This window comes from Glycine soja, chromosome 4 (genome assembly GCF_004193775.1).
Source record: "Glycine soja cultivar W05 chromosome 4, ASM419377v2, whole genome shotgun sequence".
Lineage (NCBI taxonomy): Eukaryota > Viridiplantae > Streptophyta > Magnoliopsida > Fabales > Fabaceae > Glycine > Glycine soja.
Window position 1 is genome coordinate 47424509 of NC_041005.1, and position 114630 is coordinate 47539138.

The window sequence follows — 114630 nt, forward strand, 5'->3', positions numbered from 1 at the left end:
TAGCTATGCTTGCTGTGCTTCTTCTTTTGTCTTTTGAATTCACTGCAGACAAGGGTTTGCTGCACCAGATGGGAATATGGCCCTTGCTTAGATGAATGAATCATCACCACATGCCCTCTAAGCCAGGAATTTAGTTGAGTTCAATTTTGATCATTTGTCAGAATATGGCTTTTTTATACTACAATTAAATCATGTTCTTAACACAGTTTTCAAGTAGTTGTTATCATAGTCAATCTCATTTTACAATATGTGTTAATGCATGATTAGATCAGTGTAAAAGACTTGACAGTGGTTCAATATAAAATCCATTCAGTTTTGCTTGTAAAATAATTTTAAGCATATTATGCTACTCAAATCCAAGGCATGCACTCAAGAGGAGTTCTCAAATGTAGTTTAGGCACAGTATTTATGGATGGAGAAGGGAGAGAAAATTTGTATACCACACACAATGTTTTTATATGTATCTAAACTTAAAGCTTTGTTGATTGGTTTACGTGAGTTGGAAAACTACTTGACTGTTCTAGCTGAAGAGCAGTTGAGGCAATAACAAGTTCTATGTGAAGTGTGCACTCATAGGAGAACACTGGCAACTTTACTATTTTGTTGGCCAAAATCTACTAAAGACATTTTGTAAAAGGTGCTGAAATTGTTGTTCCATTTGTTGCACATGTGCCTTTCATTCACAGAAGTACTGATTAGACATGTCTAGCAATATGCTTTTATTTGACAGTTTATCGCTGCTACTTTGTAATTTTGTTGACGAAGAAAGTTTAGGAATTCTAGGTGTGGACATCACAAACTTCAATAATGAATATTGCAATTTACAAATGAGTTCTACATTAAGAAAAAGTTGCAGTAGTTTCTGTATAGCTACTATTGTTTCAATTGTTTCAAGTCTTTGCATGAGTTCCAATTAAAAAAGATAGAGTTAAGAGAGATGCTAAAGTTGCTATTATTGGAATGAGTTTGGACTATAATGAAGGGAAACCAAGTAATACCGGAGAAATGAAAAATAAAATAATAATGCAGCATACATTTCCTCTCGTTATTCTTTTTTCGTTGCCATCAGATTAAGGGGTAGTTGGAAAAAATTATTTACTTCAAAATTGTTTATTATTTCATTGATACTATAAAAAATTACTATATTAAATTTTTTATTGTAATACTCAGTTTTTTACTATTATTTTAATCCTTAAAATTACATGACCGTTCTTCATTTTTATTAAATGTTTCACTTCAGTGTTACAATTTTCTCAGGGGTGTTGTTAGATGCACCCAACGTTATTGCTGGTGCACCCGACATCACTTAAAAATGTCAGAAATGCCCTTGCAATGTTTTGTTGTGCGGATCAACTTGATCCGCGAAAAACTCCTACGGATCAAGTTAATCCGTGTAACACGGGCGGACCAAAAGTGGATCAAGTTGATATGTGAGTTTTCCACGGATCAACTTGATCCGCAAACATTACACGGATCAACTTGATCCGCATGAGATTGAATTTTTTAAAAAAGTTTAACTTTATTGAAATGTAAAGCACCACCACCATGGATCAACTTGATCCGCAGCTTTAAAATCTACATGCGGATCAAGTTGATCCGTAAAGCACCACCACCACATTGCCAAACGCCAGTCAAGGAGAATGTGCGAGGAAGAAGCAGAGCAGCATAACAACACCACCACCAAGCATTTTAAAGAAGCTTGCGGATCAAGTTGACCAAATCCTATTTTTTAATCTTAAATCCTATTTTTGAGCCACTTAGAGGCATTTTTTGGAAAAATGAGTTGATCGGGGATTTGCCAGGGGATTCCTCATTCAATTTCGAGTGTTTTGACATATTATGGGCCTCAAACGGACATTTCTATCAAAAGTTACAACCGTCTGAAGCTTACAAATCAACTTGATCAGTGAAAGACTTCTTAAAAATCAACTGCGGATCAACTTGATCCGCGAGTGTCTTACGGATCAAGTTCATCCGTGTGTACCTTGCGGATCAACTTGATCCGCGAGCAACTTGCGGATCAAGTTGATTTGTGACATACTTGTGAATCAACTTCCTCCATAACAAACTTGCAGATCAACTGCGGATCAATTATAACATTTGCGGATCACATTACAACAAACGCAGATCAAACAACGTCAGTTGGGTGCACGGTAATCGTTTTAAATGCTCACGGGGTATTTTTGTCTTTTTGCTATGGTTGATGGGTGCATCTAGCAACACCCTTTCTGAGCTGCTCAATTATATGTGTGAATTTAAGGATATGATAACACTTTAAAGCAAAAGACAAATCTACAATGTAACCTAAAAAAAAAGACAAATCTACTATGTAAGAAATTGTAGCTAGTTCTGAATCTAGCATGATTTCGATTTATTGAATAAAAAGGCTTAATTTTAATCTTTCTTTAGTTTCTTGATCCACAATTTTGATTTATCTATTTTATTTTATTTTTTGCAATTTCGATTTTCCTATTTTAAAAATTTACAATTTTATACCAATATTCAGTTTTACATATGTTTTATTTTTTTATTTAATTAAACCTTAGACCTAAGGTAGTATAAAGAAATAATTTAATTAATTAAAACATATAAAGTAAAAGAAATAAGTGCATGTGAAATTAAAAGTTCAATCAAAACTACAAATTTTTTAAAATAAAATAACTAAAATCACAAGTCAAGAATTAAAAGAGAACCAAAATTGTAATTTAACCAAATAAGAAATAGCATGGACAAACAAGTAAAAGTGGTGTTGTTGAAGGTTTTAAAATGGTTTGCTAAGAAGAAAAACAGTAGTTTCAAGAAATTAGGGAAAGAAAGACCAATAACACTTACACATGAAACTTAGAAAACCTCGGGTCACATCCTCTGAGAGAGAGAGAGCATAATTACAAGTAATATATAAACTGAAGCTGATGCGGCTTCCCTTTCCTCCTCCCATCTCAATACTCACCAAGACTAAATGAGAAATCACCAATTCCTCATGCTTAAATAATACTAATAAATGCCTTTCCCTTCCGTAATCTGCAAGGCATTACAGGGAAGGCACCTTCGGACCAACTGTGCAGGCTCCTCTTCCTCCTCAGCTTCTTCATGGTCAAATCGAGTGGTGGTCATTGTAGCTCTGCCAGCAAGAAGGTCATCATGTCTTGCAAGAACTTTCTGAAGTTGCTCATTCAATTCAATTGCTGGAGAAATTATCCTTTCATCTCTACAGAAGACCAATGCATAACCAATTTAAGGAATAAATTAACCATATAATACTACTAATAAATGCCTGTGTTGTGCTCGAGACATTTTGATTTTAAATTGCTTAATTTTATAATGAAGAAACAATCTTTAAATTTAAAAGGAGGAAAAGTCAAAGTTATGATTGTCTGTCATGATTGCAGAGACCAAGAAAAAAACATTAATAACTTTATCATGTTATCATCGGCTCATCAAAAGACAATATGTGTCCTTCTGTAAACAAATTCAACTTTCCAGTAACGTTCTATATCAACTTCGTTTAACTTTTCTGTTCATGGTCTTATTGTTCAATATATAAATAATATTATTAGGTGAGAATTATATTAAAAATTATGATAAAATATATTAATGATATTTTTAATAAATAAAAAATCTTATCTTTCTGGCCTGTTTACTTTTGCTGCTTTCATATTATCTGTTCTTTGTTCAACAGTCTATTTTAATTTGCATAGAGAACAAAGTGTCGTGAGTACACCTTATAGCAATAAAATTGTCTCTTCGCAATTTCTTATTTCAAAAAACATAGAATTTATTGTTGTAGCAAAATGTTTAGATTTCTAACTAAATCAATTTTTTTAACGGGATTTAATTTAGTTGGTTGAACAAGTATATATAAATTGTTATAAATTTTTTGACTTTTTTATTCTCAGAATAGATTGGAATGGTTAATAAATTTTTGACATTATAAATTATAGTTTGTTATTACACAATTATTTTAGGAATAATTTGTTTACGGTCAATTAATTAAGAATAAATAAAATGATATACTACATTTGACTGAGGGTCCATCTTTAAATATTTTTCTTTAATTTAGTAGAAAATAAAATAGTAGGCTCAATATCTTTCATTTCAGGTCCAGCCAAGTGGTCTACCTGGCGCTTAGTTACAATGACAAACCCGCCGCATGATCCATTATTAAATATTTGAGGAGCAACATAAATATTCAGAGAGAGAGACTATTATTGTTTCCTGTTATTCCTCTTTGACAGCAATGTCTTGTTTCTAGGGTTGGTTAACTTGGTGATCTAAGACTTCTCCTGCGGAATCTTAAAACCTAGCCGCGATGTCGGCAGAAACACAGCCATAGAGTAACCGCAGCTTCAGCACTTTCATTTCTCATTCGATGAGGGCCCTTCTCAGGAATCACCTCTTGCGTTTGTCATGTTCTCCAGCTCGCACGCTTCTGGTTCGGCTTCAAGCGTGCGAGCTGTCATCGTCATCTTCTTCTCCTCCTCGTGACTCCCGATACGTTAGGGTTTCGGTGTGGTGGGATTTGAGGAGCTGCCCGGTGCCTGATGACGTGGACCCTTTGAAGGTTGCGCCGGCAATCAGGCAGGCCGTGAGGGCCAACGGGATCAAAGGTCCAATTGCCATCAACGCTTTCGGGAATCTTAGCTCCCTCCCCGAGCACCACCTGGACACACTGGCTTCAAGCGGCATTCAAATCACCCACTTTCCTCAAGGTTCTTTTCTTCCCTTTCTCCTTTTTTCACCATTGTAAAGCTTTTGACCGTTCCGTTATTCTAATTGCTAGCTTCTCACACTTTTTTTTTCTTCTGTTGGCTAACTAAGATTTGGTGGAGTCGAAGCTTACGGAGTAAAGTGTGATTTTTTTTATTTTTTTATGAATAACCACAGGAAGCATACCAGTGAGACACTTATGTGTGTTTGGTTTCTATTTTTAAAATCTGGTTTTAGTTTTTAAAATGTAACTACTCAATGTTGTTCAGTCAGCTGGTTGAGGACGTATAAGGCGCACACAATAGAGTGTGAAAAACATCTCCCGGTTATTTCTCTCTCTTTTTTTTATATAGTATTTGTTTTGGAAACAATTTTCAAAACCTGATAGATTTGAATTGATTGTTGAGTAAGGTGTAATTGTTTTAGAAAACAGTTTTTAATATGAAAAAAGGCAAGGGAATATTTTTTCGTTTTAGGGTTTAGTTCACATAAAAGATTAAGGATAAGTGTTGATTTAAAAGGTAATGAATAAAAGTAGTTTTGTAAATGTGTTTGGCTAGGAGTAAGACCAAATGTCTTCTACATAAGTTCTGCTGGTTGCAGTTTTAAGTGCAGTGTCTTTGTTTTTTGTTGCATGGCTTGATTCTAATTAGTCTAATAAAAAATCATTAATTCATAATCTTGAAATGGATGTGCAGCCGTAAATGTTTGACAGTTTCATGAACTAGTATTTATGCTCCATATAGCTTTATGGCTTTCTTATGGTTCATTCATCTACTTTTTAGCTTTTCGAATCATAATGTTTTAGGTAATTTGCTATAGGTTGAAAGAGTTCTGTCAACGTTGATATCATGTTTTGGGCATACAAAAATCCTCCACCTGCACACCTCTTCCTGATATTGAGTGATATAGGTTTTGCTGGCTTATTACACCGGATAAGCTTGAATAATTACAATATCTTGCTCGCTGTCTCAACGAATGCTCCTGTTCTCTCCACGGAAGCAACTATAACGTGGCAATGGTATAAATTGCTTAAGGGAGAAAATCTTATTGGAAAACATTTCAACCATCCTCCGGATGATCCATATGGTTCTTGGTATGGAAACTTTAGGGTGCCCCTTGAAAACCCATTCCCAGCCAAAACTAAACCAGATTCCTTAAAAATGAGTTCTAAAGGCTCATCTGATGATGACATTGTTGGGTCTGAGGATGCGAGTCGTAAAAGTCAGGAAAGATACACAACTTCAATGAATCGCTCTGCTGGAAATGATCAGACAACAGTGGATGACATTGGTACTGCAAACTATGAATCTGGAAATTTTAGAGCAAGGGACAAATGTGTGAATCCAACTAGAAAGGAGGTTGATGATGTTTGTCACAGCCCATATGCTTTTCAAGTTGATGACTGTCTGGTTGATAAAAAAACTGGTGGAAGTGATGAAACATATAGGAAAGGTCCAACATTCTTTGGCTGGATCAGAAGCCAGTGGCAATTTTGGAAAGGCAATGCAAAATCTGGTGATTCAACTGCTCATCAGAACAAGGTGGTTAATCATTTTGAGGATTCTAACTCATCTGAACTGGTAGACCAGACAGTCCAGACTGTTAGTGATTTTGAAGATAAGTCATCAGAACTGGACCAGAATGCTATTTGTTCTGGAAAGCCTGAGTTGTTTTCTAGCAGTTCCATTTGGGATGACATGGAATCTTTTATTTTCACCCGCAGAGGATCAGTTATTGTTTACGAGTCAAAAAACAGGTTAGTGTGCATCCTAGTTTCATTCTAATCTGAGCCTCAACTACAAAAGGAAAGAAAACAATGCAACAAATTAATAATATCACAAATTAATCTGACCATTTTGATATTTTTATTATGATCATTATGTAGCTACTTGTTTAAAGAGTTACTTAATAACATGCTACATTTTGTTGGTTTCAGGGAGGATATGGCACGTAAATTATGGAAGAATGGACCCCCAGTTTTTAGATCTCTGTCTAAAAAAGATATCCTTCAATTGTTGGAGTTATTAATATCAGAAAAAAAGTGGTTGGAGGAAACCCCCACCCAAACATTTCCTTTTCAGTTTGACTCAGTGAAATATATAGTGAGGTTATATGGGTCTAGATATGATATGTTAAAAGATTGTGAGAAACTTGTAAGGGAGATATTGAGGGAACACCCAGATGGTTTTAGAATCAGTTCTTTTCCAAGATTTTTTGTTGTTAGGTATGGCTATCATCTTGATTTAGAGGAGCTTGGTTACCGAAAGTTGACAACCTTACTACAGATGATGTCGGGAGTTAAAGTAGAGTCCAATTATATTTATGAGTTAAAGTAGAGTCCAATTATATTTATAGTTCCCACCAAAGATGGTAGCACGGAATCTCCATGGGAGGAATTCGGTCCCGTTTCTGTCCACAATTCCAACCAGAGTAATCTGGAGTCAGAATTAAGTCAGAAAGCCATGGAACTGCTTGCATCAAAGTGTCCTGATTATGATCCTATAGTCTCAGGCAATTCTCTGGTTGACAAGGAATTGCAGTTTTAACTGGCCATGGTTCTTTATATCAATTAGATGTTCAGAATTACTATTATATTTTGGTTTAGTTATTATTTGCAACTATTGTTAAGTCTTTTAGCTGTAGCCTGATATTTCTAGTTTCTCTTTTATATTTTAACATATTCTTTTTTTTTTCTTTCCAAAAGGGCACATTGACTGCATTATCTAAAACAATAAGTTGGTGTTTTGATTTTCTCACTGTGTTTCGGGCTTTTCTTGTTGTTAAAAGGAGAAATTGTTATTCATTATCCACCAAACAATATACAAAACAGAATTGTGTTATAATTTATGTTTGTCTTGTGTTTTTCTCCTTATGTGATATCTTAGCAAATATCACACACTCTAATAAATTGGTACTTCCAATGGATGAAAGTGAAATTTCTATAAATCTGTGTTTTGGAACCCCTTTAGGATAGGATGCTGTTGACGTGGATACATTGATCCTTCCTTAAGCTAGAGACCGAGCAAAAATGCTAAAAAAAGGTTAGTGATAACTTATGCTAAAAAAAGGTTAGTGATAACTTAATAGGTATGCATGCATGATTGGCAACTATTTCAAAAATAACAGGCGACAATTTCTTCATGATATCACACACAAAGATAGAGACACATATCCCTCTAATCTACTCCTATTCCACAATGCATGATAGGCTTCACCATCTGATGTAAAAAACCACAATCAATCAAGCTAGACTTGTAAAGTCCAGTCTACATTGTCATAGGATTTCCCCTTAAAAGCAACTCTTTAAGAACAATGGCATTGGCATTACTAGATGTTCCTCTTCCGTTGAAAAAGAACTACTTATGAGAAGTGTTAGGAACACATTTTCTCTAATTAGTTAAAATTTATTAAAATCTTTAAGAGAAAGAATCATTAAATATGATTCAGACTCAAAATTTTATCATTTTGAATTAATTTTAATCGGTAGAGAGTATATTTAAAAATATATGGTTTAAGATTTTGCTAAAAGAAGACTTTTTTCCTCTACCAACCACACTGGTTTCTAAAGTGCATCTGCCCAATTTTGAGAGAAATTTTCACCTTTTTTTATCACTTCGCCAAAGAATCTATTTAAAGTCACTAATAAGAGTCAAAGGGTGAACAATTGAGATCCAAGATCAATCAAGTAACTCTAGAATTGATCTCGTAAAGAATTAGTAGGACTAGCATTGAAGCAACTACAAGTGCACATCCTCCGCCCACCAAGAGGTTAAAAGTGATGGAAAGAAAACTCATAGCAACAACTGATATCCTTATATTCCTCCCCATTTTCATAAGAACCGAAAGACCACCACCATGTCCTTGTGTAATAGCAACATATCCATATTTTGTTTTTTGTGAAAAGATATCATCCTTCCAAAGGGAATATGGGTTTCCACAAGGATGAGGAAGGCCGACTAGTTTGAATTTCCTCACCAATTCCATCCGATGTCATTTAGCTAGAACATTATTTGATCCTCTAATATTCCAAGAGAGGAGAAAAACATCTTTAAAAACATTCATGGAAAACCATAACAAAAAAATGACTCATCACAATATTCTTTTACGAGATCCTTCCCTAATAACTTCAGTCACCATAAGTGTTTTTATCATCATCTATCATATTTAGGCTTAATTACACATTTTATCATCCAACTATCACTATTTCATAAATTTTAAAATCCAAGTCTTCAACATTTGCACACTTCATAAAAAACTTGAATCATAAAATTAGCAAAATGATAAAAGTTTAGTGGTAAAATGGACAATTAAACCTAATTAATATTTATTCCTTGAAATTCAATTCATAGTTATCCATTGAAAATGACTAAATGCAAATCCAGACACAAAACATTATCCTAAAATGAAACACTCAAATATGAAATGAATTGATCGATTTCAAAATAACTATATTCTCTAATTTTTAATTCCCCAAAGCCTACATGTTTGCTATAACTTAAATGTTCAGTTTTTAGCTATTTTTGTTAAAAGTTAGAAAAAGAATTTCAGCTTATTTGGATATTTGGACAATTGCATAGCTAAAAAAATTTCAGCTTGTTTGGATATTTTAGCTTAAATTTAGAAAAACAGTAGTTTCAAGAAATTAGGGAAAGAAAGACTATTATCAGTTATAACACTTTACGTGAAACTTACACACCTCAGGTCATGGCACATACTCTCAGAGAGCATAATTACAAGTAATATATAAACTGAAGCTGATGCGGCTTCCCTTTCCTCCTCCCATCTCCATACTCACCAAGACTAAATAAGAAATCACCACTTCCTCATGGCTTAAATAATACCAACTCCAAATTTAGACAAAAATAAAAAAGAAAAGCTAAAAGAGATCCTGTTGTCAAGAGATCAGTCACTAAAATCAAAGCTTCCACTCCGAGAGCTGCTGCCATTACGACTATGTAAGGTGATACCTCTCATGTGGCCAGACAAATTAGAACCATCCTTGTTTTCCTGAAAAAACCTCTCCCTCTCAATGTGCTTTGCAGGTGGGGGTGGAATTGCCACTGGATGAGGAACCTCCCCATTCTGTTTCGGCCGAGGAGGTGGAATCACAACAGGTGGAGATCGGGTATTAGCTTCTCGAGATGGCGGGATCACAACTGGTGGAGAACGAGTATCAACTTCTCGAGAAGGTGACTCTATTGAGAGTGGTCGTATTAGTGGACGGTTGAGTCTCTCTCCAAGCAAACCCAAGCGAGGGATGTTGGTTTCAGTCTCCTCATCTTCAGGCCTTGCACAAGCCTTTCCCTTCCGTAATCTGCAAGGAATTAGACATACAGAGATTAAAGAATTCTGAAAATTTAGTATTATCCTTTGTTACAAAAGGGTAATAAATTGAATTCCAAAAACAGGGAAGGCACCTTCGGACTAACTGTTCAGGCTCCTCTTCCTCCTCTGCTTCTTCATGGTCGAATCGAGTGGTGGTCATTGTAACTCTGCCAGCAAGAAGGTCATCATGTCTTGCAAGAACTTTCTGAAGTTGCTCATTCAATTCAATTGCTCGAGAAATTATCCTTTCATCTCTACAAAAGACCAATACATAACCAATTTAAGGAACAAATTAACCATATAATAGTAATAAATGCCTGTGTTGTGCTTGTGCATCTGCGAATACATAAATATTAGGGAAAATTGCAAGAAAAGAATTTTTGTTAAAAGTAATTCCAGTTTAGATATAATTAACTACTCAACCCGTCAAATATGTTCAAATTCTAATTACTGAGTAACCATTTGTTGACATATTTGTTAAAAAAAATTAAAAAGTTTTTATCATGACTACGTCTCTTGTGCTTGTCTCATAAAGTGTACATGCATGTGTACATCTAAGATTCTGCCTTGCCCTTCTCCTTAGAAAATAAGAAGAACATAAAAACCAAATTTATACTTTTCTAGAACCTGCAAGGATCTTACCATGCTACTGGTGCTTTGGGAGGTAGTGAATCTCCAAGTTTCACATACCCAAAATAGTTCTTGTTATTCAATACTAGAATTCATCCTCCTTTATAGAAGAGACAACCCTAAACAAGGAAGCTAAATCTTAACAGAAAAAATCCTGTCTAAAGCAAAGAAACTGGGTAATGGAATGAATGAGACTAAATAACAGAAATAAATTCTAACAGATCCTATCTAATTGTATCAGAATTGAATTCTATTAATTAGATTCTATCTAATTATCAGCTTTCTTGCCTTGACCTCAAGGGTCTAACAGATCAACACCTAAAATCTACCGAGTATATATTATTAAACAAAGCCTACATAGTTTTTTTTTCAGGGTTAGCCAATTTGAATAGAATGCGTATCAAAGCAAATTTCTTAGAGCTACCAACAGACTAGAAGAAAAGGAATTGGACATCCACCCTCTGATCTGAACCATCTCAAGTCTACAAAGGAGAAAAAAGGAAATTGTATAGACAAAAAATAAGAAAAGAAAATTTTCAAGTAGCCTTACCGAGAAGCCATTACAAGATGCATAACCCTTTGTTTTTGAAAAGAACATTGTTCTACAAGGTCAAGGGTGAATTCATCACTTGCTCCCTGAAAATAAACCATTTATAAAGCAAAAGTTAGAATGTAACTATTTACAGATTCTATAACTAACTCTCGGCACTCACCTGAGGATTTTGAGCATCAACAGCATCAAGGACCTCTTTTAGTACTTCTAATGCATTGCTAGCCTTTTGAATAATGCTGCAAGATACAATTAGATGAAAATGAAGATTTGAACAAATAATTTCAGAATGAACTTATAAAGGAAATTAAGAAAAAAAAAAAACCCTAAAATAGATTTTGAAACTGTCTCTCATCATTCATTTCATTTGATAAAAAACAAATTGTATTTGGCTAAATCTTATTATCCCAGTTGCCATCCTCTAACCAAAGCAAATAATTCTTCTTACCATAATAAAATCATTTAGATTAGAGTTGTCTAGCAAAGGGTTTCTAGAGATCCTGTCAATCACTATTAGAGTATCTTACTCTTCTCTTTGTATTTTGGTTTGCACAGCTGTGTTTGTACAGCTGTCACTTCTGTTTGGTTAGTTCACAGTTAACCATGATGGATTAACTGCTGTAGTTAGTTTTCTGTTGATCTCTATATATAGAGAGATCCAAACTGTTGTAACTAATTTTTCACATTCCAAATCAATAACAGAAACTCAACATGGTATCATAGAGCTTCAGGTTTCGATCTAGAAGAAGAGTCTCTGATATTTTCTCTTTTTCCGAGCTTTGCTCGATTCGCTTCTTTCCGAGCCTTTCACTCTACTGAGTTGATTTTTCTGGGCCTTTTGCTCGATTCAATCTGTTTTTCCCAATTTTTGTGGTGCGATTGAGTTTTTCCTTATAATCAGAGTTCATCACAAGATGTTTCTGCATTGAATCCGATTCTGTTTGGTTCGTTTTTCCTGCTTTGCGATTCTGTTCTTTGCTTGTGCGATTGTATTTTCTGTTTCCGCGTGTGGTGTTTGGCTGTTTTTATTCGTTCACTCATGGCTACACCTGCTACTGGTGGTGGTGGTGGTGACCCCAATCCACCACACAGCGGTGCTGCGCCACCTGTGCATCCTGCTCCAGTGAACACCAATCTAAATCACATCATTACTGAAAAGCTTGATTCGACAAATTATCTGTTTTGGAAGTCACAGGTGGAACCTATAATTCATGGTTATAATTTGCTTCATTTTATTCATGAGGTTCAGATTCCGCAAAGGTTTGACACCATTAAAGATGCAAATGCTGGCAGAGTCACTGAAGTGTTCAGACTTTGGGATCAACAGAATCAATTATTGCTTTCCTGGTTGCATTCCACAATTTCAGCACCTATTCTTCGAATGTTTGTCAAATGCAAGTCTTGATGGCTTCTGCAGGACAAAATCAATAATCACGTTCACACTCACATGAATGTGGAGTGTAATCACCTCCACACTCAGCTTCATCAACTTACTCTTGAAGGCCGCACAGTCTCTAAATTTCTTTCAGCGGTCCAAGATCTAGTGGATTCATTTAATGCTATTGGTGATCCCATTTCAGTGCATGAACACATTGCTGTCATTGTTGAAGGTTTGCCTGAAACCTATGAGTCGTCTATTTCCTTCATTAATAACCATGCTGAACCCCTTACTGTTGATGAAATTGAAACTTTACTGATTGGTCATGAGGCACGAATTGAGAGGTATCGAAAGAAGGCAGCTTTGGTTTTTTTTTTGCACAGCAAAAATCAGATAGTATTATATATAATTCAGTACTAGGTGTACTGAAGAGAGGATAAAAATATACAAGGCAAAAATTGCCTAACCCATCCAAAAGTTACATAAGCACATTCGCTGAAACCAAAAAGGAAACAACCCCCTAAGACAGCTCCTCCTTCAAGCTAGTAGACCATTGGTTGAAATGAATATGGAAATCTTTGACCATACATTTTAACCATGACCAAGTGTGGAATAAAGCTTCATCCATGACTTTTTCGGGGTTGAAAATCTGGTTATTAAAAACCACTGAATTTCTATGCTTCCAAATAGTCATGGATAGAGCTATCCAAAGCACTTCCCATCTCCTGTCTATATAGCTTTTGCTGTTCCAATGAGAGAATTGTATGAAATGATTTTTAGGGTCAATGGGGAAAGGGCCCACTCTACTAACCCAGCTCAAAACCTCCCACCAAAGACTCCTAGTTCTTGTGCAAGAGAACATGACGTGACCAACACTTTCCTCCTCAACATCACATAAAGGGCATCTATAAGAAGGTAGATCCACCTGCCTCCTTCTCAGATTAGCCTTAGTAGGCAATCTGTTTTTGAAAAGTCTCCAAGAGAAAGCACTTGCTCTTGGAGGAATTTTCAGACTCCACATAATCCTGGAAGCACTGTCTTCATTATCAGAACTGCCATCATCCATCAAGAGGTTGTATGCTGACTTTGTGGAATAAGACCCACTAGGATCAGCCCTCCAAGTAAGATAGTCCATACTAGAAAGGTGGATCTGAACTCCATCAATCTCATCCATGAAAGCTGCCACCATATCGATTTCATGATCAAAGAAATTTCTCCTCCAATGTATCTTCCAATCCCATCTATTGTCATCAAAATGATCCATTAGGCTGATAGTAGAGTCCTGCTGATGACTCACTTGGTACAGAGCAGGATATTTGTCTTGGAGGTTTAAGTCATCCCCCCTCCACTTATCCTTCCAAAACTTGATTTTGGCCCCATTACCCACCTGCCACCTCAAGTTACTGATCAAACTATTGTGGTGCTGCTGCTGGAAGACAGATTTTAAATCCTTCCACCAAGGAGAAAAGTCTGCACTGTTTCTGCCATAGAGTAAGGCGTTCCATCCTCCATATTTGGACAATAAGATTCTTGCCCAAAGCTGGTGCTGATTATTCGCCAACTCCCAACCCCATTTGCCAAGCAAGGCCTCATTAAACTTATTCAAGTCTTTAATTCCTAACCCCCCTCTGATCTTAGGAAGGCAAACTGTATCCCATTTGACCCAAGGGATCTTGGTTGTCTCATTGTCACCTCCCCAAAGAAAGTTTCTCTGAATAGATACTATTTTATGAACTACTTTTTTGGGGAATCTGTAAAAAGACAGCAAGTAGATGGGCAAAGTTGTTAAAACAGAATTGATGAGGGTTATTCTACCACCCATCGAGAGACATCTATGCTTCCAAGTTGCCAGCTTGGTCTCAAACTTGTTGATGATAGGCTGCCAAACACTCCAGCTTTTAGGGCTTGACCCCACTGGAATTCCAAGATAAGAGAAAGGAATAACCAGCTGGCTGCAGTTAAGAAAATGAGCTACATCTCTACACCAACCCTCTGATTTGCCCAAACAACCGAACTGACTTTTAGCATAATTGATCTTGAGGCCTGAAACCAGCTCATAACATCTCAGAATAGACTTTAAGACTCTAACATTGGCCAAATTTGCATTTCCAAAAAACAAAGTGTCATCTGCATATTGTAGAATATTGACATCCTCCTTCAGACTTCCCACTTGATAGCTGCTGAACAAGTTCTTAGATATGGCTGTCCTCATCAATCCTGTAAGACCTTCTGCTACTAAGTTGAAAAGGAAAGGAGCAAGGGGATCTCCCTGCCTTAAGCCTCTCTCGGGGACAAACTCCCTAGTGGGACTGCCATTGATTAAAATGGATATTGATGCACTAGAAAGACATCCATGTATCCACTTTCTCCATCTTTCACAAAAGTCCATCCTCATCATCATATAATTAAGAAATCCCCAAGAGACCGAATCATAAGCTTTTTCAAAGTCCACCTTGAAAAACATGCATGGTTTATTTTTTGATTTAGCTTCAGCTATAACCTCATTAGCAATCATCACTCCATGCAGAATATGTCTTCCTTTCATAAAAGTTGTTTGCCTTTCATCAATGAGGTGAGGTAAAACGAGGGCCAACCTATTAGCCAGGAGCTTGGACACAACTTTATAGACACATCCTATAAGAGAGATGGGCCTATAGTCATTAAGAGATTGGGGATCATTGAGCTTGGGGATAAGGGATATGAAAGAGGCATTGCTTCCTTTTGGGAAAGTGTCATTAATATAGAACTCATCCAAGAACCTAATAAAATCAGGCTTCAAAATCTTCCAAAACTGCTTGATAAAGTTGAAATTAAGGCCATCCGGGCCAGGACTTTTGTCTCCACCACAGTCTCACACAGCTGAGGTAATTTCTGCTTTAATGAATCTAGCCACAAGGTTTTCTTTCTCTCCTTGACCAAGGGAAGGTAGCTGAACACCATCCAGGGTTGGTCTATTAAGATTCTGCTCAGAGAATCTGTCTTTAAAATGATTAAAAGCCTCATTTTTAACACTACTAGGGTCATGGACCCACACCCCATCAATGATCAATCCTTGAATAGCATTGTGCCTCCTTCTGTGATTAATCATTTTATGGAAATAAGCAGAATTTCCATCCCCTTCCTTTAACCATTTCACTCTGGCCTTTTGCCTCAACATGGATTCATAGGCATTAGCTGCATACCAAAGCTGCTCCTGAAGGGATTTCTTGAGCTCCACTTCAGCTTGAGACAAGGTTCTATCATTAATACCAGCCTCCAAAGCATTCAACTCCCTCTTTAAATCCTGAATTTTCTTAGCATTGATAACTCCATTGGATAAGCTCCACTGCCTTATGCAAGCTTTAATGAACTTCAACTTTTGCTTGAGGGCGTAACCTCCCCAACCATTAGGGTGATAATTGTTCTACTTGAGAGCCACCATATTCTGGAATCCCTTATCCTTCATCCACCAGTCCATGATCTTGAATGGCTTAGGCCCCCGGTCAATGATTTTAGATCTCAAAAGGATAGGGCAGTGGTCTGAAAAATTCCTATCCATCACAAACTGGGTGGTATCAGGCCATTGAGCCAGCCAGTTATCAGATAAGAAAAACCTGTCCAGCTTGCTCATGACACTCCCATTAGGTCTGTACCAAGTGAACTTTCTACCAATAGACCTAACCTCCTCTAAGGCCATATCTGAAATCCAAGAGTTAAATTCAGCAATGCTAGAGGAGTTACCCACTGTCTGGGATGAGCTCAATCTCTCATGATTGTGTCTGGGAAGGCAGCTTTGGTTAATGTGACCTCTTCCTCTGTTATGCCATCCTCTGCACAATACAAAACCAACACTTCAGCATCTGCTACTGCCAACTATGTTCAGCAGAATTCCAACACTTCACAAACTGATTCTGGTCAGAATCAGAATGCTGGTCATAATAGTGGCAAATCTGGTGGCAGAGGAGGCCGTGGAGGACGTGCCGGTCATAGTTCTTTGTAGTGCTATATCTGCCAGAAGTTTGGACATGTGGCTGCTGATTGTTGGCACAAGCCCTCAACTACTGCATCTCCTTACTGCATGATGTTTCCTCAGACTTTTGCTGCTTCTCCTTTTGGTAATCAGTTGCAACATCCCTTTGCTAATTTTTTCACTCCAGCAGGGCCTTCATGCAACAACCAGTCATGCAACAACCAGTCATGCAACAAATGGTTCCTACTCAGATGGCTATGGTCTCCTCTCAACAAATGACAAATTTCACTACCAAACAGAATCACAGTCCTCAAGCTATGACTGTTGGTTCAACTTCTGACCCATCCAACATTTGGTATCCCAACTTGGGTGCCTTTCATCATGTTACTGCCAATGTTGAGAACGTTCAGCAGTGTTCTTCATTTGAGGGTCCCGATCAAGTGATTGTAGGCAATGGTCAAGGTCTACCCATCAAATCTATTGGTTCATCTTCCTTATAATCATTCTACTGATTTAGTTCTCAATAGAATATTGCATGTTCCAACCATTTCTAAAAATCTTCCAAGTTTTAGTCAATTTACAAGGGATAATTCAGTTTCCCTTGAATTTCACCCTAATGTGTGCCGTGTTAAATCTCAGGGATCCAATGAGATTCTTCTCAAAGGACATCTTGGATCCAATGGCTTGTACACATTAACCAAGCTACTGTCAAATTCTACCTCTTCAAGCTCATTTACCAAGTCTACCTCAAAGTCTGATTTGTTGTCTTCCATTGTAAAAACTCATTTTCCTGTTAATTCTGCTTTTGTAAATACTGTCTCAACCAACACTTGGCACTCTAGACTAGGGCACCCAATTGTGGCTACCCAAAAACTTGTAATGCGTTTGTGTAATATTTCTTTCAATAATAAAAATGAGCTTGATTTTTGCAATTCCTGTTGTCTTGGCAAAGCACAACAAATACACTCTCCCTTATCTTCTACTTCTTATTCTACACCTCTTGAATTAATTTTCAGTGATTTGTGGGGTCCAGCACCTTTTGTTTCCTCTACTAGTTATACCTATTATGTAACTTCTATTGATACTTGCACTAGGTATACATGGACATTTCTCCTAAAATCTAAGACTCAAACCTTAAATGTTTTCAAACAGTTTAAGGCCATGGCTGAAAAACAGTTTTAATTGTTCAATTAAATCTGTTCAATCTGATTGGGGGGGGGGGGGGGGGGGGATTTCGTCCGTTTACTGATTTTCTCCAACAATTGGGCATTCTTCATCAGATCATTTGTCCTCACATTCATCACCATAATGGGGTGGTGGAAAGGAAGCATAGACACATAGTAGAGTTGAGGTTAACTCTAGTAGCTAAGGATTCTTTGCCACTCACCTATTGGGATCAAGCTTTCCTAACAAGTGTTTATCTCATAAACTGACTCCGTAGTTCTTCTATTAATTCTGAAATTCCTAATGAGAAGTTGTTTAATCAAAAACTGGATTATAACTTTCTTGGGGTGTTTGGTTGTGCACACTTTCCTCTCTTAAGACCTTACACCAAAAACAAGCTTCAGTTTAGGTCTCAAGAATTTTTTTTTTATCAGCCAAAATATAATATATTATAAATGTTTGAAAGTACCCGAGGTACTATAAATACAATATCAGTGCTGGGTATGCTGCTGGATCCACTAGTGTGATGATCCAGATTGCAGACCTGATATATTACTACCGTGTAATACCCATCATTTCTATCCTATATAAAAAAGCTACTGGTAGATTACTAGACCAGTAGTTATATGAGTCAACAAAATATTTCTCAAACCCTCTAAGCCATGACCAGACTAGAAATATTGCGTCTTCCAGCAGCTTGCTTCCATTAAAAGGCTCATCTAGGAAAACATTTCGATTTCTGTGCTGCCAAATAGACCAAGGGCCACCCACCAACACTTCCATCTAGAATACTGCTTTCCTCCATTTATGCCAATTGTGTGCTGCATGAAATGTTGTCTTGGATTAACAGAAAAAGCTCCCATGGTTTGAATCCAGGAGAGGGATTCCCACCATAAGGGCTGTGTCTTTGGGCAATCAAAAAACAGGTGAGAGGCTTCCTCCTCCTTACTTCTGCAAAAAGGACATATTGTATTATTCAGCTGGATTTGTCTCCTTCTCAGATTAGCTTTGGTTGGTAATCTGTCTTTCTTTAGTCTCCATGCAAAAATTAGAGCTTTTGCTGGGATTTTTAGCTTCCATAGATCCTCTAATGCCTCATCCAGGTTGTCCCCTACTGTTGCTTCATGCAGTAGGTGGTATGCACTTCTTGTAGAATACTGTCTGCTAGTTTCTGGTTTCCATATCCAGCGATCTGTGATCTGATTTTGGATTGGTATCTGTGATATTTCATCCATAAATCTGACAGCCGCATCTACTTCATTGTCAAATAGGGATCTTCTCCACTCAAGATTCCATTCCCAAACTGTTTCGGTTTGTCTCCCCATTTGCTGAATGAGTCTTTGTTGTTGGCAGGAGACTTGATACAGCCTGGGATATTTCCTCATTAATGCTTCCCCTCCTCCTACCCACCTATCCTCCCAAAATCTGAATTTATCCCCACAACCCACCTTCCATTCTGTTTCAGTTTGTAGCACAATATTCATCTTTTGTTCATGTATCACCGACAGTAGGTGGCCATATTGGTGGCCAAAGATTTCCACCAACAGTATGGCACTGATTATACTGATATTTTTTCCCCAGTAATCAAGCCTATTATTGTGTGACTTCTTCTCTCCTTGGCTGTCAACTATCACTGGCCAATTCAGCAACTTGATGTCAACAATGCCTTTCTTAATGATGTCTTGGAGGAAGAGGTCTATATGCAGCAGCCTCCTGGTTTTGAGGCTTCAAGTAAGTCAATGGTTTGTAAGCTTAACAAGGCAATTTATGGCCTTAAACAAGCACCTAGGGCTTGGTTTGATAGGCTAAAGGAGACACTCTTGAAGTTTGGTTTCAGCTCTAGCAAATGTGATCCCTCATTATTTGTCTATTCCAAAGGTTCCACAACTGTCTACATGTGGATCTATGTTGATGACATAATCATCACCGGTGGTAATCCTACTTTGCTGCAGAGCTTAGTTTGCAAACTCAATAGTGTTTTCTCCTTGAAGGATCTTGGTTCATTGGATTATCTTCTTGGTATTGAAATTAAGCATCAACCTGATGGGTCACTCATTCTTACTCAAGGCAAATATGTCTGGGATCTCCTAACCAAAACCAATATGACAGAAGCTAAGCCTATTTCCTCTCCTATGGTTACTGGTTGTAAACTTACAAAAGCTGGTTAAGAATCACTGTCTGATCCTTTTCTGTACAGATCTGTGGTTGGTGCCCTTCAATATGCCACAATAACCAGACCTGAAATCAGTTTTTCTGTCAACAAAGGGTGCCAATTTACGACTCATCCTTGTGAGGAGCATTGGGTAGCAGTCAAACGAATTTTAAGGTATCTAAAGGGTACTCTTACTTGGGGTCTCCACATTCAGTCTGTTCCTAAACCTTTCTTCATCACAGCTTACTGTGATGCAGATTGGGCTGCTAACCCTGATGACAGAAGATCCACTTCTGAAGCTGGTGTTTTCTTTGGTTCTAATCTAATTTCTTGGTGGTCCAAGAAGCAAACTGTTGTGGCTCGGTCCAGCACTTAAGCTGAATATAGGAGTCTTGCATTGGTTACTGCTGAAGTATCTTGGCTCCAATATCTTTTATCTGAACTTCAGGTTCAGCACACAGTTCCTGTTATCCATTGTGATAACAAAAGTACAGTTTCCCTTGCTCACAAGCCGGTTCTGCATGCAAGGACTAAGCATATGGAGCATGTTCTTTGTCAGGGAAAAGGTGCTTAACAAGCTGCTTCAGGTTGTGTATGTTCCAGCTCATCTGCAGTATGCTGATATCCTTACCAAGGCCCTCTCTGTTACCAATTTTTAGTAGAGATCCAAGCTCAAAGTGTGTGATTCTTCTTCCTCTGTTCAGAATCACCCACCTTGAACTTGTGGGGGGGTATTAGAGTATCTTACTCTTCTCTTTGTATTTTGGTTTGCACATCTGTGTTTGTACAGCTGTCACTTCTGTTTGGTTAGTTAACAGTTAACCATGATTGATTAACTGCTGTAGTTAGTTTTCTGTTGATATCTCTATGTATAGAGAGATCCAAACTGTTGTAACCAACTTTTCACATTCTGAATCAATAACAGAAACTCAACAATCACCAGTACACTAAAACTGAAAAGCAAAAGTCACCTAGATTCAGGGACAGTCTGGGACTCTGCTGGCTGAGCAACTGCTTCATGTCTAGGTGAGGCCTGCTCCCTGTTTGGTACATTACTAGTCCTACTAGGTTGTGAAATAGGAATATTTGGTTGGACCACTTGATCCCTTTGAGCAAACTGCACTCCAGCACTCTGTAAAAAGTATAAACCCAATGTCATGACTTTGCTTTTAGTATTGGCATTCAAAGGGCATATAATGACTAGTATTGCAAAACAATTATACCCCCCAGCAACCATTTTTCTTTTTCTTTTGGTAACAACTTGTATTGTGTACCAAGAGAGTAGGATAGTGATAGCTGTCTATAATTAGGTAACAAATAAAGAGAAGTTAATTAGCAGCGTGAGGGACTGTAAATAAATGCTTAGTACCCAGCAACCGGCATATTTGCTGACCATCCAGGGACTTGATCTCTTATATATATTATTACTACCATCATTCATACCCCTTTTGGTATGACAAGAACACCTACCATCATGCTAAAAGCTAAAAAACTGTTAGTAGAAGCGCAACTGTTGACTTTAAGCTTGATCAAGGTTTGCCCTCAAACTTTGAGATAATCAGAAACATGTTGAACCTAGGATACGAACCAGCATTGGCTCTGGTACCAAATGATATGTTGAATAAGTGTACTTATCACCATGCCCAGGTTTTAGTTGAGGTGTAACTCTGACATATAACACTGTATCAGATGCAAGCCTTTACTTATTTAAGCTATTGAGTATGGATCACAGGATTGAACTATACTAACAGGCTTAAACATGTACCCTCGCAACCCTTTATGCATATCATTCCCTCCCTCTAAGAAACTGTTTTCCCCAAACATTGAAATAATTAAAACATATCAAACTAGAGATTCAAACCTGTACCAGCTCTAATACCAAATGATATGATCAAGAGCGCTTACCACCATAAAAATCTTAAGTTGTTAGGTGAGGCACAACTCTTGACATATAACACCATGCATCAGATGCAGACTCTTCCCTGTTTAAGCCATTGGGCATGGGTCACTGGGTTGAACCCTTGACAACCAACATGTACTCTTGAAACCCTTTGGGCACATCACCTCACTGTTGCTCATAGTTCCTTTCCCGATTAATCATCACAATGCACTATAACCAATATAAGCAACTACCATATAAGTATAACCTGACCATCATTACCTTAAGTTAGCACTTAGCATCATATATCCAGTTCAAATGTGGACACAAAAATACTCTTTCAAGTAAGCAATTAAAGTTTCAATTGCTGCTAATTGAAAAATGACTGCTGGCCTCTTATACTTGTAAAATCATATAGTTTAAATAAACTTTTTTTCTTTGCCTAGACAACAGCCTAGCCACCACCTATTCATCAAATGAATCCAGATCAAACCATAAGAATGTCCCAGGGGTTTGTGTCACAAATGTGTACCTACCACCAAATCATAATATGCATTATAATACTGTGGAAACTTTCCAGATGCACCACCAAGGGATGTTTGTGTGGCATCTAGTAGGAGAAATATCCGCTCCCTGACAGGCAAATCAGACTGCAACCAAAGAATGAGAGAATAAAAAAGTGAGGTTAAGAAAAACTGACAATGCTAAATAACATAAGTCTTTGTGGAATAAACTGACCTTTTTCTTCACAATTTTTACGAGAATAGTAATAATTCCAGTATCAATCACCTGCTCATGAATATGCTCTCCAATATTGTTCATCAACATTTCCAGCAACTAGAAAATCAATAGATCAAAGATGACTCAGTAAAACACTACAGAACAAGAAAGCAAGAAATGTAAATATCCAACACAAGAAAGTCAAATAACCAAGCTTCTGTAGCGAAAACTGTCTTTATATTAGTTTTTCAGTATAGGTAAAACGTTTAGCAATCCACACAAAAGTTTATGAATAACTATACTGTTAGGAACCAAGAATTGAAATGTGGAAGAAAAGAAAGGATTTTATTGACTAGTAAGAAAAGAACAGAAAATAGGAGAAAAACTCTCCTCCAAGGGTTTCCACTTCACAAAGGATTTCTCCTTTAACAAAGAGCTAATGCTCAATTTACAATGACAACAAATCTCCCTCTCTCCTATCCTCCTTCCCCTGTTTATATCTAATAAACCCCTCTAACTAACTAACTAACTCATTAATAGTCTAACTATCTTAGCTAACTCTCCCTTCTCCTTATATCCTAACAATACACCCCTCCTAAAAATCAACCTTGTCCTCAAGGTTGAAATTTGAAAACTGGAATTGCACATTGAAACCTCCTCAAGTTTTCTCCGATTGCTAGAAGACATTTGCACCCCTTGTAGCTTGACAGGGAACGACCCATTGCCCCTGCATGTGGGTTGAGTTTGGTGGCTCCGATGGAGGTCAGGATGGAAGCAAATTTTGATTAAACTGGACCTCCATGTGTGATGCTTCAATCTCTTTCCACCTCTGCTCTTTTAACATGTCATCAGGTACACAAACATCCAACTTTAGCAGTATAAATCCTGCCACCCGGTTTGAATTCCAAGTTTCTGCTCCTCTTTTATGAATCCCATTTCTATAGCCCATTTGGGCATGACCCACTATGTAAAAAGTTGGACCTCCTTTGCAGAACTCCAAAACTCCCCCTTCCTCTTTCTCATCCTTCAAAACTGAATCATTTACACTAACAGGGTGTGCCTCTTTGGTGTCCCTCCATGGGGGATCAACTGTGAACCCGCTGGCAACTTCATGCAAACTCAGGTCCGGCAGCTTCAGTGGTGGTGGGGATGAGGGTGGACTCCATATAATTTGAATCATCATGACTGTCTCAGTAGCTCCCTTCTGCCTTGGCTCCAATGTCGAGCTGTCATCCATAGACACAACAAAATTTAATGCTAAAGGCTCACCCAACAAGTTGGCATTCCAAGATTCAAGCACCATTGATGTTCCAACCACCTTCATGAATGATTTTTGTTTCACCATAACAATCTTTTTATGGAAATCTGAATCTTGAAAACAATGTGGCTTGGTTGCATCACCAGCTTCGACTTCCTTTTTGATCAAATCTGTAATTGGGTTATCAAGAAAATCGTCTTCGCAGCCCACATTCGTCACTCCATTTTCCTTGTGCTTCTCCCTCTTTATCGATGGATCAACTTCTTCCTCCATAATCTTTTCAGTCTTTTTTTCTCTTGCTAATTTTGCTTCATCATTTTTGGTTTCTTCTCCACCACAAAGGGTGTGATTCTTGATTACTGAATCTTCTTTACTTCTGTTTTCTGATTTGAAGAACTGCAATGGGTCACTGTCACACTCAAAACTGTTACCCTTCAAATCAGTTCCCCCTTCTATGCTTCTATCAAAGCTGGGTAGTTCCACCTTTCTTGCCCAAGAACTAGCCTTTGCTTCACTGAATTCTAACCCACTTCCCTCCATGCTATTTTTGTCTTGTTGAGAGGCATGGGAATCAACTTCTTCATTCAATATCTTGTGCAACATGTGTTTCAGCTCCGAAATGTTGGTCCTCTCTTTCAAGAACTCTGTGGAAGTCTCTCATTTTTTGATGTGGGTTTCCATCTCAGTTTTCTTTTCTTGCTTCAAGATACTCAATCTTTCAAAGACATGGTTACCATAGCGATCTCTAAACCTTTTGATCAAAGCTGTGGAAAATGACGCCCAATCTAAATCTGGGTTGTTTTGGCTTCAAATGTAGAACCAATGTGTTGCAGCACCCTCCATGCTCATGAATGCATATTGCAGCTTATGGAACGAAGGAATTTCTTGTACCTCAAGAATTTTTCAGCCCTAGCAATCCAACCAATTGGGTCTGTCCCCATGAACGCTGGCAGCTCCACCTTCTTAGCCCAAATTTGCGCTTCCTCCATCTCTAACACTGGCTTTCCCTCGAAGATCCGGCAGGTCGGACCAATTTGTTAGGAACCAAGAATTGAAATGAGGAAGAAAAGAAAGGATTTTATTGACTAGTAAGAAAAAAACAAAAAATAGGAGAAAAACTCTCCTCCAAGGGTTTCCCCTTCACAAAGGATTTCTCCTTTCACAAAGAGCTAATGCTCAATTTACAATGACAACAAATCTCCCCTCTCTCCTATCCTTCTTCCCCTATTTATATCTAATAAACCCCTCTAACTAACTAACTAACTAACTAACTAATTCATTAATAGTCTAATAAACCCCTATTTATATTAAAATGTTTAGAAATCCACACAAAAGTTTATGAATAACTATACATAATAAAGTCATTATATTATACTCACCATGACAGCAAAGAGTTGAGTATTGGGGTGTTTGCTTCCTAGTCTCTTTTTTATAGCTTTAACAGCATCTCTTGCTTGCCTGATATTCAAAAGATATGATAGAAAATAACAGAAACACCATTTGGACTATACTGACAATCATCTATGTTCATAATCAAGTGAAGAAAGCCAAGCCGGGATAGTGGTGAACAAGAACCATGAAGAGCATAATTTGAATTGCAAATTGAGAGCTCAGTTGTATTTGATTATTATTTAAGATTTACTCATTTCTTCTTTTTTCAAAAGCTCTCCTAGTAAGATTTTGATTATAAGCTATTTTGAACACAAGATAAACTAATCCAGCAATAAACTAAGTATGTCATGCATCAGATATCATTCATTAACCAACTAATTGAAAGTTATAACTTTTCCTTTTAAAAAAATAAATAAACTTCCAAATAAAAAAGGCGCACCTAGAATGAAAATTAATTTATTAGGAACCCAGAAATCAATTTTGGCAAGACCAAAGAAAAATGAGATAATTCATAAGGATTATCTTCCAATAATAAGGAAACACATAATTAGCTGCTTAGCATAGCTCAAGCGACAATGATAGAGATCATAGGTTTGATTCCTATGCAAAGAAAGAAAAAAAGAAACACACACTTACAAAGTGACATAATCAAATCTGAAGCATAAAAAGTTATGTATGAACAAAACTAAATAAATTTAGTTTGTGATACAATCATACAATTGGCATCAACTATTCATTTCCCAATGTTTAATGACATTGTTCAATCAGAAAGAAACAACACCGAATAAGGAAATGAAATCTTTGGGTACCTTTTATCATGAGCAACTAGTTCACAAATTTCAATATTTTTTGTCCAATCAGTTTCAGCCAGTTTCTCACTTGTTGCACCGTTGACTAGCTCAGCTGCCATCTTCTTCTAGATAACGATCTAAAAATTAAATAGCATTTAAAACATTAAAGATATATCAGAAGCAGAATCAAACAGTCAACAAAGAGTTAATATCAACAAAATTAAATTCAGCGGTTAACCAACAAAGCCTTCTGATAGATTTTCCAACAAAAGTACACAGTAAAATAAAGATTTAGAAAATGCAATTACAAATATAAAGACAAAAAATAAAAAAGGATAGCTTTAAGTAATAAATAACAACAATTGAAGACCAAATTGAGAACCAACTTTTCCCCACTTTATGAATAGCATGAAGGGAGACCAAGAAAAACTACAAGTGGAACAATTAAGAAGAATTTAGAGGCCAATGGTTTGTCTGTAGATATAATTTACAATAGAACATTATAGCATATCATTTGATCCATATTGTAGCCAACCTCACCAGTGGTAAAAAGCATGGTTTTTGTGGTCGTTGTATGAATAGCATGATAGAATGTAGAGTATCTCTTCAGATTTTTGAGAAGCCAGTATCACACATAGTTTTAGTTAATAGCTAGTGTTTAAGCAAGTTTAAAGCCAAAATTTGAGTTTCATATGAATCAGACTGCATAATTTGTAACAAAAATCAAATCACCTTCCAGTAAATTGACCTCAGGCCAAAGTAAAAAATGTCATCATGTTACAATAGCAATCGAAATCTTAACAGCATGTCATGAACACCCTGCAACAGAAAAAAACAAAGGCCAAAATTTCAGAACATATGACTATTTCACTGTCAAATTGAATTGAAGCAAAATAAGCCAAAATTACAATCTTGATGATCAGAAGCTAAATGGGCACTTATTAATCAAAGAAAAGAAGTTATACCCCAAGAACATGAAGAAATGAGGCAGTGAACTGTGAAATTAAAACTACTGCATATAACTCCCTACTTTCTCTCCTCAAAAGCAAGAATAATCACAATGGGTATCATAATTAAGCTAAAAAAAACTATTAATTGCTTCAACATCTAACTGAATCATGATTTCAATTGCTCTCAGATCTGAATTAAGACACACAAACAGAACCCACAACTCCAAGAGACACAATTCAAACTCAAGATGAGTGAAAAACCTTTAAAAAATCAAAACTTTGGCAAGTTTGATCTTATGGGGTGTGAGAGTTAGCACCCACCTGTGAATACGGACATAAAGATAGAGATGACGAGGAAGAAGCCAAGGAAGCACTGATAGGCCCTAGAGAGCTTCAGCATTTCATTTCACACGGAAGATCAAGTGCCACCAAACCAATTCTCTTTTTTTTCTTAACTTTAACCTTTTTTGGAATATGATGATTGTGAAATTCGCAAGTGGTGCACTGTATCTTAGGGACAAAGTGTTGGCTTGCACAGAAAAAGGTGAATGTATATAAGAAGGGGTTTGCGTATATAGTATAGTTATTACTACGTTATTATTATATTATTATTATTATTATGTGAGAAATTAAGTGAAGAAATTAATTATCTTGGGAATTGAAAATGGTTAGAAAAAGAATCCAAGGTTGACTTATAACCTTAGAATAACTTTGACATTAGATTTTAAATTTTTTTTATGGCTTTATTATCTAAAGATTTTTTAAGATTTTTTTTATTGGTTCATGTTAGAATTTTAAATAATTTTGTTAGATCTCTCTTATTTTTAAATATTTTATTTAAATATTTATTAAATTAATATAATTATGTAAATATTCGGTTTCTCTCCTTGTCTTTCTTTCTTCTATTTTTTATTTTTTTTCCTTCCCTCTCTCGTGATCCTACGCCTCTCTTCTTCCTTTTTCCTCCTTTTTTCTTTCCTTCCATCACGATCGCAGTCTCCTTTCACCTTCCCCGTCGTCGTGGACATGGCCTCCCTCCCCCTTCCTCTCCGTCACGGCCTCCTCCCCATTCTCCTCCATCGCGAGCCCCCTTTACTCCTTCCGAAACTCTATCACGACCTCCTTCCCCATGTGTCAATATGTGTATTTTGTTTTTATGGTTTGTTTTTATTTGTTTCTTTTTAATCATTCCATCTCTAATTAATCTCTCCCACGTTTTGTTGTTAGGGAGAGAATAAAAAAATTATTTTTTTTAAGGATGTGTAGATCTCAAGGAAGGTAGAAGAATTTAGTTTTTATACAGAATATCTACCCAATTTCTTTATTAAAAGATCTAATAAAGATGAAATCTTAAGCTCAAAATCCTTACTTAATATATGAGATTAAAATTGCTATGATATAATTTACTTCTTTGAATAGACAGCATAAAATTATAGTTGCTATGAGATTAAAGTTGCTATGATAAAATAATTTTATATTATTATAAAATTATAAATTATTATAATAAATTTATTATTTTTCATAATAACTACTTAAAAAATTATGTTAGCAATATTTTGTATTGATCAACAATGTATATTTTTTATATTTTTATACTAATAATGTATACTCATTAAATTTATATTAATAAAGTTTAAAAGAAGATATAACTATGCACTAATAATCTTTTATAGAATTATTTAATTTCATTTTTATCTGAGGTAAGTTAATCAATAAGTTACTATATTTTTATTATCAATAGTCTTTTCTAAACGAAATAAGTTGCTATACAAACAGTTGCTATACGCCTATATAAGCAGTCAATTGGGTATCATAGATAAAGTTATTCTAACAAATAATTTCTATTGCTGTATTTTATATAGAAATGTTATTATTTTTCTTAGTTGAGAAATCATGAGTGTATCTTAATTTATTGGATCAGAAATTAATTTTATTCTAATGTTTGATTGATTCAAAGAAATTTTATATAAAATGAAAATTAAATACGAATTATCCTATTAAATAAATCATTTTTACTTATATAAATACAATAAGTTCTGTGAAGAAAAAAATTTAAAAAATGATATGGGAAAATACAAGTTATGTATAAATTTTCATATTTTTAATCGGAAAAGAATTCATATTCTTATGATCGTGACACTCTGGTCCTCAATGAAATAGCTTGGTATGATGTGTATTTTTCTTTTACAAAGTATTCTTATAGATGCATGATTAAGTGTTCTAAAATACTTTACTGTGCGTCTCTAAGTGGGCTGGTAGGTGTAAAATTCGCTAAATATAGAAGAAGAAAAAAACGAAATTATACAATGTTATGAAAGGGAGGGAGGGTTGCTGATTGGAGCAAAAGTCCAGCTGCAAACATCATTACGCTTGGCTGGACTCAGAATCTGGTCCCTGTTGCTTCAGGTAAATTTACCATCCTTTGAAATGAAGGATCAATCCTGTGAGGTATTAATATTCATTTAACGATATCTCTTCCAATAGGAATTAAAATTCTCTCGAACCCCATAAGAGTGTAGTGTTTTTCTCTCTATGAAGATACAATAAACTCTTTCATAGATTTTTTTTTTCATACATATGAATTAAAAATCAAATTCATGATTATATATTTAAAGTAAAAAATTATTTACCAATATCACACCGTGTTAGTACTATTCTTTCCAATTATTAATAAGTTACTTATAAATTATCTCAAAAAAAAGATACTAATAAATAATCATGCTTTTTTTTATAATTTTTCTCTTTAATCTGATGATATCCAATGTAGTACACAACAATAAAAGAATTTTTGAATCATTATTCTTTGTTTATTATTTTTTGGATTTTTTATTCGTTCTCTCTTTATTTAAATAATAAATATGTTTGTTGCGTAATAATTTTAAAATAGTATAATTTTTTAATCCTATAAAATGAAAACACGAAAAAAAAAAAGTGGGCGATTTTCGCTCTACGAGGCACCCTTGCATGGTGTGACCGTTAAGAACGCTAGAAATCTGAATCTCGTTTATGCACTTCATTCTCATCATAACCAACCTAACCTAACCTAACCCTATCCATGAATTCCTTTTGTGGCTCCCAACACCGCACAAAACCCGTTCCAGCTCGAATCTCCGACCAACCCACTTCAACCTCCTCCTCCTCCGACCACCACCACCCCATGGCACCGCCCGCCACGTCACCAGTGTTTCGCTTTCGCTCGCTCTCCAGCTGCGCGCACAACCGCCCCTCCCCCTTGTCCTCCTCCTTCACCGCCACAACCGTGAAGCGATCCACCTCCGTGAGGTTCACGCGACAGCACACCGCCACGCGCAACGAGGTCATGCTGAAGGACATCGTCGGGAGCGGCATCTCCGGAATATTATACAAGTGGGTGAACTACGGGCGCGGGTGGCGCCCCCGCTGGTTCGTCCTCCACGACGGTGTTTTGTCCTACTACAATATCCACGGCCCTGATAAGCTAGTCCTCAACCACGAGGTCGAGGCCGAGGCCATGGTCATTGGCGAAGAGTCCCTCCGCCGCATCAACAGCCACCGCCATTGCCCCTCTCGCAACCACAAACCCGTCAGCGAAATTCACCTCATGGTTGGTCCTTCTCTCTCTCTCTCATTTTAGCATTTACTTGCAAAATCAATCGCTATCGAAACTTTGACCGTGATGGTATCGGTTAGTTATAGAATCATTCATGAATTTTGCCTCATACGTCAGTCAATGTTACATTACTCATCAATTAAAATTAAGACTAGTATTTCATTTCATTTTGTCTTTATTTCAACAATAATAATATGATTGGTAGATAATATCACTGTTAAAAATGTGGCTAGGAGGAGTTTGATAACTAGGTTCGCATATATGCGTAGGAGAAATGCTAACTAGTTCTCTAATATAGTTGTCTAACAAAATCTATAATTAATTGAAATTTATTATAATTATAATTTTTTATTTTCACTTGTTATTTGATAAATCTTTTATGATTTGTGATTTTCAATAAATTATAATCAATAACTTAAAAATGTGTCGGAATGATTGTGCGAACTAATGTGTTACTTCAATAAAAAAAAATTGTTGCCATAATAAGTATGCAAAAATATTAATTTATTTTTTTATATAAATAAATGTTAATTATTAGTTTTTGTTAGCAGATGATTGAACTTGCAACCTTTATCTTCTTTCCTTTTTTTCTTAACCAGCCAACCAATTTTATATATCTCAAAACATTATTTTGTTCTTTAAATGAATTTTAGTATTAGTTTTGACCTCTTAAGCTACAAATATCTAAGTTCACTTAAAATAGGCAGAAACCATTAAATGACATTGTAATTTTAATTTAATAACAATATTTTTTACATTTTTTTAAAGATCCAATAACCCTAATTTTGCCAAAAAAAATATAAACCCTAATTTATCTTTTGATAAAGTAGCTCTATATTTGTTTTGTGTTGTTGTTTTTATCAAAATTAGAGTTAATTTATGATGATTTTTAATATAAATATCTATTACTCTAATTTTGATTAGAAAATTATATAAACATTATAAAAAAAATATGTCTAAGTTTTGTTGAATATTTTTATTTGCAAAAATGATTTTAAGGTGTCCAAAATATCACTCTTGTCTTAAAGTTTTTGAGATCGTGTTTTCAGTGTTCTCTAATAGAAGTGAATTTTCAGTAGTTATTTCAGTGGTTCAATAGTGTTATCCTTTTTTTTTTCTTTTATATATAGAAGTTGAAAGCAAAAGGATTGTCAGATACCTAAAATTCTATTTGACACTCAGAAAAAAATAAAATAAAAATCATATTATTGATTTAAATATCTTTTTTCTAATGATTAATAATATTAGTGGATAGTGTATATCGATTTTATCAATAACTAATAATAAAGAATCCCAATTTGAGTTCACTCAATAACATGGTGGGGTTGGTATAATGAGTGATATGAATAGTAATATTTCCTTCATTCTAGACTGATATGTTTGGAATAATTTTTTTTTTCTATACTGTAATATATTCTTATACCGAAGGTGTATATGATAATAGAGATAGAGACAGAAATGACGAATGTGATGAAGTGTTTGGAAAAGTGGAGTGTCCAAAACTGATGACTCAAAGTTAAAATAATATATTTGCATGTTGTATTTTGTGTAGGTGTGTTCGGTGAGGGAGAACAGGTCAGATGAGAGGAGGTTTTCTGTGTGTACGGGGACAAAGAAGAGGCTGCATTTGAGGGCGGAGAGCAAGGAAGACAGAGCCACCTGGGTGGAGGCAATGATGGCCGTCAAGGACTTGTTTCCTCGCTTGTCCAATGCAGAGGCTATGTCACCCGTGGCCTCGGTGCTAGTTTCCACAGAGAGGTTGAGAGATCGGCTTTTAATGGAGGGTGTGAGTGAAACTGCTATCAGGGAAAGTGAGGAAATCATGAAGTCTGAGTTCTCACAGTTGCAGAAGCATATTGTGGCCCTCAAGCAGCAGCAGTCTCTACTTATGGACACGCTGCGCCATTTAGAGGTACTCACTTAGTTACTCACTTCATTGTGTTATACTGTTAATTAACCAAAGCAACATTAAATAAAATTGATGTTTTGTAATAAGGTATCAAACTGATATAAGGTTGATCTAAAGAGAAATTTATGGATAAAGAAAGTAAAGAGATTGCGAGTTTAAATTTTTTTACTAATATTTTTTAACAAAATTAATAAGGTCCATTAAAAAATTCTCAAAGTGAGGCAATGCGTACGTGCCGGTTTTGATATATGATTTCCAAGTATAATGATGTGCTCTTTGAATTAACTTGCTTCGTTTGACTGTGTGTTCCTTCTAGGCAGAGAAGGTTGACTTGGAGAACACACTTATTGAGGACCGAAGGCAATCCAAGGATGAAACAGATCCCTATCTATCAACGCAAAAAAAGTATAGTGGTACGTGCATGCAAATTAATTATATAAAGACAGCACTCCATTATGATTTTTCAAAGAAATAAGCGTGTGAATTTCTTTTTACCATTACATGTTGTAGAGCCCTTGTTCATTGAAATAACATGGATGCATGTTGAACTGTTACCCTCCCTTTCTTTGAACGCAAATTAGACGAGGATGAAGAGAATTATAAAATTTGAATTGAAGAAAAAAGAAGAGAAGTTTTATTAAAAAATATTTCTTAAAATGCTTCGTTATTCATATTAATTTTTTTTCTCCCCCTTTCTCATAGTACTTCATTCATAGAACAGAGTTAATATTGTAGGAATAGATCTGACTTAAGCTTTTTAATTGATTAGCACATCTTTTATCCTCTTCGACGCGTCTGATATGGAAGAGGGCTACATTATTTAGCTAGCTCATTGATGCGTTCCTTTTCAATTTATAATGAACATTACTATTATATGTCGTGTTTTGGTGATGTAGTTTTGGATTGATAAATATACTAGTACCTGTATGCCTCTTTTAACTCATTTTTTCCCTCTAATATCTTCTTTTTTTATTAGGTTACATTATGAATCACATTTTTTTCTTCCTTGGTATATTTTAATAGGCCTATACAATTAGTGAATGCATAAGGTAACTTCTCATCAATTTTTAACATCTTGATTTATTTATATTATTTCAATACGTGATAGAGGGAAGTGGTGATGATTCTTCTGAAGAGCACTATAGGAACAATCACTCAGAAGATGAGGACGATGCATTCTACGATACATGTGATGATATTCTATCAACAGGCTCTGACCACCCGAGATCCTGCCATGATTCTGAATGTGAGGAGATTATTCCAAATGGTGATGAAAAATCCCCCACCGGATCTGTTGGATTTAATCATCCCCACATCAAGCGACGAAAGAACTTGCCTGATCCTGTTGAGAAAGAGAGCAGCGTCAGTCTTTGGTCAATCATAAAAGATAACATTGGGAAGGATCTTACAAAAGTTTGTCTTCCAGTTTACTTCAACGAGCCTCTCTCCTCACTGCAGAAATGTTTTGAAGATCTTGAGTACTCTTATCTTCTAGACCAAGCATATGAATGGGGTAAAATGGTTAGTTTAATTTATTATATTTGCTGACTCAACCTTGTTTTATATATATATATATATAATTGTCTTAATTTTCATGTTGATCACTGAAAAAGAAAAAAGTGTTTTAACTAATTAGGAATTTGATCAGAAGATTTTAAAATCTGATTAATAATTATTTTCTCTAAGGATGAAATTCAGATATTACCTGAATGATTCAATTTTAACTTTAACATATTAATCATTTGTGTTTAATGGCTTGGTCATTAAACCTTGTTATATATAGATATGATATCGTTACTCACATAATTCAGTACTAATTGTTGTAGCCCCTAGTTTCAGGAGCTGTTTTTGTTTTTTGAGATTTGTCACGTTCATGCTATTTGTTTATGCACAGGGTGACAATCTAAAGAGGGTGCTGCATGTGGCTGCATTTGCAGTTTCAGGGTATGCTAGCACCAATGGTAGGAGTTGCAAACCGTTTAATCCACTGTTGGGTGAGACATATGAAGCAGAGTATCAAGACAAAGGCATTCGTTTTATCTCTGAGAAGGTATAATTTTGTATCAATGCCATTCTGTTGATGAAAAATGTCAAATGCACACGTCCATTCTCCTTGTGGAAAAGAAAGAATGTATAGGAAAAGATCATCCACCAATGCATCTATTGGGTAGCACGTCGCTAAAAACTCCAATTCGTCAGTTCCTTTTTCAGAAAGGGAACTCATGGAGTGGATGATTTTTTTTTAAGAATCCTTTTCCTTTTAAAAAGTACGAATAAACAACATGGAATATTTATATTGTCATTGAATCATGAATTGTTATATATGATATTTATAATTGAACAATTCCACTATATATGTAGTATTATTTATGGCATCTTTCACTTTTTTCCTTTTTATCTCTCATTTCCTTTCTACTTCTAACTTCTTACAACCTAAAACTAGAGTGCACAACAGTGATTTTCCATGGATCTAGTTATTATAGGACTCAACTTTTTCCATAGTTGCATGTATATGCACACATTCACATACAGTAGATTTTAAAATATTCTTAAATTGATGATTTTGATGATGTACTTTTTATTTATGTTTTTCTTTTGTCAATTTTTCATAGTTAATTTTGTTATTAAAATAGCATTCTTATATTATTAGTATGAAAAAGAAAACATTAAGAAGAGGACATATTTTATTTAACTAAAACACGGGTAATTAATTCAGGTCGAGTATGTAAGTATCCATTGAGCATGAATGTAAGTATTAAAAATATTTTTTTCTTTTTTCTAATACGGGTATAAGTAAAAATAATTTAATACTCTATCCAATTCCTACTTTACTTATCACCATTCTTAAATTTGCCTTTTCCAATTCTTTTACTTTCTGTCCCTTTTTACAAACTTTTATGTTGTTATTAACATCAGACAAAGTTGTCCATTACAACCATCTACTGTATTTCTCACTCCCCCACTTTTCCCCTCACATTAATGGCTCAATACTAATACCCTCTCCCCACTTGCCATTTTTGTTTCCGAACAATCGTTTCTCTTCTAGCATTTCGTGGGGCTGCTATATGCATTCATATAATTCCAATCCATTCATTTTCTAATCCTTTATGATAGTAAGCCATAGACATATCAATAATTTAATTTGGCATTATTTTTTCTTGTGTAAGGTGCTATTGCCTATTCGTTTGAATAAAAAATACTTACGCTATTCATCTTGAGATAGGTCAGTCATCACCCAATGATTGTTGCATGCCATTGTGAGGGAAAAGGCTGGAAATTTTGGGGTGACAGCAATTTAAAAAGTAAATTTTGGGGTCGTTCAATTCAACTTGATCCCGTTGGATTATTGACGGTAGAATTTGATGACGGAGAAGTCTTCCATTGGAGCAAGGTATATATAGTTTTACTTGACGTTAGTAGTATACTAGTATATCAAGCTCTTCCAAGATACACTCTGATTATCCAATTCATATTCTTTTTTTTGGTACATAGCTAATTCATATTCATATTCTATCATCAGGTAACAACATCCATTTACAACCTCATTTTAGGAAAAGTCTACTGTGTCCATTATGGTACAATGCGTGTAGAGGGGAACCGTGATTATTTATGTAAGATAAAATTCAAGGAGCAGTCAATCATTGATAGAAACCCTCACCAGGTGCCCTTTCTCATATCTTATTATTATGTCAATTTTATTGGGTTCCTTTTAGGTAATGTCTAGGTCAAAATGTGTTACATTTTTTCCTGCTGTGACGTGTGCCACTTGTGGCTTTTTGACAAAAATTGCATTTCAAGTTAGATAAAATATATTATGATGCTTACTAACGGAACCAATGGATTAATTAATTGTAGCTAGTTAGTGATTGCCAACCTAAGCTTTCTTGTTCTCCTTCCCATCTTCAACTTGTTGCATGCTTTGGTTCCGGGATTTACCTAGTTGGTTTGACTATGAGGAATCTTTGGAGTTTGACGAATAGAATATAATACTTGGGGCATTTTACATGAAACTTTTAATTGATAGTGATACGCTGAATAGCTCTGCCTCTGGAAGAATTTTTCTATAGAAATTGAAGTCGAGAAGTAAAGGACATGAGTGAAAAGTAAAATGTTTATTGGGATTGCAACCCCCAAAAAAGTTCAAAACGATAAAAAAAAATATGCACATGGTTTTTTACTCCAATCATGGCTATTTATTTAATTGTTTATTTGTTGAAATGTAATGCAAAAATTTGGTAGATATACTCCATTCACTGTTTGTTGTCAATGGTAATTGCATTAGACAGTTAACATTGACAAGTAATTTTAATTTCAATTGACTTATATAAATGTCATTATCATTTTTTATCACCTTACATAAGCCTATGTTATAACTTCTTCAACATCTCTTCTATGTTGTTGAGTCAAATGAATTTATGCCAGTTTAAATATGATAATGGAATAATGGATGTTAACTTTACTAATTTCATTGATTATAGAGATATAAGATTACATTATGAGTTGCATGGTTTTTTCTGTTGAATATAGTCCATAGACATATTATGTAACTTATGCTCTGTAATTTAAGTTCTGCTGCAGATTCATGGCGTAGTGGAAGATAAGAAAGGTAGAACAGTGGCAACTCTGTTTGGGACGTGGGATGAGAGCTTGCATTACGTAATTGGAGGGAATTCTGGGAAAGGAAAAGGGTCCTCCTATGTGTCATCAAAACCACATGTTTTGTGGAAGCGAAGCCCAACACCAGAGTACCAGACAAGATATAACCTCACAGAATTTGCTATTACACTAAATGAAATCACACCTGGATTAAAGGTGAGTATTGATTCAATTGTTTTTCTTTTAACCTCACCTTTCACTAAACCCTGAGAGCATGCATATTGCTTTCATGTTCACTCATCCAAAATCACTTTGAAATATTAACTGATGTGATTTTAAGGAAATGTTTAAATATTTGGTTTTACTGTGAAGAATTGATTCTAGGTACAGATTTTGGATTGAAATAACTTAAGTTGTATTGAATAATGAAAAATTATACTGAATTCTACCGTTGACTTGCTTTTTTAGAATAAAAAAATTCAAACACATATAATCATATTACTTTAAAATCAGTTTGAATCAAAATCAATTTTGTGCATGTTCACTCAAACATCCAAACATAAATTGGTTCACTTCAAAATCAATTTTTGCAAATGTTCATTCAATGGCACTAAATCCTATGTGGTTTGGTTAGTACTTAGTACTAACAAATTAAGTTAACAAGCAGGAGAAGTTGCCACCGACAGATTCAAGACTAAGACCTGATCAAAGGTGTTTGGAGAATGGACAGCATGAAATGGCCAATTCTGAAAAGTTGCGGCTGGAACAAAGTCAACGGCAGGTTGCTTCTGAAATTTCATTGGACCCTGTTCTATAATATAATGAAATGCATTAGCTATTGCTGGTTAATATGCTCTCATTCATTAATTTAACAAAAGACTCATCATAATTGCAGGCACGAAAGGTGCAAGAGAAGGGTTGGAAACCAAGGTGGTTTGCCAAGGAAAAAGGCAGCAACTCTTACCGTTATGTTGGAGGGTACTGGGAGGCCAGGGAAAAGGGGAACTGGGAATCTTGTCCTGACATTTTTGGCCAAGTCTCAACCGATACTGATTTTAACCCAACTTCATAAATTCTCAATACTTTTACCTACCTACTCCCCATACTACCACACCCCTTTTGATCATAGCATATATTCATAACCATATTTATGATCATTACTTTTTTTAGCATTCAACAAATATGGTTGATTAATGCCTGTTATGTATAGGTTACGTATAGAAAACAGTGGTTCTTACTTCTTCCTCAACAAGGTAACTTCCCATTTCCCAATTCCATCTGACAACAACAGCAATTTTTCTTACTATCAGATACTTATTTCAAAGTTGGGTCTATAGAATGGATGGAGTGGAGTTTTGTATGAAAGTCATAGTTGGTATACTAATCATATAAATGCTACATATCCACAATATGGAGAAAAGCAGGCAAACTCATTAAATGAACATGCACCCTTTTTTTTAATGTTTAATTCTGATGATCCATTGAACATGTTAAACTGTTTATACACGTTTATTTCAATTTGGTGCAACAAGTTAGGCAATGCTTTTGGTTATGTCAAATGAAATTTGGTAAATGAGTCCAACATAAGATACAAGAAAATATGTTGCTGCATGCGCATGAGAAAACTCAATTGACCGGAATCTTGTTTGTATTTACCGGTTTTATTCCATGGATAGATGTGGTAGTTGTGGAAACTCTTGTTGATGAGTGTTAAGAAACAAGAGAGAAAGAGTTGTGGTCTTAATATAGCAGCTGCCAAAAGATTAAGCGGCTATGCCCGTGATCCTCTCGAGATTGTTGTAGATAGAGATCAAAACGTATAAATTAAGAAAACAAAATGTAATTTTCACATGATTATGGTGTGAGGACAAATAACAAGTTAACAGTAGGGGCAACAAAGCTACCACTTGTCTAGTCTATCCACCTAATTTCTTGTTTAATAACCTCCTATCAAGTCTAGTCCATTCTGTTGATTCTCAAAAATAAACTCTTGTCAAGTAATATATATATATATATAGAGAGAGAGAGAGAGAATTGATAAGTTATTTTTTATCTTAATGATTGATTTTTTTGAATCAATAATTAAGATTAACTATTCATTATAATCATTATATTTTAAGAAAATAAATAATGAAAATAAAAAAAATATTTTAAAAAGTTACTCTTTGAGTAATTTAATCTATCCTTTTATATATATATATATATATAACAAAAATATTTCTGTACTATATTAATGGGAGCTAGTTAGGTTTAGCAAGGAGTTAGTCTGCACAAACTGATAAATTATAAGTATATGATTTGAATCTTCATCATCACAAATAGTTGTTCATATTTAATTATGTCACAAAAAGGCCGTGGTCTCCAGGAGAAATTAGAAAAATACTTAGCAAGACCAATAAAGACAGATTTATAAATTTTGGGTTTGAAAAAAATGTAATAATTCTCTTCAAATTGGATTTTTATTATTTAAAAGTGGTTTATTCCTTGCTGATAAGTATAAAAAAATTATAGTTATAACTTCTAATAATTGAGCTATATATAAACCTTGAAAATCATAACTTCAGTTTTGATATAATTATCAAGTTCACATTAAAAAAAGATAATTATCAAGTTAGTTGTAAATAATTCAATGTCTATATAATAATTAATTAATCATATATGGATGACGATAACGTAAGTTCTACATGACCAAATACAGCAACTCAACATTTAACACAATATGATAAGTATAAGAGAAATTGCAATTATATATTTTCTTTATACACAAAATGTATAATAAAGATAGATAAAAAGAGAAAAGAAGGAAAGTGTGCAATAAGATGATTTCTGTAATGAAAAAAAATGGTATTTTAGTATTTTTTTTATAAACAATTATTATACAAAAATATAACTCTAACTACATATAAGTAATCATGACCAGAAGAAAATAGATTGTAAATTGACTGTGCTCGGATGAATTTAATATATAAGAAAAAAAGTTATCGAATATAAGCACCATGTTAAATTTTTTTTTAAAAAAAATAAAAACCTAGAAATATATAACAAAAATAAGAGATATCATAATATAGAATATATTATGACTTTCAACAAATACACGCACAAAAAAAACATGAGTGAGAGAGATAGAAAAAAAAAAGAGAGAAGTTTAAGATAAGATAAATAACGTGAAAGAGAGATTGAGAGAAAAAAAAAATCTTATAAAAATGTTGTAAGAATAATACAGTATATTTTGTTAGATAAATATTGGAATTACTATTTATTTAATTATTGGTGCTAAGTTTTACATTAAGCAGAGATTATAATTATTGTAGTGTCAAGACAGGTCGCAAGATTCCTAAAAAAATTAAAGGAAATTACATAATGACTTCCACTTTAGTTTTAGTCTCATTTTTTTACATAAATTTGTAAAGAATTAATTACTTTCTAGTATTTTGTTGCAAATTAAAATTGAGGACAATAGCAAGTAGTATATGATGGAGGGCAACATTTGGATTATTTGAAACGGATTATATAAGTTCAATACCATTTCCAATTTATTTTAATGATTTAAATCTTAAAAATAATTGTTTATGAACATAACATAAAATATCATTCAATAATCAGTTACTGATAAAAAGTGAAGCAATTGTGGAATACATAAAGACATGTTATGTTGTCAACTGTGCCCTCTTCCGATCCAAGTGATTTGTTGATATTTTATTTTTGGGGGGTTACCTAGTAAAATGGCAATGTATCCATTCCATGTTATTTGGTTGATAGTTTGGTAATAAATGTCATGTAGTAACACGCTACATTTTCCTTTTTTTCTTTAATAACGCAATGCTTCACTTGCTTCATATGATTTTCAAGTAAAATCCAATAGGTGACTTTTACGGGTAATTAATATAAAACACACACACACATATTGTTAAAATTAAAATGGTTTTAACATTTATACGTGATTATATAGTTTTTATGTTCTTACTGCTTTTTCTTTTCTTTTTCTTCCATAACACAATGCTTCAATTGCATTTTAATACTTTATTTCGTTTTTTGACAGAAACATTTTAATATTTTATGATGGATTCAAACTTGTCACAATTCAATAAAGTTCATTCACTTGAAATATATGATTTTTTTTAAAGAAGTGACAACTAAAAAGTATAATTTTATATTAAAATAAACCAATCTAATGAGAAGAGATTGATTAGACACCTATTAAGAGTCTTTCAAATACATCTTCGTTACAAAGAAAATGATTTTTTTTCAGGTAATTAATATCAAAACAATTGCACACCCGTCGTATACATATATATTTAAAACTAAAATTAATTAAAATAATCATCATCTATGATTGCTAGATTTTTTTTTCTCGTACACTTGCTATATACTATATGGCTTTATATACTAAACAAATCACCTGCACTGCTCATAAGAAGTTATGATTAATTTTAAAAAATGTTGAAAACGCTGATGTTGAAGTGTATATAGCTATTCATTTATTTTATATTACTGAGCCTTTAAAAAAAGTGTATATTATTATCAGAGGTCATTTACCTCTTACAGAATGCAAAGTTCAGAAAATAGCAGGTCAACTGAAGTGAGATTTATTGTTTTAAAAGCGCATTTAAGATTTGAGGTCAAACTCTTATGTTGAGTATGAACAATGTGCTATTTGCTCCTGTTCATGAAATTTATTTCCAACAAGTTTTTGGCCACAACATTTTCTGGCAAAATCAAATCTGAACAAAAAATTGCTCCTAATATTTTTTTAGTTAATTATGATTTTGTCTTTAAATATTTTTCTTTTCAAATTTTACTTGTAGTTCCTAAATAAATATTTTAGCGGTTTGAATTCCTATACCTTTTTCTAATAATTTTTTTTAGCCCCAACAATCGAGAAATAATATTAATTAGTGATATAAGGTAATTCAGTGACCTATAACATCACTAAGAAATCTAATCACGTATAATTTTTTTTATAAAATATTATTTTAATTTATCATTAATTAGACTGAGATCATCATTTAATTTGACTAAATGAAGCATTAAAAATATAATTTATTAAAAAATTTACATGTAATTATCTCCATCAGATTCTTTCACGATGTAACCAATGATTGGATTGTCATTTTCATGTGATGAATTAAAGTAATTATTCGATATCAAGGACTAGAATTATTAGTGTGTTTGTAATAGTTGTAAAAATTAAATATTTCAATAATTAATTATAAGCATAATTTGATTATGATTATTATAATTGATTATAATTAAAATTAGTTTATGTTTGGGTAAGTTTGCTGAAAAACGATTTTAAGATAAATTATTTCATTTGGACATCAAAAGAAAATAACTTTTACATGATAAATTACGAAAAAGGGTATGTAATTATTTATTTGTATTAATAATGAGACAAACTGTTGTGGGTATTTTTTGGGAATATAGTTTAAAAGCTGAAATAAGTTGTTTAAGAATAATCCGACAGTTGAGCTTTGAAGATGCTGTAAAATAGATTTTTTTTATGAAAAAAGTTGTTTTCAAATTCAAGCTGACATTCCCAAACATTAAGATTTTTTTTACAAACAGCTGAAATTGGAAGAAGAAGAAGAAAAAAAAAGCTTTCCCAAACATGCTTAAAGAAAATATAAGAGCTACAAACGTTAAAAAATTTATTTAGAGACTAAAAGTAAAATTTAAAAAAATTAGGACAAAATCATAATTAACTATTTTTTTATAGACCAAAATTGCTCCCAATACCAAAACTGCCACACATACTAGCAATCACACTTTTTGTTCATCTCATAGTAAATGTTGCATATTGTGACGCAAAGTCACCAAGCATATACTTTCGTATTTTATTGCATCGCTTTCACAAGCCCCACCAACTAACGCTTCTCGAAATTTGATTTCTGTCCTTTTTTTTGTTTAAGTAATATATTCTTTTAGTCTAAAGTTATGAAATTAATTATTAAAGTATAAAGATTACTTAAATAATATATTTCCATACACATGATAAAAAAATTGAATTTCTATCAACATGTTTAAAAGATTTAATCATCTACCAATTATATTAAATTTTGTTGATTTTTTTTATATAAGGCAAAATCAAAATTCAACTTCATAAAAAAAATCAAAATTCAATTAACACCATCCATCCCATTTCATAAACATGGTAAGGGTGGGTGGGATTATACGTGACGCCAACTATTTCTAATTCAACAATTAATAATATTAATATTACATTAACAACGAGTTTGACAATGTACTATATCCAATTGGACCCCTTCGCCTGGGACTTTGAGCCTTTGACTTACATGGAATTGAAGAAAATACCTGTTGTAGAAAAAAAAAAAAAAAAGAGTAAAGAAAGAAAATGTCTGCTTCTTACCGTAAAAGCAACAATAGTAGGTAAATGAAGTAGGTAAATAAAAAGCATAAAATTAACATGTCATGCTACCTAATAAAACATGCCATTTTGCATTCATACAAAATAGTTCTGGTAACACATTTTTTTTATACGTTTTTCTCATTTAAAATTTATTAAAAAATGAAAAAATTAGAAGAGTAAATTATATCAATTTAGAAGTGAGATCTAAAATAATAATTTAATTTTCAATAATTTTAGTTACCAGTAAAAAATATATTCAAAATAATGTTAAAAAATATTTTACTTGCATTTCTCATCCATGGTTATGTGAATTATTAATGAGTACCATTATCTTTATTTTTGCCCAATAGTATCCGTGTAAAGATTTTATTAGAATAAAAGATATGATTGGCTTTTGTGTCTTAAATTTTGGTGCATGTTATTAATTCACATCAACTGAAAAAGTGGTGTGTATTAACAAATTCCTCTCTCTATATTGTTACATTAATATTATCTTAATCTTCTAAAATAATAAATAAATAAAAACAAATCTTTCAAAAATTACACTTAAAAGTTAAAAAAGAACAAAAAGAGTAATTTAAAATATAGCTACATTAAATATTAAATTTTAGAGAGAGAAATTTTTTATTATGAAAAGTCTAAAACTGTCTTTTATATATATATAAAATGTGTGCTTATTTTGTCATTTGAGATTTATGTTTAATCCAAATTTACATAAAAATGTAAAAACAACTAATAATTGCTTATTGGATCCATGTCCAATGACAATATAATACATTACTAAACATATTAAGTGTGTGTTTGTTCTACATTTTCAATCCATATTTATCTTCAATTTCACTTAAAAAAAGAAGAAGAAAAAAAATGTGAAAGCAAAACATTTGTTAATTATGCATATTTAAGTCCAAAATGTCTTATACATTACCAAACATGTCATATATCCATTTATACTTCTTACTTTTTTTATTAACAATAATCGTAATTACTCTTTTTGAAATTTAATCATAATTAAGATTTTTTACTCCTTTTTTAAGAGTGTTTTATGAGAGAATCAAATTCATATCTTTTTCTACAAACTTATTATTTGTTGCCAAATATATTACACTTATCTAATGTTTATTCTTTGTCTACACATACTCTTTGTAGCTTCTATTTTTCACATGAAAAGATATAAATAATAAATTATTAAACTTGGAATTAAACAAATTTAAAATGTAACAAATTAAACATGAAGTATCAAGTGATCTAACTTAATTGGTGTTAAATATGTTGATATTTTGGATAAAAAAAATTGAAATGTAAAACCAAATAAATTAGTAATGGTGTGAAGGATGAATGCAATTTTGAAAATAAAATAGTAACATTAAGTAGTACCGGCATTGTATTTGGACTTGATAAAACCAAAACACATGTTTGGTAGGGAAATAAAAGTGAAGAAGAGAGAAAGGTGTTAGTGGTCGTTCCGTTTGGCGCCTGGCATGGCAATGTTCCCCAGGCCCTAACAACTTTCTCTCTCCTCCGATTATTATTTCTCTTTTCCCAAAGCACTCTTAGTCTCTCTCTCTCTATAATCTTATTCTCTACAACACCAGCATTATTACCGTTAGAGATTTTTCCAACGGCTTCTGAAATAATGTAACACTCTCCTCAAAAAAGCTTATCGTTAAAAATGCAAGAGACGCTCCTCACTCTCTCCGAACACCAACAAGACGACAACAACAAAGACATCGAGCTGCTCGTGGTTCCTCCGCCGCCGTGCCGCCGCCCTCCGCGGATGGCGCGGCGCGTGTCCCCCGGCGCGGTGGAAAAAGCCCTCCCCAACGGCGACATCTACAGCGGAAGCCTCTCCGGCAACGTCCCGCACGGCACCGGAAAATACCTCTGGTCGGATGGGTGCATGTACGAGGGCGACTGGAAGAAAGGCAAAGCGTGCGGCAAGGGCCGCTTCTCGTGGCCCTCCGGCGCGACCTACGAGGGCGAGTTCGCCGCCGGGAGAATGCACGGCCGCGGCACCTTCGTCGGCGTCGACGGCGACACCTACCGCGGCGCGTGGCTCTCCGACCGCAAGCACGGCTTCGGCGAGAAACGCTACGCCAACGGCGACGTCTACGAAGGGTTCTGGAGGTGCAACCTGCAGGAGGGGGAAGGGAGGTACACGTGGCGCAACGGAAACAACTACGTCGGAGAGTGGAAGGGTGGCGCCATCTCCGGCAAAGGCGTGTTGGTGTGGAAGAACGGGAACCGTTACGAAGGGTGCTGGGAGAACGGGGTTCCGAAGGGGAGAGGGGTGTTTACGTGGCGCGATGGAAGCACTTCCTCTGGGAATTGGGGGAAGGAGTTCGTGAATGAGAAACGCGTGTCGGTGGATGTCTGTAGTAATCACAACAATAATAAGAGTGTGAGTTTTCCCAGGATTTGTATTTGGGAGCTTGATGGTGAAGCTGGGGATATTACTTGTGATATTGTGGAGGCTTCTATGATTTATGGTGGTGGTGGAGGAGTGTGTGAGAGTGATGTACAGTTGCAGAAGAGTCCTTGTGGTTCTGTTGATGGGGATGTTAAGAAACCGGGTCATACTGTTTCTAAAGGCCATAAGAATTATGATTTGATGCTTAATCTTCAACTGGGTATTAGGTATTTCATCTACATTGCTAATTTAATTTGCTTTTCAGTTATGGTTTGCTTAGAATTAGATAATAGCCTCATACATCATACACCCCTTTGACGAATTAATTGTGTTTTTGTTTAGATACTCTGTTGGGAAGCACGCTTCGGTTTTGCGAGATCTTAGGCCGGGGGATTTTGATCCCAAGGAGAAGTTCTGGACTAGGTTTCCTCCAGAAGGGTCTAAGTTTACACCTCCACATCAATCTGTGGATTTCAGGTGGAAAGATTACTGCCCTGTGGTGTTCAGGTATGAACTAATGCACATTGTTTTCTTCTAAATATTGATTTCATTGAGCTATTTTTGATTGGTGTTGTGTGTACTAATTATGGCCATGTGTTTGGTGGGGGATTTTAGACATCTAAGGGAATTGTTTGGGATAGATCCTGCGGATTACATGCTTGCTATTTGCGGCAATGACACACTTAGGGAGATGTCTTCTCCTGGCAAAAGTGGAAGCTTCTTTTACCTCACTCAAGACGACTGGTTCATTATCAAAACCTTGAAGAAGTCGGAAGTCAAGGTTAGTTGATAGCCTTTACAATTACTAGACTTTAAGATGCATTTAAATTTGATGCAGAGAATTGTGAACCTATATTTAGTAAGATGAGGTCTCACTCACAGCTTTTGCCCACCGTCCTTTTTTTCTGTGGGTATTCAATAATTAGTTGGTGGCCATCTCAGGTGCTCATCAGGATGCTTCCAAGTTACTATCAACATGTGAGTCAGTACAAGAATTCGCTGGTGACAAAATTCCTGGGGGTTCATTGTGTCAAACCTATTGGAGGTCAGAAGGTATGTATGTATGTATGGACTTCTTATTTAAATTTTGCTTCCAACTGGTGTACTGTGTTTGAATGCTTGTTACAACACTTGTATATAATGCTATGGAAAAACAGACTCGGTTTATTGTGATGGGCAATGTATTTTGTTCGGAGTATCGGATCCATAAGCGGTTTGACCTCAAAGGTTCTTCTCATGGTCGTACAACTGATAAACCCCGGGAGGAAATTGACGAGACTACCACTCTTAAAGACCTTGATCTTTGTTTTGTCTTCCGCCTGGAACATTCTTGGTTTCAAGAGCTTAAATGGTACAGAAACTGCTGCCAGGGTTACATATTGCTTTTACTTTGAACATTTTTTGTGATGTTCTAAGAGTTGGGTGGTCTTTTGTGATGACTTATGCTCAGGCAACTTGATAGAGACTGTGAATTCCTGGAAGCAGAGGGAATAATGGATTACAGTTTTTTGATTGGCCTTCATTTTCGTGATGATAGCTCAGTTGATGAAGTAAAGAGTTTACCAGACGAGTTGTGTTCAGGTATATATATGTCTTCTTACTTCCTCCTAGTTTTGCATTTCATTTCATTTGAATTAATTGGATCCACGAGAGTTAAAAAAAAATCTGTTGGATCTGTGGATTTGGCAGGCAAGAGAGACATGCAAAATGATGACATACAGGATATGAAGTGGATACCCATAGACCGGTATGCCCTTTACTTTTCATCCACAGTATCTGACTGTTTTTGTTGTTTCAACATGATGAATAAATTGTTATGGAGTTTTGGAAATGAACAGAAATGATTGTCCTCCTTGAATTTTTTCATTTATATTTCCAAGAAAGGACAATGTTTGGGGGTTTAAGAGATCTTTGTGCAGTTCGATTATCAGCTTGAGCTGTTATGTGAATTCCAACCCTTCATTTCTTGATGATGGACCATTCCAAGTCAATTAAGGGAATTTGGATTCGGTTAAAGATGGACCATGCTAAGTTGCTATATTTTATGGCCAGATGGTTTAGTGGGGATATACCTTTATTGGTCTCTTGACACTTACACCCACTGATAGGCATAGCTTTCACTTGTATGATTTATTTGCATGTGCATGTGCCATGTTCTTGAGCCTTAGTCTGTCTGGACCCAGTCATAAAACAAACAGAAGAAAAATGCTTGTCTTAAACTGCCAATGTGGCCCATACGCATGCAAATAGCTAAGACCATATGACCACAAGTCATATAGAAACAAAGCAATGGCAAATAAATGAACATTATTTTTGACTCTCCAGTCCTCCTCTCCATTTGTGATTTAGGAGTAGGTGACTTTCTAGTTATCTCCTTTTTAGAATATGACTCTGTTGGTGGAGATGGACCACAAATGGCTTGAGTTATCATGGCAAAAATGGAGGCAATTTTATTGACAACAAATGCTTGTGGGGGTCATTTGAGTTTTTTTCTGAGAAGGGCAAAACCTTCTTTGCAAAGTTAATTGTTAGTTGACTCATGACTGTGATATTGATAAAGCAGTGGTGGTTGCTAGGACTTGAAGCTTTAGGAATAGGAGATATATTTGCATGACAGTAACATATAAATATTGTCATTGTTTGTTAATATACACGAGTTGCTTTTTAGTTTCTAAACTATAGTTACCGGTTGGATTTCCACTTTTAAGATCTAGCCTAGTCAACTGAACAACAAACTTCCTTATTAACTAAATTAATGTACAAATTATTGTAAACTACCATCTTGGGCTCTCTTCTTGATGGTTGGTTTATATCCTAATCATTCAAATATTTGGTTTGAATTTAATTTATCCATAAATTAAGGTGATTCTTGATATTCCAGGGGACCTCTAATTCGTCTGGGAACAAACATGCCTGCCAGAGCAGAGAGAGTGTGTAAAGCTGGATTGGATCCGCACACTGGTACTGGAAGTAGCAATTCTACCCCTTCAGAGAGTGGTGGTGAGGTCTCTGATGTAATCCTTTACTTTGGTATAATTGACATTCTCCAAGATTATGATATAAGCAAAAAGCTAGAGCATGCATACAAGTCACTGCAAGTGGATCCCTCCTCCATCTCAGCCGTTGATCCCAAGCTATACTCCAAAAGGTTTAGGGATTTCATACACAGAATCTTTGTGGAGGACAAATGATAGATAGATATTCTTGGAGAGAGACAGTTGGAATTGAAACGGGACCAACTTGGGCTTGGTGACACCTTAGCATCAGGGATATATATGTCAGTGAATGCTGCAAACGTTGGCGATTTAAAGTTTCAACAGAGATGTTGGTGTTAAAATTAAAAACAAGTATTGGAAAGGAGGCCTTGGTAGTTATGGCTAAATTTTTCTCATAGCTATATGAAAACCATTGGAAAATGGAATGAACGATGAAAACTGGAAGGGGGATGGAAAACGGCAGGGGATATGATTTTTTGTTTTTTCATTGAGGTGAGAGATTGTGACCATAGTGTTTGTTCATGTAATGCATCATAAGGCATGTGATGAGATATTCTCTTTTGATGACTTTTGTTGTGGTTGTGGTTGTGGGTGGAGAGAAGGGGGGTATAGGGAATGGAAAAATGGGTATATGGATAATATGGAGGGATTCATATTTGACTGGGGGTGGGGGTGAAATAACTGTACAGACAGTCAAAGATGGATAATGGAATTGAATTGAATGAACATACATTTTTGGTTGGCGAGATCAAAAAGAGATGGTTTGCCTGATGAGCAAGAAAGAAAAGTTCCCACAGAGAGGACCCCTCTGTCTCAGTCTCTCTCTCTGCTGTTTGCATTCAAATGGGTGTTTTCACTTTTGCAGTGAATAAGGCATAAAAAGAAGAGAAAAGCACAAGAAAGAAAGAGTTGGGTGTTTCCTTGGTTCATGTTCTTTCTTTGTCACTCTATATACGAAGTTTGAAAAAGCAGAATAACAATAATACAAGGGGTGTGTCCTTTTTTGCTTCTTTTGAACAATACCAAGAAGCCAACAACTTGACAAAGCAATAAATTTGGGCACGTAATGTGAACCTGTTTCGTATTTGAGAGTGATAGCTATCCATGCATGTTGTGCCCCGGTATTTCTTTTAATAATAAGAGAAATTAATGAAACTTGACCCTGTATGTGAGTTGAACCATAATTGACTTCGAATAATATTATTTTTTATTAAAATAGTTTTAAAGTGAAGTTATATATGATTGGATGTTTTTATTAAAAAAAACAAATTAATCGTAAAATTTGATCTAATTTCTTTTATGTAACATGAGTTATTTAAAGTAATTCAAAATTAATGTTTGATCGTGTGACTAAAACATATATGAATATTTACCTAAAATTAGGGTGGTAAAAATTTAATTTTTAAATGACGGAAGATGAATGCAATAAAATCGAGAAGAGAAGCGTCTTGAATATAATTCTCCCAGACCCCGGTAGAAATGAAAAACAAGAGGACAAAATAGTGTTTGGCTATTTAAGTAATGGACTGTTGAGCGATCCTGCGCTGCTTTGATCCTGAATCTCGCAGGGCTTGTTTTGTAGTTGGACTGGAGTGAGGTGTCTCTTGCATGGAATATAATTTACTTTTATTTCTTCGGTAAATTAAACTATTCTTTACCATGGCAAGGGGACCCATAAATTTACCCCATAAACTAAACTTTTTCCCCCACCTGTAAAACACTGGATTTCTTTAGCACTGATCGGTTATAATCTTGAGTTGTAATATATGAACACTTAGTTATATTAACATTTCATGGAGATATATTTATTATTTTTCTCTAATTTTATTTTGCTTTTATATCGTATTACCTATTATTCTTGGTCATTTTTTCTTTTTCACTAAGTCTCGTAGATGTTATTCAATGTCCTTCCTTAAGACATTACCGATATCCTTTTTTTCCCCATATGATGATATGAACTAGGTTTCATTTATAATGTTATTAAATAATAAAATTTAATTTGAATATATTTACAGTATAAAAGTTTCTTACCTTGTCCTTTCTTTTAGATTGAACTTGAGAATCCACATAAGCGTTTTGACTGAACAATGGATCAACTAAGGTTAAAAGTGTCTACTCAAAAGCTTATTTTATTTAACCCAAACTTTGGTTTTAGTCAATCATTCATCTCAAGTATTCTTTCAATCACATATTGTTACGTATAATCAATTTATTACTTTTTATAATAATCACTTTAAAAGTTATATATAAGATTAATTTTCATTGGTTTACATTGTGTTTTCTTTAGACTAACACTACAACTAATATTGACTTTTGAGCATTTTAATGTCATCAACTTATTGTACGATTTCGAGCACAATAATTTTCAAACTATTTTTCATCATCATAAACATCTTTATAATTGTTTTTAAATTGCAGAATAATCATGAGCACACACACTAGTGATTAGTGACAGAGATAGAATCACTACCAGTCAGTGGATGTGATTCATTTTGAAACACGTGAAATGAATGAGAAAAATGAAATAAAAGCCAGTACTTTTATACATCATTGAAATATGGAATAAGTAAACAAGCAAATTCCCTCACTGTAATGGTGAAAAACGAAAAAACAAAAGGATAAATAGTAGAAGTTAATGGTGGACGTGGGAACAGAACTGCACAGGAGCACAGGAAGGGCACAGCAGCAACAGCAACAACAAGCAATTGACAACACGAAGGAATAAGTTGGGACTTGGTAGGCACACATATGGATGCTCCTAGACACTACTACACAAGCGTGAAGCCGCAGTAAGATGGAGATGGGAGTATCTTTCTAACGTTACGTGACATTCAGATATTTTGTGAAATTTAGACAAAATAACGACCCTAATACTCAAGTAAGTTAGTTTATGTTGCTTTGATTTTATTATTATTTTTAGTCTTTTGCAGATTATTCCTTTTCGAGACAATCATGTTCAAAACACATTGGACGCGTGAATTCCTCGGTGTCGCTGGTGTCAATGGTAAAACACCCTTAAAAACAGATCCTCAGAATTTCTTTACAAACAGATCCGTTTAGGAAAAAGTTTGTAAAAGTAACTCTCATACATCATTTTACTGTTCGAGAAACATGATTGGATTTTAAATGTGACTTCTGATTAGTCCCTTCTACTAAACTCAATTCCTGTTGGTAGTTGGTTTGATTGATTAGCTAAAAATATTTAAATCAAACTAAACTAGTTATCCATGTTTACCTGAACTGAACTAACTTAATCCAACTCTGTCGTTCAATAGAAGAGACAAAGAAAAATTGAATGGCATGTAAAGTAGATTTAACTCGCGGGATAACATACTTAGCCGATCATTTTAATAAGTTGGATTGCACTTTGCACATGCTATGATGCTAACCCTGGATATAATCTGTCCTGCGTAATTTGTGAGTTGTGGTAGGGGGAGGTAGGTGGATGTCAGTTCAATTTTTTTTAAATTATATTTTTTTAATTCTAAGTTTTCAAAAGTATTTATATAAATTCAATTTCTTTTGTTTTTAATTTATATTTGTATTCACCTACTCTCCTCTCCTCTCCTCTCATTACATTTACTTTTCTTAACAAGATATTTTTCTTGTTATTTTTAATTTTCATTATTTCATGTCTACCCACCATAAAATATGATAAGTTAACATTCTAAGTTCTAACCCATTTCAAAAACTAAAAAACCGACCCTTTTTATAGGTTGACTGTTGGCAAATTTAGTTGTCACATTTTTTTTCTAACGATTTAACTTACTCATATATATATTTAGGCTTCCAACTCAAAACACTATTAATTAATTAAAAAAAAACACTCCTGTTAATTGATTTGTTTAAGCAAATCCTTATTTGATATAACTTATTTCCACCCTTATTTAACATGGTTGTGCTTCCTTCTCCTCTTCCCAAACCTACTAAAAAATTACAAAAGAGTACCCTGAACCTCAACAATAACCTACCTTCCTTTACTCTTCTTTTCTGGCCTATCCATGCCAAGTGTTGTAATTAGAATTTTACATTTTTTCTTAATTTAATTTAAACATTTTTGGATGCATTTGAAAGTTTCAATTCTCAACCTCAGAAGCATTATTCCATTTCCCATTAAAGAATCCCAATTTTTGACAATTGAGCGACCACAAATGTTGTATCACCAATCACTATCAACTAGTGGTTTAACTCGCTCTCATTAGGCAGATAATTGAATTCCTATAAATTTAGTTAGTATTTCATGAATCAGATTATGAATTTTAATCAGTATTGAAAATATTTTTTTAGTACAAATGTTGGATAGAAAAAAAAGAAGCTAATTTCTCAAAGTTATAAGCTGCCTATCACCTCATCCCATTAGATGAAAAAGAAAAGTACGAAATAAATTGCTGCAAACGAATGTGACATGCTCGTGGAGGAAATTCATTTTTCCCTCTAGAAAACATATCCACCTCAAGAAATGCAGGAGCCCACACATAATAAAGGCTACACATGTGTAATGATTTGTATCCTTCATGAAGGTACAATAATTTTTCCCTCTAAACATGCACTAAACACTCGAACTTAGGCTAACCGAAAACAATCACACGTGACGTGTATAAAAATTTATGTAAAGAAAGAAATAATCCAGTTTAGTAGGGTAAAATAGGGGACAATGGCTTCCAGCACCTCCACAATTTTTTTCTTGAACCTTTTCAACCTTTCTAAAAGCCTAATCTTAAAAATTCTAATCTGGAATGTAATTTTATATTCTGGATTAGACTTTCTAGAATGTAATCCGTAATGCAAATTTTAACATTTCGGAATGGAGTGCAAGAAGCAATTTCAAAAATAAAATAAAATTGGACCATACATTTTGGACCGAGCCCATCGCGCGCACAATCACAAAAATAAGTTAGTTAAGTTGAAGGCTCGTTGGCAACGTCGCAATAGAGAGTCACAATTTCAATGGCCGCAGAAATTTGTGGCGGGTCTCTATTCTTATCCGTTAAAACTCAACTGCAACTGCAGCAGCGAAACCAGCAAAACGTGTTCTTCCATGCTCAACGTAGCAGAACGCGAAGAAGCACTACCAGATTCCACTCATCCAAACGCTGCTTTAGTTCTTCCGCCTTTCCAAATGCGTCCGCGTTTCGCCGCGGCGCCGTGTGCCAGGTCGCCAGCACCGACTTCGAATCCGCCGCCAAAGCCGGAGAGGATCGTCTCTCTAAGGTATAATCGCTACTACTCACTATTTCTCGTGTTTTTCCCAAATTAGCCCTCGTTCGTAGCTACTAGTACAAGCTCGTTTGGTTCGGTTTTGGTTTTCAGGTGCCGGTGCGTAATATAAGGAACTTCTGCATCATTGCGCATATTGACCACGGGAAATCCACGTTGGCGGATAAGTTGCTTCAGGTTACCGGCACGGTGCACCAGCGAGAGATGAAGGATCAGTTTCTCGATAACATGGATTTGGAGAGAGAAAGAGGCATCACTATTAAGCTCCAGGTTCCCATCTTTTCCTAATTCCTTATTAGCTTATATTATCTTAATTTCGTACGAGAGATTGGGAAATATGATTTTGAAAATGCTTTTTTCGATATTAAGATATTTGTGAAAGTATTTGACTAATTTTGATCATGGCAGGCAGCTAGAATGCGTTATGTGTTTGAAAATGAACCTTATTGCTTGAATCTAATAGATACTCCGGGGCATGTTGACTTCTCGTATGAGGTATGCAATGTAGTTATACATATATGCTTCTTTATCTCCTATTATTTTGCAGCATGTTTTGTCGTTTCGTTTCTAACTTAGGTGCTACAATCAGATGTAACACCTATATGGACCTGGAATGGTGAAACTTAAGCTTCTTGTCTATGTTATCGTGTAGTGATTTCAATAATTTATTGGCATAAATAGCGTGTTTTGGAAGATGAATTGTTTTTTCGACACAAGAAACTGAAGACAGAGGACGGGCAACAAATTTGGGTGGCATTCTATTTGATTCCCGCCTTCTTTTTTTAGTCTCCATCACCTTTTGAGAAGCCATTCTGGAAAATTTATTATCTTCGTTTTTTTTAGCTAATTATGCGAACAAAAACTGCTTTAAAATATAAATAAAATGCATTAAATCCGTAGCATTTCAGAATTCAGAATTGTCATTTGGTCTTTCTGAATGATATTTCCCTCTCAATTGAGTTCAAGTGTTGCATGTGGTTCACTATCTTAAATTCACCCCCCACCAAGAACATTATCTTTTTTCTTTCTTTTTGGGGCAGTTAAGCCCCCCAGAACATCAATATAATAATATGATTGTGACTATTCATCTGTGGCCAGGTTTCTCGGTCACTCGCTGCATGTGAGGGTGCTCTTCTAGTAGTGGACGCTTCTCAGGTGAATCTTGATTTAAGCTCTTCTCCATTCTGGTTTTATGGCCTTTATCATGTGAGGGTGATCTTGTAGTAATTCTGGTATCTGCTTTTCCAAAAAACTGTTTTCAAATCACAGGGCGTTGAAGCACAAACCCTAGCTAATGTTTATTTGGCTTTGGAGAACAACCTGGAAATTATCCCTGTAAGTATGCCATTTATATTATTCTACTTTTAACTTAATTTTTATATTAATTTACTGAGATACTCATTATCCTTTATTGATGCTATTTTTCAAATAATAAACTCAAATTGTGGATGGATTGTTGTTGTCTTATCTGTTTGTTTTTTCATCACTTTTCTCAAGTTATAAATTTATGAGATAATATGTTTGTATGTGTTGCGTGTGTGCATGTTTAGTAACACTAGATATTGTGTAACAGGTTTTGAACAAAATAGATCTCCCAGGTGCAGAACCAGATCGAGTAATCAAGGAGATTGAAGAGGTTTATTTATCAACTTAGACCCTTGATATCATCATACTCTTAGTCTTAATTTTTCAGCTTCAAGGGGAGATAGTCTAGGATCCTTCTCATTTAAGTTTGTTCTTTTATGACACTATAATTTTCTTTTTTTGATAAGGAATTTATTAAGATAGAAAAGGAAGATAAAGAAACAGGAAAAGAAATCCTAAAGGACACAACCAAAATAAAATGCTAACATAAAATAAGAAAACGTTTGTGTTATTTGATTGGAGCATACCTGTACTGATCATTAACCTAACATTCTAAAGTCTTACCATTCCTAGTTTAATTATTAGTAACTGGAATGGTTATAGTTTACACATCAGGAAGTATAAAATTTGAGAATGTTAAGTAGGGTTTTCTTGCATGAGCATTGCTGCTGGTTTCTTTATTTATTAATTCTTGAATCATTCTTATGTAGATTGTAGGTCTAGATTGTAGCAATGCGATTCTCTGCTCTGCAAAGGTTTGTTATTGTTCTTTCATTTCCTGTTGTTTTGTCTGGTTATATATATATATATATATATAAAATACACACACACATACATATACATGTAGCTACATAATGAAGTTACTTTTTTGCTGTAGGAAGGAATAGGTATAATTGAAATTCTCAATGCAATTGTTGCAAGAATTCCCCCACCTGAAGATACATCTAAAAAACCATTGAGGACTTTAATATTTGACAGGTACTCTTCATTTTTTTCAAATGTACTAATCCATTTTATCATATATGTTGGCAATACTCTATGGATCCACATGGATTATCATTTAAGATTTGAATAACATTGATACCACGAAATAATTTTATTAAGGTCCCTACAATGTAAAAATGATAACATAGACACTTCAACTGAGACTAGGTAGTCCTATTGTTTTTTTTTTTATCGGCAAAAATAAATTATATTATATATATAATCAGTACCAGCGGTACTATCAGTTCAAGGATCTAATTTCTATGTCTAGGGCTCATCTTGTACTTTAGTTTATTCTTTTTCCATGTAGTTTTGTTGTTGTGTACTTAGCTTAATGCAAGTTCAGAGACCTTTACTTTATACATCTAGTTGCTATACGATTACTCTCTCTACATAGACATCCTTAGATGCAATAATTTCCAATGTTATTAAATAGCCCTTATAGTCCCACCATAACACTAATGTGGCATTTCTTGACCCCTCTGCCATAGGCAATTTGTGAAGGGAGGCTCTCTATGGCAGTGCCATAGCTGCAATGGTGTGTTTATATGGCAGAATTTTGTCCTTCACCATATTCTGTGATCCACCTTTGATAACCTTGGTATTTACATGGATAGAATTCCTTTAGTATGTATATGGCAGAATATGGCAGATTAATCCCCCTAGTATGTTGTGTCAACTAACATTCTTTTACATGCGGTATTTATACTTCATGCACTCATATTTATTATTTCTTTACATGCAGCTACTATGATCCATATAGAGGTGTTATTGTATACTTTCGAGTTGTAGATGGGACTATAAAGAAAGGTGACAGAGTTTATTTTATGGCTAGTGGGAAGGTACAATACCTTTCCTATTTTTTGATTCCCTATTTTTGCCAACAAAGATTTAGTTTGGTGGTGACAAACTATCAGTATAGTTGCCTGTTCATACTTTCATTCAACATTTGTTAAATCTTTAATATGACTGCAAACAAATTCAAACAAGCTCTAGTCTATCATTGGTGAAAACTTGGTCATTATGGTGACTACTGACTACTAATATTCTTTGAACTAATCTGATTACTAAATTACAGGATTATTTTGCTGATGAAATTGGAGTTTTGTCTCCTAGTCAACTACAAGTTGAAGAATTGTATGCTGGTGAGGTAAAATACTTCTGAATGGTTTAATTAGCAGGGTGATGTATTTCATATTGCGTATGGTATTTTTGTTTTGTCTCTTTCCTCCTCCTTCTCATCACTTATCTTATGTACACTCACTATGAGATAAAGGAATTAAAAAAATACAAGACACAATGCATGGCACTGGTGTATTGTTTCTCCTGAGTAACTTTGTGTCTGTCTCTGCATATTTTTTGCTGGCAAGACAATTCGGTTCAATGTTAAATTCATTATTGTCGTTTTTATTCTCTAAAGAAAGACAAAATAAACATTTTTTATTCATTCTGAACATTGATATCTTGTGTCGTGCTTTTGATAGGTGGGCTATCTATCTGCATCAATAAGAACAGTAGCTGATGCTAGAGTGGGTGACACTGTTACTCACTATGGCAGAAAGGCTGACAATTCACTCCCTGGATATGAGGAAGCCACTCCTATGGTGTTCTGTGGCTTGTTTCCTGTTGATGCTGACCAGTATTTATCTCTTGTTGACCCTCTTCTTTCTTTCTTAAGCAAAAGAATTGTAATGTTACTCTTGAATGTATCTGGAACTAATCATATCCTTATTATCATTTGTTGTCAGATTCCCTGATCTGCGTGATGCACTTGAGAAGCTGCAACTCAATGATGCTGCACTTAAGGTTATACTGATATGTTGACAAATAGTGCATCTTTTGTTTCTAGACTTTTGCCAAAGGATCATAATTTGCTTTTTTCTATATATGCTATCACCTGTTAGTTGTAATTTGCTATTCAATTATAGTTTTTCTTGATTTAGTTATAATAGCTTTTTATCAATTCAATTTCTCTTGTAACTTTTTGATGTTTATTAAATTATTCAGTTGTACTTTTGAATTAGTTTTATTCATGAATCTGCATGCACAGTTGCTTGACATTTTGTGGATTATAATATATATATATATATATTAACTATCTTAACTTTGGAACCAAACATAGTTTTTTTCCTTAAATATCCATGTTTCTTACAGTCAAGCTGACAATGGTGGGGTTAGTGATTAATTATTCAAAGATTTCATTCTCTTTTCTGGTTTACAGTTTGAACCTGAGACATCGAGTGCCATGGGATTTGGCTTTAGATGTGGGTTTCTGGGCCTTCTTCATATGGAAATTGTTCAGGTTCGAATATGTTGGAGCATCTACTCTTTGGCTTTCATAGGAATTGCTTGAATGTTCTTATATATGGCATAATTGACATTCTGATTAACTTTGGAAACCTGGTCTTATCTTACAAGTTCTTTACATTACAGGAGAGACTTGAGAGAGAATACAATTTGAGCCTGATAACAACTGCTCCAAGTGTCGTGTACAGGGTACACTGTGTAAATGGTGATACTGTAATTTCTTCTCATTCCTAAGTTCCCTTTCTATGTAATACTTTATTTTGCTGAACTATTCATTAAAACTGATTTGCCTCTATTTTTTAAATATATATCATATTAATGCAATCATTTTGTCTGAATCACAAAATCCTTGAAGGTTGAATGCTCAAATCCATCTTTACTTCCTGAGCCTGGAAAAAGGAAATCAATTGAGGAGCCATTTGTTAAGGTTATTTCTTGCACTTTGTTCTGTTTATTGTTCACCTTGTTCAAGAGTTGAAGCAGTTAGGGCTAAACATTTTAATTCACATGTTCTCTCTCTCTCTCTCTCTCTCTGTGTATTTGTCTTTATTTGGAATTAATGTAGTTGTGTACAGATTGAGATGCTTACACCAAAGGACTACATTGGTTCACTTATGGAACTGGCACAAGAAAGAAGAGGGCAGTTCAGAGAAATGAAATTTATTGCTGAAAATAGGGCATCAATCACGTATGAATTACCATTAGCAGAGGTAATCTCTTGCATTAGTTCTTGTCTATTGACCCTAAAAACTCGTGCTTCTGTTTAACTAGTTTTGGCTCTCAAGTATCTGAATCTTTTTGAATGACAATTTTGTAGATGGTTGGTGATTTCTTTGACCAGTTGAAGTCGAGAAGTAAGGGTTATGCTAGTATGGAGTATACCTTTGTCGGGTAAATGTCTCCGAGAGCATAGTTTATTGATAATATTCACATAAGATTTTGTTGGCTTACAAGATACCGTTGACTATTGTAAATGTCCCTGATTATGTGGTGTAATCAAGGTAATTTTCATAAATAAATAAGACATATCTAATGTTTAGGGATTGTAAATTAATGCAGACATTGCCGCATTTTGTATTAATTTCTAGTCACGGGAACTCTTTCATGTCACCAAAAAAAAAAAATCAAAGCTTTTCCAAGGCAAGAATGATAGGTCTCTTTAGTTAATAGTTACCTATGGAGAAGTTAGATGAGAGAGAACAATTATAAACAGTTTTTTTTTTATGGGAAAAATTATAATCTCCAAAAACAATCCAATCCTAACAAACTTCTATACGAGAATTGTAATTCATTTTATCTCCTTAATTCCTTTTATGTTCTTTTCCTCTAAGTGCTTATTGAGAAATTTATCCAAATCATCATCTTGTAAATGCAGCCATATTATGTCACATAATTGCAGAAATATATTATTTCATGTTTTGAACTCTGTGCCAGAAGAGGATGACTTTTTTTTTTTAATATTTGAAGCACACAATACTTTAATGCTAATTAAAGTTATCCTTGCCTTTTATTAAATAAAGTCATAGTATTAAGTATGGACTGAAAAAGGTTGTCTTTCCAAAGATTTAATGTTCCGATGCTTTCTGATAATTAATTTTCAGGTACACTGAAAGTAATTTAATTAAACTTGACATACGGATAAATGGTGACTGTGTGGAGCCATTGGCTACAATTGTGCACAATGATAAGGTGAGTTATTAATTCTCTGTTTTTTTTGGTCTATATATGGGTGGGAAATAAATATATGTGTGGCTATATGTAAATTTCCTGTGCACAATTGTAGCCAATGGCTTAGACATTGGAAAAAAAAAAGTCTGTGAAACCAATAAGGGGGAAACCATAATTAGTATTCATTTTATCTGCTTTTATTTTTTCTGAAGAAAAAAAGTCTGGTAAAGCATTCTTTAACTCAGATTGCAATTGTCTAAATGCAAGGGCTTAGACATTGGAAAAAAAAATCTATGAAGTAATTTTCACTATCCAAGTATACCAAATTATACTTTTGTAGGCATTTGGACTGAAGAGGAATGACCCATAATTCAGTAATCAGAATAGTTGGTCGGACCTGTAATTCTTATTTTATTCAATGAGAATAATAAAAGAGTTGGTATAATTGTATAAAAAAAGAAAACTAATTGTTTTAATCATAGAAACATTTTATTCAGAATAGTTGGTCGGACCTGTAATTCTTATTTTATTCAATGAGAATAATAAAAGAGTTGGTATAATTGTATAAAAAAAGAAAATTAATTGTTTTAGTCATAGAAACATTTTAATGAACCTAATTCTGTGTTATTAATGAAATACATATATGGAAAAAAAATCCTTGCCCTCCACTTAATCTTCCCCATCTCACTGCTAAATCTTATTTAACACACTACCATCCTACTGTTTTGTCCCTTGCATTCACTTCAAGTGCTTTTGCCACATATTGCAGAACTTGGAAGTAAAGAAATATTACAAGATACTATTTTCAATATTTAAAAAATTGTGTCTTCTGCTCATTTGGTTTAATATTGCTCAAATTTTTTGAAGACTAGAAGCATGGTTATCAGCACTAGCTGCCATTTATTTCTAAGGAAATTATGTTTCACAGATACTCTTGTCTGCATAAGCTATGCTTCATGTATTATAGGCTACACCATGATAGTTAAATTTGGCTGCATATCTTGTGATTATACTTTTTAATTTTGATGTCAATAAATTATCAGAAAATCAACACAGGCTTGTATTTTCAGGCATATTCGGTGGGAAGGGCTTTGACTCTAAAGTTGAAGGAGCTCATACCACGACAAATGTTTAAAGTACCAATTCAAGTAAGGATTGTGTACTCTTTTAATGTTATTTCGTCAAAAAAATCAGCAGTCACTTTCTCCTTAGTTTTTCTGCTTTAGATGGTCTAACTTTCATTTTGATGTTTATTTTCTTTTTCTCCTCCTCTCACAATTATGAATAATTGCTTTAATTTTGTTAAAAATCATTAAACTAACCATGATAACATATGCTTGGTCTCTTTATTCTAGGCGTGCATAGGATCAAAAGTGATCGCTAGTGAAGCGATATCCGCAATAAGGAAGGATGTACTAGCCAAATGCTACGGTGAGACAAATGGCAAACCTTAGGGGTAGGGGGGTCTTGCATAAATTTGTTTAAAAATATTTAAACCATTATTGCCATCGGGATGCTTCAACAGTCTTTGGGCTGCTATTCTGTCTTAAATCTTTTAACTTGTTCGGTTTCCCCACATATTTTAAGATTTCTTGTCCCTGTGGCTCTCCATATTAAAAATGAAATTTCTTTTTCATTCAGATATTTAGAAAATAGATACTATGAACGATTTTTTATATTATATAGCATCCATCTTTCTTTCACTTTATTTTTCCTTGCCCTGTTCTTATTGCCTGTATTGCTTTTTTTCTATTTTTCTCTTGGATCTTCTAGGTGGGGATATTTCGAGAAAAAAGAAATTGCTTAAGAAACAGGTATGATCAGTATAAATTCACTATCATTTTTTTTAAGTTTATCAAAATGGATGTCTAGCTATGTATATCCATAGAAAATACAGAGAAGTAAGTATATATGTAGATGTGTGTTCTCAGTTCAGCTTCAATGTTATTTTGCGTTAACAAAGAAAATTTTTATTTGCATCGTGGAAATGCGAAATTATTTATATGCAATTGTTTTAATCCTGATTCATACCTTAGATTGCTCATAATAGTATTATCGTCTGTCTCCAACCAGGCTGAAGGAAAGAAAAGGATGAAGTCTATTGGTAAAGTTGATGTTCCCCAAGAAGCTTTCATGGCAGTTTTGAAACTTGAAAAGGAGGTAATATGATCGTGTTTACGTGTAAGTTGCAACATGATATGAAATTGTAAATATATTAAGAAAATATTAGAACCTTGATCTCCTTTTGTTCGGTATAATTATTCAAATGTTGTTATTGTATGATTCATAGTTGCATACAAGATTCTGGATCATTGATAGGATCTCTTTACCATTAAAAATTGAAATATTGTTTGTCAAGATCTAGTTAATGCCTTAATGGTCAAGACTTCGACTTATTTATTGGCAGAATTCGGGATCTTCAATTGGAAGTCTGTCTGTTTCAGCATCATCAAATATATGCAAGTTGGTCAATTCAGTTTTAGAGGGAGATCCTAATAAACGCTTGTGAAAGTTTGCCAATAAATTTTACCCAGAACAGAAGTACAAAGCTATCAATCAAATGCCAGTGTGCTACGTAAAATACTTAAAAAAATAAAGTTTAATGACTATGCATGCATTGATAGTTTTATACTTTCATCCAATTACAAATTAAAATTTGAATTATTTTAAGATGATTATTTAAAAGTTAACAAATTACCATTATAAGTTGTGATTGGATAACCGTATAAGATTTTTTATACTCTTAATACATAATCTTTTTTCCAAAAAATAAAATGGTTTAATTGTGTTTCTTCAAAGAACAAAGCGTGTGTGGTAACACCTTGCAGATTAAAATGATCTTTTTCTATTAACACATGCGCATTTATTGTCCTCTTTTAATTCGCTTATTTTACTTTTCATCTTCACTACATTTAACTGGTTTAAAATTGTCGGCGATTGAGCTCATCCAGCTTCAACAACTCAACTTTCACCCACACTTATCTATCATTCTTCAAATTCGAAGCCTCCTAGCTCGGAACTGGAGTGTTCGGTTACAACACTGCTATCGTGAAGGCAATGCCCCAGCGGACTGGTTAGCTAAGCATGGTGCTTCTAACGCACCTTTTCTCTCCGTCCAGCCTCACCTTGCTGCTTTTGGCTGATTCCTCTGGAGCTTCCATTGCTAGAACCTAGTTCTGTTTTCTGCTTGCTGTCTTGTATTTCTTACATGATAAAAAAAAAAAACTCGTTTAAATTTGGTCCACGTTTCATAATTGAAAGGAAATGAAGTGTAATTGATAAGTTGGATAGCCTTAAATGTAATAAGTTTTTATTTAGATGATGAACCAGTGTGTTTAAACTAATTTGTTGAATAAGTGTTCATTTTAATGAAATAAATAATTTTTTATTCTTTTAGTGTGTTTAAACCAAGAGAAAAGGCAATGCATTGTCCGTTATTTTTTTAAGCTTTAAATATGTGTATGATTTCTAATAAATTTTGTGTATGTTTTTTAATAATTTTTTTTTGTTTGTTTTGATTTCTAACAAAAAATTTCTTTAGTTCATGATAAATGAGTAAATTTTGTATTTGTCATGTGATAATTATTTTTCCTTTGTTGCTTGTCTATCTTTTTCTTTAGTTCATAATAAATTTTATATTTGCTTTTTGATAATTTTATTTATTTGTTATTAGTTCCTTTGAAAAAGACCAATAACAAAGGAAAAAAATTATTAAAGAATAAACACAATTGGTTTATTCATCAAGGATTAAAAAAATGTCAAGAATCAAAAATAAAATTATTATTTTATTAGGAACTCAATACAAAGAAAAATTTATCATGGAACAAACATAAAATTTGAATATTTATTGTGGATGACAGACTTATTTTATTCTTTTTTATGCACAGATAATAAAAAAAGTAAATATACTCTGTTCTTATTTCTTATGCACAGATAATAAATGCAATTTCTTATTTTTTTTCTTAAATTGATAAAACAAAAAACATGATCCAAATTTGCTTAAAGAACTAATACATTTTTTTATAATAGAATTATTTATAACAACCTAATTTGTATTCTAGTTAGTTCTATGTACATATATTTTTCTTGTTACTTAGAAGTAATATAATTCTTGAGATAGTTCATTTTTAAAAAGATCGAATAGAAATTTGTGAAATTGATAGAATACAAAACTGGCAAAAAAACATGTATGGCATCAAATTTATATATGGTCATTGCTGGCAGTTGTATATGCCGTTATTTTAAATTTAAATTTCAAATAAGAATTCTAGAAGATTTAAGAAGTTAAGATGAAAATCAGATCATTCAAGTGAATATGACTTTATTTCCCTTCATTCTAGAAATTTTAGGGAGTTAAAGATCAAGATATGGTTATTCATATTTAATTTAATTTTCTTCTTATCTTATCTTTGTATTTATTTTGTAATCAAGGTGGTTAGATCTCTCCTAGCCTTCTCTACCTAAATAACTCCTATCAATCAATAATAGGATAATTTTCTACTCATAAAATCCCATTATATCATAGCTTCAACTCTAATCCAATGTTAGCCACCATGTTTTTCACAAATTTTAGAGGTGTTAAAAGGCACATCATCATCATATATAGTTGATGCTCTATCCTTGGGTTCCAATTGAAAAGTTGAATGAATAACATGAAATTGTAATAAAATGAAAGAAAATTAATGAATAATATCAAAATCAAAAGTCACAAGTATACAATTACACAACATAAAAATTATAGAATTATGCCTTCAAAAAATTAGATAACATAAAATTATATAATTATAAAATTACATAACAAAAAATTCTAAAATAATGATCTCGAATTAGTTCAAGTTATAAATATGCTCAAATCTAATATTTGAATTGACATTATCAAACTTGTAATTTTAAAATTTGAATTGAACTAATGATCCGAAAGACCTTATATTTTTCTCTTCATCGGGTGATAAGGTTGATTAGACCTATATTCACTTCTAATTCAATGGTTTTGATTCAGGAAAAAAGATAGAATAAAATAAACAAACTCGTGTTATGTTAATATATTAGTTAACAAGACAAAAAGATATAATAAATTTATCCTATTACTTTATATTAGTAAAAAAAACATAGATGCAGTTTCATAAGAAATTTGAGTGTTATTCTCTAACAATTGGAATTTAATCCTGCCTAGGTTAGCTTTGCTATTCTTAGCCGGTCCCAAGCCCGGATAAAAGGAGAGGGTTGTGTTAGGCTTTTGACGGCCAACGTAAAACTTTGTCGAATTTCTATGGCATGGATCAATTACGTAATAATGTGAATGCTAGGTCGTTGCCCGGAAGCAACGCGCTGTATGGCTCGAGTACAGTGTCAAAAGAGAAAGGGCCGCTGCATCGCCGCCCGGATGTAGTGAAAAGTAAGCAAGGGTTCCCACATTTTCGTGAACGGGTGTGGATAAAGAAGCTAGTTCATGACAGGAGGATTCGCTTTGGTACATGGAATATAGGCACACTTACTGGAAAATCTATGGAAATAGTGGATGTTATGGTGAGGAGGAAGATCAATTTTATGTGCCTACAAGAAACAAAGTGGACAGGTGAAAAACGAAAGAATTAGACAACTCGGGATTTAAGCTGTGGTATACGGGAAAAATCAGATTAAGAAATAGGGTAGGGATTATTGTGGACAAGGAGTGGAAGAAGGATGTCGTGGATGTAAGAAGAGTAGGAGATCGTATCATAGCCTTAAAATTGGTAGTGGGACAGGACACCTATAATGTTATTAGTGGGTACGCACCTCAGGTTGGGTTAGCAGAACACTTTAAGGTAAAATTTTGGGAGGATCTAAAAGGGGTACTTCAGGATATACCCCAAGGAGAGAAAGTTTTCCTAGGAGGGGATCTCAATGGACATGTAGGTAGCGTGGCTAGAGGTTTTGAGGGGGTGCATGGGGGTTTTGGCCTAGGGGAGATGAATGGGGAGGGTAAATCCATCTTGGAGTTTTCGGAGGCTTTGGATCTTTCTATAGCCAATACATGGTTTAAGAAAAGAGCGGAACATCTTATCACCTACAAAAGTGGAGGGACATGTTCTCAGATAGATTTCTTCCTTATCAGGAAGTCTGATAGGAAGTATTGCTTGAACTGTAAAGTTATCCCGGGAGAGAGCTTGACTACCCAACATAGAGTTTTGGTCATGGATGTAAGAATTAGAGATAGGGCAAAGAGAAGAAGTCCTATGGTAGCACCAAGGATCAAATGGTGGCACTTGAAGGGTGAGAAACAAGGAATCTTCCAACAAAAGATATGGGAGGGATGGTGTGGACAATCACAAGGAAGTGCAAATGATATGTGGAACAAGATGTCCCAAGAGATTATTAAAGTGGCTAAAGAGACGTTGGGTGAATCTAGAGGTTTTGGACCTAGGGGTAAAGAATCGTGGTGGTGGAATGAAAGTGTTCAGAGCAAAGTTAGAGTAAAAAAGGAGTGTTTCAAGGAGTGGTCTAGGTGTAGAAATTCTGAAACTTGGGATAAGTATAAGATAGCTAGAAATGAAACCAAAAAGGCGGTGAGTGAGGCAAGAGCCCAAGCTTTTGACGGACTATACCAAGCTCTAGGAACCAGGGACGGAGAAAGATCTATATATAGGCTTGCTAAGGGTAGAGAGAGGAAGACTAGAGATTTGGATCAAGTAAAGTGTGTTAAGGATGAAGAAGGCAAAGTCTTAGTGCATGAAAAAGATATCAAGGAAAGGTGGAAGGCGTATTTCCACAACTTATTTAATGATGGATATGGATATGACTCTAGCAGTCTAGACACAAGAGAAGAGGACCGGAACTATAAGTACTATCGTCGGATTCAGAAACAGGAAGTAAAGGAAGCGTTGAAAAGAATGAGTAACGGTAAGGCGGTGGGGCCAGACAACATACCTATTGAAGTGTGGAAAACTCTTGGAGATAGAGGTCTTGAGTGGCTCACCAAACTCTTTAATGAAATTATGAGGTCAAAACGCATGCCGGAGGAATGGAGGAGAAGCACGTTAGTGCCAATCTATAAGAACAAGGGGGATATACAAAATTGTGCAAATTATAGGGGAATCAAGCTCATGAGTCATACCATGAAATTATGGGAAAGAGTGATCGGACGGAGATTAAGAAAGGAGACTCAAGTTACTGAGAATCAATTTGGTTTCATGCCGGGAAGGTCGACCATGGAAGCGATCTATTTATTACGGCGGGTGATGGAGCAATATCGCATGGACCAACAAGACTTGCACTTGATTTTTATTGACTTGGAGAAAGCGTATGATAGAGTGCCTAAAGAGATTTTGTGGAAAGCTCTAGAGAAGAAAGGGGTTAGGATTGCATATATTCGAGCTATCCAAGATATGTATGATAGGGTATCGACTAGTGTTAGGACACAGGGTGGAGAGTCAGACGATTTTCCCATCACAATTGGTTTGCATCAAGGGTCAACCCTTAGCCCCTACCTTTTTACCTTAATTCTGGATGTCCTCACGGAACAAATCCAAGAGAAAGCGCCGAGATGCATGCTTTTTGCAGATGACATAGTCCTCCTTGGAGAGTCGAGGGAGGAGTTGAATGAGAGGTTGGAAACTTGGAGACGAGCTCTAGAAACACATGGTTTTCGCCTAAGCAGAAGCAAATCGGAGTATATGGAATGTAAGTTCAACAAAAGAAGGAGGGTTTATAACTCAGAGGTGAAAATAGGAGACCATATTATCCCTCAAGTCACACGGTTTAAATATCTTGGGTCTGTAATACAAGATGATGGAGAAATTGAAGGGGATGTGAATCATCGCATTCAAGCAGGATGGATGAAATGGAGAAAAGCATTGGGGGTGTTATGTGATGCAAAGGTACCGATCAAGCTAAAGGGAAAGTTTTATCGGACTGCGGTAAGACCGACGATTTTGTACGGAACAGAATGTTGGGCGGTCAAGAGCCAACATGAGAATAAAGTAGGTGTAGCGGAGATGAGGATGTTGCGGTGGATGTGTGGTAAGACTCGACAGGATAAAATTAGAAACGAAGCTATTAGAGAGAGGGTTGGAGTAGCGCCTATTGTAGAGAAGATGGTGGAAAATAGACTTAGGTGATTTGGGCACGTAGAGAGAAGACCGGTAGACTCTGTAATGAGGAGAGTAGACTAGATGGAGAGAAGGCAAACAATTCGAGGCAGAGGAAGACCCAAAAAGACTATAAGAGAGGTTATCAAAAAGGATCTCGAACTTAATGATTTGGATAGAAGTATGGTACTTGATAGAACATTATGGCGGAAGTTGATCCATGTAGCCGACCCCACCTAGTGGGATAAGGCGTTGTTGTTGTTGTTGTATTCTCTAAGAATTGGAATTTCACTTCTATAATCTGCCTAATAAAATGTATACATTAAATTTTAAGTTATCATGATCAAACATCAATTCTTTCTGATTAAAAAGTAGTAGCATAAATATCTATAGAACTACATTTAAATTGTCCTTTATATTATCCTACTCAATTATTCAAAGTTATCTTAAGAAAATATTGGGAGATAAAAGGTAGAATAAGACATTTTCTTCCCTTTATTCTGTACGCTGTACAATTGTTCTACTAACTTTTTATTATTACTGCCACTACATTTGCCCCTATCAGTACACCCCCATCACCACCAATGGTAGTCACCAATGCCACTATCCATGTTGCTGCACCTACACCACTACTACTATCACACTTTACGTAATCACCATCAATATTACAATTTACAACCACCACAACCATTCCCATTACCATTCATAAGGGCAATTGCTATTTACATACAATTTCTATTAATATTGACTATTATTAGCATCACGCACTCGATACAAGAGTTTATTTATTGTTCATATCCCTTCTGGTTTCTATCCAACTCTGATCGTGTTTATCATTACTACAAAACAAGCCCTAAAATTATCACAATAAGAACTATATTTCTGAAAGAATAACGATCACTTGACATCCCCTTGAGTGCGTACACCTCAAGTGGGAAAGAAGAAAAAAATTATAGATGTCATATACAGTACGATTAAAAAAAAGCATAAAGTAGATGTAAAAATTGGGACGTGGAAAATCATAGTTAATAAAAATTTCTAGATTCAGCAGTGAGCATGGGTAGCTAAACCCACAAACACAAAAAATGTGCAAAATAATGGGCACTATATCCTCATTACCTCGTTATATATACACTCGAGAATGAACAAGTCCACTCCGCTCCTATACTAAGTGGGATTTGCAGTTTGCAGTCAAATTGAAACAAGCATAAATGGCTATCGTCTCAACAGTTACCTTGGTGCTATATAAAGTTATCTACTTCACCTGGAAGTGGAACTTCACCGAAACAAAGCACCCCCAATGAAGCCAATGGGAATCGAAAGTACCAAAGGTGCCGCAAAAACATGGCATTAAACGCTTGCAGCAAGAATGTGGCACATGCACAGAAAGAAAACCCACTGCTATGTCTACATGTATTATTGCTCCTTTCCATTCATTTCAAAGGAAATCAGGCAAACCTGCAAATTATCTGACCACATCCAATCTGTCGATCACGTTCAATGCTCTTTCTTTGTCAATATCAAAATCAATGACTGGAAGCTTGGAGAAAATCCTATTAAAAGTTATCTCCTTGCTTTTACATGATGAATGACTTCTACTCTTGGTCAATCTGCAGTTCTCCCTGAATCTAATATTTAAACAATCAAAATCCAAGCTTTTACTGATCCGTCTAATAGGTATTTTCTTATTTACATCCTGCAGCATGTTTTGCTCATCAATTGTTAACAATGATATTTGCTCATTTGTCTTTTGCAAAGCGGCGCCAACAGGGGACTTGATGGCAGGCCTTACTTTGCCAGCATCACTGACAGCCTTACTTCTGATGGCCAAGCGATGAAGCCATAACAGAAGTTCAAGAATATAATATTCCACTTTGTCTTTGTCTGCATGATGGAATGTCTCAATCCGCATTACACCGGTCTTCCTTACCTCAGAGCTTCAACCAAGCAAGTATTTAAAATCTGAAAGGATTAAAAACACAGAAAATACAGAAGGGACAAATGTACAATTTCTAATTCAAAAACTTACCCTGTGTTTGCCCACTCCCCTACCCAACCAAAGCCATGATGTGCTCTAAACAGATTTTAAAACCAAAAGAAAAAGGTCAAAAAAGACGAGTTAGCTTATATACAAGGTAAATAAACTGATGATAAAAGAAAGCTTTTCACATGGGTAATAAGGATCTAGTTGACAAAAAGCCAGATATCTTACTTGGATGTGTTAGTGGCCATGGGGGACAACCAATGTAATGTTTTCTCCATCTCATCAGTGATATCTGCTATAGTTAGCTGCAAGACCCAGACAGCAACCATCAGGAAAGAGCAGAAAAACAAAGGAAAAAAAGTGAGATTTTCATCTTTGGTTGAAAGTGCAGAGCTGAAAGCATAAGAAAAATTATTCTTAAAAAGTTGTTGAACATTTTCCTCAACATTCTATATATTTCTTAGTGTTGACAATCAGGAAATGAAGTACACATTTATTGTAAATTGATTTGTTAGGATTTGATTTAGGGGAAACATATCTCATTTAGAGGAAACTAAATCACCTCTAATAATATGTAATTAATAAATCCAGCCTATATAAACAGGTACTGTAGAGTCTCTTTGACATACAGTTCCAGCCTACAATGCCTCTGTTTCATGTTGTTTAACACTTAGAATTTGGGTTAGGACCTAACTCAACCCTAGAAAACAATTTTGTAAGGTGGGGATTGTCCAAGTTTTATAAGTATCAGTTAGACCTTATCTCTAGTCAATGTTGGATCTCAACTCCCTAAGAGCCAACATCTTGGTGGCTATAGTGCTTCACTCAACCATTCTGGTCATCCCCTCCCTAGGAAGCCTTTTCTGAGACACCACAGCTTCCGGGTGACAACAACTAAGGCACCTTTCAAACACACCCCTTCACATCCAGGGCTAGAGTGTGGCAATGCAAGTGGCCCAACAATGGATTTGGTTAAGTTCTAATATCATCTAAAAATTAGGCCTTAAGGCCTAACTCACCCTGCAAAATCGGCTTGTAAGGTAAGGATTGTCCAAGCTTTATAAGTACTACTCAGACCTTATCTCAACAGAGTGGTAATAATAGAAAGTATCAGCAGCTAATCATACCTCTTCTACAACACGAAGGGATGGTAATTTGGAATGCAGAGCTAATTTTATATTAGGAGGCAAGCTTTGATATAATGCATCCTTTGTATTTGCAGGTATAGAGGATCTAGCCACCTGAAAGTGCCAACAACAGACTCAGTACAATGCATTAACTTCGTACAACATAAATTTGATCAAATATGAATTAGTAGATATAGCTACACCTTATTCAATCCAAGAATGGACAAAGGGAATCAGCAGTTAAGAATGAACATGGGTCAAGCTTGAGTCAGGTTTTTTGAAGCCAAACCGAATGAAAATGGTTGGGTTGAGTGTGTTAAATGTGACAGGCTCAACCCAACCTAATCACAATTGGGGGGAAAAATGGAAGGAAAAAAACACAAAAATAGGGGTGGAGTGGGGAATGAAAAATAGGAATTTAAAATACTTAATATGTAATTGCCGTTAATCTTCAATTTTATTTATTTATTCTTTTCTAGATCTGACTTTTGAGATTAGATATTCAAGTCGGGTCAGGTGTGGAGTTTCTGAACCTACTATATGACCTAATTACTTCAAATTCATCCACTTTCAAACAGATCTGACCCATCAACGCAACTCAATCCAGTATTTTTACCTCGGGTTGGTCAAGTGGACCCAACCTATGATTACCGTATCAGAGGTGAACAAATCATATACCAATTATCATATAGGCAAAGCATAAATGTATGACATAATCAAAGCATAAGAGTCAAGAACTAAATATAAAGATGTCCACTCCCTAATATGTTATTTGTGAGCATAATGTCTGTAACAAACAAGGTCATGAAAAAATGTGCAAACCTAACAAGTGCATTTCAATCTGTTGATGGCATCCAGACTCCAGTTCATGCACCCAGATTCAGCATTGTCCAGAAATTAATATATAGTATCATACTTGATGAATGAGAGATCGTGAATGTATCAAGCAGTTAGCTTTTTTCTGATGCATATATATTTCTATCACCTAAATTATTTTATAGGAACTGGGTTCATAACAATCTAGATCAGGCTATGGAATGCAATGACTAAAATGGGCTACGAAAAATTGATGCAAAACAACTCAACCCTAATGTTGTTTGATGCTTTGACAAATTGGGATGTTTCAACTTTCAACTACAACCAAGAAATGGTTAAAAACCAAAACCAAATAAAACTTTGATATTTTATAAGGCATAGGCAACCTATGATTTAGGTGTTTGGATCCAAAGAAACAAGAGTAAAAAAAAGGCACAATAAATGACTTTTCCATTCTTAAAGTACCTGCAAAAGGCAGTGAGGCAAGTTGATAATAAATTAAACAAGAAAATGCCAGGTTTTGTTTTTTTTCCCTTTCATAGCAGTGTGCATGACACATATTCCAGATTACAATAACAGTTCAAGAATTTCAAAATTACAAGTCATAAGAAACTTCACAAAGGTCTACAACAGCTATATAGCAGGTTCAGAACTTTAAAAAGAATCAATTTATCCTCATCTAAGACATTGACACCTTGGTATTGAGTTCACTGTCACAAGTCCCAACCCATAGATTAGAGAAATATTATTCAATTAGAAAATGTTATAAATCATTAAATTTTGAAGACCATCCTATTTTCACTTTAAACAAGTAGGTTCATCCACTTCCAATTCCAGGTCACAGATGGTATAGCAACCTGAAAGGCAATTAGTATTAGAAACTTAAGTACATGGAATTTTCTACCAGAAATTGCACCGTCTGATGTCAATGGCAGCTAAATATATAGAGTTAAATGCTTAGCTTTACTACTTATTCATGGACCATGGTTGAGTTTCCCAGTTAATATTAATGATTAAAAAAATAATTTTACGACCTAATTAATACAAACATCCTATTACATCAAATCTGAAATTAATAGAAGGGAAGTTACAGGGAAGTAGCACTGAAGAAATTGTAGTAAATATCTTATGTATAATTGTATATCTTTGATATTATTAGATTTAGATAAATATCTCATTATTTTCCTATTTCCCTTAATAGGGTTAATCATTCCTAGTCTGTAAAAGGGATATTAGTGCTTGTAATTAAAACACAGAGAAATATAAATGTTCTTTTACCATGTGAAATTCAATACTTAAAGGCAACAAAAGAAGCAACTTTAGAAACTCAATAAATTCTCACATGGTTCAAAGTAAGGCACAAAAACAAAAAAGAACAGACATGGAATGAAGTAAATACAATGAAGATTAACTCACAAGAGTATCAATTTGAAGCACTATATTTGCATAATGCAAAGCAAGGCCTGCAGGGCCCAATCTTTGGCGATTGCTCATGCGTCCAATGAATGGTTTGGGGTCATCTGCAGGTGCCCATGGATAAACAACATTACAGGTATGCAGAATATAGATTTCATTGATGAGATCATGAGAATATAAACACACCTTTTTCTCCTTTCTAATTAAAACAAGAATTACTACAAAATAAGGCTAACACAACTGAGATTTGCAGCGGCTATCACTTGGGTTAACTAAGCCATGACATTCATAAAAACTGATATTTAATACTTAATAGTTAAAACATAAACTGGCACTACAACAGCATTACAAATCAAGTGAAGCAAACATAATCTAATGGCCTTTAGTGGGTACAAACCTGCATTGCCAAAGGCATTGCTTATCTCCAAATACAAAAAATGGACAATGTCTACAAGCTTCTCCATAACCTGTAATCCATAAGATTATGAATTTTTCTCAGCTCTCCATTTATGATAAATAAAAATGATTTCTCTACATTATATTTGGCATTATAAGTGGATCAGCTACAATTACAGTACAAATGAGGATAAAAGTCATAAAACAAACAATGAGGAGCATACTGAGGGACAAGAAAAACATATTGTGCAGAGAAGCAATCTGATGTTACCTCCTCCAAACTTCTAGACCAGAGTGATTTTTTCTTTAAATGCCTAATTTGCTTCTTTTGACTTTTAATTTCTGCCCTCAAGAATGCAAGGCCATCACCTATTTGAAGAGATACTGAAGGTCAAAAGTATACCTATAATCTATAAGAGACTACATAAGCAAATACTGCTCAATATACTGCAAAAGGTCAAACTTCTGAATCAGAGTGACTTTTTTTCCTTCAAAAATGTGTAATATATATAGTAAACAATCATTTAGCCCTTCTGAATTACATGATATGTAATATACTGCAAGGTCAAAATGATATGTAGTTCTGGCTCCAAAAAAAATTAAAACAAATATTAGCAAAAAACAAAGTAGGTGTTTCGGCAAAAGTTATCTGACTATAAAGTGTTAATCCCTCTGATCTTGAATATAAGCGCAAAAAAAAAATCACTTGCATGTTGATCTCAGATGTAAGCAAATCTCAAATAATTTTACCTTATTTAATGAGACTATACCCAAAATACCTTTCATTTTCAATGACTCCCTTTTATGGGGGGGGAATTAGTTTTAACATGAGATTGGTACAATTAAACTAAATTAATTAGCATGAGTTAGTTTTTTTTGTTTATATCATGGCCAGAAAGAGTAAAATTTAACAAGGATATTTTTAATGAGGCCCAATGGCAGATGGAGAATGCATTCAGAACAGAATAGCAAAACAAAAAAAAAAGGATACAAGTAAAGCAGAAACTAGTATTCTAGATCCTATCTTCATTTCAGAGTCCTTGATGAAAGAGCTGTTGATGCTAGCATATATCATTTTAAACATCCCAAGATCAAGTACATGATCAATGTGAAACTTGTCCTAAGGTTTCACACATTCATCACCATCTAAATGATTGTTCTATTTGAAAATAATAGTAATCATACCAAAATTAATCTTCACTTTAAATTAAAATTCTTTAAAGAACCTCAGATTTAAGGTTAAAAACTGCTAGTTACAAACAAAATCTGCATAGTAATCATGGCTCATGGGTAATATTCCACAATTACCTCTTTGATCCCCCTCCTCCTCCTCACCCTTGCGCTGAATATCTTGTTCAAATCTATCCAAAGCATGTAATTCATGGTACAATTCCTGCAGCCACAGAAAATTGATTTTCCAATTTAGAAATAAACCCCCACATAAAAAAATTTATACATTGAATAAAAAGCAAATGCATGGAGCACTTGGTCGTAGCAAAGGAAAGATAATAGAAAATCTTGGAGATAAAATAACAGCAAAATGAGGTAAATGAGCAGATGCAACAAAAGGTGCAATAAATAAGACACCTTATACCTCAGGTAATTTAATAACACCACAATTTATATATAAATATGAGTATATATAACATTTCAACAATTACTTATAATAGTTTATTCCCTCAAATGAATAAAGATTAAGAAAGAAGGCATACCTAACCATCATACTGGTTTCATTTCAAAAACATGTCTTTATGAAATTTTGGTAGATATTCATTGCCAAATCTACATGATTGGAAGTTTTATTCTTGGGTGATAATAGAAATCAGAATCAGAATGAATGATTAAATGTACCTACAGGTTTCTACAGAGCTAAAGTAGATGAACTCAGAAATTCTCCATTATATCTTTTTGTATAAATCATGATACATATAAAAGGTATTAAGTAGGAGACAGAGAAAGTAATGGAAAGAAAGAAAACTCTATACAATTGATATTGATATGTAATACAACATAAGGTAAAGAAGATCAAAATCCTTAAAAAAAAATCCCTCTATAATACATTTCTAGGAAAATTACAAAACAAAATCATTGGAAAAGTATTTCTTATTTAGGGACAATCACTCTCTCAAGTCTCAACAGATTAACAATATTGAAATGTATTACAATACAAGGTAAAGTATATCAAAGTCCTTCAAAAAAAATTCCCTATAATACATTTCTAGGAAAATTACAAAACAGAATTAACAATATTGAAAGAGCGGTTTAATGAGTAACCATTTATAAACTTAATTAACCCTTGAGTTAATTAATCTTAAACTATAAATACTTTTACCAAGAGTTTTTTTTTAATTTCCTTATATTGTCAGGCTTCAAAAGTTACTAACAGTCCTCAAGCAACACTAAGCATTTTCTTTAGTGACACAAGGAATATACTCACAGCTGTATACTGAACCAAAGTCATCAATTGTTGCATTATTGCTTCTGCCTCGTCTCTTGACAATCTTTGACCATTTAATTCTTTGCTAACCCTAAAATTTAAAATGAAAGTACAGCTCAGAATAAATATAAGAAAGGCTAAATATTTTTTAGAAGATGAATGAAAGGCTAGTTGAATTGAGTGAGTACAATTTATATTACTTCTCAAAGTAACGCTCTAAGTTGTGCCACTGAGGATTCTTTGAACGATTTCCAAAACGAATCACCTCATCAGAAAAAACTTTCAACTCCTGCCTGACAACATAGTCCAAAATCTCATACAGTTTAAATTTTAATATTAGAGTCATGGTAATGCAAAACAATAAAATAGATAGCTTATTCATAGTAAAGAAGCCATGCTTAGGAATTTAATTTAATCCAATATTTACCTCTTGTCTGCTGCAACAATCCTAAGAAGTTCATCCATATCCTTTGATACTAAATCTTGCACGGCATGTGAAAGAAGCGCCTCTTCTTTTAAATGCCTAATGCTTTTTGCGGAAAGAGATTGTAGAAGATTGAAACCTTTGACAATTGTGTTTGCAACCTCAAATGCTAAGATAGAAATTTCATTCCCCTTTATTGCAGCTCCAGAAACAAACCCACTGCTAGCATTTAAATTCGTCATGCTGCTCCCAAGAGTGTCCAAAACCTCTACTGCTTTCTCTAATCCAATAGCAATTCCAGTAGTACCAGCTTTGCCCAAGCGTAAACTCACCTCTGAGACCTGAAACAAAATGAGCTCAGCAGATATTTTCATTTTTCTATTCACACAGAAGCATATGCATGGTTTCATACAATCCCCCTTGCCCAAAACTCAAAAGCCCTTTGGCCTCAATGCATGGAAAATGCACAAGCCCATCTACCTTGTGCTACAATTCATTTCAAGCATGCAGAATGGACCTAACCACTTGATAATAGAAGCTTTGATACCACATCAAGGACCAACTCCCCTAAAAGCTTAAACTATTAACTAGAATCCTATGACTTGTCTAGTTGTCTATGTTTGATATAAAGCCTATTGGTTGGATAATTTTCCTTACTACCAAAAAGCCACAAACAACCTAATCTCAAGCCTCAAGTACACAAATACAACCACAAAAAAGATAAACAACACAAATCTAACACTCCTAAATCCTAATCACTAAAAAACAAACCCCATATCCCAATTACAAGCCTTATTTCCAAGTTATGACAAGAGTTACTAATATTATCTACTCAAATCACATCTTCATTCATCTTTAGATCAAACAAGCTGCAGTTCACGAATTTCCAGCCTCGCCTCTATGAACTAAACAGCCCTACGTGCGAGAAAGAATCGCAAACAAAATCATCAACAACGCTTCAAACATACTCATACATCATCATCTTTCAGTTTAGTATATTTATTTATATTCAACAGAGAAACGGTTTAACCTTTGACCTAGGCTTGTTCGGCAAGGAGTCCTCGGGGTAGCGCGGGATTCCGTCGTATAACTCATCGTCCGCAGTGGTAGAAGCCTTCCCGTTGGTTCTAGAAGGTTCTCGAAGATTCCTCTCCATCCTTTGGGGCGCGGCGGTGAAAACAGCGGAGTCGTCGTCGTAGCTGCCAGGCTTATCCTGATGAGCAGAATCGGCGGCGTTGACAAACACTCGGTCATCCTCGGCGGAGCGCGAGCAGAGACCTCCCATCACTTGCGACAACCACACCAAGAATTCAATCTTCGAATACGAAGCCCCTGCCATCTAGTAGTAGTAGTAGCAGTAAGAGTTACCGCTCTAAGATCGCAAGGCTCGTTGGTATTAGTTGGTGGCAGTATTCAATAGTTGCGAGAGAAAATGTATATAAAAATAAAAAGGAAAAGGAAAACAGAAACTGTCTAGTAGTAAGGTCTAGGGAGGTAAACTAGAGTCATTCCGAAAGAGACTTGTCACGTCTCGTGTTGGGCCAAAAAAGTCCACCCCTTTCATTCGGTGCCAACTAGGTGATATAAAATCAAATAAGGTTTAATTATTTTATTTTTTTAAATTTTAAATTTAACGGAAGTCTAAGGTTCTAAACAAAAAAAAATTTAAAAATTTTAAAAATAAAAATAAAATTCTAAAAACTTAAAATACTAAAACCAACAATTACGAATAGATCAAAATTTGTATTAAGCATAAAAAAATAATAATTATGAAAATTAAAAATTGCACACTTGGTCCAATTGGTTGTAGGGAGAAACAGTGAAGGTACGGAGTTGACTATTTTTCAGTTCGGTCCAACCATGTGCCATGTTTAGGGATGGGCCAGGGCTACACACTGTAGCGTAGTTCGTAGGTCGGATTTTTTTGAGTTAGAAAATTGAAAATTGAAGTTTCATCGAGTTTGGTGAACGAATCATTTTTGCTCCAATCTAGTAACTGTTTTTATACTAATAATTTATTTTTTTGTTAACTGAGATATTTAGGGTGGTGTCTGGCTCATTCAATTTAGTCAAAAGTTAATTTTAATAGGTTGGAATTTTAAAAATTATAGTTGATTTATTTTATCATGAGTTGTTGATACAAGTTAAATGATACCTATATTTTTTTAATTAAAATCTTGAGTTTAATCTTTGACTTAATTATAGAATAAGAATTGAAACTTAGAAGTATTATTGTATTCTAAAATAGATTGATCCATTGAAAAATAAATTAATTAGATGTTAAATAAGAATTTTCATATATCTATTGGGAGGGGACGCACTGACTCGGGACCATGTCCCCAGCCTGAGTTTTTTAAAAAGAATTTCGCAATGTAAGGATGTATATGGCTCTGTGTGCAAATTGACTAGAATATGTAAAATTATTTTAGAATTGCACGAACACACATTTTTTTTATTGCAACGAACGGCGCATATTATATTCATCAGTGGAAATGAGTACTGATGCATACATTATCATTCATTATATAGGGATTACAGTTTACAGCAGTCAATTATAGATGCTAATTTGATTTTTTTAAAGAAATCTTAATTATATGAATATTATATTTTACTAAATTATCGTTATTATGTAATTAGTTTTTATCTCCTTATTTTTTAAAACAATAAATTCAATATTAATTTTATCTTTTTCTTAAAAAAACTACAGATATCATTTAATAATAAATTATTATACATATAATATGTTTTTATTAGTTTCATTTAACATTTACACATGTTTCTCGTAAATTTCACATCAATTACTTGGAGAGAAAAAAAAAATTGTCCATTACAATCTTATTAGACTCAGAACAGATTTTTCATTGAAAAATATATATGATTTATAAAAAATCACATCAAATAACAATATGATGTAAGTTATTCTTGATTGCTTTAGATACACATGCATTAAATGGTTTAAGTAGTAAATTATGAAATATAATACGCTACAAAATTGGGCCAATAATAATTTTATAAGTTATTATAATAAAAGTTTAATGTTAAACATCAACAATACAAAATAATTTTACATTGTTCACCAATAAAAATAATTACTTATATGACTTTTGAGGTGATTAAGGTAAAAAACAATAAATTTAAAATAAACAATGATTTGTGATTGAATGGTGGTTTAAATTATTTTACATTATTTTTCTTCTGTTAAGAGCTTAGTATATCATACATCTTTTATTTCATTAAGAGTTATAAAATTAACTTCATAATTAACAAATGATGGAAGAAGAGGAAGAGATCATGATGAGTTTAATCTTTTTTCAGTTGACAAATTAATAATTAATATTAATTTTGCCACTTGAACAAATGGATTGTGTCATTGACATATTTTTTCTCATTAAATTATAAAATTAAATACCTATGCAAGACATATGATACTTAACTAGTAATTATCTTAAATAACATATTAAAATAATTTTTTATTGATTAGTCGATTAAACTCACATTTTAATACTTCTTTGAATTCAAATCTAATTTAAGTAAATAAAGTAAAATTAAGAAGATTTAACTAAGTCGATTAAATAACTGTTATAAATTCTTTCATATTTATGTTCAATTTCTATAAATGAATAAAAAATACAAGTGCACTGAATTTGATAGAAAAATATCTTCATTCATACAATATGTATATGTATATTATTTTGTTACAGTTTTTCTGTACATATATGTAATTTTTTTTTGGAAGGCACGGATATGTATTCTTATTGTTTCTTTTAAAGGCATGTATTCTTATTTTATTCTTAAGTCGGGTGAATTGACAGAATAAATCTCTTGGTTCATACATTATATATTCGTATTCTTATTACTCAATCAAACAGTAAAATATTGCCAAGTTTTTTTTTTCTTAAAAAAAAATATTGTCATGTTAGGGTAAAAATAAAAAGAAAAACGAATTCCAAATGAGGATTCACATGTTCACACTTTCTCTCTCGGTCACTCTCCTCCAACTCATTGACCAAACCAAACAGTAAAATAACTAAGTAACAACACAGGTTGCCCCGCCAGAAACCAAAACTTGACTTTCGAGCTCATTCCATTCTTGTTCATCCCTTCATGCAATCTAGGGTTCCAAATCACTCACTCCCTTCACATCGTGGAAAAAAAACCATGTACTCGAGCAATTTCATCGGCTTCATCTTGGCCGTCGTCTCTAGCGCCTTCATCGGTTCCAGCTTCATCATCAAGAAAAAAGGCCTCCAACGTGCCAGTCTCAACGGCTCACGTGCCAGTTACCCTCTCTCTCTCTCTCTCTGTTTCTCTCTCTCACGTGCCGTTTTCCTCTTCCTAAAAGTTCTTCGTTTCAGGTGGCGGAGGCTACGGTTACCTTCTGCAACCTCTTTGGTGGCTCGGAATGGTTACTAGTCAGTACCTAACTACTTTTATTAACACTTAATTGCATTTTTAGTCCCTTACTTATCGTGGGATTTTAGTTTTCTCAGGTTCAATTTTGCAATTGAGTTCCGCAAGTTTTTTTTTTACCATCTACAGTCCATTCATCCTTGTTTCATTCAATATTTAACGACATTACCTAACATAAGAGTCTCGATTGTAAACGAGAGAAAACTGGGGTGACTCAATTGACGCAGTCAGAATACTGGGGTCTGAGTGGTCTTGGTATCGGTTCCTTAAGCAAGGTTTTAATTTAAGTGCTGTGTATGAAAAAAAAATCGTGATTAAAAAAAGAGATTCCACTAAAGGTAGTCAAGTTAAATTTTCGGCGGAGATTAGTCATTAGCAAAGCTAATTATACTCCAGCACCAATCTCAGGGTGACAAAAAGAAAATAACGGAATCAAAATCATGATGAACTCAAAATATAATTAAGTCTTTTATGTATTTATTTATGTATTTCACTTTCTTAGTTGGAGGCTCGTTTTTGTTACAGTGATTGTCGGAGAGATAGCGAATTTTGTGGCGTACGTTTATGCCCCCGCGGTGCTTGTCACGCCGCTTGGTGCTTTGAGTATTATTGTTAGGTAAAATAAAACGCTTATGGTTTTATTATTCTTTTTTTTATAATATTTTTCTACTAAATTAACTGTTTTGTGACTCTGGAAATGGTTAGTGCTGTGTTGGCGCATTTCATGTTGAACGAGAAGCTGCAGAAAATGGGCATGCTGGGGTGTCTTCTGTGCATTGTGGGTTCCACTGTGATTGTGCTCCATGCGCCTCAAGAGAAGTCTCTTAGTTCTGTAGAAGAAATATGGCAGTTGGCACTTCAACCTGGTATGCTGTTGCTTGCTCAGGTTTTATAGTATCAGCGATTAAAATCCGGATTGTGGCTGTAATGTAACTATTAATATCATAGCTGAATTTTGTTTTGTTATGTATACCTGCTGCTTCTGCTTTCTGTTTGGACATCCAGCATTCCTGTCGTACACTGCCTCGGCGATCGCTGTAGTGTTCTTTTTGATTTTGTATTGTGCTCCTCGCCATGGCCAGACTAATATTTTAGTTTATATTGGAATATGCTCCATAATTGGATCCTTGACTGTAAGTGACTCCTCTTTCTACCCAATTTATCTTTGAAGTACTTAAGTTGACAAAACTCAATACCAGAGAGGTCATCTTTTGTTTCGCACTTCTGATAGAATATCTTGTTTCTCAGGTCATGAGCATAAAAGCAATTGGCATTGCTATAAGACTTACGATCGAGGGTGCTGACCAGTTTGTTCAGTTCCAGACATGGATTTTTACCATGGTCGCTATTTCCTGCATCGTTACTCAGTTAAATTATCTTAATATGGTCTGTATCACTCTTAACTTTTATGTGAGCATAATGTTTTGTATTTGAAATATAAAGTTAGAGCCTGGGTTTATCTTTTCTTTAGAAGAAATGATATACACATTTTGTGTTGGCTTTCTACTCTGTATGTCATGCTGCTTGTTTTTCACATGAGGAAGCATTTTAGTTTGCAGAAGAAGAGGATCATACTTTTGTAGGCTTTGTGGCCCTGCCTATTATCAATATGTGTTTTCATCTAAAGTAATTGCATATCATTATATCAATCAATGAAATATTTTGTAGGTTATGAGCTGATCTAGAAGTTCAAGATGCTAGCATCTAGTTCAAATAACATCCGTGTAATGCATGATCTGGGCCACAAGAACTGATAATCATAAAGTCCTGATTCCTATTTACATTATTGTTGTTTCCGTTGCTTTCAGTTGTCATCATTTGCTTGTTAGTTGGTCTTCAAACTAGGCTTCTGTACTGACCAACTCTTGCATGACTGCAGGCATTGGATACTTTTAACACAGCAGTTGTTTCTCCGATCTACTATGCCTTGTTCACATCTTTTACAATATTAGCTAGTGCAATCATGTTTAAGGTTGGTATTTTACTGAAACAAAATGAAAATGCATCTAAAGAGACATGTTAATGATCAAGTGCTAAACTATCTGTTGTAATCCTGCCTCCTCTGCTTTTATTATTTAGGACTATTATGGTCAAAGTATAAGCAGTATTGCATCGGAGCTTTGTGGTTTCGTTACTGTTTTATCTGGTACAACTGTATTACACAGTACAAGAGAGCCAGATCCTCCAGTCAATACAGGTAATGAATCATTCTCTTTGTTGAGGAGCCCTTTGTATTGACTTTATCAGTATTGGGTAGCTTGACCTGTAATTAGTTTGTTTACACCAAAGGCTATACCTTAATACAGATTTTAGATAATGTGAGAAAATTGCTCATATTTTGTTGTTGACTTCTTGCTCAATCTAACATACATGAGTAGCCATTGCCACAGAATAGATTTCTTTTTTCATATAAACTATTAGAGTAACAAGCACGGTTGTCAACATTGAGGTCTTATTTTGGATTAGTAAGAGAGGGGAAACACATATATTGTGGAACTGTAACAGGGACTGTAAGATCTTACCTAAAACACAAAATTGTGTGTGTAATGAAAACAATTCTATTAACTTTCTAAACTTAAATACAGAATTTTTTATATCCCTGCAAAAAACACATGGAGATTCAAGGAAAGTTAAACTGGAAAATGTTTGGGTTGAGGGAACATAGGCAACATTAACAGACTAAGATTTCGTAACATAATTTGGATATATTTTGACTGTGAGATTGGAATTTGTTTGCTATTTTCTAGCTATGTTTAAGTTAAGAAGCTAAATGCTCCTATCAGAACTGCATATTTTATTATTTTTCCCCTCCCTTCAGAACAGATTGGAAAATACCTGCCTAATTATTCTACACGTGCAGATTTGTATAGTCCCTTGTCTCCAAAAGTATCGTGGTATATCCAAGGCAATGGCGAACCTTGGAAACAGAAAGAAGATGCGCCACCCTTTAATTTAATTACAGTTATCCGGCAAGACCATTTCAAGTGATACAGAATTCTGAGACTGGTGGAGAAAGAAGTTAGATCTGTCCGTTGCTTGATGTAGGAGGGTTATGTGCATTAAGCAACAAAATGTGGCAGTGTATACGTTTTGGCTCTGACCCCATCTATTTGATTTAGCAAGATTTAAAAGACTGTCATCACATTGTGCAGACAGAGACGAGACAGTGCTTTATTTTTTCGGGGGCTTTTGTTCATTGGTATCATTTGAGATGAAAGCTTGTTTGCTATCATCTAAAATACTAGGGTGAGTTTGCGTCATCATCATCTAGTTTTGCATTATTTTTCCCCTCTTGTATTCCTTTCCCCAATTGTATTTTTTGGGGTCCATCCCCCCTCCCCACTTCCTTTGATTTATCTCTGAACAATGAGAAATCTAATCTATGTATATTGATCAGTGTAATTTTAATTTAATAGAAGGATGTGAATAGGTATGTATATCTATAATATTATACAGCTGGATTCATCTTTGCTTGGAGACCATTAAGGTGCTGAACCACAACAAAGCTACACTGGCTTAAATTGATTGACGCGACATTATATTATGATAAAAGCTTTTAAGTTGGATATGTCATACGTTAACTGAAATTTTAGTATGGATTTAATCAAAAATAAAATATACTAATTGTGTAAAAATTCTTTTACCTTATCATCCTATCCGATTACAGATTGCTATAATACTATGAATGGTTTAGTTTTATAATAGTCATTCTAAAGGTCATAATTGAAATAATTTTTAATTGATTCAGTGTAAATTTATAGATAATGTGTGAAAATTAAATTCTACATTTATTTGAGTTGTAATAATAAATAAATAATTAAATGTAAATTTTTTACTCTTACTTAATTACATGTTATTGTTTACGTCTGATAAAACGAGTTTAGTTTGAAAGCTTATGTGAACTATAGCAGGCATATTTGATTTATCGCATGCTACGGTGGGAATTGGGAAAGTTTCATAGAACATTTCAAGAAACAGACATCAACTAATATTTGGTTTTGGTAATTCACGATTAGAATAATTATTTAAATATTAGATAGAAAACCAATTGACAAACATGTGGCTGTAGTTTAGTGGTAAGAATTCCACGTTGTGGCCGTGGAGACCTGGGCTCGAATCCCAGCAGCCACAAACTTCCTTTTTAAAAAAATATATATTTAGAAAAATATTTTCTTTTATTTTACTAATTTTTGAAATTAAAAGGTAAGGAGGGTGTACACTGTACAGTAGCAATTTTATGTTTTATTTTACTTATTCTATTACTTTTGGAAAATATTAATAAAAGAAAGTTAATTTTTTAAAAAGGAATTTCATATAAAAAAAATTAAAAAAAGAAGAAGAAATAAAAGATGATGACCGTGGCAGTACAGTGCCACTATAAAATGCCTATAGTGAATGTTAACTTCCTTTTGCAAAGTTAATAGATTCCATAATAGAACAAAAACAAATAAATAAGCACAAGTAGAGGAACATTATTCTATAGACATTCATTTCTTTAATACAATGTGTTGGAGTGGATTGTTAACAATGTCATATTTTCCACAAATCAGATAGTTTTGTCAAATTTTTCTTCATGCGCGTGCACGGTAAGGTCATAAAGGTCTGATGAAATATTCAATTCAGTCGAACTTGTTCAAACACCGTTAATTCCAAAGAATCAAGGTTCATTTGTTTTCATGTTTGCTGAATTTCACGCCAAGAGGTCATGATCAGCTACAAACTGTATAGTATTTGTGTGTGTCAAAGTTTGAATTTGTCTGTTAAGAAGGGTGCGTGTTAAATCTGAATTGATCGTTAAGTATAAGTGAACTATTCAATTCTTTTAACTTTTTTTTTAAAGTTATTTTATTTAGATTTTGTATCAATTTTTCTCTAAAACACTTGAAATCTTTTTCTTTTGACTTCTGTTAATAAAAAATTACAAAGATGTTAATTTCTTCGTTATTTCATTAAAAATAATGGTAAAATGAAGAAATTATAATTATTATTAATCAAAATTAACTTAAATTTTATAGTCATCATTTATACTACCAACAAGTTATTGGTCTAAGTGATAATAAATTTGATTCCCTTAATTAAGGTCTCGAATTTGAGTATTGTGATAAAAAAAAATGATTGAAAAAAAAAGAATCTTACTAAAATTGATCAATCAAATTTTTCGACAAAGGGTAATCATGACTTTGATAAATACTCCTTACCAATAACATGATTATAAAAAAAAATTAAAATACACTATGGAAATTGATTAATTTAATTAATGATATTAAATTTGTCAATAATTTATACTATTTTTCAAAAATTATCCTTAATATTTTTAAATTAATCATCTCTTTTTTTTACTTAATTGTTTCTTTCCTAATTAATTAATGTTTGAAGGGAACAATGATTATGTCATTTGAGACTATTCATCCTTTCCAATTCTAACAAGAAAGAATTTATCTCATTAATTTTCAACATTTATAAGTATTTTTAACTAATAAAAAATTTGTTAATTAATTAAAGATATTTTTAATATATATATATATATATATATATATATATATATGTATATATAATTACGTGATACAAATATAAAATATTTTTATTAAAAAAACAAATAATTTTCTAAAAAGAGTCTTATATACTATTGGGACATAGGGAGTATATCGTTATGTATATATGACAAAAATAGAAAGCAAATTACTTGTATATACCCTGCGACTATCGTCATAATATTCATCAAATGTAGATAAAGGTAAACGTAAAAAATCTAGAATGTGTTTAATTTCACGACTAAATTCCTCTAATGTGATGATGAGAGTTGTCTTACAGCTAATAGTTTTTTGTTTATTCTATTGAGATCAGTTAGTTATAAAAAGGGTTAGTTAGTTGTCAGTCGAATTGCGTATGTAAATGTACATGACACTTTTAGGATCATTAATGAATTCTACATTGAGTTTTTATTCTTCCACTCTACATATATACGGCAAAATTTAATTTTCCCATTAGTATGTTTGGCACTTTCCTCAAAACGTGATTTAGGTTAACGGACACAAGTCTGATTTGAATTGAAGCTACTTCTAATAGCTTATGGATACAGAGAAAAGTGAGTCTTTGATTCTTCTTAAATATACACCCTTATCTTTCATCACATAAAGAAAGTCAGGTTCATTCACAACTTCTGATATACTCATTAATGCAGCAACACAGAAACATAGATGGGTGCAGAAAATAGAAATATATGAAAAGGAGAATGTAAATGTTGCAACAACAATATGCCACGAGAACAACTTGTGATACACCCATAAACATGTTAATAATTATGTTCGGTTTAATAAGGCCAAATAGGATTAGTTAAATCCAAAATGAAAAAACAAAATGAAAGAAAAGAGACACCAAAAAGACAGACTTGTTTATATCCCACCAAGTATTGCATGTGGCAACACCCTCCTAAGTCCTAAGCAGTGTTCTGTAAAGTTTAAATCAATTGCATCACTCAAAAACAAAAATAAATAACTAGTTGCATCATCATGGAAAATTAAAAGCAAACAACTATATTTCCAATTGTTGTGGGAGTACATCCAAACACGATGAATCTGTCCATGGTGCGAATGCCCCCTTATGTGATAAATTCTGCCAGCACAAAACGTATACATCAGAAAGAGGGTATTACAATAGTGCCTCTAATTTCCTATGACTTCATTCTAAACTAATACGGAGATGTAAATTTTGTAAAGCTAACTTTGATTCTATGATACAATTCACCAAAAAAAATCGATAATTTTAGATGGAGATGCCACTTTTTTGGACTAATAAAAGATAGGTGAATATCAAGACCTAGGTGAGTTGTAACATACAGAAGGATATGGACCCTCATAGTGTTGCAAAATGGGGTAATGTGGACCAATTACAAAAGGCACATATCTTCAAATACGATGATTATTTTACATAATGAAAATATTCAGTCACAAAGCAAGAGACTTCCTAGAAAACTTTTGATTCAATATGGACCTTCAAAGTAAACTGCAGGGCATAGTGTAATAATTAATGACTAATGAGGCAACAGAGGCCTATGGAGTAGAAGAAAATCAAAATCCAACTGCAAATCACATACCCAACAATTAACACGTGTGGTTAGTTGGAGATTAGTTAGATACACATGTGATTAGTTACCCTATCTATTTCTCAACACAAAAATCTTGAAATGCCTTGAAGGTTAACTATTTTTAGGTCAATATAGAGGCAGACATTTTTTCAATTGAACAGTGCAAGAAAGGCTGTAGAAAGTAACATGTGTATTAAGATGCAGAAATACCATAAGATACTTACTTTCAACCAATAGAAAAATCCACGCATGAGATTCAGAACTCCGGGATGATCATCACGAGCTGTTTCTATCTTCTTAGCAAGATCTACAAGACAAGCACACATGTCATAGTCATAGTTAGTCTTCTTCCTACAAAACATTTAGAAATTAATTCGAATGTACTGAGATTAATGTAAATGATTTTTCCACTGTTATCTAATTATAGATTGTTATGTATGGTAAAATTGTTGGCTTTTATAATAATTACTTTAAAAAGTCACATTTAAGATGATTTCTAACAGCATCATGCAAACATAACAAGGGGAATATGAAAGAGAAGGGCCATATCCTACTTAGTACTTACCAACATGATAACCAAGAAAAGACTTTCCAAGATCAGGTTTCTCATAGATTTTGATACCTCCACGAAGGTCTCTATGGTGCTGGACTGGCTTTCGAACAGTAATGTCATGTAAAAGCCTCTTGTACTCTTCCTCACAGTAAGGTGCCTTAAGTTCTTCCATGAGTTTTTCTCTGAAAAGTGTACTTCCATTGGCTTCATTATATATTTCTTGCCAACAATGTTCCACCTTCATCAAGGAAAGCAACACAAAAGTGAACAGTATTGAACATAAAACAAGCAAAAACAAAAAACTCGTGATTTTTTTATATACATACAATCTGGCCTCGCATGGACCTTGTTGGATCTTCCGCTGCATCATCACTGTCTTCAATCACCAATGTTCCTGAGCTAGGTGGGGCTTTCAGCCTCTTACTCCTGCGCATACACGTCAAGTTACTTACATGTTTCGGTGGCTTTGAAGCCACATCACTGCTCTTAACATTACCATTCATAGTAGCAAAGAGTTTTGCACCTTTTGGCTTCCTACCCCTACGCTTCACCCGATTGCTATCAACATTAGGACTCTTACGGTTTGCAAGAGCATTGACCTCTTTATTTGAAACATGATTTGAATAATCGGTTGTGAAGGTAGCGGTAGCTGTAATCTCAGGAGTTGATGATTGATCAGGCTCATACACTACATAAACACCATCCTCAGGGATATCAAGTACATAAGATTTTCCATGAGGCCTCACATGATCCATGAAATGCTTATGTTGGGGGTCCACCATCACATCATCATTTGTGCCATTTTCTTCAGCAGTATTCTCTATGTTAGAGTCCTTAAGATGAGGCATCCGAGACTTTACAATGATGTATAAACCATCCATGAATTGCACCAAATCCGGGTCACCACCCTCTGGATCCTTACAAACGAAATCCTGCAAAAGGGTTTTGAAATAGTTGGACTTTTCACTTTTAAGGACCCTATTCTTCTCTTGCAAGTGGCTATATATATCATATTCACAGTCCCATGTTCTGTTTGTGATGAGCTTCTTTGGTGCCAATGCCTTTTGCTTCGTTGGAGTAGGTACCATTCCGTTGCTCAAATGGTTCTGAAGAGCAAAGGATTCATTTTTAAGGGGATTAATTTATGATCATAATTTTTTTTATTACTAATCCGTAATACATTCTTTTTGAAAGAGAAACACATTGATAATCTAGAAAGAAGAAAAGAGTTACTAGCATTTGAGAAGGGTGTTGTGTTTCATCCCATGGCATAAGAAGAATATGGGGATCAAAATGGTCTTCATTTCCACAACACACATAAAAAGAAGTGTTGAAGAATGAAGAGGAAGCATATGCATCAGCATGTAAGGCTAACCTGTGGAACCGACGAAGATTGTGCAGCAAACTCAGCTCAGCTTCTGCTGATGGAGAAAGACAGTGACGAGTAAGAAAATTATTTTAAGAGTGAAAGTGCTTATACTTCGACTGTTGTAAGCCGGTAAGCATAAACTGCACTCTCAGAGACACAGGACACTATCCCAAGTAAAAAGTGAACGTCTAGTTGTCTTCAATTTTGAATTTTCTAATGTTATCAAGTACAAGGGACAGGGATAATAAAAATAAGAGTAAATTATATTTTTTTCTTCTTCTTGGAAAGTAAGGTAATCCCTACGGTGAAAGTCATGGATTAACCATTCAGATTGAGAAGAAGGTTTTAAATATTGGATGTTGTCTTGTGCTTTCTTCGTGTTTGTTGCTATCAAGGATAATTGTGATTGATGCAGTTTTAATTGGGATTGTTTTGCCGTGGTAGACACACAAAAAAATTATCTAATCAAATTAGTTTTTCATATGGTAAAAAAAATTTACAAACTAACTTAAATAAAGAGAATTAAAAAGAAGAATTTTTTTGGTCAAATTAATTATATAACCTTTTATCTTTTTTATTCAATTTGATTTTTTATCTTTTAAAAAATTGAATTTGATCTTTTATCTTGTTTTTTTAATTCAATTTAGTTTTACATCTTTTAATAAGTTTATTTTGATCATTTATTTTATTTTTTGTTCAATTTAATTATTCAATGCATTTAAAGTTAATGTCATTAATCATTCAAAATAAACTTTATTGCTAAAAATGAAATGGAGGGAAAGAAGAGAAAAATGAACAAAAAAAAAGTTAATTTTTAAATGATTAACCAAGTTAATTTTAAATAAAATGAATAAAAAGTAGATAAAAGATCAAATTGACAAAATAAAATAAAACACCAAATACATATTTTTAGTTTTATTTTCAATATAAAATGTACGGGAAAAAAATAAGACAAAATTTCTTTCCAATTTTTTTTTTTTTCATTCCAAACCCAATCTAAAGGAGGGAAAAAAAGTGGAAGTTTTATCAAATAAGGGTATTTTTTTAGATTTTTTCATATGGGGTTATTTTCAAATTATTTTTAAAGATGTGATAAATGGTAACAAGTGTTACAATTTCTGAATTGTAACATCTATTATGATTTTTTAATGAGATCGTAAAATTATTTATGACTTTAGTTTAATCTTCTTTAAGTACGACTTCAAAGTCGTTAGTATTTTTTATTTATTTTACGACTTGTAATTTTTTTTTTATATTTTACAACTTTGAAATGGTAATGTTTTTTTTTCGTATTTTAGGTTTTATTAATTACTTGTATTTTATTTTCTTTTGTTTTTTATTTTTAAAAATTGTAAATAATTTTATTTCTTTAATTATTAATAAATATTTTTAATTTTAATTGATATTAGTTTTATTTAATATCTTGTATATTTTTTATGGTTTTATTTAATATGTTATATATTCTTTAAATATTGTTTTATTTAAAATATTTTATATTGTTTTTTAATATTGTTTTATATATATTTTATACATTTAAAATTTAGATAATATTTTAATAAAAAGAAATACTAAAATTAAAAGGATATACTAAAATTTGAAAACACTTTAATTTAAAAATCCAAGACACTTAATTGAAAATTACATGTTTTTTGATGCGTAAATGACATCGGGGAGAAAATTAAAAAGAGATATTCAACCTTGGATTTAATTTGTTAATGTATTATGTTATTTTTAATTTAACAACTACTTTACTATTAAATTATTGGATGTTGTTAATAATAAATTCATTTACACAATACAAATAATATTATTTCGTAAATTATAAGTTAATATTAGTAACAAAATATTTTAATATTCGGTTTAAAATTTTAGTTTTTAAAATTTAAGTATTTAAACTAAAAAAAATATTCAAAAAAATATTAAATATCATTAAGTTACTTTGTTATTTCATTTAAAATTTTATTACAAATTATTTTATGATAAATTAATTATAAATTATTTGTTAATATTTTTATGATAAATTATAATGGATAATATTATTTATATTTTGATGATAAGGACTAAGAAAATTAAAATATAAAGTATAAGGACTAAAAATACTATTTTCAAACTATATGAATTAAAAAAAATTAAAATGTAAATTATAATGATTAAAAAAATCACTTTCAAACTATAAAACCTACAAAAAAATTAAAATATAAATCATAAAAATTAAAAAAAATCACCTTAAAATAAGAAATAAAAATCATAAAAGAAACCAAATAAGTAATTAAAAGATAGAACCCCACAAAAAATATGTATAGTTATATATAGAGAGAGAGAGGGCCTTGGTTGGTGGTGCAAGGCATAAAGAGGAGAATTGGTGGGGATAGGCGAAGGAGGTGGCGACTGAGTAGTGAATAGGGTTTTTGATTGATTGATAGCAATAATTGGTGTTAGCGAAGCTTGAGAATTGAGATTTATGGGTCGCAATCGCAGTCGCAGTCGCAGTGTGTCACGCTCTCCTTCCAATTCCCGCAGAAGAAGGTACTCTCCATCCCCTGTTTCTCATCGCCACTCGAGAACTTCCAGGCGCCGCTCTCCTTCCCACAAGCGCCGTCGAAGGCACAGAACCTCTTCCTCCCCCTCTCTTTCACGCAGCCCCACTCCCAAACCCAAGAAAGATCAAAACAAAAGGTAACCAATCATAACCATTCTTTTATTTGCCTGGATTTTATCTTAACTATAACAATTTTTCATTAATTGTACATTTCATATTTCATCAGTACGGCACTCCTCCAATTTCAAACTTGTGCTATGAGATATGTAGTTTCACAAGTGAGTAGTTTAATCAAAACAATGCCTAACACTTCTCACTGTCTAGGATTATCCTTTTTAAAGAATATACAAGGATTTTGGTACTGCAATTAAAACTTGATTTTGAGTTATAGGTCTTTTAGCTAGATGCTTCTTAATTAATCAATTCCCATCTTTAGTCTTTACACATGATAAGAGATTTACTTTTAAAATGCAACAGGTTAATTTCATTCTTCTCTATTGGCTTTGCTGAAGGAAGTTCCACTTGTTAAATATCATGAACACTGACTGCCTCCATTATCTCATCTTGCTCTAGAAAATTTGTTAGAGAGGTATGCCTTGTCAGCATAGTAAGCTCACATTTTCCATGGATGAACTGGCTAGAAACATAATAAGCAAAAATTGAAAATGAAGCATGATTTATGAATTTATCTATTTTTCTCCTTATAGAAATTAATAGATCAAATTACAACAATATCTCTTGAGGTTTGGTATAATTACACATAACCCTAACCTTTTTTTTTCCTACACTTATCCCTTTAAGTTTGAAAATATTACACTAACACCCCTTTATATGTTTGAAAACATTATACTAACCCTCCCTCAAACCTTACATTAACACCCCCTACAGGGGAGACAAAAGTAATGGTTAAAATAGCAGGAGGTGCTTGTGTAATTACACAAAATCTTAGGGGGTGTTGCTATAATTTGCTCAAATTAATATGACTTGTTTAGTTGCTTGTGCATCTTTCTTTTTTCATTAATGGTCATTAATTTATGTTCTCCGACTTCAATGTTTACATTGGATAGCAAGCGTCAACACGAGGAAGAGTTGAAACTATTGGAAGAAGAGACTGCAAGAAGACTGGAAGAAGCAATTCGAAAAAATGTTGAGGAGAAGCTTAACACAGAGGAAGTCAAGTTAGAAATAGAAAAGCGCGTAGCAGAGGGAGTGAAGAAATTGTTTGATGATGTTGAAGCTCAACTTGAAAAAGAAAAGGAAGATGCTCTTACTGAAGCTAGAAGGAAGGAAGTAAGTATTCTAACTGGGATTTTTCCCCCTATTTCTCTGAGCTATTTATCATTCTCTGAATGAATTACATTATAATATTGGAGAGGGTTTCAAGTCATTAATATTGTGTCAGATTTTTAGATATTGATAAATTTAGTGTAGATAGGGATAACATATGATGTTGTTTAGTACCTTTTAATCATGTTTTGTGTCTAGTAAACAAGGTGTCACCATGCCAGAACCCATGATCCTGAAATGAGTTAGCCCTGCGGTGTCAAATATTAACCAGATTTTAACAAGGTTGTTGGATATGTATGCAATTCCAATCTGATTTAATATGCATACTTTGCTTAAATTGCCATATCTTTTGGTATCGTCACTCTGTCACTCATCCCTGGGAAGCCTGACAAATAAGCTATTTGTGGTTTGTATCTAAAAATAAGCATACTACTCTTAATTTGTGACATCTAGGATGGTGGGGTAAAATCTTAATTGGGTTCCTTCTTCATTTTCCAGGTCTTGCCTCTATCATAATGTTATTGAAGTCCTCATTTGAAAACTGTGATGTGTTGTTGTCATCCTGCAGGAACAAGCCCGTAAAGAAAGAGAAGAGCTGGACAAGATGCTTGAAGAGAATAGGAGGAGAGTGGAAGAATCTCAGAGAAGAGAAGCTCTAGAGCAGCAAAGAAAGGAGGAGGAACGACAAAGGGAATTGGAGATGATTCAGAGACAAAAAGAAGAGGCTGCTCGGAGAAAGAAGCTGGAGGAGGAAGAAGAACATGCAAATCGAATTAATTCTTTGGGTAAGAACAAATCTAGGCCTAAATCTTATGGTTTCTAATTACTACTATATGTGATATCATTTTGTACCCCAAATTATTTGTACCCTTTATGTGGAACAATGATCTTGAATGAAAGATTTGATACTCCTATGTTTGAGCTTGCAACCTACTTTATTAAAAGATCTAAGAAAATCGAAAATGTTATTTTATCTTCAAGCTACTATGATGTTGTAATTAATTTGCTTTACATGACTCAATGACTACCTGTTTAGACCCTGTGTCACTGGTTTAGAACTACAGTCAGAAGGCAGTAGTCAATGATCAAGAAAATAATTATGGGTCATATTGTAGGACTTGAGCTTGTATAAGCTGTAATCCTGCATCACGCTGTTGAAACCAACTTTGGCTTTCAATTGGTGCTTGTATGGAGGACTGGTTTAGAAATGGTCTTCTTTTTTTATCTCCCCCAGTAAGGGAGTCATCCTCTAGAGGCCTACTATTGCGCTCTTTGGACAAATACTGACAAAAAAAGCAGTTTTTCAATAATTGAAAGAATTGGATTTGAGAGTAAAACTTATTTGATGCTATAATCCCATCACGTATTACCAATTCATTAAGAAAATTTGATATCATAACTATTTTCTTCAATGTTTAATTATTTACATATATGTCCATAGACTTCTTGTTGTATATTTAGATTTCAGGTGAAAAAGTAATTTTAAGACGAAAATAATTTTGCTAAAGGATCAAGATCTTTGTTTTTTCTTTTATTTTTTTATTTGTTGGATTTACATTGAATGCGCGTACAATATTTTTAATTTCAATCCCAACATGCACATGTATGGATTCTCACTCGTAAAAATGAGGAGGCTTACGGCGAAAGGAAAGCGCTACTTATTGTATTTGAATCCTGAAGGTTCTGATTAAAGTGTATTTCAAGCTTCACTCCTCTCAAAAGAACGAGGGCTTCTATTGAGCTTTTGGCCTTTTATTTTTGTTGATGGCGATACACATGACAAATAAGAGAAGATTAAAGAAAGTAAAAATCTCCTCGAGATTACAATTCTCCTCTCATGAAAAATTTATTAATTTTTAAAATAATTCAAATAATGAATTGTGATTGGTACCTGGTATAACTTATTTTACATTTAATACATAAACATTAAATTTATTTTATATTACATTTTGAATTCTGAACAATAAGTATTTAAGTTGATATTATGTGCTTTAAATTTATTAATTATTTTTATGTTACAAGACATATAATATCATTTCTAATTCTATTTAAACTTTCATTTAATTTCATATTAGTTTATTATTTAGCATATTATTAATATCAAAATATGTTTAATTATCACTGACTGGACTACAATTCATTTGCGAGCGAAAACAGTAAACTGAATCACACTGCTTTCACCAATGCAGTGACTAACTAGATATTAAAAATATTGAAGAGTATTATCTTGACCCTTGAGAACTTTGTTTTCCCCACCCAGTTCTTTCCTAACGATTACGAAATGCTGCTCGCAATGTAGGCAGCATTCTTCTCGTAGGACATTTATTTGTCAAGAGCCAAAATTTCCCTTTATTAAATTTAATTTTTTTTCTTGTATTAAAAGAAAACCATGTCCTAAAAAGGTGTTGGTATGACTAAAACTAAATTGGATTACTTTAAATAAGATTTTAAATTCAAATCTTATAGATAAAAAAAATATAATTAAAACCAAGCAATGCGGCCATGGTGAAGTGAAGAGAGGGAGGGAGCGAAGAGGAGAGATCCATTGGAGGAAGTGATCGGAGATGATGATGATTCTCAATGCTTTTACTTTTTTAATACTTTTTAATTATTTTGTCTATTTTTAACTTACAACACCAACTTATAAAATTTTAAAACTGAAACTGAAACTGAGATGGGTTTAGTTTTTAATAATTTCAAAATTGTTAACCGAAAACCATCCCAAACGGGTTAGATATTATCTTCATGGTGTTATTTAGTTTTATTTTACTAAAAATGTTAGATGATATCACTTGTATGATTAGTAGTGAATCCTTATTTGACATGGGTATGTATTGTGTAATAAATCTTTATTTTTAGTTTTCAGCTTTTAATTCTAAGGTAATTTTTAGAAACCTGTTGCAAATTAAAAATGGGTAAAATGAATTTTTCTTGTCACTTACGGTCATACACTAATTCAATAGCAAATGAGAACTGAATCTTATCACTTGCGGGATTTGAATAGGAAATTGCCAATCATATGATTTTTCTTCCTATTTGTATTCCCTCGTCTATTGCAGTAATGCTTGGTGGTTTGGATTTTTTGTTGATGAAGCCATACACGGAGCAATTGTCATATGTTGGCGAAGGAGATGATGTTGCCATGGAGAGAGGAAGAGAAGGTGGTGACTGGTGGAGGGTAAAGAGCCATCGCGGACCAGTGGAGAACTTACAAAATTAAAAACGAAAAAGATAAACCTATTTTTATTGTTTCTCAAGGGATAAAAACTGTTTTGAAAAGATGTGGAAAACTAACTCAACTCCTTTTTTGCCAAATGCATTTTTGTTTCAAAAATATAGTTTAAAACTAAAAATTGAAAACTCAACCATCCAAACGGAGCATAAGTTATTTAATGTTAAAAACCATTTATTTAGACTTCTCTTGGCCCATCATCCTACCAAAGCCATAGCTTAATGCTGGACTCATACATGAATCTATTTACACAAGAATCTCTGTTATACAAGGACACCACTGGAACACTAAATGAAAAGTGGTAAGATGAGTGGTTTAGATTTTAGAAGCAATGAACTATTAGTGTTACTGTGACAAAGGTAAGTTATTTAACATTGAAAGCATTCCATCTGACTGACTCGTTCTTTGAGAGACTCATGCATCTTCAAATATCATGGAAGTCTAATTTACATACTCATAGCAAAATGAAATGAACTAGTTATTAGAGAAGCCAAATAATTGTTCCTAGTGTTAGAATTCAAATGTAAAGGTAAAATCCATATTGATTAAAAATAAACAAGTTAAACATTATATAAGTGAGAAAAATCTACAAATTTAATATTATTTTAGATTAAAGTGTGATATCAAATTCATTTGTATAATTTATTTAAAGTTCATTAATGAAGATCTCTTCAGTAACTTTCTTATAATTTTACTATAGTTGAACCATCATATAGTCTTGAAAGGGTCGAAGCACGTTGTAGAGGCTCTTGTTTTGATATGTTTTAGGATCCCAGTTGAATGGGGATTAAGGAGTGGTGAAAGAGAGAGATGGCACGCAATACCAATAATCATATCATGCTAGAATTGAGTAAGACGTAGCTTTACTCAATGAGAACATGTCAAATATGACTCTGGACCACTCTTCTTTTTTACCCTTTTTAATTGTTTTGGGTTAACCGGTTAATGTTGGTTATCTTCCTAAACCTATAGCTGGATTATGTCATTTCAAATCTAATGCACACTTGCCAACTAGAAATGGCAAAAAATATGTAACACGGTGTTGCCGTTGTTATGTTGTTGGTTTGGTTTTGGGTTTGAACCTGTCATGTCTCTAAACAGAGATCATTAATATGGTATTGTAATAAGCAAACCATTAGTCCAAGTTGAGGACAGACATGTGACGGTGTTACTGTTATTTTAGGAGAAGAACATTTGTATTTTATTATAAAGAAGTATATTATTTATATTTGAAGGATTAATTTTTTTTATCCGTTCTGATAGAATTAATTTTATATTTTTTATCAGTAGAATTAATTTGATTTAATTAAAATGCATGTTTTTATTATTATTGAAAAGTAAGAAAATTGATTATTTTAATGTCAAAGTAAATAGGAGGCTAACTTATGAACAAAAATTTAGATGTAACTATCGAAAATTTCAAAGTGCTCCTTTTTTTTTAAGCTGTTATAAATGAATAAAAATATGTCAGTATTATTTATGTACGTAATCAACTCATTTTAAAATAAAGAATTTGATAGTTACTTACACTTAATTAATTAAAAATCATGTGGTTTAATTCTTAAAAAGTTATTATAAAATTAAACAATTTTTTTATAATGTTAATAAATTTATTATACTTAAATAGTTTGTGATTAAATGATAATGTAAATCATTTTTATATTATAACAAAAGTGATAATATATTTTTTTTTACAAATAAGAAAAAAAATCTTTTTTTTTTATTGTAATCAAGTAGTGTTTCGAAATTCATAATCACATCAATCACTCACTTATTTTGAGCTGTTTGGAGAGTTTAACTGTACATTATCGTTAAAATTGGTTAGCATGCTGCTGCATTAATTCTGTTGGGCAGACAAAACAAGTCACACGCTTTCATGCACATTATTTGGTCCAATGATAATTTTGTTTCCAGTTTTAATTACAACATTTTTAATTTCTAAACTTTATTGCTTAAAATACTCTGCATGAATGAGAGTCGTACGAAACATCAATGGGTTATATATACTCGTATAAGTAGTTATGTATCTTAAATAAACTTGTGTATTATGCTATGAAGAATATCTAACGCTTTGACCAATGCCATATAAAGTTGTAAGTTAGAAGGGATTAATAAAATAAATAAATTGGCATAATATCTTTATCTCTAAGGCCTTCTCACCTAACTAAAAAGGATCATCAACCAACCTTTTTCTCCCCTCGGATGCGTGGAATTGAAACAAAGCTAAGTTTCCACTCTTTGGAGCAATTAGTAAACCAGTTTGTTTGTCCACCCAACCTATCCAATCCAATCCAATCACTTCTCAGCTAGATAAAAATCCAATTGTGGACGAAACCCAGTGGGAAAAAATCAATGAGGAATAAATGAAAAATAAAACGTGTAGGTATAAACAAAAAAAATAATAATATCGGTACTACCTCATTTTATAAACTGCTAAAACACTTATTATACGGTATAATGATCAACATTTATAGTAATTACTATTTATTGCTCCTACATCATTCAACAATGTGATGATCTTAAGAATAAACGATCATTTCTAAAGATAAGTATTGAAAAAAAAAATCTCGTATTAACTAAAGATAAAACTAAGTAATATTTATAAATGAAGGACAACTCTCACTCCAACTAATTCTTGGATTGTGTTAAATTTAAATTCATATTCATTTTAAGATTATAAGACTATACACTCTCCAATACAAAGCAAAACATGATGTTATTGGTATAGATTACATGTATCTTTTGCTAGAATCAATCCTGTTTGAATTGGACAAAGATCATGCTCTTCTAATCCAAGAACTCTATTATTTTTTTTTAGTGATATAATCCAAGAACTCTCAAACGTAAGCGCAAGAGACTTTGGCTTTTGTCACAACAATATTGCCTTAGATACGTTTTGCAACAAATAATAAAATCTTTACCAACCTCAACGCAAGACTCGGTACTTAATTGTTGCGACACTACGCTGATACCTTAACCTCCATTCATCATCAAACACACGACGTTTCTCTGTTCACACCAAAACAAAACTTCTCTCTCTCTGTCTCCCCTTTTGTTTTTTTCCTTCAAAGAAAAATTTGACAAGCCAAAACTCCCCTTCTTGCTTCTTCCCTTAATCCTCTCCACCACATTCGAAGGGAACGTTACAAAAAAATCTCCATTTTTTCTCAAGTTAATCAAGTAAGATAAGATCATTCCCCTCTATCAACAAACCTTTATTCTTATATATACATTCCCACAATTCCCATCACTCATTCATTCCACTTTATATAATTTCCCTCCACTCCACATTGTGCACCCTTCATGGTCATGGCAAAACTAAAACACCCTTCATCTTTTGTCACATTGGTGGCACTTCTTCTAGCAGTGTCTCTTTTCGTTGCTCCAACATCCTCAACATCCAGAAAAACTATTCTCAAGCACCACCCTTACCCAACAAAAGGGTTCCGAGTCATGCTTCGCCACGTTGATTCAGGTAAAAATTTAACCAAACTAGAGCGTGTCCAACACGGGATCAAGCGTGGGAAGAGTAGGCTTCAGAGGCTTAATGCAATGGTGTTGGCAGCATCAACACTAGATTCTGAAGATCAATTAGAAGCCCCTATTCATGCAGGGAATGGAGAATATTTAATGGAGTTAGCCATTGGAACCCCACCAGTGTCTTACCCTGCGGTTTTGGACACTGGCAGTGACCTTATTTGGACACAGTGCAAGCCTTGCACGCAGTGTTATAAACAACCAACACCCATTTTTGATCCCAAGAAGTCCTCTTCTTTTTCCAAGGTTTCATGTGGTAGCAGCTTGTGCAGTGCTGTGCCTTCTTCAACATGCAGTGATGGGTGTGAGTATGTTTATTCATACGGTGACTATTCAATGACACAAGGCGTTTTGGCCACTGAGACTTTCACTTTTGGGAAGTCTAAGAACAAAGTTTCGGTTCACAACATTGGTTTTGGTTGTGGGGAGGACAATGAAGGTGATGGATTTGAACAAGCTTCAGGGTTGGTTGGTCTTGGACGTGGTCCTTTGTCCTTGGTTTCTCAACTCAAGGAACCGAGATTTTCTTATTGTTTGACCCCAATGGATGACACAAAAGAAAGTATTTTGTTGTTGGGGTCTTTGGGTAAAGTGAAAGATGCAAAAGAAGTGGTGACAACACCTCTTCTCAAAAACCCTTTGCAACCTTCTTTTTACTATCTTTCTCTTGAAGGCATCTCTGTTGGGGACACTCGATTGTCCATTGAGAAGTCCACTTTTGAAGTGGGGGATGATGGGAATGGTGGTGTGATCATAGACTCTGGCACCACAATCACCTACATTGAACAAAAGGCCTTTGAGGCACTCAAAAAAGAGTTCATTTCTCAAACCAAACTTCCTTTGGACAAAACTAGCTCAACAGGGTTGGATCTTTGCTTCTCTCTGCCATCAGGGTCAACACAAGTGGAGATTCCAAAGATTGTTTTCCATTTCAAGGGTGGGGATTTGGAGCTTCCTGCTGAGAACTACATGATTGGTGACTCCAATTTGGGTGTGGCTTGTTTAGCCATGGGTGCTTCTAGTGGAATGTCTATATTCGGAAATGTTCAACAGCAGAACATTTTGGTGAATCATGATCTTGAAAAGGAGACCATTTCTTTTGTTCCTACGTCGTGTGATCAGCTGTGAGTGTGTGATATTCACTATATGTTTTTATTGCTTTGTTTGTTTGATGATGTTCTGTTGCCGAACTCGTATTGCTATGATTGAATCTCTTAGTTGTTGCAATAATATGAACATTTTATTCTCTGTCCAATTCAAATGGATCAGCACATTAATAGAACATTAGAAATGTTAAATAGTTTTGCACTGTATAGATCATCTGTGAATATTTTATTAGATTTAGATACGTTGTTGTTTAATGTAATTTGATTTTTTTTTTTAATTTTAGTTACTCTTAATTTTTATTTATTTATTTTTAGTTCGGGTGAGTTTGTATTTTTTTAGTCTTAGTCTATGTAAGCACGAATTTACTTGTACTAAAAATTAAAAAAAAAACTAAAATTTAAAGGGATTAAAATTAAAAAAAATACAATTTAAAAGTACTAAAAATAAAAAATAAAAATTATTGGATTAAAATTATAAAAAAATCAAACTTACATAAACAAAAAATAAGCAAAAAACTTACAGAAATTAAAAACAATTTAAGCCTATTTTATTACTGTGAATTAACATTGTGTAAGAATGGTTACGGTGGTTCAACTCCCTAGCCACCCTAAAATTAAAAATGTATTTTTTTTCTTAAACAGATGAAGCTCATGAAAGCACTGCTTTACCTATTTGAATTTTACACCTCTCCATTACTTAACCATTACGGACAATAATAGTGTGTTATTATGTCCATGACATGCTGCTCAAAAGCAGCCTACAAAATAACACAACTCCCTAATATACAGAAATCCATCTATCATAGAGTTTCTTAAGTATAACACAGGCCATTTGGTTTTGGTTTTTATATTAATCCTATTTACCCTCTTTACGATTTTAAATTTTTTATTTTATTGTATTTTTTTTAGTTTCATTCAAATTAATTATGCCTTTTTTTACATTTTATGTATTGATTTATCAAATAAAAAAAACCTGCAATGCACAAAAAGTCATATTTAATATTTACAATTAATGAATTTAATTTATTAGTTACAATTATATAAATATTCAAATCATGCTCTCAACCGCACTGCCTTCTCCATCGAAACCAGAAACCGCTTTCCGCTTCTCGAGTCCCAACATGGAAAATTCTGACTTTGGACGATTGAGGGGTCCAAAGCCTTTCTTTGCCAGAAGGGTTCTAAGAGAAGCGCTTGTTCTTACTGTTTGTGGTTTAAAAGCTTTCTCTAGGCAATTTTATGGGGGTTTTGTGTTGCCAGAAAGTAAACCGCCACAAAGATTTTTAACGGCAGGGATGAAAAAAACGGAAGCAAATATTAGGGATTAAAACAGTTTAATTTTTTTTCGAGAACTAAAATTGAAAAGTTAAAAAAGTTCAGGACTAAAAGTATAATTAATTCTAAAAATGAAAATAGGATAGACAATGCCTAACCTTGACCTATTTTGCTTCAAAATTTCATAGTCCAAACTTGACCTTCTGTACGCATGTTATAGGTCGTTTTTTTTTTGCTTAATTAATTTGTAAGTTAAGTTAAAGACCTATTTCATATTAAAGTCTTTAAATAGGATGACTAATTTATCCTTAAATAGGTTAATAGATTTCTTGATTAACAAGTCTATAGCACTAAAATTTATTATATTATATATATTACATACATATTTCATTAAAGTAATTATAATATAATATTCTACTTAAATATTATTTTTTTATTAAAAATAGTGTTATTTATAAATAAGTTGAGTGGATAGACTTAGTAAGCTTTTTTCTAGAAGTTTGCAACCCTAGGTACTTAACTAAAAAATCAGTCTAAGTTAAAACTTAAAGAATAAGACCATAGACTTTTAACTGGTAATTTGAATAATGAAAATTACTCTTTGTCACTGTATATAATATTTAATTACCAACATATGATTGGTCTAACTGTTATTGATGTTGAATGTCTTAAGCAAAAGTTTTAAGTTTGAGTTATTTGAACCAAAAAAGTGTAATTAAAAGGAAAAATTCTACTAAAGTTGATGGATAGGTTATATTTTTTAAATAAAAATTGATCACGAACAAAATTAATAAATATTTCACATTAATATCATGATAATAAAAAAATAATATTTAATTATGATTTTGGTAGGTAGTATCATAGTAGTACATGGAGTGTCTCATTGTTGTAGCTTTTCTTTAAAAAAAACTTTTTTATATTTTTAATAAATAATAAACCATTGAATTTTATCACAATTAATACCTATTTTATTATATTTTAATATAAAATTATATATAATTTAATACATAAAACTCTTTACATTATCAATAAATTATAATATACTCATATATACATGAAATATTCACAAATTTGAAAAGCCTTAGATTTCCATTTATGGTATATTTGGCAATGTCAAGAATTTGAAGGGTTACCATTCAACCTTTTTATTTATGGGTTCATGTCAAGAATGTATTACTAGCTTTTCTTTTAAATAATTATCCAAAGTCGTATAAACCATTAAAGTGAGACTCAAGATATGTTTACGCTCGTAACACAGATTAGCCCATGAAAATAATCTGTTGGCCCATTATATAACTAACTTCATCTGCCATGTTCTGGATGTCTGGATGAGGTGAGAATTTTCTACTCATATTCCCTTTTTTTATCAATATCTATTTTATGGTGTTATACTCGTATCTATATCTATTTTCATAAAAGAAGAAAAAACTAGATGAAAAAACGGAGAAAGAAATAAACCAGCTGTAACTTGTTTATAGGTTGGTTAAATTAATTTTTTGTCTTCTAATTTATTATTAAGTTTAATTTGATCTTCTATTTTTTCTTACAATTTAAATTGAATAATCAAATTGAGTCAATTTTAAAAAATTAGAAGATCAAATTGAACTAAAAAAAATTAAAGGACCAAATTGAATTTAAAAAATATATTAGAGGACTAAAAAACTTATTTAATCTTGTATGTCAAAAATATTGACTCATTAATATTTTCCTAGGCTCATATAACAAAAAAATTCAAATAAAATTTCAAAAATTTATCTTAGTTATGCTTTTTATTCCCTTAGTTTGAATAACATGAGATTCGATCTATTATTTTTTTCTTCAAATATTTAATTTTTTTAGCAAATTTGATTCACTATCGGTTTTTTTCTTTTACTTTCCTAAAACTTTCAAATTATTATATTCTATCAAAATATTTAGGAATTTATGATGAATTTGGGATATGTGGAAAAATAATTAAAAGTTTAGGAGTTGGATATTCAATGAACATATGATAAAATTTGAAGGATTTTATAGGATGTAAGATTAAGATTTGAAGATGGAAAATTTTGATACTTCTTTAAATTAGGTGAAATTTAATATTTTGATTGATTTATTGAATCTCTAGTTACATAAGAGATAAGATTATCTACCAATCATGTTATGTAATGTTGATTATTATAATTTTTAATAGAGAATAATATATGGGAAAAAGAATCATATACTAGTATTGTAAAATAATTTTACATAGTTATTTAATTACAAATGATCATGTACGATAAGTTTATTGACTTTTACAATAATTATCTTAAAAATCATCTAAACAATAATTTGTAATTAGATGATAAGATAAATTTACTTTATGCTTGTGCATGACCATTAACTCATAATATATATGCATTGACATTATAAAATCTATTTACATAAACATCCAATGAAATTTATCTATATTGACATGTCATCGCATCCATTAAAAGGAAATTAACTTTTAGAAAAGACCTTAAAAAGAAAATAAACTAATCCATGTCTCTCCACTTCTTTCTCACATTGAATTATCTCCATCTCTCCCTTTCACAATACCTTTTTTGTTTTTATGTCTCTCCCTTTTGGCACCTGTAATTTCTCTCATGAATAATGCACTCAAGCACCTGAATAAGGTGAGGTATGAATGAAATGAAGTTTTATGTTAAAGCTTGGACGTAGGGGTGGGTGGGTGCTCTGATATGTCATATATATTATTACTCTCCTTTTTATTTTTGCCACAAAAGATGTGATATCTTTTTTATTAAGGTTGCATACTTATTCTGCCTAGCATCATTGTATTTTGATGTAAACAAATCATCACGAGTATTGTTTCAAGGTTCACATGGAGACCGGAAAAAAAACATGGCGACCGAAGTAGTGGTGGTTATAAGCCCCTTATACATTAATTTTTGAAAAAGCTATATTACATTTATCCTTTACGCTAAACAATTCTATTTGACTTAAATACGACTATTTATAGACAACAATTTTTTTATATGAATATTTATTATTATTATTATTATTTAAGATTTAAACTTGATACTACGTTGGAACATCCCACACTAATTAATTTACATGCTTAATAGTACATTAGTATTGAATTACTTGCAACCACAAAATTAAGTTAATGAACTAAGTTGATATAAAACAATCATAAAATTAACTAGATGAGAGGGAGAGACAAGAGTTACACAGACATAGAGAAGTTCAACATAGGCAGTGAAACATGAAGTAATTTTTGTTTTGTTTAGGTATGTTTTTAGTTCCTGAAATTTAGATACTTTTAGTTTTGTTTTTTAATTAAAAATATGATCATTTTAATCTCTTAAATTCAAGAAATTTTATTTTTAGTCCCTCAAAACTTTTTAAGTGAGGGACCAAAATCTAATGTGTTTCAAATTTAAAGGACTAAAAATATTTAAAATTTTTTAAAGTCAATTTCCTAGTTTAATGGACGGGGTGACCTACCAAGGTAGAATTATGCTAAATGTAAGTGAAAAGAGATTTCACAATATATAGAGAGATTGAGAAAGAGAACATGGATTATCTTACTCCAAGAGTAATTTGGTTAAGATTAATTATTTATTTTAAATATATATTATATTTAAAATAAATAAATTATGAGGATGAATAATAGAGTTTTTTTTTAATAAATTGATCTCTCCTCATTTATATATATATATATATCATTTTTTATTATGCTATAAATACCATGTACTATTGTAAGAATTGCTGCTTAAGTGCACATATTTGCTCCACTATTATTTTAGGAAAAATGTCACAGTAACCTTACTTTGTATTTTGACTCATTCATCAAACAAAAATTATTAATTAATATTACAATTAAGAAATAAAATGGAGCACTAAAGCAGAATAAATATCTATATCAAGAAAACAAAAGTCAAGTGAGAAAGTACATAAAAGAGCATACTAAGTTGTACAAGGTGGTGGAGTGGGTGGTCCGATGGTCGGTCACATCCCGTGGTTCCAATGCCTCTGGACATTGCATCACAAATATTCCATTGGTAAAAAGTATATAATAGGGACGATTCCGTTCAAATTTATTCACTGTACCTTCTTTATGCCAAATTGTACCATCTCCCATTTTTCTTGTGTTGTGCATGCTAAAATAGTACTCTTACCCCCGTTGACTTTGAAGATTACACGAGGCCAATAATTTCAGCACCACAATTAGGTTCTTCTTAAGCTCCTAACCAACCATGAGACTCATAATATGTTTAATTATCATTACTATTATATATTCCAACCCACATGGCAGAGAGAAAGAGAGTCCTGTGATTCTGTTCGCGAAGCTCATGCTGCTTTTGACCTATTTTCCTAGACGTGCTGTTTGTACCAACTATTAAAACGAGTCAAAAATATCTGGATTGAGGGACAGAAAAGGAGATAATTTCAAAAAATGAAATGAAGAAAAACTTGAAAGGGAGGGCTTTTTTTTTTTTGTGAAATAAAGGTTTTAAATTTCATTTGTAGATTTTTTCTCTTCAATAAAAAAAAATCAACTTTAGTGTCATTTTGTTTTTGAGAAATTTATCTAGCACATCATGCAATCAATGGATTCAAGATCCACCACAATCTATTGTAAACATTCGGCTGCTAATTATATTTATCGTTGAATAGAAAGGATTTCAAATGAAAATAAACATTTTTTTATAAAAAAAATCTATTTGCTTTTCCATCCAAATAGGGATAATAAATTTTACCTTGTTAAGTTATAAATGTGTTTAAGGCAGTGTGACTCTATCACAATTAAGTACGTATATTAATGGGCACAAAATTATTCTTAGTAGTTTTGAGTTTGAATACTATTAAACATTAAAAATTACTAGTAGAGAATGCTTTATTAATTGATCTTACTGATCGAAGTCAAAGAATTTTTAAATGTCTAATATAATGTTCAGATATTGAAGTGCGAAACAAAAAAGTGTGACTTTTGAAAACGAATATAAATTATTCTAGGTCTCATCTAATTAAGTCAAACTCAATATTCTCATAACTTATTTGTGGCTTTCAATGTCAAAATCTCTTTAAAGACTTAATCATCAAAATGCCATTATTAGCTTATGGAAAAACGGATTGAATTTCTATACAAAATGTTTAAAAGAATCAACGATGATTTATTATAATACTTATAATAAATTTTGTCAATTTCAATTACTTATTTTGTTCATCAAAATGAGATTATTAGCTTATGGAAAAATTGACAGAATTTGTATTTGTAGTTTAAAATTTTATAATTGTCTTATAAGTTAGTCAAAGTAATTGATGCGTGCGTGTGTCAGAAGACCAACATGCACAACTTCAAATAGCCATTGATTATCATAATTAAATTCAAATACACTTTCGCTTTGGTTTCTTAATGATTAAAATTATTGATTTGAAATTGATAGAGGATGGTTTTCACCAAAGAATTATTTTAGTTCAAACAAGTTTCTCTTTTTTTTTAATAATATTTCATACTTTCTTATAATGTCACGTCATATTTCTTATTTTAAATAATTCGATCATCAATTTTTTACTTCAACCAAGAAATTTATTAAAGTTTCTAAAATAGATCTCACATTTTATAGGAAGAGCAATCGATGCTACAACAAACAACTTTCAATTGAAACAAGTCTCAGATAATGCTCTCCAATGGATTACATTAATTCTACTTTGAGATGTTACTACTATACATGTTAGAAGTAACAATTCTGGTTGAAGTTGCTCTTATTAGCTGTGGAAATTGGTCAACCCACCAATCCAAAACCTAAGGTTTGATCTATTTAAGATCTACTTGACTTAACTTATTTAATGAAAAGACCAAATCCAAGTTTTCAAAAAAGTTTTTTTAGTTATAAAAAAACTGAAAAACCTATTACGTTTAATGAGTTAACTAATTTATAAGGCCATCTTCATGTTAGGCATGCTCATAAACCAATATAATGCAATGAAAATAAAAAAATTAATCCAAAAAGTTGAAAATCGAATAAATCAAAAACTAAACGGATTAAAATTTTGGAAAACCAATTTTTTTTTTATTGGATTGAATTTTAGATTTGATTTTCAAAACTGATCATATCCAATCCAAATCTAACTTATACATATGTTTATACTTTTATTCATAATTTAATAATATCATCCATGTTTATAATTTTATTTCTTATATATTTATAAAATTATCACATGACTTATACTTAGTTATAAAAATATATTAAATTAAGAATAATTTTTATTAAATATTTGAGCTAAGATGTATAAATAAAATTATCGAGTTATGCATTTTTATATAATATATATTTAAAAAATTATACTATTACCAGTTATATAATTATGTATAAATGAAATGTTGATATTTTAAATTATTGTTTACTATATCTTATTATTATTTAATATTTTCTATATAAAAACAAACATCCAATTCAATTTAAATTGGATCAGATTAGATTAACATTTTGAAGAAAATCGATTGATAATGAATTGAAAAATCAAAATAATTGGATCCAATTATTTTTCTTTTAAAATCAATTCAATTCCCAACACTCCAATGTTAGAATTCATTTTTGACTTCTTAAGCACACTTTTTGTGGGTTCCAAACACCACATTAAATTTTAAAAACTTCAACTATTTTTCCTCCAACGATCAAAATAAGCCACAGCTAGTGGTGCACAGTTCAAAATAATTGCAGTACGAAAATGGGGTCGGTGTTCTTATTTGCAGATGCAGATTCTAAATTCAAAGTGAAATTTGCCTTGTCACAAGAACCTAAAAAATTCTCATATTTTCATGCTCACTTGCAAATTCTCAGGCAATGGTTAGGTTGGCATCGACGTCACCTGGAACAAAGCATCCTACACATGAACGGATGAGACATCATGCATATTATTATTGGACAAATATTTAGATGTTTCAGGAACAAGATACATCCTAATTTATATTATTAAATACTCCATTATCTCAGTTGTATAATATAAACATTTTGATAAAATAAAAATACCAAACACATGTTTCATTATATATACAAATTGAAAAATAAGATAAACATAAACACCTGTTTTTTCATATGTTATTTGGGTTGATACTTGATACTAGCTCGTTGGTACCAACTCATTCACGAGAATCACGACAATGCCCAAAGACTGGATTACAGATCACTACCCCATCGTTAGATGCCATGTTCCATTGTAACTTAATTATATATACCAAACAATGTATTCTATGTATTCTTTTAAACAGTTTGTTTTCTATTTGTTGAATTTATATTTACATTAGTTTTTCTTTTATAAACCAGCAGGTATTTTTTACTAAAAATAATTTTGTTCGAGTTGATACAGTTATCATGAATGGTAAAATAATTTCTTCAAATACTTCATGCTATTTAGAACTCAAATTTAAGATTTGAATTAGATCAGGTTAATCGTTTGACAATATATTTAATTATGTTTGAACGGAAGAAAATAACTTTTGAAAAAAATATTTTTTTATACAATTATTTGTTTATAGCTCTTTAGGAATTTTTATTTATAGTTTGTTATATATAATAAGATTATGGATTTTGATAATATATATATATATATATATATATAATATAATATAATATAATTACTTTAAAATTATACTTAATATACTAATCATCAAAAACCATAAATTTTATTTCTTCTTCTACTTAATTACTATACTTGGATTGAACGTAATAAAAAGTTCAATCTAATCCTTTAATTTTCAAAAAAAAAGGATCAACAATTGGAGATTTGTCATTTTCACACTTTATGACCACCAATGTTGTTTCAGACAATTAGACGGAAATGATGATATAAACATAATTTTAGAATTTTAGGGATCAAATTAAATATTTTATTAACAACTGAACCAGATAGAACCAATTAAATAAAAAGAGAAATTAAATGAGTAATTTCTTTTTAAAAAAAAGCTATTACTCTGTTTTCTGTTCTATCTTAATAATATGTATTCTGCAGCATACATACTTTTTAAAATTATAAATGTTTATTTCAATTATTTTATTTTGAAGAAAAAAATGATTTCTTTTTACTAATTTGTTGGTAAGACTTTAAAATAGAAGTATTTTTCATAATTTAACATTCATAAATACATATAATTATGTTAAAGAAAAAGTCTCTATTTAAAAACAAGATGGTAGAAGAAATGGATATTAATTAGAAGAATGTTTGACTAACTTATTCAAAAAAAAAAAAAACTTGACTAATTTGATATTGAGTCAAATCTTTGTTAGATGATAGATATGGGTGGGGATTATGTGAGAGAGGAACAATTTAAAGACATGGTACTTAGCAACTATATACTAATACAATCCACAAATATTGTTGGCAAGACCTCAAGAGTGCGCCACGACCGGCCGGCCAATGATAGATGATCACTCATTCCTCTGATTTGCATTATCACAAACATCATTGCAAAACAATCACCTAGTTGAGAGGGTCTATGCTATGGTCCCATATCTTGTACCACGCTCCTTTTTATAAATGCTTTGAAATCTTCTCGTATCAACTTGCTTCATTTGTTGATAGAGACATGCACACCCCACTTGTGCATGCTTGTAAGATAAGTTCTTGCATGACATGGTATATATATCCAAGTTGGAAGTTATTGTTATGTATTAATGGTCAATTTCTTATTATTGATGACCCGATTAATTTTGCATGCTAGAAAGTAGAAAGAAAGAATCATCTTATGAAGATTTTTCATTTATAATCAGTTTTATATAAATCTTTAAAAATAAGATATAAAGTTGAAATAAAATCAGTTTTTATAATTAATAATAACAATAAAAAATATTTACACAAACCAAATGGGCTTGCTTAATTTTTTTTTAAAAAGAAAACAGAGAGAGAGAGAGAGACAACAGCCGGTGCCTTTTTCTGTTTACTTTCGGAAACCTGTTTGTAAGATTCATTGCATTATATGTCGACACAGCAGGCATTTCGCCATTCGGATGTTGTTAGCGACGTCTGTGAAACAAAATCTTACTCGTGTCTAATTATCCATTATCCTTGACTCTTCAAAAACGACTAAGCCACACGCGATGGAATTAATGGGGAATGCTCCTTAAATTAATACACAAACCCACGTATTACATATTCTTCTACAAAACCCTCTACTAATTGAATGATGAGATGATTTGTTTTTAACAACTATGTTATTCGCGTGTAATATTTCATAATTATTTATAATGATTTTTTTAATTATATTTTTTCATTAATAAAATTTGAATCAACATATAGTTGATGTGAACCAATCACTTGTTGGTTGACAAGATGATAAATTTATTTTTGTCTGTACGAGATTACGGATATTCTTTTTCTGATTGAATCAGAAATTAATTTTACTCAGTAATGTATTTAAGTGATCATGAATAATTTTAAAAAAATTTATAAATGAATTTTTTTATTAAATAAATCATTCCTCCACGCAAAAAAAATGTTATGTCATTATGTGAATTCTATGGATTTGGCAAGCATATAAGTCTTATAAAAATTAAAAATATGAAGTGTTGTGTTTTGTTTTTGGGCCATAATTTGAGCATATCATATCCAGCTTTTTGACTTGCGCGTAAGTGAAAGACATTGTCACTAACTGAATAATTAGCCCCTCTAAAAGTCATGCCACATGCTATGGTTTAGAGCTTAAGGCGGGAGGGTTTACCTCTCAAGATTCATTCTCCTTAAATTCGACCTTTGTGATGCGACCAATCACTTTCATTCCGTTGCTATCGACTTTTGCCTTTATTATTATTTTTTCTTTCTACGTGGAAGTGAAAGATGGATTGTGGAGTTGGAGAGGAACATAAAAAGAGTGCTCGATGAGAAAGGAAATTCAAATCGAACTTGAATCTTGGTCTAATTCAGTTGTTTCCGCATAGACTATCTATGTCACTATGTACAACAGATTTGTTCCTTTCGTTCAGTTCTTTTCAAGCATAACACAACACGTGTAATCTAGTTAGGTCTCAAGCATAGACAACTTTTTAGGCTCTGTTACAAGAGTATCTAAATTTGATAGGAGTATGTGTTTAACAATTTTTATGATAATTTTATAAATTTTATGTATCTAGATTATTCTCCTTATTCTTTCTATTGGATACTTTTGGCATTCTCTATTTCCTCACTTTGTGTGGTTCACTTCATATACTATACTTATAGTTAGAAGAAAAAAGAAGAATTTTGTTTATCTCAATCATTCTTTCAAATTATACATTTCTTTTATTTTTATTTCAAAAATGAATTTTAATAGTTTTTAAAAAATTGTCAATAATTAAAAATATTTTCACGGTTAGATTATTAACATTCAATATGTGTATACCTTCCTCCCTCTTATGTTGCCTCTTTCCTCCTTTTTCGATGGTGAGTGGATACTTACAAATATATTTGGACGCTCAAGTTAAGTAAGACATTTTTGAATGCAAACATATGAGTATCAAAATTAGATTACTGACGTACCCCTTCGCTTTACCTCCTTTTAGAGTGATTACTTAGGAGAATGATTCCTTGATATAGTGATCCTACGTTATATATTTCCCAACCTTCTTTACTCTCATACATCTTTTTCCAAGATAATATATATACAGAGAGCATAAAGTGAGAGGAGTGTTTAGAGGATTAAATAATAATTCTTCATCTCTCATAATAAAACACTCCTTACATCTCATATGTCTCGTATATATAAATGTTTTGGTTTATACCATAAGGATCATCTATTGGAGACAATTCTATTTGAGTCAGGTAAGATTAGTATGTATGATAAAATTATATTCATTGAATACAATTGAGTGTTTTACGATAAAAAAGTATTTTCTTTTTAATTTACATCAAATTGCATAAATTCACAAACACGTGAAAGTAGGAGACCATCCATAGAAAGCATTTATGGATCAACAATTTCATATCATGAGCAATGAGTAATCTAAAATAAAATAAATACAGTAGCAGCGTGGAAGAAGAGATAAGTAATGATGACTGAGGTATTTTTTGAAGGAAAGATCAAGCCTAAGGTAGATAAAGGTATCCGGTCAATCAAATTATTTAGGTTTCTATATATTCTCAAAATGAATTAGCAAGTGCTGGAACTATGCTACCGAGAATACCGAACGCATGTCCTTCTTTACTAGTATATTGTTTTAGCTCTCTTTATTTCACAATTGTATATAAAAGAATCAAGTTACTTTAAAAAGTAATTTTAAAAGAGTTATTCTTTATGTTAATTATTTATTTTTTAAAATCTAATATTAAAAATTATTTATTTATTACAATTAGATTTCAAGAGAATGAATAATAAAAATAAAG

General features: G+C 33.1%; 10 protein-coding genes, 1 non-coding gene and 1 pseudogene across 15 annotated transcripts in view; 10 read left to right on the forward strand and 2 right to left on the reverse strand.

Moving 5' to 3' along the window:
• Positions 1-550, forward strand: part of LOC114410028 (ferrochelatase-2, chloroplastic-like) — a 5864-nt gene extending 5314 nt beyond the window's left edge. The window contains exon 10 of the mRNA XM_028373768.1: positions 1-550. This exon is cut by the window's left edge and continues 130 nt beyond it. Within this exon, the coding sequence (XP_028229569.1) occupies positions 1-95 (95 nt within the window). The 3' untranslated portion in view covers positions 96-550.
• A 3572-nt stretch (positions 551-4122) lies between these two features.
• On the forward strand, positions 4123-5664 carry LOC114410030. Its single transcript, XM_028373770.1, has 2 exons — positions 4123-4709; positions 5530-5664. The coding sequence occupies exons 1-2, from the start codon at positions 4370-4372 to the stop codon at positions 5532-5534; spliced, it is 345 nt and encodes a 114-aa protein (XP_028229571.1). The 5' UTR covers positions 4123-4369; the 3' UTR covers positions 5535-5664.
• On the forward strand, positions 5530-7464 carry LOC114410029. Its single transcript, XM_028373769.1, has 3 exons — positions 5530-6466; positions 6647-7008; positions 7038-7464. Exons 1-3 carry the CDS (start codon positions 5559-5561, stop codon positions 7082-7084), a joined length of 1317 nt encoding a protein of 438 aa, XP_028229570.1. The 5' UTR covers positions 5530-5558; the 3' UTR covers positions 7085-7464.
• A 1888-nt stretch (positions 7465-9352) lies between these two features.
• On the reverse strand, positions 9353-27377 carry LOC114410031 (annotated as a pseudogene).
• A 2388-nt stretch (positions 27378-29765) lies between these two features.
• On the forward strand, positions 29766-38380 carry LOC114410032 (oxysterol-binding protein-related protein 1B-like). The gene is made up of 10 exons (XM_028373771.1): positions 29766-30431; positions 31990-32349; positions 32663-32759; positions 33455-33867; positions 34241-34396; positions 35570-35737; positions 35867-36007; positions 36925-37158; positions 37610-37723; positions 37838-38380. The coding sequence occupies exons 1-10, from the start codon at positions 29904-29906 to the stop codon at positions 38012-38014; spliced, it is 2388 nt and encodes a 795-aa protein (XP_028229572.1). The 5' UTR covers positions 29766-29903; the 3' UTR covers positions 38015-38380.
• Positions 38381-44731: 6351 nt separating this feature from the next.
• LOC114410033 (phosphatidylinositol 4-phosphate 5-kinase 1-like) lies at positions 44732-49858 on the forward strand. Its single transcript, XM_028373772.1, has 8 exons — positions 44732-45943; positions 46059-46223; positions 46332-46497; positions 46659-46769; positions 46874-47067; positions 47167-47297; positions 47406-47463; positions 48598-49858. Exons 1-8 carry the CDS (start codon positions 44979-44981, stop codon positions 48905-48907), a joined length of 2100 nt encoding a protein of 699 aa, XP_028229573.1. The 5' UTR covers positions 44732-44978; the 3' UTR covers positions 48908-49858.
• Positions 49859-53581: 3723 nt separating this feature from the next.
• LOC114410034 (translation factor GUF1 homolog, chloroplastic-like) lies at positions 53582-63556 on the forward strand. 4 transcript variants are annotated; one of them, XM_028373773.1, is made up of 23 exons: positions 53582-53923; positions 54023-54199; positions 54338-54424; positions 55028-55084; positions 55199-55264; positions 55503-55565; positions 56005-56049; positions 56172-56272; positions 57024-57120; positions 57357-57428; positions 57763-57917; positions 58027-58084; positions 58500-58580; positions 58712-58798; positions 58941-59012; positions 59161-59295; positions 59403-59476; positions 60187-60274; positions 61324-61401; positions 61609-61684; positions 62027-62067; positions 62327-62413; positions 63205-63556. In XM_028373773.1, exons 1-23 carry the CDS (start codon positions 53660-53662, stop codon positions 63394-63396), a joined length of 2253 nt encoding a protein of 750 aa, XP_028229574.1. In that variant the 5' UTR covers positions 53582-53659; the 3' UTR covers positions 63397-63556. The 4 variants fall into 4 exon arrangements, 3 of the variants coding, with proteins under 3 accessions (XP_028229574.1, XP_028229575.1, XP_028229576.1); XM_028373774.1 differs by lacking the exon at positions 63205-63556 and adding an exon at positions 62661-62876; XM_028373775.1 differs by lacking the exon at positions 63205-63556 and having other exon boundaries at positions 62327-62649.
• A 5761-nt stretch (positions 63557-69317) lies between these two features.
• LOC114410036 lies at positions 69318-78373 on the reverse strand. The gene is made up of 12 exons (XM_028373776.1): positions 77950-78373; positions 76923-77260; positions 76696-76788; positions 76496-76586; positions 75367-75451; positions 74330-74427; positions 74060-74129; positions 73663-73766; positions 71431-71544; positions 70532-70608; positions 70349-70393; positions 69318-70256 (listed from the first exon to the last, which is right to left on the reverse strand). Exons 1-12 carry the CDS (start codon positions 78256-78258, stop codon positions 69785-69787), a joined length of 1896 nt encoding a protein of 631 aa, XP_028229577.1. The 5' UTR covers positions 78259-78373; the 3' UTR covers positions 69318-69784.
• Positions 78374-80916: 2543 nt separating this feature from the next.
• Positions 80917-84811, forward strand: LOC114410037 (probable magnesium transporter NIPA7). 2 transcript variants are annotated; one of them, XM_028373778.1, is made up of 9 exons: positions 80917-81198; positions 81275-81331; positions 81855-81945; positions 82035-82195; positions 82278-82462; positions 82578-82715; positions 83209-83301; positions 83409-83526; positions 84190-84811. In XM_028373778.1, exons 1-9 carry the CDS (start codon positions 81024-81026, stop codon positions 84315-84317), a joined length of 1146 nt encoding a protein of 381 aa, XP_028229579.1. In that variant the 5' UTR covers positions 80917-81023; the 3' UTR covers positions 84318-84811. The 2 variants fall into 2 exon arrangements, with proteins under 2 accessions (XP_028229579.1, XP_028229580.1); XM_028373779.1 differs by having other exon boundaries at positions 80920-81198; positions 82335-82462.
• A 577-nt stretch (positions 84812-85388) lies between these two features.
• TRNAH-GUG lies at positions 85389-85460 on the forward strand. The gene has a single exon. It is a non-coding gene; the product is annotated as a tRNA-His (tRNA).
• A 7196-nt stretch (positions 85461-92656) lies between these two features.
• Positions 92657-95141, forward strand: LOC114410038 (uncharacterized protein At1g10890-like). The gene is made up of 3 exons (XM_028373780.1): positions 92657-93011; positions 93942-94164; positions 94730-95141. Exons 1-3 carry the CDS (start codon positions 92797-92799, stop codon positions 94982-94984), a joined length of 693 nt encoding a protein of 230 aa, XP_028229581.1. The 5' UTR covers positions 92657-92796; the 3' UTR covers positions 94985-95141.
• A 5213-nt stretch (positions 95142-100354) lies between these two features.
• On the forward strand, positions 100355-102247 carry LOC114410039 (aspartic proteinase nepenthesin-1-like). Its single transcript, XM_028373781.1, has one exon. The coding sequence runs from the start codon at positions 100697-100699 to the stop codon at positions 102056-102058; it is 1362 nt and encodes a 453-aa protein (XP_028229582.1). The 5' UTR covers positions 100355-100696; the 3' UTR covers positions 102059-102247.
• Positions 102248-114630: the final 12383 nt, after the last annotated feature.

What these genes read in the sequence shown, in the direction of transcription:
- LOC114410030 (XM_028373770.1), top strand. Translation starts at nt 4,370, where the DNA reads ATGAGGGCCCTTCTCAGGAATCACCTCTTGCGTTTGTCATGTTCTCCA.
- LOC114410029 (XM_028373769.1), top strand. Translation starts at nt 5,559, where the DNA reads ATGTTTTGGGCATACAAAAATCCTCCACCTGCACACCTCTTCCTGATA. An exon ending in GTTTACGAGTCAAAAAACAG is followed by an intron (nt 6,467 to 6,646) that starts GTTAGTGTGCAT and finishes TGTTGGTTTCAG; the next exon opens with GGAGGATATGGCACGTAAAT. An exon ending in ACTACAGATGATGTCGGGAG is followed by an intron (nt 7,009 to 7,037) that starts TTAAAGTAGAGT and finishes TATATTTATGAG; the next exon opens with TTAAAGTAGAGTCCAATTAT.
- LOC114410032 (XM_028373771.1), top strand. Translation starts at nt 29,904, where the DNA reads ATGAATTCCTTTTGTGGCTCCCAACACCGCACAAAACCCGTTCCAGCT. An exon ending in ACACGCTGCGCCATTTAGAG is followed by an intron (nt 32,350 to 32,662) that starts GTACTCACTTAG and finishes TGTTCCTTCTAG; the next exon opens with GCAGAGAAGGTTGACTTGGA. An exon ending in TTGATAGAAACCCTCACCAG is followed by an intron (nt 36,008 to 36,924) that starts GTGCCCTTTCTC and finishes GTTCTGCTGCAG; the next exon opens with ATTCATGGCGTAGTGGAAGA.
- LOC114410033 (XM_028373772.1), top strand. Translation starts at nt 44,979, where the DNA reads ATGCAAGAGACGCTCCTCACTCTCTCCGAACACCAACAAGACGACAAC. An exon ending in AACCTATTGGAGGTCAGAAG is followed by an intron (nt 46,770 to 46,873) that starts GTATGTATGTAT and finishes ATGGAAAAACAG; the next exon opens with ACTCGGTTTATTGTGATGGG. An exon ending in ACCAGACGAGTTGTGTTCAG is followed by an intron (nt 47,298 to 47,405) that starts GTATATATATGT and finishes TGGATTTGGCAG; the next exon opens with GCAAGAGAGACATGCAAAAT.
- LOC114410034 (XM_028373773.1), top strand. Translation starts at nt 53,660, where the DNA reads ATGGCCGCAGAAATTTGTGGCGGGTCTCTATTCTTATCCGTTAAAACT. An exon ending in ATGTTGACTTCTCGTATGAG is followed by an intron (nt 54,425 to 55,027) that starts GTATGCAATGTA and finishes ATCTGTGGCCAG; the next exon opens with GTTTCTCGGTCACTCGCTGC. An exon ending in TCAATGATGCTGCACTTAAG is followed by an intron (nt 58,085 to 58,499) that starts GTTATACTGATA and finishes TCTGGTTTACAG; the next exon opens with TTTGAACCTGAGACATCGAG.
- LOC114410036 (XM_028373776.1), bottom strand. Translation starts at nt 78,258, where the DNA reads ATGGCAGGGGCTTCGTATTCGAAGATTGAATTCTTGGTGTGGTTGTCG. An exon ending in TTAGAGCGTTACTTTGAGAA is followed by an intron (nt 76,587 to 76,695) that starts GTAATATAAATT and finishes TTTAAATTTTAG; the next exon opens with GGTTAGCAAAGAATTAAATG. An exon ending in TGCTTCAAATTGATACTCTT is followed by an intron (nt 71,545 to 73,662) that starts GTGAGTTAATCT and finishes TGGCACTTTCAG; the next exon opens with GTGGCTAGATCCTCTATACC.
- LOC114410037 (XM_028373778.1), top strand. Translation starts at nt 81,024, where the DNA reads ATGCAATCTAGGGTTCCAAATCACTCACTCCCTTCACATCGTGGAAAA. An exon ending in TCTCAACGGCTCACGTGCCA is followed by an intron (nt 81,199 to 81,274) that starts GTTACCCTCTCT and finishes TCTTCGTTTCAG; the next exon opens with GTGGCGGAGGCTACGGTTAC. An exon ending in AGATCCTCCAGTCAATACAG is followed by an intron (nt 83,527 to 84,189) that starts GTAATGAATCAT and finishes CTACACGTGCAG; the next exon opens with ATTTGTATAGTCCCTTGTCT.
- LOC114410038 (XM_028373780.1), top strand. Translation starts at nt 92,797, where the DNA reads ATGGGTCGCAATCGCAGTCGCAGTCGCAGTGTGTCACGCTCTCCTTCC. An exon ending in AAGAAAGATCAAAACAAAAG is followed by an intron (nt 93,012 to 93,941) that starts GTAACCAATCAT and finishes TACATTGGATAG; the next exon opens with CAAGCGTCAACACGAGGAAG. An exon ending in CTGAAGCTAGAAGGAAGGAA is followed by an intron (nt 94,165 to 94,729) that starts GTAAGTATTCTA and finishes GTCATCCTGCAG; the next exon opens with GAACAAGCCCGTAAAGAAAG.
- LOC114410039 (XM_028373781.1), top strand. Translation starts at nt 100,697, where the DNA reads ATGGTCATGGCAAAACTAAAACACCCTTCATCTTTTGTCACATTGGTG.